General features: G+C 43.4%; 7 protein-coding genes across 7 annotated transcripts in view; 3 read left to right on the plus strand and 4 right to left on the minus strand.

Annotated features, from left to right (window-relative positions):
• LOC306924762 (uncharacterized protein) overlaps positions 1–696 on the plus strand; it is a 10,198-nt gene extending 9,502 nt beyond the window's left edge. Inside the window, exon 5 of the mRNA XM_079503397.1 lies at positions 568–696. Coding sequence (XP_079359523.1) covers positions 568–601 — 34 coding nt within the window. The 3' untranslated portion in view covers positions 602–696. The remainder of the gene's footprint in view (positions 1–567) is intronic.
• A 28,939-nt stretch (positions 697–29,635) lies between these two features.
• Positions 29,636–32,014, plus strand: LOC306925159 (carnitine O-palmitoyltransferase 1, liver isoform-like; the record flags this gene model as incomplete). Its single annotated transcript, XM_079503847.1, has 1 exon — positions 29,636–32,014. The coding sequence occupies one exon, from the start codon at positions 29,636–29,638 to the stop codon at positions 32,012–32,014; it is 2,379 nt and encodes a 792-aa protein (XP_079359973.1).
• Positions 32,015–38,371: 6,357 nt separating this feature from the next.
• Positions 38,372–44,980, minus strand: LOC306925160 (actin, non-muscle 6.2-like; the record flags this gene model as incomplete). Its single annotated transcript, XM_079503848.1, has 7 exons — positions 38,372–38,518; positions 39,771–39,955; positions 40,211–40,402; positions 41,593–41,707; positions 41,929–42,036; positions 42,993–43,112; positions 44,855–44,980. 7 exons carry the CDS (start codon positions 44,978–44,980, stop codon positions 38,372–38,374), a joined length of 993 nt encoding a protein of 330 aa, XP_079359974.1.
• A 4,606-nt stretch (positions 44,981–49,586) lies between these two features.
• Positions 49,587–58,781, minus strand: LOC306925161 (actin, muscle-like; the record flags this gene model as incomplete). The annotated part of the gene is made up of 4 exons (XM_079503849.1): positions 49,587–49,751; positions 51,781–51,965; positions 58,236–58,427; positions 58,772–58,781. 4 exons carry the CDS (start codon positions 58,779–58,781, stop codon positions 49,587–49,589), a joined length of 552 nt encoding a protein of 183 aa, XP_079359975.1.
• Positions 58,782–72,710: 13,929 nt separating this feature from the next.
• On the plus strand, positions 72,711–95,728 carry LOC306925163 (actin, cytoplasmic-like; the record flags this gene model as incomplete). The annotated part of the gene is made up of 10 exons (XM_079503853.1): positions 72,711–72,984; positions 74,914–75,036; positions 75,483–75,613; positions 76,103–76,213; positions 77,680–77,787; positions 82,299–82,383; positions 85,795–85,953; positions 86,912–87,100; positions 92,582–92,757; positions 93,261–95,728. 10 exons carry the CDS (start codon positions 72,711–72,713, stop codon positions 93,399–93,401), a joined length of 1,497 nt encoding a protein of 498 aa, XP_079359979.1. The 3' UTR covers positions 93,402–95,728.
• A 7,586-nt stretch (positions 95,729–103,314) lies between these two features.
• LOC306925164 (actin, non-muscle 6.2-like) lies at positions 103,315–112,000 on the minus strand (the record flags this gene model as incomplete). The annotated part of the gene is made up of 13 exons (XM_079503854.1): positions 103,315–103,446; positions 104,411–104,595; positions 105,617–105,808; positions 106,997–107,164; positions 107,251–107,274; positions 107,366–107,389; positions 107,531–107,554; positions 107,701–107,724; positions 107,811–107,834; positions 109,007–109,091; positions 109,653–109,760; positions 110,345–110,464; positions 111,875–112,000. 13 exons carry the CDS (start codon positions 111,998–112,000, stop codon positions 103,315–103,317), a joined length of 1,236 nt encoding a protein of 411 aa, XP_079359980.1.
• Positions 112,001–119,141: 7,141 nt separating this feature from the next.
• Positions 119,142–128,271, minus strand: LOC306925165 (actin, plasmodial isoform-like; the record flags this gene model as incomplete). Its single annotated transcript, XM_079503855.1, has 5 exons — positions 119,142–119,306; positions 121,493–121,674; positions 125,052–125,243; positions 125,691–125,849; positions 128,265–128,271. 5 exons carry the CDS (start codon positions 128,269–128,271, stop codon positions 119,142–119,144), a joined length of 705 nt encoding a protein of 234 aa, XP_079359981.1.
• Positions 128,272–144,179: the final 15,908 nt, after the last annotated feature.

Here is a 144,179-nt window from a genome sequence, read left to right on the forward strand (position 1 = left end):
CACACCCGTGTGAAGTGAGTGGTGCAATTCCGTGTGGGGGTTCCCGCGGGGGGGGAATTATATGAATCAAGGACCCCCAGAATTATATGTATTTGGCTGCGGACCCGCATCTGAAAATATGTTGTTCCAGGGACCCCCCCCAGAAGCAAAGATTTAAGTTAGAAATGCTTCGCTGGGAAAGAATATATATTCAAAGATTTGCACACATTTTGATGATTTTTCAGAAAAAATGCAGATCTCCAAGCTCGTAGCGCGGCACTCGGCGCCGCGCTACAAGCTTGTAGATCTGCTATTTTTCAATAGCTAAAGTATATCCTGAATGGGTTAAAATAAAAACGTTTTAAAACTTTACTGCAACAGAGTGAATTGGATCTCCTTTTGTTACGAGTAATCTTTACTTTCGGTACTTTAAGTCCATTTTGACACCAATACATTTGTACTTTTACTCAAGTAGTAGTATGTTGAATTCCTGACTTTTACTTGTAGCATTTCTACTTTGCAGTATTGATACTTTTACTTATCGAGTACTGCATCTAACGATGTTTTTTTTGTTTGCTCGCTTTGCAGAAAGCTGTGTGGGATCTCTGAAGCGGCAAGATGAAGACCAGTGTGCGACGGAGGCTTTTCTACAGTACACATACACACACACACGTGTGCATCGCTATTGTTTTATATTTTTTCACAAATGTATCCGTCTTCATTATGTTGTAGGAAGTAAAGTTATGTTGATGAGAACACCACGTGTGTCTCTGTGTGTACGCCTGTGCTCTCACACGCACGCACGCACACAATAACGCATTAATATATTCGTTGCTGTCAGGAGGAAACCTCCTAACTCCATTTTTGAGGTTTTTGATTATTATTTTTTGCATAAATCAGGGCTATTGAACACCCTTTACGTCTGTGTGTTGTTTCGAAAATATTGAACCAATGGAAAGTAGTAGAAAACACTTTGGACAAAACCTCCTAACTCCACTGGACCCTAAAACTGTCTGCTAAAGCAACTAACTCCACCACCACCCCCCCCTCTCATGGAAGTAATTGACAATATATAAAGCCACAACACCAACTCTGATGAGGCAGTATTGTTTTGTTTTCAGAATTTCCTGAAAAATGTACATTTTAAATTTCCTGAAAAATGAACATTTTGGAGTTAGGTGGTTTCTTCCCGACAGCAGAGAGATATATAAATGGTAAATGGTGCATTTATATAGCGCCTTTATCCAAGGCGCTTTACATAGATTGTGCATTACATTCACCCATTCACACACACATTCATACACCGATTGCGGCGGAAGCCATGCAAGGTATACCAACCAGCACATCGGGAGCAATTTGGGGTTCAGTGTCTTGCCCAAGGACACTTCGACATATAGCCAGGAGGAGCCGGGATTCGAACCGCCGACCCATGGATCATTGGACAACCTGCTCTACCTCTTGAGCCACAGTCGCCAAAAATATATTTTTGAATTGTTCATACATTAAAAGCTGTGCATATACAACCTCTTATCTTATAGTGTACTTACGCTATTTGAAAATAGCTTGTAGTTGGGCTGTTTTTTGAAAAATTGGAGTACATAATTTGATGCTAAATACTTTCATATACTTTAACTCAAGTCCATTTTTAGAACACCTGTAGGCCTTTAACATGTAACAGAGTTTTTTATATTGTGGCATTGCTACTTTCACTTAAATAAATAGTATGCCTTCCACCACTGCCATGATATTATATCTGTCTACTTACTGTGAGTGACTTCTCAACACTATCACATCCTTATAGATAGTCCTCACCTCACCCAGACAACACAGATATCTGTCTCCTGTGAGTGAATGACAACTATGCTCAACTATCATTGTCTTCCAGTCCTCACCTCACCCATGCAGACCGCACGGCATGCTTTACAGGTTCAGCCGGTCTGTCAGCATTCTCATGTTTAACCTTATAGTTAGAATCACACGCTGAGATTCCCATCCCTGTTTTCAAGTGAACCCTTGAGGCCTTTTCAACATAACAAAGGCCAGTGTTGTCATGTTGTCATCTTATTATAACTCACCTTCTTGAACAAACGTTTTTTTTTTTTTTTTGCATAAGTCAGCTCCTCATGACACTGCGGCCACCTCTGGTAAAATCGCCAACAATTTACAATTTAGGCATTTAGCAGACGCTCTTAATCCAGAGCGATTTACATTAGGCAAGAACAAAAGCATGGGAATACATCACATATATAAAATGCATTTATCTGATGAAACATGCGTAAGCTAATAACGTAACTAGAACATCTAGTCCTAATTTAAAAGGAGAATGCTGATCCTGCCTCTTTTAGTAAAATGGCCTATCTTAAGAGTGAGACTTAGGCCAAAATAGACAATAGACAATTCTAATTCTAAGTCACATGCTTTTGTGACTTAAGCCAATTTCTTTTGTTGCCTAAGTCAAGAGTACGTTAGGTAAATTGTCCTAAATCAGGCATTTTAATCCTATTGTATTCTATGTAATGCTATTATGTTACGTAACTGACCGACCGTGTTATTTTTATATTAATAGTCATAAATTGTTATAAACGTTATTTTGGTGAAATTATTAAGACATATCATAGTTTTGTTTTGGGACTTTGTACTGGTTTGTCTGTAATGTAAATATTGGTACATATTGCATGGTTTTATTCTGCTAACAACATGCATTGTTGATATTCTCCAGTTTTTCGTCGTGGCATTGTATCTTATAGGGCATGGGTTCCCAAAGTGGGGTCCGGGGACCCCTAGGGGTACTTGAGGGAGTTCCAGGGGGTACCTAGCTCAATTAGAGATAGTTAGGTCCAGGGGGTACCTAGCTCAATAAGAGATAGTTAGGTCCAGGGGGTACCTAGCTCAATAAGAGATAGTTAGGTCCAGGGGGTACCTAGCTCAATAAGAGATAGTTAGGTCCAGGGGGTACCTAGCTCAATAAGAGATAGTTAGGTCCAGGGGGTACCTAGCTCAATAAGAGATAGTTAGGTCCAGGGGGTACCTAGCTCAATAAGAGATAGTTAGGAACCAAATGGACCCTTATAGGTCTGTAACTCTGAGAGTTAAATTAACAGTGGTTTTACAATATAAATTGGGGTCCCAGAGATATAGAAATGCTATTAAATGGGGGATCCGTAGACTAATGCGTGTGAAACTGGGGGGTCCATGAAATTAATATGTTTCGGAATCACTGCTAGAGCCGTAAAAATCATCCCTTATCGTCACTGGCATATGTTTTCAAATGGGGGGTCCCTGGCCTAATGGGGGGTCCGTGGCCTAATGGGGGGTCCGTGGCCTAATACATGTTCATTTGGGGGTCCTTGACACGAAGAGGTTTGGGAACCACTGTTATAGGGCAGTGGTTCCCAAACGTTTTCATGTCAAGGACCCCCGAATTGACACTAATTAGCCCCCAATTGAAAAGGCATGCGAAGGACCCCCATAAGAGAAGAGTTTTACGGCTCTAGCAGAGATTCTCAACCCGTTTAATTTCAAGGACCCACAGTTTGACATGCATTAATTAGTCTACGGACCCCCATTTAATGGCATTTCTATCTCTGGGTCCCTCAATTTATATTGTAAAATCAAAGTTAATTATATCAATATTCAGAGAGACGCCGGTTCTGGTGTTATCAGTCAGCCATCTTTATTTCAGAATCCCCTGCCTCCCCGCAGGGGGCAGTCTTATCACAGTCCGTTTGGTTCCATTTGTACACTTTCAGAGTTACAGACCCATAAGGGTCCATTTGGTTCCAAACTATCATTTAGCTGGGGACAGCCCTGGAACTGCCTCAAACCCCCTGGTGGTCCCCGGACCCCACTTTGGGAACCGTACTGTTATAGGGGAAAGATTCACATATTTGACATCAATGAAAAACTTTATTTACAGGGCTAATATCTACACATTCCATACATACATGGCAGAATAAATGATGGTTGTAAACATTATTGAAGCAGCCAGTAGTACAGTGTTAAATATGTTTGATGCTGATGCATAAAACAAATTCATGGGATGATAGAGCGCAACGTCGACATGCATTCATCTGCTGCCCTCTAGTGGCAAACCTGTGTAAGTGCTACTTAATGCATCTGGAGCAAGATCTGCCAATGTTGCAATTTACAATTACAACAATTTAGGCATAAAGCAGACACTCTTAATTCAGAGCAATTTACAGCAAGCAAGAACAACACATGGTATTACTCAAAAATACATGAAAAATTGTCATCAACAATCATATAAGTAAGCTAAGAACCTAACATCCTTCAGTACAATATCTGTATAATGAAACTATGAGTATACACTATTCTCCATATGAAGACCGCGGCCATCTTACCATAAGTTAATGGCAAGGTGCTACCTAGGTGCAACTTCCAATGGCAGCCCATTCATCCAAACAGAAAGGTCTGATTGTATTAAACAACGTCAAACTCACCAACATTGCAGCTGTAGGCCTACGGAAAGCTTGAATTATTCTCTTTCTATCCTCAAAGTGTTTGTTTCATAAAAAATCCACTGTAGACATGTTATGAGTTACTTTGTGTCCTTGCAGGTGATTATTTTTGTGCTGGAGTTTGGAAGTGCTCGTTAGATATCACTCAACTGCCCATGTGTACCACCTGTTTTGAATAGGCCTATCTCACAGCCCGCTTTCCACGCCCACTTCCGGTAAATAGTGGTGTCTTTAACATTAGAATTTACACGTTTTTTTCTCTGGAGAATCTAAGTACATTTTCTAATGTAAAAATGTGACAGACCAATATTATTATGAAGCAAACAAGATGGTAAATCAGCTCGAACAGATAGAACAAACCTTACCTTGAGAAAACAAAAGTTGTAGACTTCTTAAATTACCTCTGTTAACATGTAGCGTCTATGGAGTGACGTCACGCTATCACCACTAACCCCGAAAGGGGGCGTATTTAGGGGGGCGGGGAAATTCTGTGAGATAGGCTTATTAGCACACGTATAATGCAGGAGGCAGCAGGACATATTGCTTTACTGAAAACGAGTGCTTCCACACTCTGATGGAAACATGGCCGAGGTCTGCAAATGGTCAATAGTGTGCTATTTATGTCTACATAGAATGCTATCTACATGTTGGCATTATCCTTCTGAATCTGAATTACTAGCCTACTTTGAAATACGGGATAAAGAACAGTCACAATGCATGCACGTGTAACGCCCAGGATTCAAACTCAGGCCTCCTGCGTGAAAGTCCAACATCTTATAACGTAGGTTACGTAGGTAACCAAGGTTATGTGAGCGATTGGATCACTCCAATATATGATAGTTCCTCCGCCTGGCGGAGGAACTATCATATATTGGAGTGATCCAATATAGCGCTACATAACCACTAGACCAAAGGGATATCCCTATATGGACTGGGAGAGATATTAGACTTTTGAGGCCATCAGGCAGAGGCTCTGAGCCACTGCTATACTACACACACACTGTGAAACATAATGTTCCATATTCAGACTGCTGCCATCTTGCCAGCAAGGTGCTACCTAGGTCAGGGGTTCTCAACCCGTGGGTCGCGACCCCTCGGGGGGTCGCCAAATTATTTTAGGGGGTCCCCAAATTATTTTAAAAAAAAAGAAGGAAAAAAAAGAAGTTTTTTTAAATTTTATTTTCACGATTTTTCAAAAATAGCAGACCTACAAGCTCATAGCGCGCCACTCGGTGGCGCGCTATGAGCTTGTAGATCTGCTATTTTTCAATAGCTAAATTATAACAATGCACCAAAAGGGGGTCAGGAGGGGGCGGGGTGGGGGTCCCGAGACATTGCCAAAGCATTTCCGGGGGTCCCCGGGCAAAAACGTTGAGAACCCCTGACCTAGGTCAGTGGTTCCCAAACGTTTTCACGTCAAGGACCCCCAAATTGACACTAATTATCCCGTGGACCCCCATTTGAAAAGATATGCCAGGGGACCCCCCATAAGAGAAGATTTTTACGACTCTATAGCAGTGATTCTCAACCCGTTTAATTTCAAGGACCCCCCAGTTTGACATGCATTAGTCTACGGACCCCCCATTTAATGGCATTTCTATCTCTGGGACCCCAATTTATATTGTAAAATCAATGTTAATTTAACTCTGAGAGTGTACAAATGGAACCAAACATTTGGTTCCATTTGTACAGACCCATAAGGGTCCATTTGGTTACAAGTTATCATTTAGCTGGGTCCCCCCCTGGAACTCCCTCAAGTACCCCTGGGGGTCCCCGGACCCCCTGGAACTCCCTCAAGTACCCCTGGGGGTCCCCGGACCACCTGGAACTCCCTCAAGTACCCCTGGGGGTCCCCGGACCCCACTTTGAGAACCACTGACCTAGGTGACACTTCCCATAGAGAGCCCTTTCATCCAAACAGAAAAGTCCTCTAATTATATTAAACAACGTCAACATTGCAGCTGTAGGGAAAGCTTGAATTATCCTCTTTCAATCTGTAAAGTGTTTGTTTATAATACAAATCCACCGTAGACATATATGAGCTACTTCCTGTCAAGAAATTCCTTGCAGATGATTATTAGGCCCTTTTTGAAACCAGCTCCTCGCCACCCCCCCTACACACTTCCACTCGGTTTGAGCATAGATTTATAAATAATAGAGACGGCACAGGAATTCCCCTCCCATCCGGTGCTGTCTCTATTATTTATATATCTATGCTCAAACCGAGTGGAAGTGTGTAGGGCGAGTGGCGAGGAGCTGGTTTCAAAAAGGGGGTTAGAGTATGGAAGTGCTCGTTATCAGTAAAACAACCTCCTGCTGCCTCCTAACCTGACTCTGTACTCTCTGCTGCCCCATCTGGCGGAGTCAGGTTAGCTGCCTCCTGCATTATGTGCACATTCAAAACAGGTGGTACGCATGGGCCGTTGAGTGATAGTCGACGAGCACTTCCAAACTCCAGCACTTTAAAAAATCATCTGTAAAGGAATTTCTTGACAGTAAGTAGCTAAAATAAATGTCTACGGTGGATTTTTATGAAACAAACACTTTACAGATTGAAAGAGGATAATTCAAGCTTTCCCTACAGCTGCAATGTTGGTGATTTTGACGTTGTTTAATATAATATGAGAGGACTTTTCTGTTTGGATGAATGGGCTCTCTATGGGAAGTATCATGGCCCATAGCACTTACCCTACCCCCTTAGACAGCACTTTTTAGACTTAGATAGCATTTGAAACAGACTTATAGCATGTCATGTAGACAGCACAATAATTGCATTGTATGTAGTCATAGCACTTCATAGTATATATGTACAGCATAGTATAGTATATATGTATAGTTTATATGTATAGTGTTATTATATAGATATGTTCTAGTTACGTTCTTAGCTTATGCATGTTTCATGATAAATGCATTTTATATATGTGATGTATTCCCATGCTTTTTGTTCTTGCTTAATGTAAATCGCTCTGGATTAAGAGCGTATGCCACAAAATTGGATTATTTAGTTTCTCAACTGATTCTGACAGGACATTAGGTCTACTAGCCAGGATAAATAATTAATCTACCCTGATCTGCTCACTGCAAATACCCTAAAATTGCCATAATAATCCAAGATGGCCCTATACATTTTTAGCCCAAGGAGTGTTTTTGTGCAAAACTAATGCTTGGAATGGATTTAGAATCATGAAAACCCCCTAGTTTGACACGTCACATGATACTTAAAGCATAATGAAATTTAGAAAATATTGCCAGTTATAATATAGGTTGTCAATGGTGGCATATTGGATTAAGGCAAATTTTAGGGTATTTGCAGTGAGCAGATCAGGGTAGATTTTTTTATCCTGGCTAGTAGACCTAATGTCCTGTCAGAAACACCCTGGCTAGTAGACCTAATGTCCTGTCAGAATCACCCTGGCTAGTAGACCTAATGTCCTGTCAGAATCACCCTGGCTAGTAGACCTAATGTCCTGTCAGAATCACCCTGGCTAGTAGACCTAATGTCCTGTCAGAATCACCCTGGCTAGTAGACCTAATGTCCTGTCAGAATCACCCTGGCTAGTAGACCTAATGTCCTGTCAGAATCACCCTGGCTAGTAGACGTAATGTCCTGTCAGAATCACCCTGGCTAGTAGACCTAATGTCCTGTCAGAATCACCCTGGCTAGTAGACCTAATGTCCTGTCAGAATCACCCTGGCTAGTAGACGTAATGTCCTGTCAGAATCACCCTGGCTAGTAGACCTAATGTCCTGTCAGAATCACCCTGGCTAGTAGACCTAATGTCCTGTCAGAATCACCCTGGCTAGTAGACGTAATGTCCTGTCAGAATCACCCTGGCTAGTAGACCTAATGTCCTGTCAGAAACACCCTGGCTAGTAGACCTAATGTCCTGTCAGAATCACCCTGGCTAGTAGACCTAATGTCCTGTCAGAATCACCCTGGCTAGTAGACCTAATGTCCTGTCAGAATCAGGTGAGAAACAAAATAATCCAATTTTGTCCAACCTCTGCCATTTAATTATTGGACTATAAGGATCATAAAAAACCTTGAATGATGAGGCCTACTATTGCAATTTATTTTGGGTCACACCCCTTTTTGAGAGGCGCTAGCCCATATACAGCTTTTGTCCTCACACGTCTCAATATTTGCCATTGACAATGAAAGGAGAAATTAGGTCAAAATTCTGCCAAATATGACGTAAATTAAACATAAAAATATTAAATGCTGACAAGGAAGGGAAAATGTACGTCATACGTAGACGAGCAAATGGGCTAACCAATCACATGCCGGTGGGAGTGCTTGGCCAATAAGGGAGCTTGGCCAGAAGATATCAAAGCTCTACTGATTGGCCAGTATGAGATGATGCATGATGACGTACGGTGACAAGAGCGCCCCTCACTTCACACGGGTGTGATGTTTTTTCTTAGATTGACTGGCCTATAACATAATCCCCTCAATCTGTCTGGGCACACCTACGATTAATTTATAACATAATCCCCTCAATCTGTCTGGGCACACCTAAGATTAATTTATAACATAATCCCCTCAATCTGTCTGGGCACACCTAAAATTAATTTATAACATAATCCCCTCAATCTGTCTGGGCACACCTAAAATTAATTTATAACATAATCCCCTCAATCTGTCTGGGCACACCTAAGATTAATTTATAACATAATCCCCTCAATCTGTCTGGGCACACCTACGATTAATTTATAACATAATCCCCTCAATCTGTCTGGGCACACCTACGATTAATTTATAACATAATCCCCTCAATCTGTCTGGGCACACCTACGATTAATTTATAACATAATCCCCTCAATCTGTCTGGGCACACCTACGATTAATTTATAACATAATCCCCTCAATCTGTCTGGGCACACCTACGATTAATTTATAACATAATCCCCTCAATCTGTCTGGGCACACCTAAGATTAATTTATAACATAATCCCCTCAATCTGTCTGGGCACACCTACGATTCATTTATAACATAATCCCCTCAATCTGTCTGGGCACACCTACGATTAATTTATAACATAATCCCCTCAATCTGTCTGGGCACACCTAAGATTAATTTATAACATAATCCCCTCAATCTGTCTGGGCACACCTAAAATTAATTTATAACATAATCCCCTCAATCTGTCTGGGCACACCTACGATTAATTTATAACATAATCCCCTCAATCTGTCTGGGCACACCTACGATTAATTTATAACATAATCCCCTCAATCTGTCTGGGCACACCTAAAATTAATTTATAACATAATCCCCTCAATCTGTCTGGGCACACCTAAAATTAATTTATAACATAATCCCCTCAATCTGTCTGGGCACACCTACGATTAATTTATAACATAATCCCCTCAATCTGTCTGGGCACACCTACGATTCATTTATAACATAATCCCCTCAATCTGTCTGGGCACACCTACGATTCATTTATAACATAATCCCCTCAATCTGTCTGGGCACACCTAAAATTAATTTATAACATAATCCCCTCAATCTGTCTGGGCACACCTAAGATTCCATGCACGGCCAAAAGCCGCTGTCTGTCGGCGTCTCTTCCAGGTTTTTAGACAGATAATTAAGACATGTTTCAATGTCGGGTTATAACTGGCTGTCGATGGTGACGTAATTAGGATATGTTTCAGTGTCGGGTGAATTAAAGGTATAAGGCCTGTATGTATACATGTATGAAACCTATCTTTATTACAGTACGTCACCATCAAAAGCCAGTCATAACCCGGCATTGATACACATCTTAATTACGTCACCATTCAATACCTACCAAGCAGCAGTATAAATGGTAAATGGTGCATTTATATAGCTTTACATAGATTGTGCATTACATTCACCCATTCACACACACATTCATACACTGATGGCGGCGGAAACCATGCAAGGCACCAACCAGCACATCAGGAGCAATTAGGGGTTCAGTGTCTTGCTCAAGGACACTTCGACACTAACTCTGGGGGAGCCCAGGTTCGAACTGGCGACCTTGCGGTTACCATCTGGAAACTCTACCCCTGAGCCACCGCCGCCCCGGAATGCAGTATACACGTGCATTCGTATACCAGCACGATCACAATACTTGCGTGCTCTGCTTGCGCGCAAGCAATAATCGCCGCGACAAATTCGTGCAGATTTAATACGGATTGACTCAGGGTGATGTCAGGGTGGATGACGACGACACTCCCTCGTCAAGAGCGTTTATAAATGCAGGCGGCGGCGACATCCTTATTGTCGGTCAATTTTTATACGTTGACTCTACTTCTGCTGCTTTGAAGGTTAATCCATGCGAGGTCTCGTGCTGTCCGAGTTGCCGTGGGCCCAGCCAGGCCAGACCGCCATGAGCCGGGGGAGAAGAAGCTGCCGTCGAGCGCGCATCGTCGCCGCCGTACTTGTGCCGTGTCTCCTAGGGATCCTCGCCTTCGTGGCCCATCGTCACGGCTGGCCGCACTACAAAATACACTACAATATAAGCGGCTGGATCGAGACGGCTGGTTCACCGGGCGGCGATCTCTGGCCCAACGGCACGCTGCCCGCCGCCGGGCCGTTCCGCTACATCATCAACGAGGAGAACAAATGCCCGGCGGGAGAGGAGGAGGAGCCACCGTTCCTGGTGCTGCTGATAACCGCTGAGGCTCATCAGGTGGAGCGCCGCGACGCCATACGGCGGACGTGGGGCGCGGAGAGCCCTCTGCAGAGGGGGGAAGGGGCGGCGGGCCCGCGGGTGGTGCGGCTGTTCCTGCTGGGGGTGAAGGAGGGGGGGGAGGAGGACGGCGCCCTAGAGGAGGAGAGCCTGAGGTACGGGGACATCCTGCAGCAGGACTTTGTGGACTCCTACCGCAACCTGACCACCAAGACCCTGATGGGCCTGAACTGGGTGGCGCGCCACTGCCCGCGGGCCGCCTACGTCATGAAGACCGACAGCGACGTCTTCATCAACACCGAGTACCTCGTGCACGAGCTGCTCCGCTGGCCCGACGTGAAGCCCAGGGGGAACGTGTTCACGGGCCACTTCCGTAAGGGTAGCAGGCCGATCCGAGACAAAGCCCACAAGTGGTACGTGTCCGAAGAGGAGTACCCGAGCGAGACGTACCCCGACTACTGCGGAGGAGTGGGCTACGTGTTCTCGGGAGACTTGGCGACGCGGATCTACAGCGGCTCGCTGGGCGTTCCTCGCTTCCCCTTCGAGGACGTGTACGTGGGCATGGTGCTGGACAGGCTGCGCGTCCCCATCACGCCGCCGCCAAGCCCCTCCCTGTTCCACTACAGGCCCTTTGACAGCGACAGCCGCCTGGTTGCCTCTCACGGCGTCACGCCCGCCGAGATGCTGGACATCTGGCGGGACCTGCGCCTGGCGGCGGCGGCCCGTTACCGCCAGAGCGTCCTCACTCAGAATGCGACACGCTATAGGGGGACTTTGTCCGCCTGAGGACGGACCTGACCTGACTGGACCACACGACGTCTGGGGTGTGCCAATATATTCAGATTTTGACGGGGGCCACTTTCGAATTGCAGCCGTCCGTAGGTTCCCTTTGAGATCAGTTTTGAAGGAGTCAAGGGATTCACATGTCTTAATGACTGTTGGTAGGGCGTTCCACAGTTTGGTGGCATAGGAGCGAAATTAGTTTAGTCCCTTGTTTGTGCCGAATCTGGGTTGCGCTCCCTCATGTGTACTTCGTTACAATCTGTGCCAGGAACGTTTGGTTACGTTTTAGGCAGTAAAACCCCCTGTGCCAAGACGTAATTTTACGTTATTTCAAAAATATTAAAAATAAAAACATATATATATATATTCTTTTTTCTTATTCTTTATTTTTTTTTATCTGACGTGCACGCGATGTGCACATGGATGCGCCCACGGTTATTTATTCTTTCATTTGTCCCTCATCTTTGGCACCTGGCCAGCGTTTCTATTGTAACATGCGTGGATTGCGGTAAGTATTTAGACAGGTACATGGGTGGGTATCTTGGTGGTGTAACCAATCTTGTGGACCAGACCCATTACAAAATGCTGTAGTAGTAGCCTGACCAGTTGCTGGAGCGAGCCTTGTTTTAAGGGCCTTAGAGGTGCTGTGGTACCAGGAGGTGCATGCATAGTCAAGAAACCTACACGAGGGCCCCTGTTAGGGTATTAAAGGGGTTTGAAACCTAGTACCGCACGGCCCAATTTCCCCGAAGGGCCCCTGAGAGCCAAGGGCCCCTTGGCCACGGCCCCACTGGCCCAATGGATAATTTGTCCCTGGTTGACTTTTTTGATTACGTTGGTGGCCATTTTATCACGGAAAGATTAGCCTCCAGGATGGAACCTAGGTTCCAAAGAGAATGGATTCAGTTTTTCCCATGGGTGTAAATTAGTTTGTTATCAGCGAGCCAGGTGCAGATTCTACAGAGTTCAGAGCTGAGGGCCTTTTCAACCTGCAGTTTGTTCCTGTCCGAGACCAGCAGTGCTGAGTCATCTGCGAACAGGAACAAATTGCAGTCACAAGCTGATGTCATGTCGTTTACATTAGGAACAGTAGAGTCCCTGGTATGCTTCCTTGTGGAACGCCACAGCTGATGAGTTAGACTTTAATATATATTTTGTTGTTGAACCAGATGTGTGAGTGATGCGCTTGCAGGAGCTGCAGCAGTTGCAGAATTTAAAAAATCACACCTGTGTGAAAACAAACTAAAATTTCACTTTATTGGTGGTTTTCTTAAAGGTATATTCAGTGATTTCACTTAATTCAAATATCACTTATTGTTTTTGTTTTGTTGTGATGATCCTCCCTACTATAGAGTGTGTTGACCATATAAGGAGTTCCTCCCTGTCCCCAGTTAACCCCTGGGGTCAAAAAACCTTAGGTTTTGTTTTTGGCTAGGTGGCTCAGCCTTCATCCAATCAGGATAGAGAGGGGCCTTCCGCCAATCATGATCGAGCGGGGGGCGGGCCTTGGTATGCGTGTTGTTGGCCTTGCGTGTCCCCCCACTGTAGTGCGTGCATGTGCACATCTTGTTACCGGGGCGGAACGGGGGGTTTTCAAAATCACCCAAATGTGCTGACCTCATCACATTTGTGATGACGGCTGTTTTTAGCCCAATGAGTGTTTTTTTGTGCAAAACTAACGCTTGAAATGGGTTCAGAATCATGAAAAACCCCTAGTTTGACACGTCACATGCTACTTAAAGTATAATGCAATTTAGAACATATATTGGTTGTTAAAACACTTTCATTGCCCGGGGTTATTTAATCCATTACATTATAGTTAAGTTAAGGGTTATTTAATCCATTACATTATAGCGCCCATTCGATTTATAAACACGGACCACTTTTACCGATGGACCGGATGTTGTTGTGAATGTGTGTGTAGCAGCTAACAATAGCCACACCACTCTAGAGTCGATCGACAACAACGGGAGGTAAGAATACATCTATCGTGACTGGAGTGTGGAGGGCTGTCTAACACAGGATATTTTTTCATAATTAGACGGGATGATTTAGATCGCGAGTTATTCATGTTTTAAGATTTTCGTTTTCGTCGGCTAAACAGGGGAGGGAGTTTTTCGATGACGTCTCACTCTTACGCAACATTGAGGATTGCCCAACAGGCGCTCCTAGGCTGTGGAGCGATGCGATCCGTTCTCATATCAATAAACTTCGTCTTTTGGACAATACTTCGTCATGGGCGTCGGGCGTCGGGCGTTGAAAGGACAAAGAACTTCGTCCTGGGCGTTGGGGGTGTTAATGGTACCCCAACGTTCAGCAGCTGTCAAAGGTTTCCCTAGGGTGCTTGAATAGAAACCAATGTGGGATATGTTAGTAGACGCCTTTACAAACACTAGAAACCAATGTGGGATATGTTAGTAGACGCCTTTACAAACACTAGAAACCAATGTGGGATATGTTAGTAGACGCCTTTACAAACACTAGAAACCAATGTGGGATATGTTAGTAGACGCCTTTACAAACACTAGAAACCAATGTGGGATATGTTAGTAGACGCCTTTACAAACACTAGAAACCAATGTGGGATATGTTAGTAGACGCCTTTACAAACACTAGAAACCAATGTGGGATATGTTAGTAGACGCCTTTACAAACACTAGAAACCAATGTGGGATATGTTAGTAGACGCCTTTACAAACACTAGAAACCAATGTGGGATATGTTAGTAGACGCCTTTACAAACACTAGAAACCAATGTGGGATATGTTAGTAGACGCCTTTACAAACACTAGAAACCAATGTGGGATATGTTAGTAGACGCCTTTACAAACACTAGAAACCAATGTGGGATATGTTAGTAGACGCCTTTACAAACAAACACAAAGAAAATTCTTGGTATGGAATTTATTCCCAGATTTGACATTACCGGTATTCTGATAACATTCCCTGACTATTATGTAAATTCTCCCTTCATTGTCAAAGGGAATTTAATGTTTGTGTAAGACAAAAATCTACACTAATAGCTGAAATGCCTACTTGCTCAGACACTGACGTAAAATTATCCATTCATTGTCAATGGGAGTTTAATGTTTGTGTAGGACGAAGTTTCCTATATTCACTAAAAGCAGAATATAGGACTAGCGCCCCTCAAAAACAATCGTATTAAAAAAAATCACACCCGTGTGAAGTGAGGGGCGCTCATATCATCGTACATCATCATATATCATCAGAATTTACGTCCTCACCTTCGTCTTCAATGTTTGTGTTTACACAAACACTTAAAATAAAAGCTGGACATAGGAGGGGCTATCGCCCCCAAAAAGATCACACCTGTGTGAAGTGAGGGGCGCGGTGTTGTGCTAATTCGCTTTATTCGCAAAAAATATTATTTTTGAGTGGTGTAAACCACTCCTACAACTGGCTTTGTTTGTTGAGTGGTGTAAACCACTCCTACAACTGGCTTTGTTTGTGCAGAAAAAATTAGCATGGTTGCTATGTTCACCCTGTTCACCCGGGTGTGATTTCATTACGTCAGACATGATTTCATTACGTCAGACAGGCTATATATGACCTTACACCACTCAGTTCACACGGGTGTGATTTTTTTGTATATATCCTCTCTTCATAATGTAAATAATATCCCAAGCGGCACACTTTACTACTTATTTCGATGGAAATAAGCACAACACCCCATAGCCCCATTCAATTCAATGCAATTCATTGAGGGCTTATGGTAGGGGAAATAGCCAATAAGGAGTTTTTGCACAAAAAAACACCTGGACCTCTTTGGTGGGGACGTAACGACTACAAAGAAAGGTAAGAAAGGTAAAAAAGCCTTCTAGCATGGAATTCTCCTTTAAGACAAAATAGCACAATCAAACATGTTAACGTCATGAATGAATAAAGATAACAAGTAATACACATACAAACAGCAAGAGAAAAGGAACACAAACAACAAACAAACAATCCCACCCACCCCTCCCCCCGGGACCAAAGATGCCACAAAATGCACACCTGTGCTAAGATTCCTACCACATGTGCTATAGGAGAATAATGGACTAAATCATGTCCTTGACCATATCTGCAATGCTAGACCAAATATTAACCCATTTAGGCCTGACGTCGACATTTAAAAAAATGTCTTCTGAATCCTCCAGTTTTCTGAAATAAATATTTTCACGATTTTTCAAAAATAGCAGACCTACAAGCTCGTAGCGCGCCACTCGGTGGCGCGCTATGAGCTTGTAGATCTGCTATTTTTCAATAGCTAAATTATAACATAATGCTTTAAAACACCAAAAGGGGTTCCCGCCCCAAATTGATTCATGTTTTAGCAAGTGGATTCATGAATCTGAATGTATATAGACAATATTTTAGGCCAATAAAAAAAAGACTATATAGGCCTACCAAATGTACCACTTTAAAGTGCAAATAACATGCATTTTAAAACTGCTTTTAATATTTAATATCATATTGTCTATGTCCCTCAAAGTTATATCTAATGGTTTGGAAAATCAACAGTGGTGGACATTGTAAACAATGTGGAAATGCAAATTTGGAACTGAAGACTGAAAGAGGAGGAATTATACAAAGTAGGGTGACATTGATGACATCACGATGAGGACAAAATCAGTTGAGCTGTTCCTGAGAGCAATTTCCATGAAAGCACCCATATGATATGAAAGCCTGATTGTTCAAAATTGGTTATTTGTGGGGATAGAAAACACATATGGGAGCCTCAAAAACACAAAAGAAATGGAAAAAGTTGAATGTTATGTTATAGGTCCTTTAAACAAAAGAAGCCTGTCGGCTGCCGTACTATAATGTGTTTAGATGCTCCGCTACTGTAGGCCAGGGTTCTCAACCTGTGGGTCGCGACCCCTCGGGGGGTCGCCAAATTATTTTAGGGGGTCCCCAACATTTTTTCCAAAAAATTAAAAAAAAAAAAAATAATAATAATCTATTTTCACGATTTTTCAAAAATAGCAGACCTGCAAGCTCATAGCGCGCCACTCGGTGGCGCGCTATGAGCTTGTAGATCTGCTATTTTTCAATAGCTAAATTATAACAATGCTTAAAACACCAAAAGGGGTTCCCGCCCAAAATGGTTTAAGGTTATTGTAGCAGTCAATTTATATTGGGGGTCGGGAGGGGGCGGGGCGGGGGTCCCGAGACATTGCCAAAGCATTTCCGGGGGTCCCTGGCCAAAAACGTTGAGAACCCCTGCTGTAGGCTACTATAATGTGTTTAGATGCTCCGGTACTGTAGGCTACTATAATGGGTTTAGATGCTCCGCTACTGTAGGCTACTATAATGTGTTTAGATGCTCCACTACTGTAGGCTACTATAATGGGTTTAGATGCTCCGCTACTGTAGGCTACTATAATGTGTTTAGATGCTCCACTACTGTAGGCTACTATAATGGGTTTAGATGCTCCGGTACTGTAGGCTACTATAATGGGTTTAGATGCTCCGGTACTGTAGGCTACTATAATGGGTTTGGATGCTCCGGTACTGTAGGCTACTATAATGGGTTTGGATGCTCCGGTACTGTAGGCTACTATAATGGGTTTGGATGCTCCGGTACTGTAGGCTACTATAATGGGTTTAGATGCTCCGGTACTGTAGGCTACTATAATGGGTTTAGATGCTCCGGTACTGTAGGCTACTATAATGGGTTTAGATGCTCCGGTACTGTAGGCTACTATAATGTGTTTAGATGCTCCGGTACTGTAGGCTACTATAATGTGTTTAGATGCTCCACTACTGTAGGCTACTATAATGGGTTTAGATGCTCCGGTACTGTAGGCTACTATAATGGGTTTAGATGCTCCGGTACTGTAGGCTACTATAATGGGTTTGGATGCTCCGGTACTGTAGGCTACTATAATGGGTTTGGATGCTCCGGTACTGTAGACTACTATAATGGGTTTAGATGCTCCGGTACTGTAGGCTACTATAATGGGTTTGGATGCTCCGGTACTGTAGACTACTATAATGGGTTTAGATGCTCCGCTACTGTAGGCTACTATAATGGGTTTAGATGCTCCGGTACTGTAGGCTACTATAATGTGTTTAGATGCTCCTCTACTGTAGGCTACTATAATGGGTTTAGATGCTCCGGTAGGCTACTATAATGGGTTTAGATGCTCCGGTACTGTAGGCTACTATAATGGGTTTAGATGCTCCGGTACTGTAGGCTACTATAATGGGTTTAGATGCTCCGGTACTGTAGGCTACTATAATGGGTTTAGATGCTCCTCTACTGTAGGCTACTATAATGTGTTTAGATGCTCCTCTACTGTAGGCTACTATAATGGGTTTAGATGCTCCGGTACTGTAGGCTACTATAATGGGTTTAGATGCTCCGGTACTGTAGGCTACTATAATGGGTTTAGATGCTCCTCTACTGTAGGCTACTATAATGGGTTTAGATGCTCCGGTACTGTAGGCTACTATAATGGGTTTAGATGCTCCGGTACTGTAGGCTACTATAATGGGTTTAGATGCTCCTCTACTGTAGGCTACTATAATGTGTTTAGATGCTCCTCTACTGTAGGCTACTATAATGGGTTTAGATGCTCCGGTACTGTAGGCTACTATAATGGGTTTAGATGCTCCGGTACTGTAGGCTACTATAATGGGTTTAGATGCTCCTCTACTGTAGGCTACTATAATGGGTTTAGATGCTCCGGTACTGTAGGCTACTATAATGGGTTTAGATGCTCCGGTACTGTAGGCTACTATAATGGGTTTAGATGCTCCGGTACTGTAGGCTACTATAATGGGTTTAGATGCTCCGGTACTGTAGGCTACTATAATGGGTTTAGATGCTCCTCTACTGTAGGCTACTATAATGTGTTTAGATGCTCCTCTACTGTAGGCTACTATAATGGGTTTAGATGCTCCGGTACTGTAGGCTACTATAATGTGTTTAGATGCTCCTCTACTGTAGGCTACTATAATGGGTTTAGATGCTCCGGTACTGTAGGCTACTATAATGGGGTTAGATGCTCCGGTACTGTAGGCTACTATAATGGGTTTGGATGCTCCGGTACTGTAGACTACTATAATGGGTTTAGATGCTCCGCTACTGTAGGCTACTATAATGGGTTTAGATGCTCCGGTACTGTAGGCTACTATAATGTGTTTAGATGCTCCTCTACTGTAGGCTACTATAATGGGGTTAGATGCTCCGGTACTGTAGGCTACTATAATGGGTTTAGATGCTCCGGTACTGTAGGCTACTATAATGTGTTTAGATGCTCCACTACTGTAGGCTACTATAATGGGTTTAGATGCTCCGGTACTGTAGGCTACTATAATGGGTTTGGATGCTCCGGTACTGTAGGCTACTATAATGGGTTTAGATGCTCCTCTACTGTAGGCTACTATAATGGGTTTAGATGCTCTGGTACTGTAGGCTACTATAATGGGTTTAGATGCTCCGGTACTGTAGGCTACTATAATGGGTTTAGATGCTCCGGTACTGTAGGCTACTATAATGGGTTTCGATGCTCCTCTACTGTAGGCTACTATAATGTGTTTAGATGCTCCGGTACTGTAGGCTACTATAATGGGTTTAGATGCTCCGGTACTGTAGGCTACTATAATGGGTTTAGATGCTCCGGTACTGTAGGCTACTATAATGGGTTTAGATGCTCCGGTACTGTAGGCTACTATAATGGGTTTAGATGCTCCGGTACTGTAGGCTACTATAATGGGTTTAGATGCTCCGGTACTGTAGGCTACTATAATGGGTTTAGATGCTCCTCTACTGTAGGCTACTATAATGGGTTTAGATGCTCCGGTACTGTAGGCTACTATAATGTGTTTAGATGCTCCACTACTGTAGGCTACTATAATGGGTTTAGATGCTCCGGTACTGTAGGCTACTATAATATGTTTAGATGCTCCGGTACTGTAGGCTACTATAATGTGTTTAGATGCTCCGGTACTGTAGGCTACTATAATGGGTTTAGATGCTCCGGTACTGTAGGCTACTATAATGGGTTTAGATGCTCCTCTACTGTAGGCTACTATAATGGGTTTAGATGCTCCGGTACTGTAGGCTACTATAATGGGTTTAGATGCTCCTCTACTGTAGGCTACTATAATGGGTTTAGATGCTCCGCTACTGTAGGCTACTATAATGGGTTTAGATGCTCCGGTACTGTAGGCTACTATAATGGGTTTAGATGCTCCGGTACTGTAGGCTACTATAATGGGTTTAGATGCTCCGGTACTGTAGGCTACTATAATGGGTTTAGATGCTCCGCTACTGTAGGCTACTATAATGGGTTTAGATGCTCCGCTACTGTAGGCTACTATAATGGGTTTAGATGCTCCGCTACTGTAGGCTACTATAATGGGTTTAGATGCTCCGCTACTGTAGGCTACTATAATGGGTTTAGATGCTCCGGTACTGTAGGCTACTATAATGGGTTTAGATGCTCCGCTACTGTAGGCTACTATAATGTGTTTAGATGCTCCACTACTGTAGGCTACTATAATGGGTTTAGATGCTCCGGTACTGTAGGCTACTATAATGGGTTTAGATGCTCCACTACTGTAGGCTACTATAATGGGTTTAGATGCTCCGGTACTGTAGGCTACTATAATGGGTTTAGATGCTCCGGTACTGTAGGCTACTATAATGGGTTTAGATGCTCCGGTACTGTAGGCTACTATAATGTGTTTAGATGCTGCACTACTGTAGGCTACTATAATGGGTTTAGATGCTCCGGTACTGTAGGCTACTATAATATGTTTAGATGCTCCGGTACTGTAGGCTACTATAATGGGTTTAGATGCTCCGCTACTGTAGGCTACTATAATGGGTTTAGATGCTCCGGTACTGTAGGCTACTATAATGGGTTTAGATGCTCCGGTACTGTAGGCTACTATAATGTGTTTAGATGCTCCGGTACTGTAGGCTACTATAATGGGTTTAGATGCTCCGGTACTGTAGGCTACTATAATGGGTTTAGATGCTCCGGTACTGTAGGCTACTATAATGGGTTTAGATGCTCCGGTACTGTAGGCTACTATAATGGGTTTAGATGCTCCGGTACTGTAGGCTACTATAATGGGTTTAGATGCTCCGGTACTGTAGGCTACTATAATGGGTTTAGATGCTCCGGTACTGTAGGCTACTATAATGGGTTTAGATGCTCCGGTACTGTAGGCTACTATAATGGGTTTAGATGCTCCGCTACTGTAGGCTACTATAATGGGTTTAGATGCTCCGCTACTGTAGGCTACTGTAATGGGTTTAGATGCTCCGGTACTGTAGGCTACTATAATGGGTTTAGATGCTCCGGTACTGTAGGCTACTATAATGGGTTTAGATGCTCCGGTACTGTAGGCTACTATAATGGGTTTAGATGCTCCGGTACTGTAGGCTACTATAATGGGTTTAGATGCTCCGGTACTGTAGGCTACTATAATGGGTTTAGATGCTCCGGTACTGTAGGCTACTATAATGGGTTTAGATGCTCCGGTACTGTAGGCTACTATAATGGGTTTAGATGCTCCACTACTGTAGGCTACTGTAATGGGTTTAGATGCTCCGGTACTGTAGGCTACTATAATGGGTTTAGATGCTCCGGTACTGTAGGCTACTATAATGGGTTTAGATGCTCCGGTACTGTAGGCTACTATAATGGGTTTAGATGCTCCGGTACTGTAGGCTACTATAATGGGTTTAGATGCTCCGGTACTGTAGGCTACTATAATGGGTTTAGATGCTCCGCTACTGTAGGCTACTATAATGTGTTTAGATGCTCCGGTACTGTAGGCTACTATAATGGGTTTAGATGCTCCTGTACTGTAGGCTACTATAATGGGTTTAGATGCTCCGGTACTGTAGGCTACTATAATGTGTTTAGATGCTCCACTACTGTAGGCTACTATAATGGGTTTAGATGCTCTGGTACTGTAGGCTACTATAATGGGTTTAGATGCTCTGGTACTGTAGGCTACTATAATGGGTTTAGATGCTCCGGTACTGTAGGCTACTATAATGGGTTTAGATGCTCCGGTACTGTAGGCTACTATAATGGGTTTAGATGCTCCGGTACTGTAGGCTACTATAATGGGTTTAGATGCTCCGGTACTGTAGGCTACTATAATGTGTTTAGATGCTCCGGTACTGTAGGCTACTATAATGGGTTTAGATGCTCCTCTACTGTAGGCTACTATAATGGGTTTAGATGCTCCGGTACTGTAGGCTACTATAATGTGTTTAGATGCTCTGGTACTGTAGGCTACTATAATGGGTTTAGATGCTCCGGTACTGTAGGCTACTATAATGGGTTTAGATGCTCCGGTACTGTAGGCTACTATAATGTGTTTAGATGCTCCTCTACTGTAGGCTACTATAATGTGTTTAGATGCTCCGGTACTGTAGGCTACTATAATGGGTTTAGATGCTCCGGTACTGTAGGCTACTATAATGGGTTTAGATGCTCCGGTACTGTAGGCTACTATAATGTGTTTAGATGCTCCGGTACTGTAGGCTACTATAATGGGTTTAGATGCTCCGGTACTGTAGGCTACTATAATGGGTTTAGATGCTCTGGTACTGTAGGCTACTATAATGGGTTTAGATGCTCCTCTACTGTACTGTAGGCTACTATAATGGGTTTAGATGCTCCGGTACTGTAGGCTACTATAATGGGTTTAGATGCTCCTCTACTGTAGGCTACTATAATGGGTTTAGATGCTCCTCTACTGTAGGCTACTATAATGGGTTTAGATGCTCCTCTACTGTAGGCTACTATAATGGGTTTAGATGCTCCGGTACTGTAGGCTACTATAATGTGTTTAGATGCTCTGGTACTGTAGGCTACTATAATGGGTTTAGATGCTCCGGTACTGTAGGCTACTATAATGGGTTTAGATGCTCCTCTACTGTAGGCTACTATAATGGGTTTAGATGCTCCGGTACTGTAGGCTACTATAATGGGTTTAGATGCTCTGGTACTGTAGGCTACTATAATGGGTTTAGATGCTCTGGTACTGTAGGCTACTATAATGGGTTTAGATGCTCCTCTACTGTAGGCTACTATAATGTGTTTAGATGCTCCTCTACTGTAGGCTACTATAATGGGTTTAGATGCTCCTCTACTGTAGGCTACTATAATGTGTTTAGATGCTCCGGTACTGTAGGCTACTATAATGGGTTTAGATGCTCCGCTACTGTAGGCTACTATAATGTGTTTAGATGCTCCTCTACTGTAGGCTACTATAATGTGTTTAGATGCTCCTCTACTGTAGGCTACTATAATGGGTTTAGATGCTCCTCTACTGTAGGCTACTATAATGGGTTTAGATGCTCCGGTACTGTAGGCTACTATAATGGGTTTAGATGCTCCTCTACTGTAGGCTACTATAATGTGTTTAGATGCTCCGGTACTGTAGGCTACTATAATGGGTTTAGATGCTCCTCTACTGTAGGCTACTATAATGGGTTTAGATGCTCCTCTACTGTAGGCTACTATAATGGGTTTAGATGCTCCTCTACTGTAGGCTACTATAATGGGTTTAGATGCTCCGGTACTGTAGGCTACTATAATGGGTTTAGATGCTCCGGTACTGTAGGCTACTATAATGGGTTTAGATGCTCCTCTACTGTAGGCTACTATAATGTGTTTAGATGCTCCGGTACTGTAGGCTACTATAATGTGTTTAGATGCTCCGGTACTGTAGGCTACTATAATGGGTTTAGATGCTCCGGTACTGTAGGCTACTATAATGTGTTTAGATGCTCCGCTACTGTAGGCTACTATAATGGGTTTAGATGCTCCTCTACTGTAGGCTACTATAATGGGTTTAGATGCTCCGGTACTGTAGGCTACTATAATGGGTTTAGATGCTCCTCTACTGTAGGCTACTATAATGGGTTTAGATGCTCCTCTACTGTAGGCTACTATAATGGGTTTAGATGCTCCGGTACTGTAGGCTACTATAATGGGTTTAGATGCTCCGGTACTGTAGGCTACTATAATGGGTTTAGATGCTCCTCTACTGTAGGCTACTATAATGGGTTTAGATGCTCCACTACTGTAGGCTACTATAATGGGTTTAGATGCTCCTCTACTGTAGGCTACTATAATGGGTTTAGATGCTCCGGTACTGTAGGCTACTATAATGGGTTTAGATGCTCTGGTACTGTAGGCTACTATAATGGGTTTAGATGCTCCGGTACTGTAGGCTACTATAATGGGTTTAGATGCTCCTCTACTGTAGGCTACTATAATGTGTTTAGATGCTCCGGTACTGTAGGCTACTATAATGGGTTTAGATGCTCCGGTACTGTAGGCTACTATAATGGGTTTAGATGCTCCTCTACTGTAGGCTACTATAATGGGTTTAGATGCTCCGGTACTGTAGGCTACTATAATGGGTTTAGATGCTCCTCTACTGTAGGCTACTATAATGGGTTTAGATGCTCCGGTACTGTAGGCTACTATAATGGGTTTAGATGCTCCTCTACTGTAGGCTACTATAATGGGTTTAGATGCTCCGGTACTGTAGGTTACTATAATGGGTTTAGATGCTCCGGTACTGTAGGCTACTATAATGGGTTTAGATGCTCCGGTACTGTAGGCTACTATAATGGGTTTAGATGCTCCGGTACTGTAGGCTACTATAATGGGTTTAGATGCTCCGGTACTGTAGGTTACTATAATGGGTTTAGATGCTCCGCTACTGTAGGCTACTATAATGGGTTTAGATGCTCCGGTACTGTAGGCTACTATAATGTGTTTAGATGCTCCGGTACTGTAGGCTACTATAATGTGTTTAGATGCTCCGGTACTGTAGGCTACTATAATGGGTTTAGATGCTCCGGTACTGTAGGCTACTATAATGGGTTTAGATGCTCCGGTACTGTAGGCTACTATAATGGGTTTAGATGCTCCTCTACTGTAGGCTACTATAATGGGTTTAGATGCTCCGGTACTGTAGGCTACTATAATGGGTTTAGATGCTCCGGTACTGTAGGCTACTATAATGTGTTTAGATGCTCCGGTACTGTAGGCTACTATAATGGGTTTAGATGCTCCTCTACTGTAGGCTACTATAATGTGTTTAGATGCTCCGGTACTGTAGGCTACTATAATGTGTTTAGATGCTCCGCTAGGCTACTATAATGTGTTTAGATGCTCCTCTACTGTAGGCTACTATAATGGGTTTAGATGCTCCTCTACTGTAGGCTACTATAATGGGTTTAGATGCTCCTCTACTGTAGGCTACTATAATGTGTTTAGATGCTCCGCTAGGCTACTATAATGTGTTTAGATGCTCCGGTACTGTAGGCTACTATAATGTGTTTAGATGCTCCTCTACTGTAGGCTACTATAATGGGTTTAGATGCTCCTCTACTGTAGGCTACTATAATGGGTTTAGATGCTCCTCTACTGTAGGCTACTATAATGGGTTTAGATGCTCCGGTACTGTAGGCTACTATAATGTGTTTAGATGCTCCGGTACTGTAGGCTACTATAATGTGTTTAGATGCTCCGGTACTGTAGGCTACTATAATGGGTTTAGATGCTCCGCTACTGTAGGCTACTATAATGTGTTTAGATGCTCCGGTACTGTAGGCTACTATAATGTGTTTAGATGCTCCGGTACTGTAGGCTACTATAATGGGTTTAGATGCTCCGCTACTGTAGGCTACTATAATGTGTTTAGATGCTCCTCTACTGTAGGTTACTATAATGGGTTTAGATGCTCCGGTACTGTAGGCTACTATAATGGGTTTAGATGCTCCGGTACTGTAGGCTACTATAATGTGTTTAGATGCTCCTCTACTGTAGGCTACTATAATGTGTTTAGATGCTCCGGTACTGTAGGCTACTATAATGGGTTTAGATGCTCCTCTACTGTAGGCTACTATAATGGGTTTAGATGCTCCTCTACTGTAGGCTACTATAATGTGTTTAGATGCTCCTCTACTGTAGGCTACTATAATGTGTTTAGATGCTCCGCTAGGCTACTATAATGGGTTTAGATGCTCCGGTACTGTAGGCTACTATAATGGGTTTAGATGCTCCGGTACTGTAGGCTACTATAATGGGTTTAGATGCTCCGCTACTGTAGGCTACTATAATGTGTTTAGATGCTCCGGTACTGTAGGCTACTATAATGGGTTTAGTTGCTCCGGTACTGTAGGCTACTATAATGGGTTTAGATGCTCCGGTACTGTAGGCTACTATAATGGGTTTAGTTGCTCCGGTACTGTAGGCTACTATAATGTGTTTAGATGCTCCGGTACTGTAGGCTACTATAATGGGTTTAGTTGCTCCGGTACTGTAGGCTACTATAATGGGTTTAGATGCTCCGGTACTGTAGGCTACTATAATGGGTTTAGATGCTCCGGTACTGTAGGCTACTATAATGTGTTTAGATGCTCCGGTACTGTAGGCTACTATAATGGGTTTAGATGCTCCGGTACTGTAGGCTACTATAATGGGTTTAGATGCTCCGCTAGGCTACTATAATGGGTTTAGATGCTCCGGTACTGTAGGCTACTATAATGGGTTTAGATGCTCTGGTACTGTAGGCTACTATAATGGGTTTAGATGCTGAGCTACTGTAGGCTACTATAATGGGTTTAGATGCTCCGGTACTGTAGGCTACTATAATGTGTTTAGATGCTCCTCTACTGTAGGCTACTATAATGGGTTTAGATGCTCCTCTACTGTAGGCTACTATAATGGGTTTAGATGCTCTGGTACTGTAGGCTACTATAATGGGTTTAGATGCTGAGCTACTGTAGGCTACTATAATGGGTTTAGATGCTCTGGTACTGTAGGCTACTATAATGGGTTTAGATGCTGAGCTACTGTAGGCTACTATAATGTGTTTAGATGCTCCGGTACTGTAGGCTACTATAATGGGTTTAGATGCTCCGGTACTGTAGGCTACTATAATGTGTTTAGATGCTCCTCTACTGTAGGCTACTATAATGGGTTTAGATGCTCCGGTACTGTAGGCTACTATAATGGGTTTAGATGCTCCGCTACTGTAGGCTACTATAATGGGTTTAGATGCTCCGCTACTGTAGGCTACTATAATGGGTTTAGATGCTCCGGTACTGTAGGCTACTATAATGGGTTTAGATGCTCCGCTACTGTAGGCTACTATAATGTGTTTAGATGCTCCGGTACTGTAGGCTACTATAATGGGTTTAGATGCTCCGGTACTGTAGACTACTATAATGGGTTTAGATGCTCCGGTACTGTAGGCTACTATAATGGGTTTAGATGCTCCGCTACTGTAGGCTACTATAATGTGTTTAGATGCTTCGGTACTGTAGGCTACTATAATGTGTTTAGATGCTCCGGTACTGTAGGCTACTATAATGGGTTTAGATGCTCCTCTACTGTAGGCTACTATAATGGGTTTAGATGCTCCGGTACTGTAGGCTACTATAATGTGTTTAGATGCTCCGGTACTGTAGGCTACTATAATGTGTTTAGATGCTCCTCTACTGTAGGCTACTATAATGGGTTTAGATGCTTCGGTACTGTAGGCTACTATAATGTGTTTAGATGCTCCGGTACTGTAGGCTACTATAATGGGTTTAGATGCTCCTCTACTGTAGGCTACTATAATGGGTTTAGATGCTCCGGTACTGTAGGCTACTATAATGTGTTTAGATGCTCCGGTACTGTAGGCTACTATAATGTGTTTAGATGCTCCTCTACTGTAGGCTACTATAATGTGTTTAGATGCTCCGGTACTGTAGGCTACTATAATGTGTTTAGATGCTCCGGTACTGTAGGCTACTATAATGGGTTTAGATGCTCCTCTACTGTAGGCTACTATAATGGGTTTAGATGCTCTGGTACTGTAGGCTACTATAATGGGTTTAGATGCTCCTCTACTGTAGGCTACTATAATGGGTTTAGATGCTCCGGTACTGTAGGCTACTATAATGGGTTTAGATGCTCCTCTACTGTAGGCTACTATAATGGGTTTAGATGCTCCGGTACTGTAGGCTACTATAATGGGTTTAGATGCTCTGGTACTGTAGGCTACTATAATGGGTTTAGATGCTCCGGTACTGTAGGCTACTATAATGGGTTTAGATGCTCCGGTACTGTAGGCTACTATAATGGGTTTAGATGCTCCGCTACTGTAGGCTACTATAATGGGTTTAGATGCTCTGGTACTGTAGGCTACTATAATGGGTTTAGATGCTCCGGTACTGTAGGCTACTATAATGTGTTTAGATGCTCCGGTACTGTAGGCTACTATAATGTGTTTAGATGCTCCGGTACTGTAGACTACTATAATGGGTTTAGATGCTCCGGTACTGTAGGCTACTATAATGGGTTTAGATGCTCCTCTACTGTAGGCTACTATAATGGGTTTAGATGCTCCTCTACTGTAGGCTACTATAATGTGTTTAGATGCTCCGGTACTGTAGGCTACTATAATGGGTTTAGATGCTCCTCTACTGTAGGCTACTATAATGTGTTTAGATGCTCCGCTACTGTAGGCTACTATAATGGGTTTAGATGCTCCTCTACTGTAGGCTACTATAATGGGTTTAGATGCTCCTCTACTGTAGGCTACTATAATGTGTTTAGATGCTCCGGTACTGTAGGCTACTATAATGGGTTTAGATGCTCCTCTACTGTAGGCTACTATAATGGGTTTAGATGCTCCTCTACTGTAGGCTACTATAATGGGTTTAGATGCTCCTCTACTGTAGGCTACTATAATGGGTTTAGATGCTCCGGTACTGTAGGCTACTATAATGTGTTTAGATGCTCCTCTACTGTAGGCTACTATAATGGGTTTAGATGCTCCTCTACTGTAGGCTACTATAATGGGTTTAGATGCTCCTCTACTGTAGGCTACTATAATGGGTTTAGATGCTCCGGTACTGTAGGCTACTATAATGGGTTTAGATGCTCCGGTACTGTAGGCGACTTGAAATAAGAAGAACTGGAGCTTCAGTGGACTTACATTAGCATGTGTATACCACTGCACAGCATTGTGTGTGTGTGTGTGTGTGTGTGTGTGTGTGTGTGTGTGTGTGTGTGTGTGTGTGTGTGTGTGTGTGTGTGTGTGTGTGTGTGTGTGTGTGTGTGTGTGTGTGTGTGCGTGCGTGCGTGCACATTCGTGCGTGCATGCGTGTTTGGGGATCACGGGATGTGATGATTTGATTGGCTGAGAGCACGGAATGTGATGATTTGATTGGCTGAGAGTACGGAATGTGACGTATGATGAAGTACGTCGATAAGAGCGCCCCTCACTTCACACGAGAGTGATTTTCTTTCACATTTTGTGAATAAAATTGTTATTCACCAAGAAAAAAAGTGCTGACATCATCACAGCGCTGACATCACCACAGATGACTTGACGTCACAGACTGAACCCTTGAAATACCACCTGCCCGTTCCAGGTATGCTGATCTCCGCTGCTCACAACAACAACCATGTGTTGTGGTTCAAGCTCGTAGGCCTGCTATGGAAAGCCAAGACCCTTTCATCTCGCCTCACGTCCCCTGGCCCAAAGCCAAGACCCTTTCATCTCGCCTCACGTCCCCTGGCCCAGCAAGCATCTCCGCTGCATTAGGATACATTCTAAGTTAAACAGCAGGAGGTTTTTTTACGAGTCGCATCGGCCCGGTTCCTCGGCAAGCCGTACGGATCCACGAGCACATCCCGAGGGCCAGCCGGGCTTCTGTTAATTAACCCGACACAATGGCGGAAGCGCACCAGGCGGTGGCCTTCCAGTTCACCGTCTCGGGCGACGGCATCGACTGCCAGATGAGCCACGAGGCACTGCGTCAGATCTACCTGTCGGGCGTCCACTCGTGGAAGAAGCGCTTCGTCCGCTTCCGCAACGGTATGATGACCGGCGTGTACCCGGGAAGCCCCGCCGGTCTGGCGGCGGTGGTGGCGTGCTACATGTCCTGCTGCCGGTACCGGCGCGTGGCCGACCCCTCGCTGGGGCTGTGCGCCGCGCTGGGCCGGCGCTTGCCGGGCGCCGTCGTGGAGCGCATGTCGTCGTCGTGCCCCCGTGTGTCCGCGGACGTGCAGCATGTGCTGGGCGGGGTGCTGGTGGGCACCGGCCTGTGGGTCGGCGTGGTCCTGGCGGCGCGGACCGCCCTGCGGTGCATGCTCTCGTGGCACGGCTGGATCGAGGCCCCTCACGGCGCCCCACCGCCCTGGCGCACGCGCCTCTGGGTGCTCCTGGTGCGCCTGCTCTCGGGCGGCACCGACCCCATGTTGTACAGCTTCCAGACGTCGCTGCCGCGGCTGCCCGTGCCGGCTGTGCGAGACACCTGCCGCCGCTACCTGGAGTCGGTGCGCCCGCTGTTGGACGACGGCGAGTACGCGCGCATGGCAACACTGGCCGGCGACTTCGAGCGCGGCCTGGCGCCCCGGCTGCAGCGCTACCTGCGCCTCAAGGCCTGGTGGGCGTCCAACTACGTGAGCGACTGGTGGGAGGAGTACGTGTACCTGCACGGCCGCGGGCCCATCATGGTCAACAGCAACTACTACGCCATGGACTTCCTGTACGTGTTCCCCACGAGCGTGCAGGCGGCGCGTGCCGGCAACGCTGTCCATGCCATCATGCTATACCGCCGCGCGCTGGACCGCGCGCAGGTGGCACCGCTCATGGTGCTGCAGGGCGCCGTGCCCACGTGCTCGGCGCAATACGAGCGCATGTTCAACACGACGCGCGTGCCGGGCGTCGAGGCCGACGCCGTCCAGCACGTGGCCGAGAGCCGGCACGTGGCCGTGTACCACCGCGGGCGCTACTTCCGCGTGACGCTCTTCTACGACGGGCGGCTGCTGCACCCGCGGGAGATCGAGCAGCAGATGGCCAGGATCCTGGCCGACGAGTCTCCGCCGCAGGACGGCGAGGAGTTCCTGGCGGCGCTCACGGCCGGCGAGCGGGCGCCATGGGCCGCGGCGCGCAACGCCCACTTTGCGCGCGGCGTGAACCGGCGCTCACTGGACGCCGTCGAGAAGGCGGCCTTCTTCATGACGCTCGACGACACGGAGCAGCGCTTCGACGCCGACGACCCCGTGCGCTCGCTCGACGCCTTCGCCAAGGCACTGCTGCACGGCAAGTGCCACGACCGCTGGTTCGACAAGTCCTTCAACCTGGTGGTGTTCGCCAACGGCACCATGGGCCTCAACGCCGAGCACTCGTGGGCCGACGCGCCCGTGGTGGGCCACCTCTGGGAGCACGTGCTCTCGCTGGACCCCGGCCCCGTGCTCGGCTATGCCGAGGACGGCCACTGCCGCGGCGAGCCTCATCCCTCGCTGCCGCCGCCCCAGCGCCTCCGCTGGGACCTCCCGGCCGAGTGCCGCGAGGCCATCCGCGGCTCTCTGGCCGTGGCGCGGAGCCTGGCGGATGATGTGGACGCGCACGTCTTCCCCTTCGACGACTTCGGCAAGGGCCTCATCAAGCGCTGCCGCGTCAGCCCCGACGCCTTCGTGCAGATCGCCCTTCAGCTCGCGCACCGCCGCGACAAGGGCGCCTTCTGCCTGACGTACGAGTCGGCCATGACGCGCCTCTTCCTGGAGGGCCGCACCGAGACGGTGCGCTCCTGCACCGCCGAGACGTGTGCCTTCGTGCGCGCCATGGACGACGACGGCGCAGCAGCCGCGACCACACGCGAGTGCTGCCTGGCGCTGCTGAGGCGCGCGGCTGAGAAGCACCAGGGCATGTACCGCGCGGCCATGACGGGCCGCGGCATCGACCGCCACCTCTTCTGCCTCTACGTGGTCTCCAAGTTCATGGGCGAGGACTCGCCGTTCCTGCGTGAGGTGCTGTCGGAGCCGTGGCGGCTGTCCACCAGCCAGACGCCGCTGCAGCCCGACACGCTGCGCAACCTGGAGCGACACCCCGAGTACGTGTCGCTGGGCGGCGGCTTCGGCCCCGTGGCTGACGACGGCTACGGCGTGTCCTACATCATCGTGGGCGAGGACCTCATCAACTTCCACGTGTCCAGCAAGCACTCCAGCCCCGAGACCGACTCGCACCGATTTGGCGCCAACATCCGCCGGGCCATGCTGGACATGAGGGACCTCTTCCAGCTCGACGACGACGGAGACGTGAAGTGATTGACGAGCTGCCCCCGGGCGAGAAGCCATGGCCTCCAGCCCACTGGCCTCCAGTCCACAGAGACGTGAAGCGATCGAGCCGCCGCCTGAGAGAACGAAAACGTGAAGTATATAATAAGTCCAATGGTGCCGCAGAATACTTCAGTTTAACTGAGACCGTCTATAGAGACCAGTGGTTTTCAACCAGTGGTCCGGGGACCACCAGTGGTCCTTGAGGGCGTTCCAGGTGGTCCCCCAGCTAAATGATGGAGAGTTGGTATAGCTAAATGGACCCTTATAGATCTTTAATAACTCTTGAGTGTAAAATGAAAACAAATTGACCCGCCAGGGTCCATTTGAGAGTTAGATTATTGTTAAATACCTGCATTAGGCTAATTCATTTACAGGAAGTCTACACAATTAGATGTAAATTAGATGTAAAATAATTGTAATGTTGATCAACGTTTGCCTGATTTGTGGACAAAATCTATATCCAACGACGACAAAATATTCTTTCGTTTTGGGTCTCAGAGGCTAAATCCATCAAATGGTGGTTTGTGGCTAAAATGCAGAATACATAATGGACCTTGATATGAAAAGGGTTGAAAACCACCGGTCAAGACTTACAACGGACGTGAGTTGCACTGTACTCGGTGCCACCTTTGAATGAGCTCAGTATGGCCATACTGGCATACTCACTGTTTCAGTATGTCATTATCACCTATTGTCATTATCACTGATGTCCTGACGGAGGCGCGCCGTGTCTGGTGGCCTTGAGCCACGTGAGGCACCGCCGAGCGAGGCGCAAGCCGAGCAAGTCGCCGTGCCGAGCGTTGCGACGGCCACCAGACCCGACTCAGTGCCGTCCGAGTTACGTCCCGATAGGCAGATAATAGTATATTAGTAGCCCCTAGTTTCCATGAGCCGACAATAGTTGGAAATGACACGTCCACCAGGGGGAAACCTTGACCAGGCTATGTTCAGCCAAGGGTGAGTATGCCAGTATGGCCATACTGAGCTCATTCAAAGGTGCTGATAACGGATGATTTTGCCGATTCAATGCAGAGATAACGGTCGAATCCGCTGCTCTCTCTAGGTGCTGCTCAGACGAGCCTTCCGTCGTCACTTCCAGTCATCCCAGTTCTCCGTACTGTACAACCCGCCAGCTCGTTGGTACTTTGTGTGCATCCATTTATGTTAGCGTGGGACGTCCTCGTGATCCATGCCCGGGTGTTGGTTCCCACAGCACCAATTTGCTGGCTGGCAGGTCTTGATATCTTTGGCAGTGTCCTGCTGGTCTCGTTCTCCTGGCTGCTATTTTCTGGCTCACCCTTGGTATTCCCTCATACTTAGAATCTTGTTGGTAACACTCTGCTGATGTTAAGTATACTGCACGCAACATTCTGGTGTAGCGCCCGTCTAGAGACTGTAGGACTGGCTTCAGAGTCCAGCATTAACTGCCGTATAGAAGAACAGACTCCACCGTTGCATAGAAGAAGCCGAGTTTGATTTGGGCGGGGGAGGTTGGAGTTCCATGCGCTGGCCTGCATGCCGTTCCATGCCGTGCCCTCCATGCAAGTGCCGTCCTCACTTCCAGATCCTGCTCGGTTGAGTTGACCCATGAGACTTGAAGTCCTTGACTTCCTTCAGCACAGTGCCTCCGGTCGGAGGTTCCGGTGAGATGTTGTAGGTGATAACCTCCGTCTTCTTGGTGAGATGTTGTAGGTGATAACCTCAGTCTTCTTGGCATTTAGCCTAAAGGCCAACCTTGGCACACTCTAACTCCACTCTCGAGAGCAGGTCGTCCAATGATCCCTGGATAGGCGGTTTGAATCCCGGCTCCTCCTGTCCACATGTCGAAGTGTCCTTGGGCAAGACACTGCACCCTACATTGCCTCCAATGAGTTGGTCTGTGTGAGCATTGCCACCATTGGTGTGTGAATGTGGGAAGTGAGGACGCTGGTGTCGACTGTTCGCCGCTTCACCTCCCAATGTATGAATGAATGAACCATTGTAAAGCACTTTGAGCACTTGGACAAGCGCTATAAAAATGCAATTCATTACTCTGTTCAGGAGTTCCTGTGCTTGTCCCACACAAGTCCGTGCCTGGCGGCCTTCCACCGCCTGGCTTTTGCAATTACGTCATGTGGCAGCCAAGTCTATGGACTTTTAGTGCTTGTTTAGAGCAGTTAAACAAACATTAGGAGGCGCCCTTCACGAGTAGTGTGATTTACTTTCAATCAACAGTAAACAAAGTCCCTTCACCAAAATTAGCAGATCTACGCTCACTACGCGTCACAACGTGACACGTTGTGAGCTTGTAGATCGGCTATTTTGGGGCGAATTGTTCCTCCCCAGAATAGGGATGCTAATCTGTGCTTTAAGTGGTTAAATGTCAAGTAAAAAGGTTCTGTCCTTAATGGTAACGGATATTGTCTCAAACACATGACAAAAGAAAGCTCCATCCGTCCTATCCGATTGTATTAAACTCACCAAAATTGCAGCTGTGCGAAATGCTTGAATTATTCTCTTTCTATCTGCTAAGTGTTTGTTTCATAAAAATCCACTGTAGACTTGTTATGAGCTACTTCCTTGCAAGAAATTCCTTGCAAGTGATTTTATTTTAAGTATTGGACTTTGGAAGCAATTGTTTTTAGTAAAGCAACCGCCTTCACAACAGGTGGTACACTGGGCTGTTGAGTGATATCCAACGAGGACTCCCAAACTGACACTAACATGTGTCGTGCAGCTGCAATATTGGTGAGTTTAACATGGTTTAATGCAATCAGATAGGACTTTTCTGTTTGGATGAATGGGCTGTCTATGGGAAGTTGCACCTAGTTAGCACCTTGCTGGCAAGATGGCCGTGGCCTGAATATCGTCAATAACAGCTGACTGTTACAAGGTTTACAGCTGTCGATGCACTGCTGAATTATTCATTTGTTTCCATTTGAGGACCGAACCTTTTCACAATAGGTAGGCCTATAGGCTATAGACATGTATCGTTATGTTACATGTTATGTTTTGAGGGGCGCTAGCCCCTCCTATGCCCAGCTTTCTGCGTTTGTGTAAAAACAAACATTGAAGACAAAAGTGAGGACAGAAAAGTGAAGACAAGCAAAATTGTGATGGGCTCGAATGACATTTGTGATGATTTGATTGGCTGAGCACGGAATGTGATGTATACATCGGTGTATGATGAAACGAGCGCCCCTCACTTCACACGGGTGTGATTTCTTTTTTTAATTTGACGTTGAGACGTTCATGTTTTAAGACCAATTATCTGTTTACAAACATTGAGACACATTGGCACAGGTGACTGTTTCATGTAATACATTTCCAACCAGATCCACAGATCTGGTTGGAAATGTACACACAGGTTGTTTTGGGGGAGTGTTGGTTTCATTTCATTCAACCTCCCTCTTGTGTGTTGGCAGGAGACGCTCCTAGCCCAACCACCTCCCTCTTGTGTGTTGGCAGGAGACGCTCCTAGCCCAACCACCTCCCTCTTGTGTGTTGGCAGGAGACGCTCCTAGCCCAACCACCTCCCTCTTGTGTGTTGGCAGGAGACGCTCCTAGCCCAACCACCTCCCTCTTGTGTGTTGGCAGGAGACGCTCCTAGCCCAACCACCTCCCTCTTGTGTGTTGGCAGGAGACGCTCCTAGCCCAACCACCTCCCTCTTGTGTGTTGGCAGGAGACGCTCCTAGCCCAACCACCTCCCTCTTGTGTGTTGGCAGGCTGGTGAGACCCAAACATACAACTTCACCCCGCAACGGTATAGATAAAGCAGTGGTTCCCTGCATGTCAAGGACCCCCAAATTCACACTAATAATTAGCCCCACTAATTAGCCCTGTGGACCCCCATTTGAAGAGATAATGCCAGGGACCCCCTTAAGAGAAGATGTTTACGGCTCTAGCAGTGATTCTCAACCTGTTAAATTTCAAGAACCCCCAGTTTGACATGCATACTAGTCTACGGACCCCCTATTTAATGGCATTTCTATCTCTGAGACCCCCAATTTATATTGTCAAATCAATGTTAATTTAACTCTGAGAGTGTACAAATGGTGTTCCCAAACTATCATTTAGCTGGGGACCCCCTGGAACTCCCTCAAGGACCCCTGGGGACCCCCTGGAACTCCCTCAAGGACCCTTTTATGTTGTATAATGCTATAATCAGATAGGACTTTATGTTGTATAATGCTATCAGATAGGACTTTATGTTGTATAATGCTATCAGATAGGACTTTATGTTGTATAATGCTATCAGATAGGACTTTATGTTGTATAATGCTATCAGATAGGACTTTTCTGTTTGGGGTCAAGGCCAGAGAGTCGTTTTTGTCACTATCAGTAGGCGTTCCCGGCAGAACTTCCGGTTATGATGATGTCACGCGCATACCTTCTATTGTGTGACGAGAACAGCTGACATGCAAGCTCACAACCGCAACCGCGGATGTGCCATTCTCGACCGTAAATTAGGCTTGACGGGCTGCAGCTGCGCCACAAGCAGTTCTGGCGCCGTGCTCATAGAGCGAGCGAGGACAACTGCAATTTGAATTATATCACATGCAGTAAAAATCCCAAGCATTTTTCCTCCATACTGGGAGGAAAGTCACACAGTCAAGCACAGTTGTTGACTTAGGCTGAGCTCACACCTTTCATGCAATTCTCTGTGCTCGTTGGGTGTTGTGTCATGGCCGCCCAGCGGCCCAATGCATTTCTAATGGAGGTCACATGGTTTGACCCAACATTGTGTTGTGTGAGGGGGAGGGGCGCAGTCGTCCGCCCCTCCCCCTCACACAACACAATGTTGGGTCAAACCATGTGACCTCCATTGGAAATGCATTGGGCCGCTGGGCGGCCATGACACAACACCCAACGAGCACAGAGAATTGCATGAAAGGTGTGAGCTCAGCCTTACAGTAGGCACGAGGGTCGTAATGACCCCTTCTTCCTGTACTACGTGTGCTTGTGTGCTGTGTGCGTGCGTCATAACAGAATGTGACTGCTTATACTAACTATGAACATTTAGCCGCTAGCAGTCATCATACATCATCATAAATCATCTCATTCCGGCCAATCAGGATTGCGTCACGCAATGTGCGTTTACATGAACACTCAAAATGTGTCCATTCATTGTCAATGGCATTTAATGTTTGTGTTTAAAGGACAATGGCTGGGTTTGCACACACACCAAAAACTGGACATAGGATGGGACAGATATTAAAAAATAATAATCACACCCGTGTGAAGTGAGGGGAGCTCTTATCATCTTACAACATCAACTACAACATAAGCTTGACAAGCTTCCGCTCACGCCTCGCAAGGAATCTCTGGGAAATTGTGCCTTCAATTTTGACACGGCCCCCCTGAGCCAGACAACAGATGCATCAATATGCATTGTAGAATCTAATTGAACATTGACAGGAGGATTGACAGGATTTTGAATTGAATTATGAGAGCAATGAGGATTCACACCTTTAGTATCCATTCCACCCGTGCAATAATCCCAATGTAGACACAGGGATGTAACTATAGCCCTACACATAGTGAACGGTTATGAACCTTTTAGTTTAGTTCTCTATGTGGAGTTTGGTTCACACGCAATGCAAACCAAACCACACCCAGGGGTGCCCAAAAGGTAGATCGTGATGATCACAAAGGCTGTGCAGGTAGATCACATGACATGCCCCTAAATATATATATAATTTAAATATAAAAATGTATTTTTTTCCACCTGCCACTTGAATTAAGGTGACTTGATTGATTGACATAAAAAAGTGCCTGTCAGCTCAAACCCACAATGCAAGTCTTTGTTTTCAAGTGTGTTGCGCACAGATGTCAGTAGCATTATATAGTTATATATATATATTTTAAAACCCTACCAGTTACATTTCCTCCCATCCTCCCCTCTATTCCTCAAGTGCGTCGCTAGGTACATTTAAAACAAAGAAATCAGCTATGGGATAATACTGTTTTTTGGAAGGTAGATCTTGTTGAGCTCGTCATTTTCAAAGTAGCTCGCAAGTCAATAAAGTGTGGGAGTCTAGCCCCTTCTATAAACAGCTTTTGGCCCCACACGTCTCATATTTGCCATTGACAATGAAAGGGGAATTCAGGTCAAATCTAAAAACAATTACATTTATTTATAATTTCATTTATAAATGATGGATAAGGGGTCAGGGCAGATTTGTGGCAGGGGTCAGAATAAATTATATGGACTTAAATGTTTTTTTTCCCGTCTCAACTCTTCATTCTCTAAGTGCTTAGACGTCTTCTAAATGAAGTAATGGTGATGTTTAACAATACATTTAACATTTGGTTTAATTTCACGTACTCCCAAAGAGTTAAAGATCTAATAAGAGTCCATTTGGTTACCAACTCCACTTGCGATGGACAATAGAGGTACCGTGCTCCTCATACAGCTGCTTGCTGAGCCACATCTTCTGGAAGGTGGAGAGAGAAGCCAGGATGGAACCACCGATCCACACACTGTGTTTCCTCTCAGCATCCGCAACGACCTGGAGAGCAGCAGAGTACGGAGAGGAAGACATTTTCAACAATCCATCCCGCCGTGTTCGTCGATTACGATGAAAAAGTGTTTGTTGACTATACATTTTTTCACTGACGAAAACCAAAATAAGAATGTACTGTAGGCTACCTATTATGTTCCCCATGGTTCCCTGAAATCGATGTTCCCCGCTTACAAGTTACAACCTGCTGACACCCCTAACACGTTTTTCTCACTTGTACTGCAACACATATACAGGTATATCCTATTCATTGTATAGCCCTACACATAGTGAACGGTTATGAACCTTTTAGTTTAGTTCTCTATGTGGAGTTTGGTTCACACGCAATGCAAACCAAACCACACCCAGGGGTGCCCAAAAGGTAGATCGTGATGATCACAAAGGCTGTGCAGGTAGATCACATGACATGCCCCTAAATATATATATAATTTAAATATAAAAATGTATTTTTTTCCACCTGCCACTTGAATTAAGGTGACTTGATTGATTGACATAAAAAAGTGCCTGTCAGCTCAAACCCACAATGCAAGTCTTTGTTTTCAAGTTTCAAGTTTCAAGTTTGTATGAGTCATGGGGTTTTGTGTTGTGTAAGTATTGTACCTTTTTATTCATGGGCTTTTGATTAATGCTTGGACCCAATGTTTAATTCAATTAGCCCTTCGCTAAGTCCCTCCCCAACCCGTCCTTGTCAAATAGGCACGTTTCAGCGAAGAGACAGGTCAAGCTGTCCTTCTCACCCATTGAGATGTAGGTTAAATGATGGGATTTCTCCAGAATTTCTCCAAATAATGGATTATTTCAGAAGCAAAACCTTCAAAATGTCTTTAAAAATGTAATAAATCTAGTCAAACAGGCCTGCAGTAGGCTATGCACTGGGCAAATTATTTAAATAAACTAGAAATATGAGGAAATGACAATCAACTTTTAATGGCCGCCCGACAGGAGTTTTCATGTTGCACGGTAAGACTACGGTCATTAGTATTATTGCCATCACCTGGGTGGATCAGTCTTTCCCGACATTAAGCCGTGTAAATGTTCAACAACACAGCCATGCAAAATAACGTTGACAGCTATGAGGTGGCCGAAAGCTTGACCTGCATAGCAACATGCAGTTCCTAAACTATTTGGATTGGCATTGGACATTTGGGGTGGGATTTAGCGAAGAGCTAATTGTGTCAATACTCAATACATTAAACTCACTGACTATGCACAAAGTTAAATAGATACATCCTCCTCGTACCTTGACCTTCACAGTGGAAGGAGCGAGAGCAGTCATCTCCTTCTGCAGGCGATCAGCGAAGCCTGGTAACATGGTGGTGCCGCCACACAGCAATATGTTTGCAAACAGGAGCTGACGGATGTCCACGCTGTCTATGCTCATGATGCTGTTGTAGGTCATCTCGTGGATGCCCACGGACTCCATACCTGAGCAGGAGGAGAGACAGAGGTTGATTGCCCCCCTCCCCCCAATCAAACACAAGTGTTTGGTAAACACTTGTGTTGTCTAATTATCAAAACAAGCAGCATCTTGAGGGGGAAATGAGCAATCGCCTTCGGAACTCCAAGCTAGTTTCATTCATTTTCACTGTACTGTACTGTACTGTACTGTACTGTACTGTACTGTACTGTACTGTACTGTACTGTACTGTACTGTACTGTACTGTACTGTACTGTACTAACCAATGATAGAGGGCTGGAAGAGGGCCTCAGCGCAGCGGAACCTCTCGTTGTCCATGGTGATCACCTGACCATCAGGCAGCTCGTAGCTCTTCTCCAGTGAGGAAGAGGAGGCAGCGTTCTGCATCTCCTGGTCAAAGTCCAGCGCCACATAGGACGCTTTCTCCTTCATCTGATACACCAGCTCACGCTCTGCTGTAGAGGAAGAGATTATAGACATAATATTTCATATCTGATCAGATATTTCATATCTCCATCCATCCATCCATCCATCTTTAACCGCTTATCCGTAGTCGGGTCACGGGGGCAACAGCTCCACCTGAGTGCTCCAGACTTCCCTCTCCAGAGCAACATTAGTGACTTCCTCCTGGGGGATTCCGAGACGTTCCAAGGCCAGTGAGTCGATGTATTTCCTCCAACTGCGCCTTGGTCTCCCCCGGGGTCTCCTCCCATTTCATATCTGACATATTTTATTCATAAAATAAATATTCATATCTGGGATATTTCATATCTGATCTGATATCTGAAATGGGTCTGATTATGATTTAAAGACTAAATGTGTTGTTTCCAGCCTCCAGACTGTCTGCCCCTCAAGTATCATGACCATTAAACATATAAATCATTATACAAGCACATTTGAATATACATTTAAAATAGACAGAATTAAAAGAATAGAACAGTTAGAATAACTGAATAAAATGGCAGTGCGGCAACAAATCATAAACGTCAGTATTAAATAGACAGAGAACATTTATACTGTACATTCCTCCCAATCAAATGCTTTTCCTTTCCTCGCATCAAAAAACAATTTGACTTTACCATTATTATAAGCAAGTATAGAGCCTCGCAGTCCCGCCCCCTCGAGAGACCCGGAAAAGAAATCCCCGTTCATTTTCCTCATAGACTTTTCAGAAAGTATTTATTTAAAGACGTTTACGCCGCGGACAAACTCTTGTCGTGACAAATCATGACAATAAACACAATGTTTTGGGCCAAACAAAGAATTAGAAAGTAGAAAAACACGGCAGGTTCAACTTTTTTTGTTGTTTTTCTTCTTTGTAATTATTTGTTTGGTCCAAAATATTGTGTTTGTTGTCATGATTTGTCACGACTCGAGTTGGCTTCGTTCGACACTTAAAAGGTCTTTAAATAAATACTTTTTGAAATGTCTATGGGAAAAATGCATTGGGATTCATTTCCTGGGCCTGGCGTTGTCATGAAAGGGGGCGGGACTGCGACGCTCTATAGGAGTGCACACATATGCACATATGCACGTGCACGCACGCACGCACGCACGCACGCACGCACGCACGCACGCATGGGTGGAAACATGAAGCATCAGTTCCCACCACATGAGTCAGAATGGTATAGGCCTACATACATACCAGCAGTGATTCCACAGCCTCTGTCATTGAGCAACTGCATCATATGATCAGTCACCTGAGAGCCAGCCAGGTCCAGCTTCTTGATGGCATGAGGCACAACCTTAGCGTCGTTGAACTGATTGACGGGCGCAGCGTGGCTCACACCATCACCACAGTCAACCACAATACCTGCATCAATACCTAGGTACCTACAATACCTACATCGCAAAATCAAGGACTTTAGCCCACGTTTTTTTCTGCAGCTGGGTCTATAGAGGGGGTGGCAATTGCCAATCCGTGTAACCCCAAAACGACACCCATGTGTGAATGGAAGAGACCGTGTTTGACCTTAATCACCTGTGTAATTTTCTCTCTGTTGACCTTGGGGTTGGAAGGAATGTCAGTCAGCAGAACTGGACGCTCCTCAGGAGTCACACAAAGCTCTTTATAGACGTGGTTCCATATCTACACGGAATAAACAGGTTTCACACCAGATCTACACGGAATAAACAGGTTTCACACCAGATCTACACGGAATAAACAGGTTTCACACCAGATCTACACATTATAAACAGGTTTCACACCAGATCTACACATTATAAACAGGTTTCACACCAGATCTACACATTATAAACAGGTTTCACACCAGATCTACACGGAATAAACAGGTTTCACACCAGATCTACACATTATAAACAGGTTTCACACCAGATCTACACATTATAAACAGGTTTCACACCAGATCTACATGGAATAAACAGGTTTCACACCAGATCTACACGGAATAAACAGGTTTTACACCAGATCTACACGAATAAACAGGTTTCACACCAGATCTACACGGAATAAACAGGTTTCACACCAGATCTACACATTATAAACAGGTTTCACACCAGATCTACTGCACAGAATAAATAGGTTTCACACAGTATAGTGCAGCCATTAAAAAAGTAACGAGTATCATTCGCAAACTGTTAATCTATAAGTTATTGATGACTGGTTAAATGTTTGTTAATGGTTGTTTATGGATCCATAATCATTGATGTAGCTCACATTCACTGACAAACTGACCGTTAACGAGTATCATTCGCAAACTGTTAATCGATAAGTTATTGATGACTGGTTAAATGTTTGTTAATGGTTGTTTTGACCGTTAATGAGTTATACAGTACATACTTTTAACTGCACATTGTTAAGTGTTTGACGAAGGGGACGCGGGGTCGCATAAACAGAGTTTTTTAAATTGTACACTTGAGTTTTAAAGAGATTTGTTTTCGTGGTCCAAGCACGCACGCACGCACGCACGCACGCACGCACGCACGCACGCACGCACGCACGCACGCACGCACGCACACACACACACACACACACACACACACACACACACACACACACACACACACACACACACACACACACACCTTCTCCATGTCATCCCAGTTGGTGATGACGCCTCGTTCTATGGGATATGTGATGCTGAGGATCCCCCTCTCTGACTGGGCCTCATCTCCTACGGAACTGTCCTTCTGACCTCTCACTCCCTGAGGAGAGAAACAAGGTCAACACCATCACTCTAAAGTAGTGGTTTTCAACCCTTTTCATGTCAAGGCCCATTATTTATTCATCATTTGAACCACAGACCCCAAATTGTTTTGTTGTCGTTGGATATGAGTTTGCAACCTTAATCCAGTCGGACCAATGCTTTGTCTAACCAATGCTTTGTCTAACCAATGCTTTGTCTAACCAATGCTATGTCTAACCAATGCTTTGTCTAACCAATGCTATGTCTAACCAAAGTATGCCTCCCGTTGGTACCATAGGAGAGATAACAGGCAAATGTTTGATCACAATAACAAATTGTTCTACACATTATCTAATTGTGTACACGTCTTGTAAATTAAGCGGGTGTTTAACAATAATTTAACTCAAGAGTTAAAGATCTACAAGCATCCGTTTGGTTACAAATTAACTCTCCACCATTTAGCTGGGGACCACCTGCAACCTCCTCAAGGACCACTGGTGGTCCCCGGACCACTGGTTGAGAACCACTGCTCTAAAGACATGAACACACAATTCAAACACAATTCAACCAGAGGCGTGAAGTAATTTCAGAAATAAATTGGGGGGTGGCACAAAATAAGTTACCACTTAAGCCCCCACTTCTAAAATAGCGAAAATAGTGGATCTACAAGCTCTCTGCATGCTAAATCAGTCAAGCTAAATCTAGATAAATCTATAATGACCTTCCCAAACTAGGGAGGGATACCACGTTGAAAGTGGCTAATAAATGTATGGTTGCAATTAGAGATGTCCCGATACTGTCTGTATTGGTATCGGAAAAGTATTGGTATCGGCCCTTTTTGGTCATATCGGGTCATATCGGTATCGGTGAACATGCCAGTCTAACCACCGATCCGACACGGGTAAAGGCCTTCATAGGCCTTCATTCATAGTCTGGATTTTCGGTGGTGAGCTGACCACCGCTCCGGTTGACCACCGGAGCTGAAATAACGTTGAACGGTCGTGAGTAAAAACAGAGAGAAGGGCTGGGGCGGTGGTTTGCTCTTCACCGCGGCTTGTGACGTCATGTTGTAGTTCGGTGGTCACCCCACCACCGAAAATACAGACTATGTATGAGCCTTTAGGGCAGGGTTCCCCAATTAATTTTCCTCAAGGGCCATATTTTGACTAGGGTACCAGGCTGGGGGCCGATTCCGCACGCGTGAGGTCGAGGTCTTGCCCTGAAAATTCATTTTCAGGACAAGACCCCATTTGAAAAGGATGCCCAGTTTGACATGCATAGGCTACTGACCCCCATTTAATGCCATTTATATCTGGAACCCCAGATATAAATTCCTCCGTGGGCCGCAAGGGGGCGCTCCGGCCCGCGGGCCGCCTATTGGGGAACCCTGCTTTAGGGGTTGACACTATGGCAGGTGAATAAAATGTTGGGACATGTGGAGTTTGCTTTCGAGTTGCCCAAACTGCAAGTGCACATTAGAGTAAGGAGTCTGCTATAAACAACATGAGATAAAATAAGTATTTTTTTGATTTTTTATGATAAATATTATTCTCAGGTATCAGTATTCGGTATCGGTATCGGCTAACACAGAAATCGTGTTATCGGGATCGGATCGGGGACGAAAAAAGTGTATTGGGACATCCCTAGTTGCAATACAATAAAACGCACGTCACGTGTAGATGGACCGGCATCGATTGTGACGAAATAAACAATATTGCATAAAATAAGGGAATTGCGTGCGAGCACGCCACGGTTATAAACCTGGTTTCTGGGTCGTCCAACGACGGAGGGGAAGACAGTACGAGGCGCATCGTCTCCAGCAAACCCTGCCTTGGACGTCCTGGAGCCGTTATCAATCACCAGGGCAGAGATGGCATCATCATCCATGATACTTCTATAGAGGGTACGCACGTGACATCATCATCAAACCCGGAAGTTATGCAGGAACTGGCCTTGACAGCCCATCTGATTGCATTAAACGACGTTAGACAATGTTAAAGTCACTTTGCCTGTCGCTTTGCCACTCGATTTGCCATTATTATTATTATTATTATTGCATACATCAGTGCCATTGAACACCCTTTAAGTCTGTGTGTTGGTTAAAACAATATGGAACCAATTAATGAAAAGTTGTAAAAAGTGCTTCGGACAAAACCTCTCAACTCCATTGGACCCTCAAACTGTCTGCTGAAACAGCCAACTCCACCACCTCTTCCCCTCATCGTTATATTATTTCATTATGTGATTCCAAGAGACTGCTAACTAGAAGGTTTCAGGTAGGGCAACACCAGAGCCACAGAGTAAGACAGAGTTACGACAACTCCGTTCACTTCATGGGGCAAGTCTTCTATATACTTCTATTGGCAAGAGCATCGCGAACAGTGACAAAGTCCTGGACCGGAAGTTGGCAGAATGCACTGGACTCAGGCAACAGCCCAGTTTTAATGATCTTAAATCCCTTTATTTTAGATCGTTTTTTAGTAATAGTACAAACATTACAGAGACTTTAGTTGTCACTGTAGAATACTTAGTTACAATACTTAGTCATAGTTGTCATGTTGCACACATGCCTAAAATAGCTCTTATTTGCGCCGCCCTCGTTGAAAACAATGCATTGTTCTGACCCCTCAATGTCGTAACTCTGTCTTACTCTATGGCTCTGGGCATCACTATATTCTCTCTACACACCCTCACAGAGGCCGTCATGACTCATGACTGAGTCATGTTCGTTCCAAAGGGTGAATTCATGCAGGTGTGTTTGCTTTTTATGATGTGCAGTAAAGATAAGATACTTCAGACAGTAAGATCAATGACAATGAGACACAGGCGAGGTTCAGGAAAGAGTCGAGAACCAACCATAAAATAAAAATTACAAAATGTTTTACAAAAGTTCAAAAATACATTGAATAAGATAAGGAGCCATTGGCTCTAGATAAGTGCTCTGGATCACTGAATGAGAGAATGAGTGAACATATACAGTACAGAACGTTTAACCTTTTTAAACATACTTACGTTGTTATTGAAGGTAAATCTTCTTGCATGTACTCCGTCTGTTGCCCAATTCAAACTCTGTCAAGCTCTGCTCGTTGTCCCGCCCCCCCCCCCCCTCTTACCCCATGGTTACTGTTGCTATGTTAGACTAGAGAAGAAAAACAATCCTCTTCTGACAGTCCGTTTCCATCGAAGAAAATATATTGCTATTTAATTCATTCAATTGTTCTTTTAAAACGTGGTCTTATAGTAAAAAGGAACATCAACATTTTGATGTCAATACTACTTTAATAAAGTAACATTTTGAATACAGGACAGATTTTTTTTCCTACATGGTGGTATTGCTGCTTTGACTTAACTGATACAAGACGGCAGTGGCTCAGGAGGCCACTTGGCAACCGGAAGGTTCCCAGTTCCATCCCGGGCTCCTCCAGAGTTAGTGTTGAATGTCCTTGAGCAACTCAAGACACTGAAGGTTGGGGCCTTAGTTTCCTCCACCATCGGATGAATGTGTGTGTGAATGGGTGAGATCAAAACATCCATCCATCTTCAACTGCTTATCCGTAGTCGGGTCGCGGGGGCAACAGCTCCACCAGAGTGCTCCAGACTTCCCTCTCCAGAGCAACATTAGTGACTTCCTCCTGGGGGGATTCCGAGACGTTCCAAGGCCAGTGAGTCGATGTATTTCCTCCAACTGCGCCTTGGTCTGCCCCGGGGTCTCCTCCCAGTGGGACGTGCGTCGAGGACCTCCCTAGGGAGGCGCCCGAGAGGCATCCTAACCAGATGCAGCTGAATCCCAGCCAGATGAACTACCTCAGCTGACTCCTTTCCAGGCAAAGGAGCAGCGGTTCTACTCCGAGTCTCTCTCGTGTGACTGAACTTCTCACCCTATCTCTAAGGGAGATGCCAGCCACCCGTCGAAGAAAACTAATTTCGGCCGCTTGTATTCGCGACCAAAACAAAAGATCAAAACATTATAGTATCAAATGGTCTAATGCAGAGGTGGGCAACTTTGACTTCCACACTCACTCCAGAGCATATAACATTGCTCTGTGTGTGTGTCAGACTCGGGACCCAAGAAAAAGTGTCTAGAAAATGAATTTCGTTCCCATGTCATGGGCACTACTCATGCTACGTATATGTTTCTATATAGTCTACATCTTCGGTAATCGGTACTATAGACCTGTAGACTCTACAGGTCCTGACTATATTGGTACTCTACAGTGTAGAGTACCAATAAGTCCTGCCGTCGCTTGCGCATCCCCCGGTTTGCGGAAGTAATTTCTCTATCGAGAATAACATTGTGTCCTTTTATCAATCTCATATAAGCATTGTGGTGCAAAAATAAGCAAACTGCGCATGTCTGTGGCTCTGTATCGTTTACGATAGTCAGTCACTGATATTTGATATGAGTGACTGACTATCTAGGGTGAAAATGTAACTAATTCAGCTGCAGTAACATTAGTGTTTCTCGTTGATTCTTCACATCCATGAGTGAAACCACCGGGATAATTTTGGAACGCAGTTCTTACTCGATGCAATATGAAAAAAAGTATAGGCTATGAAAAAAACAAACACAAAACAACAGCAAAAAAAGAGGAAAACCAGGTAGGATGTGAAATTACTTAATTATTAATTTTAATTAATCTTATATGACTTTGGAAAAACACATCCCTGCAAGGGATGAATGTCAACATAAACAGTGCAACAAAAACAAAATACAGCCAGAGGGATATGTGATGTGTCTTTCTGCCAGGAAACAGGCACAATAGTGGCTTATAGAGGGAAATGAGGGCTAAAATATTTACATACGTATTGTTTTAAAACTAGGCTGAATGTTACCTATAGTGCACCGTCCTTTAACTACGCTGTTAGTTATTCATTAAAAGTGGCAAGATAAAATAATGCAAGACATTGGGGTGTGTGTGTGGGGGGGGGGGCACACTACTTTGGGTATCATGTTTCTTTTTTCATGAATTAATTGAATTCATTCATTCATTGTCTCCACCAGGCCGAAGGCATGGGGATAGAGTATGTTTTGCACTCTGTCCGTGTGTGTGTGTGTGTGTGTGTGTGTGTGTGTGTGTGTGTGTGTGTGTGTGTGTGTGTGTGTGTGTGTGTGTGTGTGTGTGTGTGTGTGTGTGTGTGTGTGTGTGTGTGTCCGTCCGTCCGTCTGTTACCAGCTACTCTCCGGCCCTGTCAATGCCAAATTTTGCACACACACTCCCTGGATGCCAACGATGAACCTCTGCCCCAAATTTTCCAGAACGGCCACCAGGAGGCCGACTTTTGAAAAACACATTTTTTGATATTACTCCTCCAGATTCTGTCCAAACATTCCGCAAATCGTTACAAACTATCTCTATAGGCATGTGTTCGAGGTGGATCTGTCCGATATTTCAGATTCCATCCTAATTGGCTAACATTGGCTTTCAAAGTTTGCAGGATTGGCCCATTTTGAACAAAAAGCCCCAAATCATGAACGCAGCGTGCAATTTACGTGAAATCTTTCACAGACTTTCCTACTAGGCTGAGGAATATATCCCACCCTTTTCACATTGGTTATAGCGCCACCAACAGGTGGATTTTTGCTAAACAAATTTTTTGAACAAAATGCCTCAAATCATCCAATTGCCATCCAAGGCGTAAGATGAAATCTCACCCTTTTCACATTGGCCCATTATAGCGCCACCAGGAGGCCACAACCTGATCTGCCCTGGTGGAGACCTGTGCCGAGGGGCACTTTTTCTAGTTAATTTATATGTGCTTTGGCCTTGGTAAATACATGTCCATGGGATTAGTGGAGGGTTCAAAACCACTGTCAAAGAGAAATTACTCAGCCCCTGTAAAGTCTCCTCCCCCTCGATTTCTCTATAGGTCTACTGTTCACATATTCTTATTTCTCTATAGGTCTACTGTTCACATATTCTTATTTCTCTATAGGTCTACTGTTCACATATTCTTATTTCTCTATAGGTCTACTGTTCACATATTGATTTCTCTATAGGTCTACTGTTCACATATTCCCTTTTTTCTATAACTGTGTATTTGCTAATTATGCTTTTTTCCTCTTCTTATTCTTTTTTTTGCATAGCAGTGTACAGTATATTTGATGAATTGAAAATGGGGGACCCTGATGTAAACAAGTGCCTTTTCTGGTTTGACAGTTTTTCTATTGACCTGTATACCTTCCTATAGCTATAGCTAGTATACCTATTCTAAATGGTAAATGGTAAATGGTGCATTTATATAGCGCCTTTATCCAATGCGCTTTACATTCACCCATTCACACACACATTCATACACCGATTGCGGCGGAAGCCATGCAAGGTACCAACCAGCACATCGGGAGCAATTTGGTGTTCAGTGTCTTGCCCAAGGACACTTCGACATGTAACCAGGAGGAGCCAGGATTCGAACCGCCGACCCATGGATCATTGGACGACCTGCTCTACCTCTTGAGCCACAGTCGCCCCATTCTGCAATCTGTTGATAAAATTGACTAAAAAACCAATTGTCTGCCTGATGAGCACTTGCGGTGGACGACAGAGGGGCCGTACTCCTCGTACTCCTGCTTGCTGATCCAATGCGGCTGGAAGGCGGTGAGAGAAGCCAGGATGGAGCCGCCGATCCACACAATGTAGTTCGCCTTAGGATCAGGTATGACCTGCATGGGGAGTATGGGGATGAATCTTGTGATTTTTAGTTGACTGTCTAAAACTAGACTAACACTAAAACCTTTCCAGATGACTAAAACAAAATGGAAACTACATAGAAATGTGCTGTCAGAATCAGCACTAACACGCAGTCTCCAATTATCAGCACCTAAAAAACATAGTTTACATCTGATGTTTGGACTTAAAGCTGTAGGAAATACTTGCCATTAATATAGTGGTTGCAAAGGTATAGTATGAATTGATTGCCTGAGTCCTGTGTTGGGATGAAGCTTGTTAGTTTTTATTGATAACGATCACCGTATCGATCAGGTTTATCTTTTCGAGCATTTTCTATTCTTTTGAGGAAAGACGGAAGACAAAGTATCTTTTACTATGGCCTTCGAATACAGTAGGCTACTTTTCTAACAGATGGAAGGCAATTATTGACCTTTTTACTTTTGGAAAATAATATTGAAGAAACGGTTAACTGGTTAATATGTGTATACATCATTTTGAAAGTGTAATTTGGACTCCCAGAAAACGGAAGGAGGACACCCTCTCCACACAGTCCCCAAGGAGGACACCCTCTCCACACAGTCCCCAAGGAGGACACCCTCTCCACACAGTCCCCAAAGAGGACACCCTCTCCACACAGTCCCCAAGGAGGACACCCTCTCCACACAGTCCCCAAGGAGGACACCCTCTCCACACAGTCCCCAAGGAGGACACCCTCTCCACACAGTCCCCAAAGAGGACACCCTCTCCACACAGTCCCCAAGGAGGACACCCTCTCCACACAGTCCCCAAGGAGGACACCCTCTCCACACAGTCCCCAAGGAGGACACCCTCTCCACACAGTCCCCAAGGAGGACACCCTCTCCACACAGTCCCCAAAGAGGACACCCTCTCCACACAGTCCCCAAGGAGGACACCCTCTCCACACAGTCCCCAAGGAGGACACCCTCTCCACACAGTCCCCAAGGAGGACACCCTCTCCACACAGTCCCCAAGGAGGACACCCTCTCCACACAGTCCCCAAGGAGGACACCCTCTCCACACAGTCCCCATTGATGACAGAACGGAAGGAGGACACCCTCTCCACACAGTCCCCATTGATGAACAGGAAGGAGGAACAGGAAGGAGGACGCCTCTCCACACAGTCCCCATTGGAGGAGGACACCCTCTCCACACAGTCCCCATTGGAGGAGGACACCCTCTCCACACAGTCCCCATTGGAGGAGGACACCCTCTCCACACAGTCCCCATTGATGACAGCGGTGGAATGTCTGTTTTCCTCCTCCTGTAGTCTATGACCAGCTCCTGGTGATGTGATGTGTTTTGATGTGATGTGATGTGTTTAGGAGCAGGTTGTTCTCTCTGCACCACTGTGTCAACTGCACCACCTCATCCCTGTAGTCTATGACCAGCTCCTGGTGATGTGATGTGTTTCGATGTGATTTGATGTGTTTAGGAGCAGGTTGTTCTCTCTGCACCACTGTGTCAACTGCACCACCTCATCCCTGTAGTCTATGACCAGCTCCTGGTGATGTGATGTGTTTTGATGTGATTTGATGTGTTTAGGAGCAGGTTGTTCTCTCTGCACCACTGTGTCAACTGCGCCACCTCATCCCTGTAGGCAGACTTTGCTACTACTGTGGTATCAATAAGCTTGTTGTGTTTTTTTGGGGGGGTATGGGGTATCGAGCACCATCCCTAGTCCTGTGGTGGGAGTTCCAGTGACCCCCACCAAATGACCGGAACTACTTAAAATGATGCTAAAGACCAGTATACTCGTCTTAAGCTGTATTATATGAGTAAAAAAAGGTCTCGGGAGGACAGGGACTTCAAGACATCCCGTTAGAGGCTACTTTAAAGTAAAAATATCACTTGAATTCCTATGACCCATTTGGCTGGCCAGTTGAAATGTTAAAGCCAATAATCTCAGTTTCACCACCTTGAGCGTAGAATTGCACTCTGGCATTGCAGGGCAGTGCACATGCACACAGTTATAAATAGATATGTGACTGTCTGTCCTCGTACCTTGACCTTCACGGTGGAAGGAGCGAGAGCAGTAATCTCCTTCTGCAGGCGGTCAGCGAAGCCTGGTAACATGGTGGTGCCTCCACACAGCAATATGTTTTCATACATTTCCTTACGGAGGTCAATGTCACACTTCATGATGCGGTTGTAGGTCATCTCATGGATCCCCTGCACGGACTCCATACCTGAGCAGGAGAGACAGAGAGAGGCACAGAGTCATGTAATCTGTATCCAGGGACATACTGTACAGTATACTAGTAACTACAGTACCAATTCCCTGACCCCCTCCCTCTAAAAATGCAGATCACTTACATATTTTAAAACAGGCCTAAAGATCCTCCGTTCAGCAGGTCCAAGGGAGAGGAAATTATCCTTCCCCCTTAAAGGAGAATTCCATACTAGAAGGCTTTCGTATACCTTTCTTTGTAGTTGTTACGTCCCCACCAAAGAGGTCCAGGTGTTTTTTTGTGCAAAAACCCCTTATTGGCTATTTCCCCTACTATAAGCCCTACATGAATTGCATTGAATTGAATGGGAATTGAATGGGGCTATGGGGTGTTGTGCTTATTCGCTTATTTCCATCGAAATAAGTAGTAAAGTGTGCCGCTTGGGATATTATTTACATTATGAAGAGAGTATATATACAAAAAAATAATAATTTTGAGCGATGGAAATAAGCGAATTAGCACAACACCCCATAGCCCCATTCAATTCAATGCAATTCATTTACGGCTTATGGTAGGGGAAATAGCCAATAAGGAGCTTTTGCACCAAATAACACCTGGACCTCTTTGGTGGGGACATAACAACTACAAATAAAGGTAAGAAAGCATTCTAGTATGGAATTCTCCTTTAAACATATGATCACCCCCCCCCCCTTCTCTTTTCCCCACTCTGTAGGCTACATATTATTTGGATTTTTGTTGTTTGATGATATTGAATTTTGTTGTTATTCTTTCATGTTATGTCTATGAATTGCTTGTATAGGGCCTAAATGGAAACAAGACCGCAAGGAAATGACTGTTGCTGTTTCCTACAACCAGCTTTTTGTTACCGTCCACAAACTTCGTCTTAGACAAACATTAAATTCCCATTGACAATGAATGGAGAAGAGTTACGCCATATAGTGTCTGAGCACATAGGCATGATGCCTATTTTACGTCATGACACCCCTCTTCTGTCCCTCCATCCCCCTACCCATCTGTCCCTCCATCCCCCTACCCACCTGTCCCTCCATCCCCCTACCCATCTGTCCCTCCATCCCCCTACCCATCTGGCCTGGCTAATAAGCCAGACTCAAATCACAAGTCGTGTGGTAATTGGTCAGAGCTACTGTCAGTCAAAGGTCTCAAGCATTGAATGTCACTGTACCAAAGCCCGCCCATATTGCATACCGTGTCCCGATTGGCCACACCAGTTCTCTGGTGTAGGAAATGGGCGTACAATTGAGCCTCTCCAGACCGTAATCCGCCGGCAGGCAATTTTTTTTTGGCAACGGCTGATTCGGTCTGGCTTATTAGCCAGGCTACTACCCATCTGAAACTCTTGCTTATAGTAGCATGCCATGTTGGGGTCGTGTGGGTGGGTTTATATATTAGCATGTTGGGGTCGTGTGGGTGGGTGTGTATATAGTAGCATGTTGGGGTCGTGTGGGTGGGTGTGTATATATTAGCATGTTGGGGTCGTGTGGGTGGGTGTGTATATTGTAGCATGTTGGGGTCGTGTGGGTGGGTGTGTATATAGTAGCATGTTGGGGTCGTGTGGGTGGGTGTGTATATATTAGCATGTTGGGGTCGTGTGGGTGGGTGTGTATATTGTAGCATGTTGGGGTCGTGTGGGTGGGTGTGTATATTGTAGCATGTTGGGGTCGTGTGGGTGGGTGTGTATATTGTAGCATGTTGGGGTCGTGTGGGTGGGTGTGTATATTGTAGCATGTTGGGGTCGTGTGGGTGGGTGTGTATATTGTAGCATGTTGGGGTCGTGTGGGTGGGTGTGTATATTGTAGCATGTTGGGGTCGTGTGGGTGGGTGTGTATATTAGCATGTTGGGGTCGTGTGGGTGGGTGTGTATATTAGCATGTTGGGGTCGTGTGGGTGGGTGTGTATATTAGCATGTTGGGGTCGTGTGGGTGGGTGTGTATATTAGCATGTTGGGGTCGTGTGGGTGGGTGTGTATATTAGCATGTTGGGGTCGTGTGGGTGGGTGTGTATATTAGCATGTTGGGGTCGTGTGGGTGGGTGTGTATATTGTAGCATGTTGGGGTCGTGTGGGTGGGTGTGTATATAGTAGCATGTTGGGGTCGTGTGGGTGGGTGTGTATATTGTAGCATGTTGGGGTCGTGTGGGTGGGTGTGTATATTGTAGCATGTTGGGGTCGTGTGGGTGGGTGTGTATATTGTAGCATGTTGGGGTCGTGTGGGTGGGTGTGTATATTGTAGCATGTTGGGGTCGTGTGGGTGGGTGTGTATATTAGCATGTTGGGGTCGTGTGGGTGGGTGTGTATATTGCATTATTAGCATGTTGGGGTCGTGTGGGTGGGTGTGTATATTGCATTATTAGCATGTTGGGGTCGTGTGGGTGGGTGTGTATATTGTAGCATGTTGGGGTCGTGTGGGTGGGTGTGTATAGTAGCATGTTGGGGTCGTGTGGGTGGGTGTGTATAGTAGCATGTTGGGGTCGTGTGGGTGGGTGTGTATAGTAGCATGTTGGGGTCGTGTGGGTGGGTGTGTATAGTAGCATGTTGGGGTCGTGTGGGTGGGTGTGTATAGTAGCATGTTGGGGTCGTGTGGGTGGGTGTGTATAGTAGCATGTTGGGGTCGTGTGGGTGGGTGTGTATAGTAGCATGTTGGGGTCGTGTTGGTGGGTGTGTATAGTAGCATGTTGGGGTCGTGTGGGTGGGTGTGTATAGTAGCATGTTGGGGTCGTGTGGGTGGGTGTGTATAGTAGCATGTTGGGGTCGTGTGGGTGGGTGTGTATAGTAGCATGTTGGGGTCGTGTGGGTGGGTGTGTATAGTAGCATGTTGGGGTCGTGTGGGTGGGTGTGTATATTGTAGCATGTTGGGGTCGTGTGGGTGGGTGTGTATATTGTAGCATGTTGGGGTCGTGTGGGTGGGTGTGTATATAGTAGCATGTTGGGGTCGTGTGGGTGGGTGTGTATATAGTAGCATGTTGGGGTCGTGTGGGTGGGTGTGTATATTGTAGCATGTTGGGGTCGTGTGGGTGGGTGTGTATAGCTTATAGTAGCATGTTGGGGTCGTGTGGGTGGGTGTGTATATTGTTGGGGTCGTGTGGGTGGGTGTGTATATTGTAGCATGTTGGGGTCGTGTGGGTGGGTGTGTATATTGTTGGGGTCGTGTGGGTGGGTGTGTATATTGTTGGGGTCGTGTGGGTGGGTGTGTATATTGTTGGGGTCGTGTGGGTGGGTGTGTATATTGTTGGGGTCGTGTGGGTGGGTGTGTATATTGTTGGGGTCGTGTGGGTGGGTGTGTATATTAGCATGTTGGGGTCGTGTGGGTGGGTGTGTATATTAGCATGTTGGGGTCGTGTGGGTGGGTGTGTATAGTAGCATGTTGGGGTCGTGTGGGTGGGTGTGTATAGTAGCATGTTGGGGTCGTGTGGGTGGGTGTGTATAGTAGCATGTTGGGGTCGTGTGGGTGGGTGTGTATAGTAGCATGTTGGGGTCGTGTGGGTGGGTGTGTATATTGTAGCATGTTGGGGTCGTGTGGGTGGGTGTGTATATAGTAGCATGTTGGGGTCGTGTGGGTGGGTGTGTATATTAGCATGTTGGGGTCGTGTGGGTGGGTGTGTATATAGTAGCATGTTGGGGTCGTGTGGGTGGGTGTGTATATTGTAGCATGTTGGGGTCGTGTGGGTGGGTGTGTATAGCTTATAGTAGCATGTTGGGGTCGTGTGGGTGGGTGTGTATATTGTTGGGGTCGTGTGGGTGGGTGTGTATATTGTAGCATGTTGGGGTCGTGTGGGTGGGTGTGTATATTGTTGGGGTCGTGTGGGTGGGTGTGTATATTGTTGGGGTCGTGTGGGTGGGTGTGTATATTGTTGGGGTCGTGTGGGTGGGTGTGTATATTGTTGGGGTCGTGTGGGTGGGTGTGTATATTGTTGGGGTCGTGTGGGTGGGTGTGTATATTAGCATGTTGGGGTCGTGTGGGTGGGTGTGTATATTAGCATGTTGGGGTCGTGTGGGTGGGTGTGTATATTGTGGGTGGGTGTGTATATTGTTGGGGTCGTGTGGGTGGGTGTGTATATTGTTGTGTATATTGTTGGGTGTGTATATTGTTGGGGTCGTGTGGGTGGGTGTGTATATTGCATATGCATAGATATATATTTATCTTCATCATGCATTGCTTGCTGTACCGATTGTTCCTAATCTATTATACTTGGTTCTTCCAACATACTCATTACTTATTTATTATTATGTATTTATTATCCTGTATATATTACTGTATACTGTACATTTTTCTGTATTTATTCTCTCATTGCTGCATTACTGTATAGAGCGTCGCAGTCCTGCCCCCTTTCATGACAACGCCAGGCCCAGGAAATGAATCACAATGCATTTTTCCCATAGACATTTCAAAAAGTATTTATTTAAAGACCTTTTAAGCGTCGTACGAAGCCAACTCGAGTCGTGACAAATCATGACAACACACACAATATTTTGGACCAAACAAATAATTACATAGAAGAAAAACAACAAAAAAAGTGTTGTAACCTGCCGTTTATTTCTACTTTCTAATTCTTTGTTCGGCCCAAAAAATTGTGTTTGTTGTCATGATTTGTCACTACAACAGTTGGCTTTGTACGACACTTAAAAGGTCTTTAAATAAATACTTTTTGAAATGTCTATGAGGAAAATGAACGGAGAATCATTTCCTGGGCCCTGGTAGGGGGCGGGACTGCGACGCTCTATTGCACTTCTGGCTAGACGCCACTTTTCTTTTCATTGTCAAAGTATTTGTATACTGCAGTGCAGTGACAATACATTTAATCTAATCTAAATCCAATGATGATGTACGATGATAAGATCGCCCCTCACTTCACACAGGTGTGATTTTTACAATTATGTTCAATAAACTATTCAATCAATAAAAAAAAAATTGACAATTTGGTTCCATTTGTACACTCTCAGAGTTACTGTTATGGTCTTATGTGTTTCTGGTAATATTATTCTCCACTCATGTTGTACTGTATGTCTGTGGCAAAAATAGAATTTTGACAAAAATGTCCACCACAACCCAGCATGGCAATGACCCCTGAAAAAAAGCACGTAAACAATCAGACAGACAAAGCAAGAGACACACAATATAAGCTAAGGGACTGGCTGGACACAGGTGAAGATGATAAACAACTAGAAAAAGTGCCCCTCGGGGCACAGGTCTCCACCAAGGCAGGTCAGGTTGTGGCTTCCTGGTGGCGCTATAATAGGCCAATGTGAAAAGGGTGCCATTTCTTCATACGCATTTGATGGCAATTGGATGATTTGAGGCATTTTGCAATGTGTTCCAAAAATGTGTTTTGCAAAAATCAACCTGTTGGTGGCGCTATAACAGGCCAATGTGAAAAGGGTGGGATATATTCCTCAGCCTAGTAAGAAAATGTGTGAAAGATTTCACGTAAATTGCACGCTGCGTTCATGATTTGAGGCTTTTGTTCAAAACGGGGCAATCTTGCAAACTTTGAAAGCCAATTATAGCCAATTAGGATGGAATATGAAATATCGGACAGATCCGACTTGAGCACATGACTATAGAGATACTGTGTAACGATTTGTGAGATTTTTGGACAGAATCTGGAGGAGTAATATCAAAAAATGTGTTTTACAAAAGTCGGCCTCCTGGTGGCGCTATAAAAGGCAGATGCGGAAAATGCAGGTCAAAGGTTTGTCCTTGGGCTCTAGGGAGTGTGCATGCAACGTTTCACGCAGATCGGTGCAGTTTTAGGTAAAAAAGGTGAAAAGCTGCCTCATGGTGGCGCTATAACAGGCTGTTCTGGAAAATGTGGGGCAGAGGTTCATCGTTGGCATCCAGGGAGTGTGTGTGCAAAGTTTGGCATCGACCGGGTTAACGGTGCCAGAGATTAGTTGGTAACAGACGGACAGAAGGACGGACACACACACACACACACACACACACACACACACACACGGACGGAGTGCAAAAAAAACATACTCTCTCCCCATGCCTTCGGCCTGGTGGAGACAATAATTACAGGATGACATGAAATAATACAGGGTACAGACACCAACAAGACCAGACAGGAACAACTAAGGACATCACTTCAAAATAAAGGCAGTAGGCATTGCTATCCATATGCTGTAGCATCATTGGTACTGTACTGTACTGTACTGTACTGTACTGTACTGTACTGTACTGCCCTGCACTGCACTGCACTGCACTGCACTGCACTGCACTGCACTGCACTGTACTGTACTGTACTAACCAATGATAGAGGGCTGGAAGAGGGCCTCAGCGCAGCGGAACCTCTCGTTGTCCATGGTGATCACCTGACCATCAGGCAGCTCGTAGCTCTTCTCCAGTGAGGAAGAGGAGGCAGCGTTCTGCATCTCCTGGTCAAAGTCCAGTGCCACATAGGACGCTTTCTCCTTCATCTGATACACCAGCCCACGCTCCTCTGTAGAGGAAGAGAGTACGGAGATATTTACATTCTCCAATGAATGGTTTTAGGGCTGTCTGAAATGGGTCTAATTATGCTTTAAAGGCTGAATGCATTTTTACTACAGGACTTATCAGGAGGAAATTATGTAAAAAAAATAATATTATTTTGTCTTGAGATGTGAGTGCAGCTGGACGCGCCTGCCAGTTTGTTCTGTACCAGTCACTTGAGAAAAAAGAACAACAAAAAATCTGGTCTCGGTCTCACCTCCCGTCGGTCTCCAATTGAACTCGACCCCCTCCCACACTTCGTCTTGACTCGGACTCGCTTTAGGTGGACTCGACTACAACACTATCCTGTACCCTGCGCCATCCCACACCAGCATAATGAGCAGGGGTTAGGCGAGTCCTACGTGTGAGTGGTCAATTCCCACCATATGAGTCATACAAATGGATACATACATACCGGCAGTGATTCCATAGCCTCTATCCGTGAGCATCTGCATCATATAATCAGTGAGCTTCCTGCCTGCCAGGTCCAGCTTTTTGATGGCATGAGGCACAACGAGACACTTTTTGACAGGCACAGCGTGGTTCACTTAGACCCCGTCTAAGGCCCAGGCTACACGTATATGGATCTTTTGCAAAACGCACATTTTTGTGTATGTTTGGGCCTTTCAGCCACACGCAAACGGCGTTTTCGGCCACTCAAACGGAGGTTTTTGGAAACGGATAAATAAGTGAAGATTTTCGAAAATATCCGGGATCAGTGGAGCTGTGTAGTCATGTGAAACATGAGAAACGATGATGTCACCGCTCAGCGCATATCATTTTTGAGTGGTGTAAACCACTCCTACAACTGGCTTTGTTAGTCTGTCTGTCTGTCTGTCTGTCTGTCTGTCTGTGCAAAAAAAATGAGCATGGTTGATGCTGATTGGTTGATGCTGATTTCATTATGTCAGACATTACATCATGTGTTGAGTACTCGTTGAGTACTCGTTGAGTACTCGTCAACTGAAGTCATTGAATTTGAGAAAGAAATCACAACTCATGAACTGACTTTGAAAGAGAAGTTTGACGCTGATTTTGGCCCTATTGAACAATCTATAAAAGAGACTGCGCGCCGCTATAAAGAGTATCTACACGGCATTAAGCTGTCCAAATACAAGCGAGATACAGAAGATTACATGACAAATCAAGTCTACGACTGGGACACCAAGATTGAGGAAGAGGCCAGCCAGCCCATTGAGCCCATCGCTACCAGCTCCCAACAACCAGCACCAACTTTACGCACCAACCAGCAGCGCGCACAGCAGCAGCAGCAGCACAGCTCAAACTCATCTCGCCACCAGCAGAGAGAGCCTGTGCAGTCTGACAGCGACTTCACCCTCGACAGCGATTCCAGCCAGCACTCCCGCGAACAGCCTTTTTTAGGACAACGCAAGAGGTTCAACGGACGAAAAGGAAATGCAGGAGGGGGAAGAGGTCACGCCAACACCGGGAACGCTGGGAAGCGCCCGTGGACGCGCAGTCAGAAACGGTAATCAATATATCCTCAAAGGAACTGTCTACTGACCAAATGAACGTATTATCCAAGGGTCTATCTTTTGTTCCTAAAAGAGGAATAAATGTGTTTGGCCTTAAAGTGGACTTGTTTAAGTGCTTTAGACAGATCAAACTGAGACATTTCTTTAAAAACAATGATACCGTGACCAGCGCACCTGCCTCGTCCTTCAGACCAAAAAGTAGATTTAGTCCAAATGTCTCTAACGCTTCTATTAATACATTTTGTCGCTTAGTAGATCAAGACATTCTGCACACTGTAACTCAACCATATCGTGTTTCCCATAATTTATCAACTGCAGAGAAAACGGCATTAAAGCAACTTATGGACTCTAAAGACTTGGTTATTAAACCTGCCGACAAGGGAGGGGCTATTTGCATCCAAGATGCTGCCAAATATAAAGCAGAAATTCTCTCCCAACTGTGTAATGACAACGTCTATAAGAAATTGAAATCTGACCCAACTAACTCATTTCAGAGTATTGTTTTATCCTACTTAGAAGAGGCTAAATTGAAAGGTTGGATCTCTAAACCGGAATTTGATTTTCTACATAACCAGCACCCAATTCGACCTGTTTTCTATACCCTACCCAAGATACATAAATCCTTAGAAAACCCTCCAGGTCGGCCTATTGTGGCCCAGACCGACTCCTTGCTGTCTCCACTATCTGCTTTTGTTGATTCCCATATTAAGTCTTTTGCACAATCCCTACCATCTTATATTAAAGACTCTACAGACTTTATTAATAAGATATCCAGTATTCAAAATATCCCAGATGATGCTTTACTAGTAACTTTGGATGTGACAAGTTTGTATACTAATATTCCACATGACGGCGGCCTTGAAGCTTTAAAGTTCTTTCTGTTGCATCGAGACGATTCTATAAACCCCCCCAATGAGTTTATCATTGAGTTGGCACGCCTTGTCATGAAGTACAACTACTTTAAATTTGACAATGATTTTTATCTCCAGGTTTCGGGCACGAGCATGGGCTCAATTTGCGCCCCTAATTATGCAAACCTATATATGGGATATTTTGAACATACTTTTGTTTCCAACCCTGACATCAACACCCATTTGAAGAGAATTTTAAAATGGTACCGTTACATTGATGACATTTGCTGTATATACCAGGGTAATGTTGATGAACTTGATGATTTTTTGAAATTGCTAAATAGCTATGATTGCAATTTACAATTTACTATGGACCACAGTTTAGAGAAAGTACATTTTCTGGACATGTGGGTCATAAAAGGCAATGGAAGTCTATTCACTACACTATACAGAAAGGAGACCGATAGAAATACACTTCTCTTGGCTAGTAGTTTTCATCCTACACCCCTGAAAAGAGGTCTCCCTAAAAGCCAATTCTATAGACTAAGACGAGTGTGCCACTCTACTGAAGACTTTTGTGAGAAAGCCTCAGATATGCGAGAAAGGTTTGTGCAACGTGGCTACCCGACCACTTGGGTGGATCAAGCTTATAATGCAGCGCTCCACAAGCCTCGTTCCGAATTACTAACTACCAGCAATAAGACCGAAAAGAAATTCTCAGTGACCTGTATCACAACATATTCGCCCCACTCGCAAGCCATTAAATCTGTTTTTAAAAAACACTGGCACATTCTACAGTCGGACCCTGAACTAACCACTGCCTTTCGTGATCTTCCTCTGTTTGTTTTTAAACGTGACCGCAATCTGAGAGACAATCTTGTCAATGCATATTTTGCACAAAACGAACCACAGTCCAGCCAAACACGCCTTTGCCCCTTACCTAAAGGAAACTACCGGTGTGGCCGCTGTGCACAGTGTAATAACACTGTTAAATTGATGCACTTTAGGCACCCACACACAGGGAAAAAGTTTCCCATAAAAAGCGTCATCACCTGTGATAGCACCCATGTTATCTATTTAATTACATGCCCCTGCGGACTGGCATATGTCGGTAAAACCACCCGAAAATTAAAAGAACGCATGAGTGAGCACAAGAGCTCAATCCGCAGGAACAACAGAGAATATCCTGTCGCTGTTCATTTTAATGACCTAAAGCATGACATATCCTCTTTTAGATTTCAGGGGATAGAACAAGTCCAAATGCCACCCAGAGGTGGCGACCTTGACCTCATGCTAAAAAGAAGAGAAACATTCTGGATCTTTACATTGCAAACCCTGGCCCCTAAGGGTCTTAATGATGAATTCACACTTAACATTATGCTGTGATTTATCATGCGTTGATTGGATGGACTGCCTTTATATATTTGTGCTTTTATTTTTTGTACTCTTGTGGCTTCTCTATAATATTGTATTCTCAATGTGTGTTTTAAACTTTTGGGTCCACTAATTTGACTTTTCTTGTCTTTTAGATATTGAAGACCTGGATGACTTACACTGTCATATGATCCTTTGTTCTTTAGTGATGCCCTGACCCTGATACATTGTTGTATTTTGTTTTATGGGATTGCATACACCTTTTCTCTATTTAGGGTGGGTTCAATATGGTTTTAAGGGGAGTGTCTTAAGGGTTCTGGTTATCTGTGCAGCCAATGACCTGCATCTCCATGACCTTCTTACTGGGGGTGTGGTCTATAAATGTTTGGTGGTTATTGTGTCCTGTATTGTCTGTCCTGATGAAGGTCGAATAGACCGAAACGTTGAATAAAGAGCAACATTTCTGGCAAGTTTTCTGACAGTGTGCGGGACCCTTCTTTGTTTTTCAAAGATACCTTTTTAAGACATTACATCAGAACACAGCTGATCAGGCTATATAATACCTTACACCACTCAGTTCACACGGGTGTGATTTTTACTATAATTAGGTGAGAAATGTAGCTTGTGCCTGCATGGAAACTACACGGATATCAATCCGATTGTTCATGTTTATATATCACTGTTAAAGGGTCACTTCACCCCTGACACAACCTGATCTTATTTTAATGATGTTTAGGACACTAGAAACACTTTTCCTGGGTTTTTGTGTGCGCAATCCCTGTTTTCAGATATCCTGGTCAAGAATTCATTTTATCTACGTCAGAATGCTCATGGCCCCTCCCCTCCGGACTACAACAGTCTAACCTCGCGTCACCTTAGAGTATGCGCGTCACCTACACACGGCTACACCTACACCTGAAGACAGCCCAGAGGGGTGTCCCTAGTCTCTACTCCGTTCCACCTACAACCCCAATCCACCCCCACCGATGCATTCCTCAGATTGTTTGTTTGTGTATTATCATGGCGTCTGCAGTGCAGAGTGATACAGATAGCACTCCATGGACAATATTTATTTGAACCGGAATACACAGAAGATCAACCCCAGCGCAGCTGAAACGAGCATGCATCAAGTAAGTATTTCTGTAGCCCTGAAACATGATTGTCATAAGAGCGTCATGTAAACCATGGCTAGGTATTTCTGCAAAGTGTAAACATGATGTAAACTTGCATAATCTAGCAATCGATTGCTTTAATGTGAGAGTTTTATAAAGTTAGGGTAGTAGCTATGCTATGTATGTGTATAGTTCATAGTTCAGACTGTTCAGAGTGTCGTAGTACGTAGACTTGTTTCAAGATTCCAGTTCATAGACGCAGCCATGTTCTATCCTATCGTTACGTTGGAAATAGAAGGTCTACAAGCTCACAGCGCATCGCGGATTCGACACTTTGTGAGCTTGTAGGTCTGTTATTTTCGGTGCACCAACGTCATGCATGCAACATGTATAAATCAGGCTTCACGTCGGATAGATGATGATGGCCATATTGTTTTCATTTACAGGAGTCAGGACTGGAGGACAGACAATACGGATGTCGTTTTCAGCCAAACGTGAGAGGAACTGCTGCATCGGAGGGAAGAGTTGTGTTCACCTTATAAATAAGAACATTCCCTTTTCCAAGCCTTCATGTCATCATTTCAAAACTTGGAAAACAGCTATAATGAAGTTATCTAATAAAACGTTTACATGATGTACACCTGCTTGCTGCTCATTGACTATTTATGTAAAGAATGAAAAAAGGTTGCACCCCAAATTCCATCTAGTGTTCATTTGAACGATTTAATTTGGCAGAAATGGCATATTGCATAACGTGTTGTACATTCTCTTCATGTAATCATTTTGCTGGGGATTGCTTACCATACAGTTGAACTACAGTAAAACATAATGTAACAATATCCACTAATTAAAAGCATGATGATGACACGTGGTTACAATGTTACAGTGAAACATGTTCTCTGAAATTATTTAGAGTCGCACATGAATATGAAATGTAGGCTACGTTTTGTTTTATTATAAAATGCATTATATCTCCCTTCAATATCAATCACAGACTTTCTTCATGGTGTGGGAATGACGAAACAATTGAGGAAAAACACGTTTGTTTAGTGATACTATGCTAATTTATATATATTTAGTTTGCTTTGCTATAAAAAGCTACATGACCATTTTCAACCGTAACGCAGACAGCATCGATGCGCAGCCGCATCGGCTCTGTCTAATTCCTGAAGAGTGAATACTTTCTTCCAAAACAAATCTAATGTCCAACCGTTTACTGGTTCAAGAAAAAGGAGAAGCAGACTTCACGTTGTACAAGAAAGAACACATGGCTTCATGTCGATGTCGTGTTGTTTAGTCATCCACTCGAAAAAGGCTAGCAAAAAGTGGTTTGTTATTATTCTTGCAAAAATGCACCCGCAGTGAAGGTTGCCAGTTCTTTGACTTTGTGAGAGAAATAAGCAACCATGTCCATGCAAAGTGCAAACAAGCCTCAAAACAATATGCACATACATTTTTGGTTATTTATATTATGTGCCTATTAGGCACATAAGCCGGCTATTTAAAAAAATAATCTTGAGTGGATAAAGTGCAAATGTGGAATATCTTTGAAACATTTTAACAACACATCTAATACAGGGCTCCATGGCACAAATTACGTGGAAAAATACAAATTAATTTGGGGGTCCTTGGCATGTTCATGGAGAACCACTGGTGTGAAAAACATTTGGATGAAAGCCCAAATATCAACTACATTTTAGAAACAAGTAAAAAAAAAGAAACATCAACCAGTGATTGTGAACCACCAATTTTTACAAGCAACAAAAATAAGCCCAAAGTTGCTTATAATAAGCAGACATGGCAACACTGGGTCACTTCCATGTGTATTTGTTGTTTGTAGAAAATGGGAGGATAAAGATCATAAAGTCACACCTACACGAAGCCTCCCCCTGAGGTACAGCGCAGCAAAGCATTATGGGCATTGTAGGAATTCAGCAATCCAGTCAACCCCTAGTCAAATACACAGACTTCATTATTTTTCTGGTCAAAGGGTGCAAATTTCAAATTGTGCTACTGTTATCTATTACAAATACCATTAACATTGAGTGACTGGATTTTCTTCCAGAGGTGAAGTGACCCTTTAACAACTTTAAAACTTATCATACAGGTATGTTGCATCAACTGCAGCGAGCAAAAGGCTCTGCTCTGCTGCATCCAATAATACATATATCAGCCTACTAGTCCAGTGCGGACTGGTGATGTCATATGTATTGGTGCCGAGTGCGAAGCTTGAACAGGTTGAATGGGTTAATTGCGGAGGACGCTACAGATAAACTGTGGATATTAACCTACCAATAAGGACCCAGGCCAAATGCCATTGCGCAGTACATCAAAGTGTGGTGTGTGCATAGCCGCATGTGAAACTATATTCTCGTGCAGTATTTTGCTCTCCATTTCATGGTCATGGTCATGGAGGGGAGAGAGAGAGAGATGTGTGAATGCAATATCGCATCAAATAACGTGGTTGGTGAGAAGAAAGTATACAGTGGGTCGCCATGCGCATCTCTCTCCTGTTTAGGTAATACAGGGCGCACCCTTGACTGCATTCCATTGTCACTGTGCCTGCATGCCGACAATGTGCGCGCGTGAACTTTTATTAGCCTACATTATAACGTGACATTTATTATACACCTGGAAAATATAGCCACTCTACAAGCTCACAACTGGTTGTGGACGGGACACTTATAGGTCTGACTCTGCTATGATTTTCTGTGCAGGACTTGCCAAGTCGCCAGAGCAATGGTAAAGTGTCTATCATTTTTAAATTATATGGAGAGAAAGGTCGAGAGTCGGGATTTGGAGATTTAGCATAGTGTGACATGTTGACAGACAATGAAAGAAACATGTTCCACTTCCACTCACAATTTAGGTGGCTTTTAAAATGCAGTACTTATTCCTTCATTAAAACCAAGTGTACATATAAAATCAAATACAGTATAATATAGCCTACAATTGAAACCTGCTACTGCAGTGATTTTATCCTGTGTTCAATGCATTTCTGCATTTGTGTGTGGACTCTCTGTCGTATGGGCAGGGATCTTTTCTAAAACGGAGGCCGAAAATATCCGTTTTGCAAAAGATCCATATACGTGTAGCCTGGGCCTTAGCCTCTCAGACAAAACTAAAGAATGTGTTGTTATCGTTGGAAAATAATTTGTCCACTATTTCATGCTGGAGGCCTACTGATGTGATACGAATAATGGATATTTTACATTCTGTAATTGTGTACGTAAATTTAAGTAATGCTATGTTTATGTTTATCAATAATTTAACTCTTGAGAGTGTAAAATTAAACCCAATGGACCTGTAAGGGTCCATTTGTTTTCATTTTAGACTCTCAAGAGTTAAAGATCTTATAAGGGTATGATTACCAACTCTCCATCATTTAGCTGGGCACCACCTTCAAGGACCACTGGTGGTCCCTGGACCACTTGTTGAAAACCACTGGGTTACATGGATTCTAGTCTTGTGTGGCCAGACTGTTGCCTCTTGCAATTTTCAAATGCTTTCGTCATACAGTCTGGAGAAATGGAAGCTCTGATCATGAGCAAATGATAAAGCGGAAGTGAAGTCTCCTCCCCACTCCACCGTTTCATCTTTACAGTCACGCAAATAATTCGTCCTAATATAAATCTAGACCATGGGTTAAGAGGGGCGGGACAACGGGCGGAGCTTGACAGAGTTTGAATCGGGCAACAGACGGAGTACATGCAAGAAGATTTACCTTCTATAACAGCGTAAGTATCGTTAAAAAAGGTTAAACGTTCTGTACTAGTATGTTCGCTCATTCTCTAAATCAGAAATTCAGAACAGTTATGTTTTTGTATTTGTAACTTTTATTTTAAGGTTGGTTCTTGTCTCTTTTCCTGTAACTCGCCTGCAGTGTCTCATTGTCATTGCTCTTACTGCCTGACGTATGTTATCTTTAATGCACATTATAAAAAGCACACTGTATCTGCAGGAATTCAACCTTTGGAACTAACATATCAGACCTTATACTTATCAGGGTTTTCACAGGGACGGATTAACCCCATGAGGGACCCTGGGCCGAAAATATACTGGGGGCCCCCATAGTGTGCGTGCGTTTTTATTTTTTCATCATCTTTTGACCTAAATTTAACAGAATCAACAGCCAATGAAGGGCCCCAGGAGGCCTTGTCAGGGCCTCAAACCCAGCACTGCGTGGTCCAGTTTCCCCAAAAGGACCCTGGGAGCTAATTAAGGGCCCCTGGGCCACGCCCCACCGGCCCAATGGCTAATTTGGCCCTGGGTTTCCACCTGAACCTGAATTCTAATTTAGTTAACAGTCCCTTTGAATCACATAATGAAATTAGTAGGCTAATGATATCAGAGGATGTCATTAACGTCAGTAACGTGATTAGCCCTATCACTTTATTGGCATTGCAGGGCTTACACCTCGCCTACACCACAGGGGCCGCCGGTGTCCCTTGTTTACGCCATGTGTCAATGTTTTTGTGTCTGCTGTGGAGGTGTAGATAGTATATCAATCCGATTGTTCATGTTTATATATCACTGTTAACAACTTTAAAACTTATCATATGTTGCATCAACCGCAGCGAGCAAAAGGCTCTGCTCTGCTGCATCCAATAATACATATATCAGCCTACTAGTCCAGTGCAGACTGGTGATTTAATTTGTATTGGTGCCGAGTGCGAAGCTTGAATAATAGGTTAATTGCGGACCGCTACAGATAAACTGTGGATATTAACCTACCAATAAGGACCCAGGCCAAATGACATTGCAGTACACCTGCAACAAGAAGTCTATGCGTGTTGTGTGCATATAGCCATGTGAAACTATATTCTTGTGCTGTACTTTGCTCTCCTTTTCATGGTCATGGTCATGGAAGGGAGAGAGAGGGGGTGCAGAGAGAGAGAGAGAGAGAGGTGTGAATGGTGAGAAGAAAGTATAGCCTACGTGAGTCGCCGTGCGCATATGGCTCTCTCCTGTTTAGGCAAAGGGCGCACCCTTGACTGCATTTGTCACTGTGCCTGCATGCCGACAATGCGTGCGTGTGAACTTTTATTAGCCTACATTATAACGTGACATATATTATACAGTGGTTGTGGACACTTCTATAGGTCTGACTCTGCTATTATTTTCTGTGCAGGACTTGCCAAGTCGCCAGAGCAATATTGGTAAAGTGTCTATCATTTTTGAGTGGTGCAACCACTCCCTTACGGAGCTATGTGTGTGTGTGTGGGTGGGTGGGTGATTGGGTATGAGCATGAAAACAGCATGGTTGTTTTTCACCTCCTGTGCGCAACCTAACACACACACAAACACACACGCACGTATTAACTGTATGCTTTCGGGTGTGAGTACAGTACAGTGACAGTACAGTACAGTGCAGTACAGTAGAGGGGCCGCCACACGGTAACTGTCATTTCGCAACCGTTTCGGTCTGGAACTCAACCCTCCCCCCTGTTCAATGCGTTTCTGCGTTTGTGTGTGGACTCGGATATCTCTGTCGTATGGGCAGAGATCTTTTCTAAAACGGAGGACGAAAATATCCGTTTAGCAAAAGTTCCTTATACGTGTAGCCTGGGCCTTAGTGTCCCATTGGCCGTATAGGTACGATGTACGTTGATAAGAGTGCCCCTCACTTCACACGGGTGTGATTTTGAATTATGTTATTCATGTCCTCAATGTTTTGCCTGATTCACTGCCTTTTTGTCTCCACCAGGCCGAAGGCATGGGGAGAGAGTATGTTTTGCACTCAGTCCGTGTGTCTGTGTGAGTGTGTTGTGTGTTGTGTGTTGTGTGTGTGTGTGCGTGTGTGTGTGTGTGTGTGTGTGTGTGTGTGTCCATCTGTCCGTCTGTCCGTCTGTGTACAGCTAATCTCCGGCACTGTTAACCCGGTCGATGCCAAATTTTGCACACACACTCCCTGGATGCCAACGATGAACCTCTGCCCCAAATTTTTCAGAACGGCCTGTTATAGCGCCACCAGGAGGCCGTTTTTTTTATATTACTCCTCCAGATTCTGTCCAAAAATCCCGTAAATCGTTACACACTATCTCTATAGTCATATGCTCAAGCCGGATCTGGCCGATATTTCATATTCCATCCTAATTGGCTAACATTGGCTTTCAAAGTTTGCAGGATTGGCCCGTTTTGAACAAAAAGCCTCAAATCATGAACACAGCGTGCAATTTACGTGAAATCTTTCATGGACTTTCCTACTAGGCTGATGGATATATCCCACCCTTTTCACATTGGCCTGTAATAGCGCCACCAACAGGTGGACTTTTGCAAAACACATTTTTGGAACAAAATGCCTCAAATCATCCAATTGCCATCCAAGGCGTAAGAAGAAATGGCACCCTTTTCACATTGGCTTATTATAGCGCCACCAGGAGGCCTCAACCTGCCCTGGTGGAGACCTGTGCCCCGAGGGGCACTTTATCTAGTTGCTATTATTGTCTCCACCAGGCCGAAGGCATGGGGAGAGAGTATGTTTTGCACTCCGTCCGTCCGTCCGTGTGTCCGTGTGTCCGTCCGTCCGTCTGTGAACAGCTAATCTCTGGCACCGTTGGCTTGATCGCAGCCATACTCTGCACACACACTCCCTGAATGCCAGAGCTGAACCTCTGCCCCAAAGTTTTCACATTGGCCTGTTATAGCGCCACCAGGAGGCCGCTTTGTGCAAAACAAATGTTTTGACAGTACACCTACAGATTTTGTCCAAACATTACGCAAATTGGTACACAGTCTCTCTAGAGCCATTCAACGAAACGGGTCTTTCAGATTTTTCAGACTCCATCCTGATTGGCTAAGATTGGCTTCCAAAGTTCGAAGGAGTGCTCCGTTTCAAACAAAATGCTGCAAATCATGAACACATGGTGTGATTTCCGTGAAATTTTGCACGCACATTCCCACTAGGTCGAGGAAGAAATGCTACTTGAATATTTTCAACTCAGCCTCATGGTGGCGCTATAACTGGCCGATTTGTGTTTTTACCTATAACTGCACCGATCTGTGTAAAACCATGTATGCACACTCCCTAGAGGCCAAGTAAAAACCTTTGCCTGGAATTTTTCACATCTGCTCTTTATAGCGCCACCAGGAGGCCGACATATGTAAAACACATTTTCTAATATTACTCCTTCAGATTTTATCCAAATTTCACGCAAATCGGTACACATGCTCTCCATAGTCATGTGATCATGTGATTTGTTTGATTTCGCATAATTATCCATCCTGATTGGCTACGATTGGCTTCTAAAGTTTTCAGGAGTAGCCCGTTTTGTACAAATCGCCACAACTCCGCAACGCAGCGTCCGATTGCGGTGAAACTGTGCATGCCTATTCCCACTACTAGGCTGAGGAAGAAATGCCACTTGACAGTTTTCAAATCAGCCTCATGGTGGCGCTACAACAGGCCAAGTCGCGTCACACACACACACACACACACACACACACACACACACACACACACACACACACACACACACACACACACACACACACACACACACACACACACACACACACGTTTATATTACTCCTAAACATTTTGCCAAACATCACACACAATCCTATCCTCCTGGTGGAGACCTGTGCCCAGAAGGGCACTTTTTCTAGTTTTAATGTTGTTTAATGCTTCTGCTTTTCTTTTTTCTTTATTGCTCTTTGAGCATTTCATGGCATGAAAGCTGCTATACAAATAAAGTGTATTATTATTATTATTATTATTATAACTCAGCGAGTTGTGCTTTTCCTCAATAAGCTCGGTTTATAAGGACAAATAATATTTTATTGTGCATATTTTATTCATGTCTCTCCCTTTCTCTCAGGTGGTCCATGTCTTCCATTTTGTGAACACTTGGGGTCTCTCAGCACTAAAACTACCATAAAGAAGTCATTACATGGTGTGTTACTTTAAACAACACTATCTGAAGACCAGTGTTGAAATACACTGTACTCACTGTCAGTATAGAGCGTCGCAGTCCCGCCCCCTACCATGGCCCAGGAAATGATTTTCCGTTCATTTTCCTCATAGACATTTCAGAAAATATTTATTTAAAGACGTTTACGCCGTGGACAAAGCCAACTCTTGTCGTGACAAATCATGACAACAAAAAACGGCAGGTTACAACACCTTTTTTGTTGTTTTTCTTCTTTGTAATTATTTGTTTGGTCCAAAATATTGTGTTTGTTGTCATGAGTTGTCACGACTCGAGTTGGCTTTGTCCGCGGCGTAACCGTCTTTAAATAAATACTTTTTGAAATGTCTATGGGAAAAATGCATTGGGATTAATTTCCTGGGCCATGGTAGGGGGCGGGACTGCGACGCTCTATAGAGACACGGTAAACATTTAGTACTTTTAGCTCTGTTTGTTTTGTAATTCCACTTTCCCATTCGATGTTGTAATACAAATTGTACACATCCTCTTTAGAGATGTTTTATAAAACGTATTGTGTGTATGTCACATCTGATATAACATCTTATGTAGCCTGTATAGTAACTTACATTTCAATATGTAAGTTCATTAAATAAATCCAGATAGTATTTACAGCTAGGGAATGTAGACATGTACTCTATATTGATGTGTATTGCATATGTAACAAATACAATGTATTCACACGCAATCATTAAAGGTATGGTGACAGGGGGCACTGTGGGTGCTGGCGGCGTGTTCTCTCCTCCGCGTCATCAGTGCCCATACCCGAGGCGGGATTGGCGAAAGGGCCTTTCTGTGTGGAGTTTGTATGTTCTCCCTGTGTCCCCTAGGGTAGCTAGGGGACAAAAAACATGCAGTAATCCTGGTCTCTAAACTGCCAGCCTCTAAACTGGTTGGAATAACGTGTTCCATATGCATAGGAAGCATGAGGTCATTCCGCTGCCCCCCCAGGTTGGCAGAAGAAGTGTAGCGCCCAGGATTACATTAGATAATTGACACTGGGTGAAAAAATGGGTTGCAAAATCGTGGGATAAAAAAAAAAGTATGGTATGGGATGGTGACATCTAAAAAAAGGTTTTGTAATTTTTCTTATTATTTTTTTTTTAGGTTTTCTGAACTCAATTGCACCCAAAAAAACCTGAACTGAAATTGAAGATTTTCTGTGGTCTGGGGTTTTCTGAATAATTTGGCTCAAACAAGTGCTCTGAATTGCTTGTGGACTGTCCACAAATCCCATATAATGACATAACAATTTGACAGCAGATGTCACTGTTGAGGGATTTTGCCTGTTTTCATTGCAACTCAAAAGGCTTCAGAACACACAGGGAAAACCCCAGACCACAGACAATCCACTGAATGCTCAAAGTACAGGTTGTGTGGGTGTAATTATGGTCATAAAACCTAAAAGAAAAGCGAAAAATAAAAATAAATGCAAATTAATGTCATGAATTAAGAGATTGAAGCATCTTTTGTTTGTACAGGAATGAACCATGGAGACACTTAATGAAAGCCTGATGAAGACTCTGGAGGAGCTTGGAATCGATGAGCTGGGAAGTTTCCAGTGGCACCTGAGACAGGCCGTTAACCTCGAAGGCCTCCAGCCCATCCCTAAGGGTCACCTGGAGAACGCTAGCAGGAGAGACACCGTCAACCTGATGATACAGACCTATCCCAGTCATGCCACCCAGATCATGGTCAATGTTCTGAATAAGATTGGAAGGATGGATCTACTGGAAGCATTTCTGCACCCACCCAAAGGTATAGGTGAGACGGACGGATGGACAGACTTGTTTTTACTTAAAAACCCAATTACCGCCACCATTATAATCCCTCGATAAGGTACTGCCAAGGTTTTATCGCGCGTAACACTTACTTTGAATAACCAAATATCCGTAATCGCATTTTACTATGAAAAAGATCCGTGTGTGTTGACAACACTGGTGGTTGTTCTCTCGGTCGGTGGTGGAAAACGTGGACCGCGAGTATCACAGCGCCTGCTACAGGCCGTTGAAAACGCTTGTCTGGGCCAAATCTGCCCCCTCAATGTCAGTTCCGAGATACAGGCCTCTGAAGACAGAGCAGACAATGCAAGTGGATGCGCGCGCATATTCAAAATGGCTGCGGCCATTGTGTGTTTGTGTCCCAGAGTGTTGTTTGCGGTAGCAACATCAGCTAGCCATCGAAACGGATCAAAAAGCGATTAAACAATTCAAACCCGAGAAATTTGCGTTTGGCGGAGAAGGAAGAAAGAGTAGGTTCTCGTGTTCCATGTGTTTGGCGGCAAAACGGTTAAACTACTGTAGGTTATACAAAAAAAATGCTAATCGAAATTCAACAACATTACAACAAACCCTTACATATTTATTCACATCCAGATACAGACGATAATTTACATGAATGCTATAATATGTATTTATATGAATACATACAGTATACTATTTGACATGCCATGGCGCGGACTAGAGGGGCCCATAAGTCTGACCTCCCGTTAGTAAGACCTACGTGGCCTGTTAAGACTGAGGTTATAGGTTAGCGACATACGTGACTGGTTTAGACTGAGGTTAGGGTTATCGACCTACGTAGCCGGTTAAGACTGAGGTTAGGGTTAGCGACCTACGTGGCCGGTTAAGACTGAGTGTTTGGGAAAGTGTTAGTATAGGTATTTTTCTGAATTATGGGAGGTCGGAATATTGAGAGGACGGAATAATGACATGGCACCGACCAGAGATGGCGACTCAAGTTAAAGACTCCAGACTTGACTCAGACTCGATCTCAATGACTCATGGACTTTATTTGATGTTTTTTTATGACACATTATTAAATTAAGAACGAAGAAAAACATCCAATCGCCTCCCTTTCCTTTCCCCTCCCGCAATTGCGCAAAGGAACCTCCAGTGCACGGAGCTCAGGTGACTTCCTACCCAGCATGGAATCGTGGAACTTTGACAGTCTCGGTGAGTACATTGTTGTGCCTTTTTTGGTAACTTAGTCACATCACCTGCTGATGCTACTGTATTTGTGAGTACAGTGTGCCATTGGATCATGACTGTATTTCAGCCTGGGGCTACATCATTAAAAAAAACAAAAAAACAACAGAGACTCGACTCTGACTCGAGGTCAAAGAATCCTTGGGCGCGATGACTGGAAGCGACGATGGGGGGCTCATCTGAGGACGACCTAGAATTCTGTATTCATGTTTGCTGTGAATATGTTGTTAACAGAGATTAAGTCAGAGACCTGCACTGTGTCCTATACCTGCCCACTACTCCCGGGCACTACAGAGTTATTGTCAAGCACATTCCTGGCAGCCCTTTCACTGCCAAAACCAACAGGTAAGGAAACATCACCAGACATTGTCTAACGCTATATGCTCTGTTACCTCTGTATGCTTTATACTTTCGTGAACAGTGATGTATACATATAGCGCTGGAAAGATACTGCATGAAATGTCATATAATGGCTCATAATACACATTTCATATGACAAATGCCAAAACACAATTGTGAAATACAAAATGGCGTACAAACTAAAGAGCCGACAACAGAAATAGGGGTTAGGGTCTATATTTCATATTACACCACAGAAAGAATGATATCTCTAATGTCTTAAATGTCAATTGCTTACATTAGAAAGGGATACAAGCCACTTACAGGGATACAAGCCTATAATAAGTGTCACTCTTTGTGTGGTCAGGCCCGAGCACCTGCAGGAACGTGGGCACGTCGGATGACGTCTTCTTGAATATCGCAGAGACGGACCTGAGGTCTCGGACGGCCAGCATCAGGGTCCCGTCCGGCAAGAGGCTTCCCAGCATCGGTGAGCACATACAGTACATGGTGGAATAAGTAGGCCTACTCAAATTAATGTTGTACAAAAGTATTGGCATCACATTTATTTAAAGAACCAAAAGTAGAAAGTAGTTATGCAGAATCGTTCAAGTTTTCAAATGTATACAATTCTTTTGAAAATAGCCGATCTACAAGCTCACAATGCAGCGCATCGCGACACATTGTGAGCACATACTGTATACACACAGACACACCTCAGGTCCAAATTTCCCTGGTTAACCATGAACAGCTAATCACTTGCGGCGTTCTCACTTTTCTGTGCTCACTTTTTATCCTCAATCCATAATATCCTATGACACTTTACTGACAATTAGCACTACAAGACATTAGTGTATAGCAGTGTGCAATCCACAAAAGACTGAAGAAAACATAGTCAAACATTTTGCACACTTATAAATACCAACAATCCTTTAGGTGGAACAGAAGAGGATGAAATCCCTGCACTGGTGATTGATAACGGCTCTAGGACGTGCCGAGCAGGGTTTGCTGGCGATGAAACACCTCGTACTGTCTTTCCCTCCATCGTTGGACGGCCCAGATTTCAGGTTAATTAGCACGCGCACGCACGCACGCACACACGCACGCACGCACGCACGCACGCACACTCTCTTTGTGTTACGTAATCAATTGGCAGGTGTGGGGTCGCCATGGCAATCAACTGGCTGAGGCAGAGGCTGGAAATTGCACAGGTGAGGGGACTTTGGCTGATTAGCTCCACTGGCAGAGCCTGACCAGAGCCGTTTGTGGTCTTTCTGGACAACGGTGTGTCCCACAGAGTCGAGGCCGGGCACTGCACTCCCTGTGGTGGTTTGGAAAGCATGTGTCGAATTTGAAGTAGGTGGGGCAAACGGTTCTCGAGTTACGTGCATTACACACACACACACACACACACACAGACACATACACGCACACACGCACGCAGACAGAGATGTGGCACATTTATAGGATAAGGGACAGGGACACAAGTTGAATTGTGTGTTAATTGTGTATTCATGTATTTAGAGTGATGGTGTTGACCTTGTTTCTCTCCTCAGGGACTGAGAAGCTGTTACGTAGGAGATAAGGTCCAGTCAGTGAGAGTGCTCCGCAGCCTCACATATCCCATGGAAGGAGGCATCATCACCAACTGGGATGACATGGAGAAGGTAGGAACACAGAAACATGTGGTGACTATACTGACCAGAACGGGATCCGATGGTAATTCCGACAGAGCATTAGTCCGACATGCGGGAACAACGGTCGGACTGTGAGCCGGCAACACCACAACATACATCCTGCAGACTGTAGTGTAGAGCAGAGGAACCCAACCACCGGTATGCGCTAGGCGGCCGGGAATTCAGTTATAATTCGGTTATAAGGATTCGTCAGTGATGTCACGTCACTGTGGTTTTAAACAGTGCTACTTCCGTGTTGCATAACAACGGTGACATAGTCTCGGAGAGAGGCCACAGGCGTTTTGTTTCAAAGGAGAAAAAAAAACGCCTACGAGAGAAGCTAACCAATAAGAGTGCAGAGGGGCGGCGTCACTCCAAATGTGGTGACATCCGTGTTCTCCGCTGTGTGGAGTCGGGAGCAGAGGGGGGGCGGGGACATAGTTTGGTGAACCAACAGGAAGTCCCCGGTGGTCTCAGCTGGGAGATGGCGCCCCATGGCGTCCATGGCGCCCTTCTATGGCCAGAAAACCACAGGTCTCTTTCAGGCTAACAGTGTCATAAAAAATATAGAATCCTTGGCATCTTTATCGTAGTAGCCTTAGTTGCACGTATCTTTGATTGATGAATTGATTGATTCATTTAAGTATTTATTAACAGTTTGCAGAGTTGTTGACAACACCATGAAGCATTACACTTTACAATAGGGTTCACCATTTTCAACTCATCAAACCATTTAGAGACGTACAAATATATACACTATATAGCCAAAAATAGGAAACCATCACTCTTCTCATCTCATCACTCTTCATGATGCGTCGCAACAAGCTGTCCTATTTTGTCCCGATCGCACTAATAAAACATGGAACTGGATTATTACAACTATAACTATCAGAAGATGTAATGTAACCCAGGTAAAATAATGTGTCACTTTGCAACTGTGAAACATGTTTACTCCGTGTAGATCTGGTGTGAAACCTGTTTATAATGTGTAGATCTGGTGTGAAACCTGTTTATTCCGTGTAGATCTGGTGTGAAACCTGTTTATAAAGTGTAGATATGGTGTGAAACCTGTTTATTCCGTGTAGATCTGGTGTGAAACCTGTTTATAAAGTGTAGATATGGTGTGAAACCTGTTTATTCCGTGTAAATCTGGTGTGAAACCTGTTTATAATGTCTAGATCTGGTGTGAAACCTGTTTATTCTGTGTAGATCTGGTGTGAAACCTGTTTATTCCGTGTAGATATGGTGTGAAACCTGTTTATTCCGTGTAGATATGGTGTGAAACCTGTTTATTCCGTGTAGATCTGGTGTGAAACCTGTTTATAATGTCTAGATCTGGTGTGAAACCTGTTTATTCCGTGTAGATCTGGTGTGAAACCTGTTTATAATGTGTAGATCTGGTGTGAAACCTGTTTATTCCGTGTAGATCTGGTGTGAAACCTGTTTATTCCGTGTAGATCTGGCACCACGTCTATAAAGAGCTTGGTGTGACCTCTGAGGAGCGTCCAGTTCTGCTGACTGACAGTCCCTCCAACCCCAAGGTCAACAGGGAGAAAATGACACAGGTGACTAAACTCTGTCTCTTCATCAAAATGTCTGTTACATTCTGTGAAAATGAAAGGAATGACAGTACTCACTAAACTCCTCAGTGAACGGATTGATGTGTACAGTACACATCAATCCGTATACAGTACACATCAATCAGTATACAGTACACATCAATCAGTATACAGTACACATCAATCAGTATACAGTACACATCAATCAGTATACAGTACACATCAATCAGTGTACAGTACACATCAATCCGTATACAGTACACATCAATCAGTGTACAGTACACATCAATCAGTGTACAGTGCACATCAATCAGTATACAGTACACATCAATCAGTGTACAGTACACATCAATCAGTGTACAGTACGCATCAATCAGTGTACAGTACACATCAATCAGTATACAGTACACATCAATCAGTGTACAGTACACATCAATCAGTGTACAGTACACATCAATCAGTATACAGTACACATCAATCAGTGTACAGTACACATCAATCAGTGTACAGTACACATTAATCAGTGTACAGTACACATCAATCAGTATACAGTACACATCAATCAGTGTACAGTACACATTAATCAGTGTACAGTACACATCAATCAGTATACAGTACACATCAATCAGTATACAGTACACATCAATCAGTATACAGTACACATCAATCAGTGTACAGTACACATCAATCAGTGTACAGTACACATTAATCAGTGTACAGTACACATCAATCAGTGTACAGTACACATCAATCAGTATACAGTACACATCAATCAGTGTACAGTACACATCAATCAGTGTACAGTACACATTAATCAGTGTACAGTACACATCAATCAGTATACAGTACACATCAATCAGTGTACAGTACACATCAATCAGTGTACAGTACACATTAATCAGTGTACAGTACACATCAATCAGTATACAGTACACATCAATCAATCAGTGTACAGTACACATCAATCAGTGTACAGTACACATCAATCAGTATACAGTACACATCAATCAGTGTACAGTACACATCAATCAGTGTACAGTACGCATCAATCAGTGTACAGTACACATCAATCAGTGTACAGTACACATCAATCAGTGTACAGTACGCATCAATCAGTGTACAGTACACATCAATCAGTGTACAGTACACATCAATCAGTGTACAGTACACATCAATCAGTGTACAGTACACATCAATCAGTATACAGTACACATCAATCAGTGTACAGTACACATCAATCAGTGTACAGTACACATCAATCAGTGTACAGTACACATCAATCAGTATACAGTACACATCAATCAGTATACAGTACACATCAATCAGTGTACAGTACACATTAATCAGTGTACAGTACACATCAATCAGTATACAGTACACATCAATCAGTGTACAGTACACATCAATCAGTATACAGTACACATCAATCAGTGTACAGTACGCATCAATCAGTGTACAGTACACATCAATCAGTATACAGTACACATCAATCAGTGTACAGTACACATCAATCAGTGTACAGTACGCATCAATCAGTGTACAGTACACATCAATCAGTGTACAGTACACATCAATCAGTGTACAGTACACATCAATCAGTGTACAGTACACATTAATCAGTGTACAGTACGCATCAATCAGTGTACAGTACACATCAATCAGTATACAGTACACATCAATCAGTATACAGTACACATCAATCAGTGTACAGTACGCATCAATCAGTGTACAGTACACATCAATCAGTATACAGTACACATCAATCAGTGTACAGTACACATCAATCAGTGTACAGTACGCATCAATCAGTGTACAGTACACATCAATCCGTATACAGTACACATCAATCAGTATACAGTACACATCAATCAGTGTACAGTACACATCAATCAGTGTACAGTACGCATCAATCAGTGTACAGTACACATCAATCAGTGTACAGTACACATCAATCAGTGTACAGTACACATCAATCAGTGTACAGTACACATCAATCAGTGTACAGTACACATCAATCAGTGTACAGTACACATCAATCAGTGTACAGTACACATCAATCAGTGTACAGTACACATCAATCAGTATACAGTACACATCAATCAGTGTACAGTACACATCAATCAGTGTACAGTACACATCAATCAGTATACAGTACACATCAATCAGTGTACAGTACACATAAATCAATCAGTGTACAGTACACATCAATCAGTGTACAGTACACATCAATCAGTGTACAGTACACATCAATCAGTGTACAGTACACATCAATCAGTGTACAGTACACATCAATCAGTGTACAGTACACATAAATCAATCAGTATACAGTACACATCAATCAGTGTACAGTACACATCAATCAGTGTACAGTACACATCAATCAGTGTACAGTACACATCAATCAATCAGTGTACAGTACACATCAATCAATCCGTGTACAGTACACATCAATCAGTGTACAGTACACATCAATCAGTGTACAGTACGCATCAATCAGTGTACAGTACACATCAATCAGTGTACAGTACACATAAATCAATCAGTATACAGTACACATCAATCAGTGTACAGTACACATCAATCAGTATACAGTACACATCAATCAATCAGTGTACAGTACGCATCAATCAGTGTACAGTACACATCAATCAGTATACAGTACACATAAATCAATCAGTGTACAGTACGCATCAATCAGTATACAGTACACATCAATCAGTGTACAGTACACATCAATCAATCAGTATACAGTACACATCAATCAGTGTACAGTACGCATCAATCAGTGTACAGTACACATCAATCAATCAGTGTACAGTACACATAAATCAATCAGTATACAGTACACATCAATCAGTGTACAGTACGCATCAATCAGTGTACAGTACACATCAATCAATCAGTATACAGTACACATCAATCAGTGTACAGTACACATCAATCAGTGTACAGTACACATCAATCAGTGTACAGTACACATAAATCAATCAGTATACAGTACACATCAATCAGTGTACAGTACACATCAATCAGTGTACAGTACACATCAATCAGTGTACAGTACACATCAATCAGTATACAGTACACATCAATCAGTGTACAGTACACATCAATCAGTATACAGTACACATCAATCAATCAGTGTACAGAACACATAAATCAATCAGTGTACAGTACACATCAATCAGTATACAGTACACATCAATCAGTGTACAGTACACATCAATCAGTATACAGTACACATCAATCAGTGTACAGAACACATAAATCAATCAGTATACAGTGCACATCAATCAGTGTACAGTACGCATCAATCAGTGTACAGTACACATCAATCAGTGTACAGTACACATAAATCAATCAGTATACAGTACACATCAATCAGTGTACAGTACGCATCAATCAGTGTACAGTACACATCAATTAATCAGTGTACAGTACACATCAATCAATCAGTGTACAGTACACATCAATCAATCAGTGTACAGAACACATAAATCAATCAGTATACAGTACACATCAATCAATCAGTGTACAGTACACATCAATCAATCAGTGTACAGTACACATCAATCAGTGTACAGTACACATCAATCAGTGTACAGTACACATCAATCAGTGTACAGTACACATCAATCAATCAGTGTACAGTACACATCAATCAGTGTACAGTACACATCAATCAGTATACAGTACACATCAATCAGTGTACAGTACACATCAATCAGTATACAGTACACATCAATCAGTATACAGTACACATCAATCAGTGTACAGTACGCATCAATCAGTGTACAGTACACATCAATCAATCAGTGTACAGAACACATAAATCAATCAGTATACAGTACACATCAATCAGTGTACAGTACGCATCAATCAGTGTACAGTACACATCAAGCAGTGTACAGTACACATAAATCAATCAGTATACAGTACACATCAATCAGTGTACAGTACACATCAATCAGTATACAGTACACATCAATCAGTGTACAGTACACATCAATCAGTATACAGTACACATCAATCAATCAGTGTACAGAACACATAAATCAATCAGTATACAGTACACATCAATCAGTGTACAGTACACATCAATCAGTATACAGTACACATCAATCAGTGTACAGTACACATCAATCAGTATACAGTACACATCAATCAGTGTACAGAACACATAAATCAATCAGTATACAGTGCACATCAATCAGTGTACAGTACGCATCAATCAGTGTACAGTACACATCAATCAGTGTACAGTACACATAAATCAATCAGTATACAGTACACATCAATCAGTGTACAGTACGCATCAATCAGTGTACAGTACACATCAATTAATCAGTGTACAGAACACATCAATCAATCAGTGTACAGAACACAGAAAACGACAACGTTTTACTTTGCTCTGAGAGCATAAAGGGATTATTATTATTATTATTATTATTATTATTATTATTATTATTATTATTATTATTATTATTATTATTATTATTATTATTATTATTATCCAGATCATGTTTGAGTCCTTCAATGTCCCTGCCATGTATGCGGCCCCCCAGCAACTTCTGGCTCTCTACTGCTCTGGTCGGACCACTGGTAAGATGAAAACTGCACAGTTAAACCTCAGTGTTAAAGTAAAAATACGTTTTTCACACTTTTAGACCACATCCCTGGTCATCATGGCATAAATAACAATGGATGCCCAAAAAATGAAAAAAATTCTAAATGTTGTGTATTTTTATATAAAAAGTCCATACAAATCGAATTTTAATTACTTCCTGAAAACGAAAACGTGCTGCATGATGATGTGTCGAAGCCCACATCAATAAAAGCCAATAAAAATGAAGCTCACCCGTTTGATTCCCATCTCCAAACACAGGTGCTTTTGATTACAAACTACTCCGTTTTTAATCCTATTCAAGATGACATCCAGACAGTGTATTACTTGGTTTAAACTTCAGCAGCACGCTAAAATATGTATATTGGTTGTGTACAGGCTAGAGATAAGCCCCTGGCTTTGCTGCCGTCTCTCTGTCACTTTGTAAACAAACACGAAAAAAAAAGTATGTGGACCATGGTAACATTGATCAATTCTTGATAAAAAGCTTCTAATATATTATTTAGGCCCCACAATCTATAAATCTCACACTATTAAGGCAACCGGCCGGTTCCACGCGCTGCACAAAGTGCCCTTTTTTTCCACTTGAGCACCTGCCCCTCTAAATGTCTGTGCACGCCACTGGTCGTGCATGAGACGGAGAGACTGGAGGGATGCAACGCTCTGACTGGTTCCAAAACTTTTCAGAAGTGTTTGAGGCTAAAACTTCAAAATAAAATGCCCAAATGAACCATTTCACCCCGTCTTTAACACATCTGTACTCTCAGGCTAACTGAGGATTTGACCGATGACCGGTCGGTGCTAGCTTGCCACCATCGGTATGTGTGAATGGGGGACGTGAGGACGCTGGCGTCGACTTGTTCGCCACTTCACCTCACAATGTATGAATGAATGGACCATTGTAAAGCTTCAGTGCTTAGAAAAGCACTATAAAATGCATTTTTTTTAATACTCAATCACCGTAGAGGTCGTCTTTTGACTATTTATACTTGTGCCCTCGTCGCCGAGATCGTCTTTGGACGTCTTTTTTAATTGTGACTGTAGGTCGCATTACTATGAAAACCTTCATTGCGAACGCAGTGTGCATTTACTATGAGACCCAGCAGATCACGTCTGTGTGTCTGTGTGTGTGTCTGTGTGTGTGTGTGTGTCACGCTGTAACACCACCCGCCCACCACCAGAGGCCACCACCAGAGGGCGCAGCTGTATCACACACAAAAACACACACACACACACACATGCACGCACGCACACACACACACACACGCACGCACGCACGCACGCACACACAAAAAACACACAAAAAACTTAACTTAAAAAAAAACTTAACTTAAAAAAAACTTAACTTAAAAAAAAAACTTAAAAAGGAAAAACGCACACACACAAAAAACTTAACTTTAAAAAAAACTTAAAAAAAAAAAACCTAAAAAAGAAACACGCACGCACGCACACATACACACACTAAAAAAACATTTAATTTAAAAAAACTTAACTTAAAAAAAACCTTAAAAAGTACGTAATTTATTCTAATTGTTGTTATTGCAATTTACGAGCTGCGTTCGCTTCCCGCGTTTGCGCGTCTTACTTGTAGTAATGTAATATGAAATACTTCAAAAATCTTATACTCATTCTAATCTTTTGTATTTTGCATCCAAATTACAAAGAACAAAGAGAATTGTGCTCGGTATGTGATAATACTTGAGTGTATCTCAAATCTCATACATTTTTGTTTCACATACTATATACAACTGTTTTTTTATGGACAATAAATATATGGGAAAAAAACACCCAACTAAATAAGTTTTATTTCAAACTGCTTTATCACCTGGGTCAAACACCCGTGACCTTAAGCTGGACTTCTTGAGAACCCTAACAATTACCGTTGCTGTAATTTGGATTACAGCAACTCCCCCACCGGAATTGCATACAAAGAGGCAGAAGCAATGGTTTGGTTTGGTTTCCCAACCACTTGGCACATGTGAGCCAGATTCGGATTTCCATCCTCATACCGACCGTGCTACTAAAATGTGCCTATTCATTCTCCTGTCATCCTGACCAGAGGCATCAAGTGGAGAACATTTAGTCACATACAGGTCACTCAGACCTTCGATATGGACTCCACCTCCTCCTCAGTAACAGTACTACTGTCAACCAGCTCTGCCACCTCCACATCACTCTGCTCAGCAATGAGCTTTTCTTTAGACAGGGGCCCTGTCACAGGGCCACACCTCCTGACTCACCGCACAGGGACACCTCTGCCTTACATGGGGTAAGGACCTGCTGCGTCTCCACTGAAACCACGTCTGTCCCACCCGCAACAGCCACATCAGTCCCACCCTCATCTAGATCCACAAGAAAACTCTCACTCAAGTCAATCTCCTCATTAAAGGACCACTTTTCAACATCTCTTCATATAATTGGTCCTCACTAATGTTCATGATAAAACACAATTTTTTCCTACTCAGTCTGTGTCTCATAGGAGGGCTTTGGGCAGTTCGGACACCCGTCCACCAGTGACATCATCATTAGGCAGATTTTTTTTTAAAACAAGATTTGTTTTAAAATATATTTAGATTTTTATTATCGTGAGAACGATGGCTTCAACTTTTGCATTGCAACTTTTCAGGAAAAGAAAGTCTGCCGTTTCTATTAGCTTGGATTCACCATCGATGATGTCACTGGTGGACGGGTTTCTGAACTGCCCACAGCCTTCCTATGAGACACAGACTGAGTAGGAAAAAATGGTGGTATTCTATCATGAACATTAGTGAGGACCAATTATAGGAAGAGAAGTTGAAAAGTGGTGAAGTGGTCCTTTAAAGCCTGCCAGTTCCTCAGCTACAGAACAGGTGCCCACGCATGAAGCAAAAACAGTTGGCACAGTCATGTCGACATCTTGAAACATTCTGCTACCATCAAAATCAACAGAGAGAGGAGGAGGAGCCTGACCAAGCTCCACCTCACGCAAGTGGATGGCGTTCTTGGTCTCCTCCTCAAGCCATACAACTTCAAGCCTAGCATTTGCTTGGACATTTAGCATTTTGTTTGAGCTCGTCTAAATCAATACACATCATTTCAATCTCGATCTCCTTTAGACGAATGAGATCCTGAACAGACTTTTCAACCCAAGACTTGTTTAGATTAGCATGAAATATTTGTTCTTCCAACTCCAGACGCTTCATTTCGGATTAAGGTTGGTGAGGGATGCGTTAAAACGACCAGATTAAGGTTGGTGAGGGATGCTTTAAAACAGCGCAGTGTGAAGGCAAACCGCAGCAAATTAAATATGCAAGAATGATGCAACTTCTCCGCCCATTCGGATCGACTCTACCGAAGTATAGGTGTGAAAAACTGTGAATATGACCTTGAATTAACCTCTGTTTCTCCAGGTATTGTGGTTGACTGTGGTGATGGTGTGAGCCATGCTGTTCCCGTCAAGGAGAGTCTCGTTGTGCCTCATGCCATCAAGAAGCTGGACCTGGCTGGCTGTCAGGTGACTGATTATATGATGCAGTTGCTCAATGATAGAGGCTGTGGAATCACTGCTGGTATGTACCATTCTGGGGGCTCATACACACGTATCAAACACCATCAAACAAATGTTTGGTCTATTTTCTCTTTTTTTCCCTTTTTTTTAACACTCCGATCGCCCGGGGTTATTTAATCCATTAAATTATAGCGCCCAACCGATTATAGCAACAGAGCACTTTTACCGATGGACCAGAAGTTATACCAGATGTGGCTGGAGCAGCTAAATGTAGCCAAAACACTCTAACGGCAATCGACAACAACGGGAGGCATGATTAAATCTAACGCGACTGGACAGCGGGGGCCCATCTAACACAGGATCTTTTCTTAGAATTGGACGGGATGATTTAGATCACGACTTATTAACGTTTTAAGATTTTCGTTGTCGTCGGCTAAACAGGGGGAACATTTTCGATGACGTCACAGTGTTGTGCAACATCGAGGATTGCGCAACAGCCACTCCTAGGCTGTGGAGCGATGCGGTTTTCATATCAATAAACTTTGTCTTTTGGATAAAACTTCGTCCTGGGCATCGGGTGTTACTAACTGAAAGGACGGTGAACTTCGTCCTGGGCGATCGGGGGGCCGCCGCAATGCTTTAACAATGTGAGTCACATGGTTTGACCAAACATTTTTGTTTGATGTGGGGGAAGGGGCAGAACACCATCAAACAGAACACCATCAAACACAAATGTTTGGTCAAACCATTGTGGCGGCCATTAAAACATTTTGTTTGATGTTGTGGTGGGACTGATGCTTAATTTGCTCTGTGTGGCGTGCGTGTGTGCTGCACATGCTCCTATAGGCTATATACTTTTCTGTGCAAGGAAAGGAAAAGCATGCGATTGAGAGGAATGTATAAATATTGCAAAAAGGTCTATTTTTTTTCCTGGTCCATTATTTTCCCATGTAGTAGCTGATCACGCATGCACGCACGCACTGTGAGAATGTGAATATCTCTAATCTCTTCCTTTACAGGGGAGCGTGAGTCGGTGTATGACATGAAGGAGAAACTGGCGTATGTGGTGCCGAACCACCCGCATATGCAGAGCGCAGCCTCCTCTTCCTCACTGGAGAAGAGCTACAAGCTGCCTGATGGTCGGGTGATCACCATGGACAACGAGAGGTTTCGCTGTGCTGAGATCCTCTTCCAGCCCTCTATCATTGGTTAGTACAGTACACTACCAGTACAAATGATGGTAGCATTTGCCGTAGCACTTGCTCTAGCCGCAACAACCTTACAGGCGTATGCAGGGCTGCCAACCTTCAAAAAAAGGCAAGAGTGAGACTTTAGTGCCATGATGCGTTCGGCCGCAGGAATACAGACATCCCACCATAGATAAAAATCCTAAAATATATGAACATATATTTTTATATGCCACATACAGTATGTATATGATTAACATGTGGATACCTGTAAATATGAGCTATACAGTATATCTCTGCTGTTGGAAAGAAACCAACTAACTCCAAAATGTAAAGTTTTCAGGAAATTAAAATATATGAAAACCTTAATCATCATATTATGACAAATATATTTCCTATAAATCCACATACTGTACAGTGGATATGCATATGAACCTGAATATGGCATACGGGTATACAGTATATATTCTGCATATAGGCTAATTTGCCATACATAGCCTATACTATATTGTATACTACTGTATATGTATATGGTCATACAGTATATATTTCCTTTCCGTTTGGGGAGTGGGAAAACACCCCTATTTTAAATGCATCAGAGCAGTGGTTCTCAAACTTTGTCTACCTGTCTATAATATTTTGCTTAAACTGCAAGAGAAAAGGATAGCTAGCATATGATGCTGAATGATAACCCACCTTTTGAATAGCATTTAACACAATGAGTAAAAGAGTTGCACCAGGTGAATGAGAGATGGTGACGCTCCTATTGGTCATATTTGTGTTTCCTATTCAATATCCATATTGGTTTACATAGTCTGATAAGGCTCTACATCATGTCACCTCATAGCCCTGGTCCAGTGCTTACAGCGAGTCTCTCACTGACGCCCTGTGGAAGCCTTCCACAGCCCTCTAGCAATTGTCTCACTCCCGTGCGAGGGTTTACAATTCCCAGCAAATAAACAAAACTACGTAACTACTCACCGACACAAAGCCTGCTAGACCTTAAGGTAAAAGTCTATTCTCGAAGCTGGGAAGCGTCTCAGGTCCCCAGCTTCTCTCTAAAATGCACTTTGAGCCATTTTAATACAGCAATGTACCGGACCGGCAACGCCAAGTCATTTTTCTACTACGGCATTTCCGGGTTTTGCCTGCGCCGATCTGTTTCGGATTCATTTTATTTAATGACTAAAATAGTGCATTTTAGAGAGAAGCTGGGGACCTGAGACGCTTCCCAGCTTCGAGAATAGACTTTTACCAAGGTCTAGCAGGCTTTGTGTCGGTGAGTAGTTACGTCGTTTTGTTTATTTGCTGGAAATTGTAAACCCTCGCACGGGAGTGAGAAAGTTGCTAGAGGGCTTCCACAGGGCGTCAGTGAGAGACTCGCTGTAAGCACTGGACCAGGGCTAGTCACCTCAGTGGAACATTCTGTCTGTCTTGTCGGTTTGTTTGTGAGTCACACTGTATGTCTGTCTCTCTTGCACACACACACACACACACACACACACGTTTTGGATGTGTAGAACATAGATTAATCTTAAGATCTGCTGTTGTTGTTCCCCGACGTCAACATGGGAGACTGAGATAGCATGACGATGACTCTCACAAAAGAGCAGACGAACACGCATTTCTGCTTTTCACTAACAGTTAACGGGAGTGGGTCTAGAGCCAGGGGAAGGCTATTCAGATGAAAATGATTTAAATCCCTTTGTCGCTCAAATACCGGCTGAAGTGGATTTCTCAGCGGTGCATGAGAGAAAGTATATCGCGCCTTAGCCCTGATACATGACTGCCATGTCATCATGATGATTATCATGGCAGTCATGTATCAGGGCTAATCGCGCCTCTGCTCTGCTTTGAGCCTCTCTGATGCACTGCTGAGCTGCTCCTCTAGAGACACAGCACCCTATAGCGTACTCATAGTTTCATTGTACAGATATTATTCTGCTGTTAGACAGATATTAGGTTCTTAACCTATTATCCTTTATGTAAACCATGCTGTAAACGTAAGGGAGGAGAGGTCCAAGAGATGTTAAAAGAGAGATGTTAAAACAGACTCTACGCATAGACTCTACGTCGTTGCAAACAAAAGCCTTGTGTGGCAGTGCGTCACCGCCACCTAGTAGTGGAGCAGATTAAGTCAATATATCATAAGAATCGTTCACTTGATCATACAAGCACCAAAATTGGCACACAAGTGCTTCGGAACTTACTCTCTCAGAAAAGGACGTTGTCCACTTGAAAAAACCAAATGGACACCATTTTTCAAGATGGCCGCCATTCGAGGTGGTTTTAAACAGTGTTTGAGTTATATTGAGCTATAAAATCATATTTTGATGGACTATACATCAAAATATATGAGTATGAGAAATCCAATTCTGCATTTAGAATATCAAAATTATTTAATATTATGATGATACAATGGGAATTAAACTATAAAGTGGGGCAGATTAAGTCCATATTCCATAATAATCCTTCATGTGGTGGTACAAGCACCAGATTTGGCACATTTGATGTCCAGGATGTACTTTCTAGGAAAAGTATGTTTTCCAGCTGAAAATCCAAGATGGCCGACCAGTTTTCAAGATGGCCACCTCGTCAAATTAATAAGTAGAACTTTAGTGAACAGAAATGTGTGATCCACACATTGATTCAAACATCAAAATGAATGTATTCTGATGGTGTCAATTTAATTCCAATATGGCCGCCAGTTTTCAAGATGGGGGCTATTACGCACCTCAAAATTTGCGTTTTCGGAAGCCGTCTGATCACAGATATTGTTGAAGGGCAACATCACCATTCATTGAAATGCTGTGATCAAGCTCTATTGGTTTTTAATTTTGTATATAAGAGTGATGTCAAAGCACAACCAGGACACACTGGTGACATCACTGCTGTGAGACTCCGGTTCAGTGTCGGCTTGTAACGTAGCTGTAGTTGTGGTTTACTAACTGTTGTAGTCGTGTACTCACTGTAGTTTGTAGTATACTTTAGTGTCCTAAATGCTATCTAATAAGCCCCTGTATACCTCAAATAGAAGTTTAGTTAGTTGTAGCATTTTAGTTGATAGCCGCACCTGAATTGACAGGATGTGTCAGCGTGGGAGAGCTGAGACAAGGGTAACAGGGATTCAGTTACCTGGATGGTGTACAGATCGCACAGGACTTGCACTGGATGAATGGTCGGGCTAGGTGTAGGGCACCAGATGCTTGAACCTAGATGCATCCCATATTTCAATGTGCTTTGATGTTTGTACGGTTGGGTGGTAAAAGGATATAGCCCCCGGCCTTTAACCGTATAACACAAGATGTTCCGCTACTAAAACTGATTGGAAGTGTCAAACAGATACGAAAGAGGAGTTGAAGTCTCACCGTATTTCAGGCAATACACCTGTTGCCCATCATGTTAGACTCATCCAGATTGGATGATGGAGGTGGCAGTGAGGATACATTGAGGCAAAACAGTACAAAGTATCACCAAAATTGTCAGACAAATGTTTAGCAACTGAAACTCCAGCGTTCCACTAAGAGAGCAGCTGAAATTCAGAATGATCCTGGTGAAGGACACGCAAAAATTCAAAGAGTGCAGTGCAGCGGATGTGATCTCCCCCCCATCGAAGCCCTGTATGACGATCGTTGTGTCAGCAAAGCTCGTCGTGGAATTATGAGGGACCCAAGCCATCCCAACCGCAGACTGTTTGAGATGCTGCCACATGGAAAACGTTTTCGCAGTCTCGAAGCCACTGGAAATAGACTGCAAATAAGCTTCTTCTTCTTTCCCCAACAATCAGATACATGAACGAACTGATAAGAACCATGGCGAGTTTACCTAACTTTGCTACTACAGGGAAACATGTACATATGTTACTATTTTTCTAGCACTCTTTATTCTATCCCTTTGTTTTGCTGTGCTTGCTGTGTTTTTTGTTGTTTGAATATTATGCTATCTATGCCGCTGCATTGTCTGTAAGGAAGCCAAACAAAAATAAGTTTTACTCTTATATACACCTGTACATAAGATGTAACAATAAAGTCCAACCTTGAACCTTGATCTAGGTTCAAGCATCTGGTGCCCTACACCTAGCCCGACCGTTCATCCAGTGCCATTTAAGTCCTGTGCGATCTGTACACCATCCAGGTAACTGAAGCCCCGTTACCCTCGTCTCAGCTCTCCCACGCTGGCACATCTTGTCAATTCAGGTGCGGCTATCTAACTACAATACTACAACTAACTAAACTTCTAGTGGAGATATATACATACATACATACATACATACATACATACATACATACATACATACATACATACAGGGGCTAATTAGCATTTAGGACACTAAAGTATACAACAAACTACAGTGAGTACACTACAACAGTTAGTAAACCACAACTACAGCTATGCTACAAGCCGACACTGAACCCCATGCAGAGTCTCACAGCAGTGATGTCACCAGTGTGTCCTGGTTGTGCTTTGACATCACTCTTATATACAAAATTACAAACCAATAGGGCTTGATCACAGCATTTCAATGCATGATCAACAAATGATGTTGCCCTTCAACAATCATACAGCTTCCGAAAACGCAAATTTTGAGTCACGTAATAACTGCATCTTGCAAACTGGCGGCCATATTGGAATTCAATTCCAACACCATTAAGTTCTTACAGTCAGAATACTTTCATTTTGATGTTTGGATCATTAACACATTTGAATCCTACTTCGAAAACCTTTGTTTTGTTTTCTTGCATTTGACGAGGCGGCCATCTTGAATACTGGCAGCCATCTTGGATTTTCAGCTGGATAAGGTGCTTTTCATAGAAATACATCCTGGACATCATGTGTGCCAAATTTGGTGCTTGTACCACCAAGTGAAAGATTCTTATGGAATATTGACTTAATCTGCCCCAGCTTTTCGTTTAATTCCCATTGTATCATCATAATATTCAATCATTTTGATTTGCTAAATGCAGAATTGGATTTATCATACTCAGAAACATACATTCTGATGTATAGGCCATCACAATAAGATTATTCAATCAAACCATAGTTCAAACACTGTTTAAAACCATTTTGAAAGGCGGCCATCTTGAAAAATGGTGGCCATTTTATTTTTTCAAGTGGACAACGTACTTTTCTGAGAGAGTAGGTTCTGAAGCACTTGTGTGCCAAATTTGGTGCTTGTATGATCAAGTGAACGATCGTTTCAGTAATCTGCTCCACTATAGTGACCGGCATGCACACTACAGCGTGTTCAGTCACTGTGCTTCTCTGTTTAAAGCATATAGTTATATATAAAAGAGACGTCACCGGATTTCTCCTCCCATCCACTTGCATTGAGTTGCTCACCCAGTGCATAGATATCTATGACCCAGTGCATGAGGATATTTCACCCCTTTTTCCTGGTTGGAACAGAGTGCATTGCATAATAACATTGCATAATATATTAAGCATAATTATGTTGAATGAATCCAACAACAGGATAAAATTCCCTCTGTCTCTCCTGCTCAGGTATGGAGTCCATGGGGATCCATGAGATGACCTACAACAGCATATGTGACAGTGACCTCCGTAAGGAAATGTATGAAAACATCGTGCTGTGTGGCGGCACCACCATGTTACCAGGCTTCGCTGACCGCCTGCAGAAGGAGATGACTGCTCTCGCTCCTTCCTTCATGAAGGTCAAGGTACGAGGACAGTCATATATCTATTTAATTGGTTGATATTCATTGCTGATGGGACATTATGTGAACTATGGACATTCTAAAGGAATACATTTCTGTAAAGGACATTTCTATATTAAGTGAAAATTGAAAATGGACATAATAATAGCATGACGATGCAATAAGAAAACATGGGCTACATGACCGTCTCTGTCTCACATTATTCTGTCTAATTTCACAGAGTACAGAGATCGACTACTATCAAATCAAATACGTATACATGGTCACCTTATTGGGGCCTGTTATACACACACACACACACACACACACATGGTCTGGTATGCGTTGAGCCGATGACTCACAACACAATCGGCTATTTTGCAACCAAGTGTAATCAGGCATTAGGACAAACATTTCAGATGACTTAAATATGACTAAAACCCAAATGGAATTTTATTCAATCGAATATGACTAACACTAAATCAAAATATGCTGTCAGAATCAACTGTGCTCTCCCTGCTCTCCAGGTCATTGCGCCTCTGAGGAAATACACTGTGTGGATCGGTGGTTCCACCCTGGCTTCTCTCTCCACCTTCCAGAAGATGTTGATCAGCAAGCAGGAGTATGAGGAGTGCGGCCCCTCTGTTGTCCACCACAAGTGCTTTTGAGAGACAAACCATCCACCCATCAAATGTATGCTTAACAACCAAGAACATAGCAAATATCAGAATACAAAGACAACAACAAAACAATATATAAATCAAGTAATTAGTGAGCAGTCATATCTAGGGACCTCAAAACCTACTCTAGCGAAGCCTTTAACCTGGAACTGCAGAATCTGGATTGGTCCGATGAGCTCAGGAGCACACTAGTCGAAGTAGCATGGCTTGGCTTTAAAACCAAATTTGCATCAGTACTAAACAACATGGCTTCTTTGAGAACCAACAGGGTCAAAACTCAAAACCCCCTCGGAACCATGGATGAATTCGGACATACTGACTGCAATGAAAGCCAGAGACAAAAAATGCTCTGAACTTCTTAAATGCAAGTCCAAGCTAGCCAATCGCTTCGACAGTGATCTCCAAAGTCCAAACCCAACTGGGCATCCTAAAAAGCCAACACAACAAGCTAAGAAACATTGTAACTGCCATGACCAAATCAGCAAAAAGTAACTTTAACAATGATAAAGCCGAGGAAAACAAAAACAATCCCCAGGAGCTCTGGAAGCTACTAAACAACCAACTAGAATCTAAAAACTAGGTTTACAAACATAAACATCAAATCGAACGACACCCTCATCACTGATAAGCTAGATGTGGCCAACTACTTTACAAACATTGCAACAATGCTGGTTAATAAACTGCCCTCCCATTCTGGGCGTTTTGGTGTAGAGCACATCAAAGCCTTCTACAAAAACCTAGGTGTTTGTAAAGATGATTTTAAAATGGCAATGGTAACAACTGAGGAGGTGCTCAAAAAACGGAATGCCCTTCAACCCCACAAGGCCACTGGCCATGACAATATTCCCTCTAAATCTCTATAGCTCCAATCATCACCCACATAATATACTTCTCCATCAAACAGGGACAGGTCCTCCAAAGACTTCAAACTGGCCAAAGTAACCCCCCTGCACAAGAAAGGGAGCAAATTAGACCCCGGCAACTACCGCCCTGTTTCTATTCTAAATGTATGTACGAAATCCAATCTGGCTTCAGAACATCCACTCCACTGACACATTCCTACTCTATTTGAGCGACCACATCAAACAAGAGGTGGATGCTGGCAAATACTGCGGCATGGTCACTGATAACACTGATAACACTGATAACAAACTATCTTTACACCTGGGAAAAACTGAATACATTCTCTTTGGTTCAAATAGTAATCTCAGCAAGGCATCAGCCTTGCCGCGAGAAATTTCCTACCTAGGTTCCATCCTGGAGGCAAATCTTTTCGGTGATAAAATGGCCACCAACGTAATCAAAAAAGTCAACCAAAGAACAAGATTCCTATACAGGATCTCCTCACTGGTCAAAAAAACACCTTGAAGACCCTAACAGGAGCCCTAGTACAAGGTTTCTATGACTATGCATGCACCTCTTGGTACCACAGCACCTCAAAGGCCCTTAAGACAAGGCTCCAGACTTCCCAAAACAAACTGGTCAGGTTACTACTTGGCCTCACTCCTCGAACCCACCTCGCCCCTGCCCATTTTGACAGACTGGAATGGCTTAGGGTTGACGACAGAGTACAGCATCTTGTAATGGGTCTGGTCCACAAGATTGGTTACACCACCAAGATACCCATGTACCTGTCTAAATACTTACCGCAATCCATGCCACCGGTTACAATAGAAACGCTGGCCAGGTGCCAAAGATGAGGGACAAATAAAATAATAAATAATCGTGGGCGCATCCATGTGCACATCGCGTGCACGTCAGATAAAAAAATAAAATAAAATAAAATAAAGATTTTAAAAATAAAATAACGTAAAATTACATCTTGGCACAGGGGGTTTTTACTGCCTAAAACGTAACCAAACGTTCCTGGCACAGATTGTAACGAAGTACACACCCACAACACCATGAGGGAGTGCAACAAACCATGTGCACCCAGATTCGGCACAAACAAGGGACTAAATTAATTTCGCTCCTATGCCACCAAAATGTGGAACGCCCTATCAACAGTCATTAAGACCCTTGACTTCTTCAAAACTGCCCTCAAAGGGCACCTCGGACGGCTGCAATTCAAAACTGGCCCCCGTAAAACCTGAATCCCCCACCCACCCCTTTTCCCCTCACTGTATATGTTTGTTTTTTTCCCTTTTTACCTCCTCTATGATGATTTCCTGTTTTTAGCTATATAGAAGACTATATTTGTACGTCTCTAATTGTTATGATGAATTGAACATGGTGGGCCCTATTGTAAACAAGTGTAATACTAATACTTTATGGTGTCGTCCACAGTTAACAGTTTTGTATTGCGTTGTCCTTGAAATGTACTGTAATTCTCCAATCTGTTAATACATTCATCAATCAATCAATCAATCAATGTGCGTCTCAAAGTATATTTACTTTACTGGCAGAATCGTGGAAGATTTCGAATATTTGGCGGTCCTGTTTTCATTTTTCACTGCATCGGTGGTTGTTGCAATCATAGAAATATAAAGCCCCTTCCGGCTCTGGAGCATATGTGCTTAAAGGGATTTGAGGAGTGCCCCGAGATTAGTCACAGAGTCCATGTTCAGGTTTGATAAGTCCCGGAAAAGTCGGGCTGTGATTGGCCTCACTTGAGTGGCAGCATGACGTAGCGTCCCTTGCATTAGAATAGAGCATAGCAGTGGGCGTGGTTTTCTGGACCCACTAAAAACTCAAATTTTTCCCATGGAGATCTACACAAATATTTATATCAATTATTCTAAGCCTAGAATCAAGCCATCCCGGAACGTGGTGAGAGACAGAGAGATCATTTTGTGACTAACAACGACATCGTTAAAAACGTTGACGTCGTCGCGGCGTGGGAGCCGGTTGTCACGGCGAACGCATGTCGTGACGTGGCTTCTAAGTCGTGACGTGCCGCGACGTACAAGCCATACGCTGCGATGTATAATGTATACTGTAGGTCAGGGAGGAAAGGGGAAAGGCTGCCTTTTGGTGCTTTTACATGCCGTGGAGTTGTTTTCGGGCCGCCGTTTGGCCACGGAGAGTACCACGACCGCGGGTTTCGGGACCACCGCATGTGCCTCTTCGACCCGCGTCCGTGGACCTCTAGGGGGTCCCTGTGAGACGCTCTTTTGCGGAGACGTTGCCTTTTTTGACAGCTTCCAATTTTCATCAGAGAGACATAATGTGCAAAGCTCTAGGTTTATGGAATTCATTGTTCACGGATAATTTTAGGCTTCACGACTGTATGTAATAAGTGTCCTATATTCTGCAGAAGTGAAGAGCTATTTTCTCCATTCGAATACATGTTTTGTTATACCGAAGGTGTTTGTGTAATTTTTATTTGATATAGAGAACGGGGTAAGATGAGCCAGCGGGTACCTTTATCTAGAAAACTAGAAAACTGTGTTGCCATGTGACCTTAAATCTAGTAAACATCCATCATGTACACCTGGCTGTGAAGTTGGGAAGCACATGGGGAAAGTAGAAAACATTATTTTACACAAAAAACTGTTTTATTTAATTGTCTTAATATTGTTTAAATAATAAATAAACAAATAAATAAGACTATTTGCAAAAGGGAAAACTGTTATTATATTATTATCGATAAGTGAATACATTATCTGTTCAAGTTTAAGCTTTTAACATTCAAATATCATGTGGTTCAACTTACCCCTCGACCTGGATCAACTTACCCCTTACCTGGGGCAAATTACCACTTTTTTTAAAAAGGTCATATTTTCATGGCCCTTTTGTTATAGATGCTTACTCATCATTTCAATTGATAGAAGACATCCTGAAATGTGGGTAGATCATTAGATTTTACTGCCATCTCATTTTGCCTTGCTTCCAGCCAGGACAACTTAAGCAAAAAGTGGTTCAATGTAATTGTTTACGCATACAAGACCAATGCATTTGTTTGATGAAATCATCAATCATGATCAGATAATAGAGTAGTATTGACCTGTCCATATCCATCTAAAATGCCAGCCGTCAGTCAACACATTTGGGCACATTAGGGCACATTTGGGCAAGTGTCTATGGCCGTTTTAGCCCAATGAGTGTTTTTCGTGCAAAACTAATGCTTGGAATGGATTCAAAATGATGAAAACCACCTAGTTTGACACGTCACATGCTATTTAAAGCATAATGAAATTTAGAACATTTTGCCATATATTGGCTGTTGATGGTACCCCAACTTTCAGCAGCTGTCAAAAATTCCCCTAGGGTGGTTGAATATAAACCAATGTGGGATGTGTTAGTAGACACCTTTTCAAAAACATTGGTGAAGAAAATTCTTGGAAAGAAATTTATTCCCAGATTATACAGATTATACTGATAATATTCCCTGACTATGAGTATAGTTACATGGATTACATGGATTGGATCGCCTTTTCAAAATCTAGACTAATAACAATCATGGGCTAATAGAGGGTATGCACATGCATAAAGTGAATGGCAAATCGAGTGGCAAAGTGAGTGACAAAGTGAGTTTAATGTCTTTTATCATCAACTTTTCTGTTCGGATGTTTTTTGCCACTCAGTAGGCGTTCCTGCAAAAGTTCGGGTTTGATGATGATGTCATGCGCATACCCTCTATTGGCATCACCTGACATATAGCAGCCGTGCGCAATAAAAAGCGCACAGGTATTTTTTTATTTATTTTTTAGGGCAAAATAGCTTCTGGGCTTCTGTTCTCCTGCCAGACAACACAGTTTACAGTAGAAACACTGTAAACTGTGATGATGCAGGGGCCGCTCATATGCTTTTCTTTTTTTTATTTATATTCTTTACAGGAGGCACATTATGTCTTCACTCACACCAAGCATTTCTTCCACTATAATCAATAAGCTACATTGAAATCGAATTTAGCAAAGACTAAATACTGAAGTTTATTATCAAAAAGAACATAATTTACTTATGCATTATGGATTTGCACTGATGATTCCTGTTATAGTGTTCATGAGGAACGCACAATATGCCTATGATAGGTGCAATCAATCTAACTCATGAGGCCTTGCGGATTGATTTTAATGAATAAGCATTATAGACCTATACCGTATATACTGTATATATTATATAGGTAGGCCCAGTGTTTGACACTAACACCTGCCCGGGGCAGGTGAATAAAATGGTCGGACATGTGAAGTTTGCTACCAGGTTGCCCGACCAGACAGGTGTACATTTTTAGTGGGGAGGCAACCGTCTTTAATTCGCTATCAACACAAGAGATATAACTGTCTTGAACTTGGTCAGAGTGCTCTGCGTCTCTCTCTACCAAGTCCCTCTCCCCACCACCCCCCCACAGCGCACACACACACTGAGCGTGAAGTGGCTGAGATGCCCGCTCTGGCGAAAATAGCTAATCTACAAGTTCACAACATCAGGGGGTTGCAAAAAGCCATGAGTTTTCTCAAGCCAGGGCTCAAAATTGCGACCATTTTGCAAATGCACCTGTAATTGAATCTGTGCGACTTATATTTGGGTGTCCTTGAAATTATCTAGTATTTTCATGTTATAGGCCTAGTGCTGTTTTTATGCTTGTTTTGAAGGAGTGTGTGTGTGTGTGTGTGTGTGTGTGTGTGTGTGTGTGTGATTGAGTGAGTGAGTAGATTGGGCACAGGTGTGGGGCATGGATGAATTAGGAGAGGGAGAGCAGGGCTAGCCTGATTATCAGACTGTAGCTTTCTTGAAGCTTCAGTCTGACATTGTCTCCTGTCTGAGCGATTTCAAGGGGGAGGGGAATTAGAATTTCCCTCAACCAGTAGCCATTGGTGTTGTTTTTCCCTCCTTCCTCTGTGTGTTGCGCTGCGTGATGACGCTGAAAACGGGACTCGGCGCTGATTGGTTGTTCGTTAGACCCACCCCCACCACCGATTCTCATTGGATAATACATTTTTGTACCGAAGGAATTATAGGTTCACAGTGCAACACCAGACCAAGAGACACAGTCCACTCAGAGAGTGGGCGGGGTCTTTGGGCTGGATCCAGGCTAGAGCAGGGCAGCACAGAGTGAAGAGAGGAGAAATGTTTGCTGAAGAGAATGTAACACGTTGTTTTCTAAAGTCTTGACCAGATTAGTGATTGGTTTGAGTTACAAGGACGTTTTCCTGCTTCACTGTGACTGCATGTATGCTGTTTGCATGCTAGTTGGCTAAGCTAGTTGGACAGTGTATCATGATAGTGGGAGGAGGTAGCCTGTTTAGCTAAACCAGTCAACTCCTAAGCTACTAAAACTTCTTGAAGAGGACGTCGCCTGCAGCAAGACATCCCAGATAGCGGGTTGAGCAACCAGGCAACGCTCTAACCTTCCTCTGGCAACGTGGGACCTGCCCCTCATCTCTTCTGACAGACTCTGCCCAGCAAAGTCCATTGTTCAATGTCCACCTGCATGTGTATACATGCATCAACGATGCATGTGCAGTTTAAAACGGCTAGGTACTTTTAAGTTAAAAGAACTTAGGGGACCTGCCCGTATTTCATAAGGGGTAAAAGGGGCTACACGCATCATTCCAAAAATACAGTTGAGTAGACCTATTCACAAATGTAGGCTATAAGAAAACGGTTGCGTGTGTGCGTGCGTGCGCCCCGTGACTCCCGTCAGAGCTTCTCAACAACAGCAAGCGGAGCCTGCGGACAGCCGGCCAGCCAGAACACCGGTGGGTTATGGTGGTTAGAACCAGAACAGAACCAGCTACGTGCTGGCTCCCATCCAGTCCCATCAGTCTGTCTGACTGACCATCACCTTCAGCTGCACCACTGCAAATTCTTTAATTGTTATTGTCCCCCCCCGTGCTAGAGCTTCTCCAAAAACATATTCCATGTCATAATAAATTACCCCCCACCCGCCTCTCTCTGTCTCTCACTCAATACGTCCTACTGAACTCTCTCGCCTCTCTCTCTATTTCCCCTCTCTCTGCCCTCTCTTGACTTTATAGGCTATAAGATAGTCTACAACCAACACAAACTTCAAACTTGTGTCGTAATTGTGACAGACAGATGCGGAGAGGTACGTCACTCGCGAACATTTTGGTGTAGCTGCACAATGATTGCAGCCTACAGTATAAGTGACAGAAACTGCTGTGGCTGGTTGGTCGTATAGATCAACATAAGCATCGCAAGCAACACAGCGCATTAGAGAACAGCATTTTCATCCATAATTCAATGAAGAATTGAACATTGGTTAAATAAATCACACCCGTGTGAAGTGAGGGGCGCTATATATACATATTTTATGATGTAATTATCAGACAAAACAAACATTAAACTCTGTCCATGTCAATGGTGTTTTTAATGTTTGTTTAACCCATTCACTGCTATCATTTATTGAAAGATTAGGATCTAATTCACGCCAGCATTTTTTTATTTGAGCTCTTATTTTGAAAAGCCGCCATTTCCGCTCCACAAACAGTAGTCCTAAGTTAGGAGTTTTCACACAGCTGGGCGGGCTTTGTTTACATTGTGAATCCAGGCCGGAGCTCCGGAGAGCTCTAGATCGTCAGCTCTGTGCCGTCAAAGAAACGCTGTTTTGACCAAAAATGCCATCTGGGACAAGGAATAGGAGATACAAGCGATTGAAAGAAAGGGATAGAATGGATTCTTATGGTGCCGATGATCTAAGATGTGCGACGGAGTCTTGTGACAACAACAGCTAGCTACCCGATGCTAACATAACATTGAGTCACAACTCGCTCAAATCTTGCTCATTTTTAAAAATTCAAAGTACTATGTAAACTACGAAGTTCGGGCTTTCATAGGGCCGTCTCTACGAAACGGTATCAAGCGGAAAGGAAAGGTCGGTCAATTGGATTAAACGCCATTTGCTGCACTATGGGATGATGAAACTGAATGAACAAATGCATGCGTGGAATCACTCGAGTCTTTGACTATTATAAACACAATGGACACAAGGAACTTAAAGGAAGGCACTCACTTCAGCTGATTATAGGAAAATTACAAAGAGAATAAGGAGAGATGACGCATGCCTTACTCCAAGGACATCTCCATGCAGGCGCGCAGCCCGCGTCGCTCTACCAAACTAATTTGACACGGCTTACGGGTATAAGTTACAGGTGGTTTTAAACTCCACTGTTGCTTTCCCAAATGTGTGTGACCAAAATAGCAATTTAAGCGTGCCAACACGCCCATGACCACACCTCTAGGCGCAAATACCGGTGTCGGCAAAAAAGATAGCGTGTGACGCTGGACGAAAATACCATTAAGGGACAGAGAAAGCTCCTATATTCGTAATTTTCGGGCAGCGGCTGAATTGCGGGCCGCGCTACGGGTAAAGTCGGAGACAAAATTGGAGCCCTTAGTCTCCACGACGGGCAAACGTTAGATTGCGCTTGGCAATATTTGACATATTAAATAATTAAAGGCCTTTCTTATATATAGCCTATGCTATGCTTTCCCACAGTCTGTGTAGTTTGTCAGGTCTGGTCCGGGATGCAACGACAACAAAATCTAGGCAGACAGACCGACAGACAGACAGACAGACAGACAGACAGACAGACAGACAGACATTTGTCTGACTGTTTAGAAAAATTATAGTTTTATTGCATGAGCTTGTAGATCGGCTATTTTCGGTGTAAACTTAACTCATTTTTATCAACATTTTTTCATATCAAGGTCCATTATTTATTCAGCATTTGAGCCACGGACCACCATTTGATGAGATTTAGCCATCAGGCTCTAGACCCAAAACGCATTGCTCGTTGGATAAGATTTTGACCACAATTCCATGCTGTATTGATGTTGGTACCATTAGGAGAGATAACGGGCTCTACACACCCTCCGCCAGACTGACCTCATGCTTCCTTCTATGCATGAGGATTCCAAGCTGCTTCTTTTCACCTGACGGGGGAGTTTCCCTGGCCGGACGTAGCGCGTGGAAGGAACACGTTATTCCAACCAGTTCCTTTCCCCTCCATCAGGTAGGTAGTTTAGAGACCAAGATTACTGCATGTTTTTTGTGAGGGTACCTACCCTATAGGGGACACGGGGAGAACATACAAACTCCACACAGAGACAAATAACTATTTAAGTCCATAATAATCATCTATAATTTATAAATGATGGATACAATTACATTTATTTATAATTACATGTATACATTATGGATAAGGAGTCAGGAGTGGACAGAATAAGTTATGGACGGCCTGGGCCTCGGCTGAGCGGTTAGAAAAACAAAAAGTTATTGTCTTAATTAAATGCTTTTTCATCTCAACTCTTCGTTCTCTAATTGTGTAGACTTCTTGTAGGCTACATGAAGTAATGGTGTTTAACAATAAATGTAACATTTGGTTTCGTTTCACACACTCTCAAGAGTTAACGATCTAATAAGGGACTATTTGGTTACCATGCACCCCCATTTGCGGTGGACAACAGATTAAGCATTTAATTGACAGAGGAACAAATGATAGCTTAACACTATTATACTCACACCGTGGAGTCCTATATCTCCTGCCAGATGGCAGTAGATCGTAGGCTATTCTCTCTTTTTTTTTTAATAAGATTGTTTTTGAGTGGTGCAACCACTCCAAGGAACAGCAATGTCCGTGACGTTCAACTATGTGTGTGACTATGTTTGTTTGTGTGTGACGTTAATGAGCACCAGTACCAATGAGTACCCAAAGTGGCGCTGTTGTGCCAGAAACAGAGAGAGAGAGATAGTGCTGCACTGTTGCCTGCTAATGAGAGAGAGAGAGGGGGGGGGGGGGGGGGGGGGATTTGCACCACTCAGTTCACACGGGTGTGATTTTTTAAATATATTTAGATTTGTATTATGGTGAGAACGATGGCTTCCATTTTCGCATTGCAACTTTTACATGTAGAAAGCCTGCCGTTTCTATTAGCTTGGATTCCCCCATCGATGATGTCACTGGTGGACGGGTTTCTGAACTGCCCACAGCCCCTCCTATGAGACAACGGAGGGACCGTACTCCTCATACTGCTGCTTGCTGAGGCACATCTTCTGGAAGGTGGAGAGAGAAGCCAGGATGGAACCACCGATCCACACACTGTGTTTCCTCTCAGCATCCGCAACGACCTGGAGAGCAGCAGAGCAGGGACAGATTAAACCTGCACGAGGGTCCCTGTGCCGGTATTTGTTCATGGGGGCCCCCCACCTGCAGCAGGGAGAGGAAGACATTTGGAACAATCCATCCCTCAGTGTTGATTTTGTCGACTACGATGAAAACATGTTTTCATTTTCACTGCACGAAAACTAAAATAAGAATGTACCTACTGTAATGTTCTATGTTCCCTGAAATCGATGTTCCCCACTTACAAGTTACAACCTGCTGACAACCCTAACACTAACCCAAGCAGGGAACATTCTCCCCCTCTTCTCCACTGCTCTCTGTTTCATGAGAGGGCACATGCAGACTAGACTTGTTAAGTGCATGCGAAGGACCGGGGCCCACCGATGGCCGGCAGTCTCCACCCTAGCCCCCACATGATGCGTTTGGACCCAGCCACAGCCTCCCACCCTGGAAAAACGAGCTGTACTGTAACATATATGACTCTTTTTGATACAGACAGTCATGGCAGCAAGACTAACTGTTCAGGAGGAGAAAAACAGATTATTATTATTTAAAATGAGTTACCGGTAATAGACTCTTCACACACTAGCATGTCAGAGCTGAAATTGACATGTAAATATGAAATAAATGCTTCAACAGGTGTAATGTTCACAGAAGTGAACCTTTCAAGCCTGTTTTCTCAACTCGCTCGTTTTCTGTAAGCCATATTTCCAAAACTGGTGGGTCAAACTGGACAACCAATATGTCAATTTGAAGCTATGATTCCCTGCTTTCATATGACATGAAAAAACGAAAAGCAGTCATATAGTCTATTAATTGTATGAATCAAAGTATTTTGCGTTGTGTAAGTATTGTACCTTTTTATTCATGGGTTTTTGATAAATGCTTGGACCCAATGTTTTATTCAATTGTGTCAATACATTAACTGACTATGCACAAAGTTAAATAGATATACGACTGTCCTCGTACCTTGACCTTCACGGTGGAAGGAGCGAGAGCAGTAATCTCCTTCTGCAGGCGATCAGCGAAGCCTGGTAACATGGTGGTGCCGCCACACAGCAATATGTTTGCAAACAGGAGCTGACGGATGTCCACGCTGTCTATGCTCATGATGCTGTTGTAGGTCATCTCGTGGATGCCCACGGACTCCATACCTGAGCAGGAGGAGAGACAGAGGTTGATTGCCCCCCTCCCCCCAATCAAACAAGTGTTTGGTCAAACCACGTGACTTCCATTGGAAAAGCATTGAGGCGGCCATCAAACACAGGCAGAGCACAGAACATTCGTTCTTTATGTGTGTACGAAGCCTCGGGAGAAAATTGTCGTGAAGTTGGGCGCCTTGAGGCCTCAATCACACTATTAAGACTAAATTGTTCTCTCTGTTCCAGGGGGAGAGGGGGGCAGAGCAGCTTGCAATTAATTTTCAATGGGAGTCGCTGAGATTGAACAGCTCTGCTCCATAGCTGTGTTCTGCCCTCCTCCCCCCATGGAGCAGAGGTGTTCTGTGAATCTCAGCGACTCCCATTGAAAATGAATTGCGAGCTGCTGGTCCCCCCCCCCCCCCCCCCCCCCCCTCCCGGAACAGAGAGAACAATTTCGTCTTAATAGTGTGATTGAGGCCTGACACATAAAAGACAGCTGTCTCGTCTGTGTCTTCTGTGTGTCACACGGCTCACAATGCATTTTGAATAGGAGTCACGTGACAAAGGGGGGGGGGGGGGGGGGGGGGGTCTTGTCTCGTCAAACCACGTGACTCCTATTCAAAATGCATTGTGAGCCATGTGACAGCTGTCTTTTATGTGTCAGGTGCCATAGAGTCACAGGCTGCATACTGTACATACTGTATACATTTCCAACAGAAGAAAAAGAAAAGAAAACACCAAGAAACAACAAGAACATAAGAAAACAGAGATAGGCCTATAATTATGCTTGGTAATACAATGTTGCAGGCCAACACACAATCAAATTTGTTTCATTTATCAAAACAATCAATCTAATTATCAAAACAAGCAGCACCTTCGTAACTCCAAGCTATAGTTTCATTAATTTGCGCTCGTAACTCCAAGCTAGTTTCATTCATTTTCGCTGTACTGTACTGTACTGTACTGTACTGTACTGTACTGCACTGTACTGTACTGTACTGTACTGTACTGTACTGTACTGTACTGTACTAACCAATGATAGAGGGCTGGAAGAGGGCCTCAGCGCAGCGGAACCTCTCGTTGTCCATGGTGATCACCTGACCATCAGGCAGCTCGTAGCTCTTCTCCAGTGAGGAAGAGGAGGCAGCGTTCTGCATCTCCTGGTCAAAGTCCAGCGCCACATAGGACGCTTTCTCCTTCATCTGATACACCAGCCCACGCTCTGCTGTAGAGGAAGAGATTATAGACATAATATTTCATATCTGATCAGATATTTCATATCTCCATCCATCCATCCATCCATCTTTAACCGCTTATCCGTAGTCGGGTCACGGGGGCAACAGCTCCACCTGAGTGCTCCAGACTTCCCTCTCCAGAGCAACATTAGTGACTTCCTCCTGGGGGATTCCGAGACGTTCCAAGGCCAGTGAGTCGATGTATTTCCTCCAACTGCGCCTTGGTCTCCCCCGGGGTCTCCTCCCATTTCATATCTGACATATTTTATTCATAAAATAAATATTCATATCTGGGATATTTCATATCTGATCAGATATCTGAAATGGGTCTGATTATGATTTAAAGACTAAATGTGTTGTTTCCAGCCTCCAGACTGTCTGCCCCTCAAGTATCATGACCATTAAACATAGAAATCATTATACAAGCACATTTGAATATACATTTAAAATAGACAGAATTAAAATAATAGAACAGTTAGAATAACTGAATAAAATGGCAGTGTGGCAACAAATCATAAATGTCAGTATTAAATAGACAGAGAACATTTATACTGTACATTCCTCCCAATCAAATGCTTTTCCTTTCCTCGCATCAAAAAACAATTTGACTTTACCATTATTATAAGCAAGTATAGAGCGTCGCAGTCCCGCCCCCTCGAGAGACCCGGAAAAGAAATCCCCGTTCATTTTCCTCATAGACTTTTCAGAAAGTATTTATTTAAAGGCGTTTACGCCGCGGACAAAGCCAACTCTTGTCGTGACAAATCATGACAATAAACACAATGTTTTGGGCCAAACAAAGAATTAGAAAGTAGAAAAACACGGCAGGTTCAACTTTTTTGTTGTTTTTCTTCTTTGTAATTATTTGTTTGGTCCAAAATATTGTGTTTGTTGTCATGATTTGTCATGACTCGAGTTGGCTTCGTTCGACACTTAAAAGGTCTTTAAATAAATACTTTTTGAAATGTCTATGGTAAAAATGCATTGGGATTAATTTCCTGGGCCTGGCGTTGTCATGAAAGGGGGCGGGACTGCGACGCTCTATAGGAGTGCACACATATGCACATATGCACGTGCACGCACGCACGCACACACGCACGCACGCACGCACGCATGGGTGGAAACATGAAGCATCAGTTCCCACCACATGAGTCAGAATGGTAGGCCTACATACATACCAGCAGTGATTCCACAGCCTCTGTCATTGAGCAACTGCATCATATGATCAGTCACCTGAGAGCCAGCCAGGTCCAGCTTCTTGATGGCATGAGGCACAACCTTAGCGTCGTTGAACTGATTGACGGGCGCAGCGTGGCTCACACCATCACCACAGTCAACCACAATACCTGCAGAAACAGAGGTCCATTATAAACACACCATCACCACAGTCAACCACAATACCTGCAGAAACAGAGGTCCATTATAGACACACCATCACCACAGTCAACCACAATACCTGCAGAAACAGAGGTCCATTATAAACACACCATCACCACAGTCAACCACAATACCTGGAGAAACAGAGGTCCATTATACAGTAGACACACCATCACCACAGTCAACCACAATACCTGCAGAAACAGAGGTCCATTATAGACACACCATCACCACAGTCAACCACAATACCTGCAGAAACAGAGGTCCATTATAAACACACCATCACCACAGTCAACCACAATACCTGCAGAAACAGAGGTCCATTATAAACACACCATCACCACAGTCAACCACAATACCTGCAGAAACAGAGGTCCATTATAGACACACCATCACCACAGTCAACCACAATACCTGCAGAAACAGAGGTCCATTATAAACACACCATCACCACAGTCAACCACAATACCTGGAGAAACAGAGGTCCATTATACAGTAGACACACCATCACCACAGTCAACCACAATACCTGCAGAAACAGAGGTCCATTATAGACACACCATCACCACAGTCAACCACAATACCTGCAGAAACAGAGGTCCATTATAAACACACCATCACCACAGTCAACCACAATACCTGCAGAAACAGAGGTCCATTATAGACACACCATCACCACAGTCAACCACAATACCTGGAGAAACAGAGGTCCATTATAAACACACCATCACCACAGTCAACCACAATACCTGGAGAAACAGAGGTCCATTTAGTCACTGTCTTTACGTTATACTGTTCCCAAAAGAAACAGAGGTCACTGTCTTTACTTTATACTGTTCCCAAAAGAACATTATACAACAGGTCGTTTCGAGGAAGCAATTTGATTGGTTGAAACAGCCTTCTAGCCGTGGTTCAAATTAACGAGCACCACTCCACACCTAATCAAAACAAAGAATTCAGCTGCTCTGTTCTCCCAGAGCGCAGCAAACTCGGTGGCTAGGCTAGCTAGTGGTCGTAGTGACTACATCTGTCATTTAAAAAATATATGTTTTTTCAGCGATTTTCGCAGGGTAACTGTTGTATAATTGCAATATTACACTCGAGGGGGTGGTTTAACGTCATTAATGCACTTCTGCGTTGCTTTCGGAACTCCATTGTGTCCAATGTGTTTTCTGTCTGTCTGTTGTTTATTTTTACATTTTACATTATGCTGCTCTAACGTATCAATTTCCCTGTGGGGATAATAAAGTACATCTCATCTCTCTCTCATCTCATCTCATCTCTGAAATGAAATGATTACTATATTTACCCAGGGTATCTGGGCTAAGCTCAATAACTTGTTTCCAGCCAGGCCCTGCTCATAGAACATTTCATCGTAGTGGTTCAATGCCTTGTTCAAGGGCACTTCAGCGGTGGTAATTTTAATGTGTCGGACCGCTGATTCGAACTGGCGACCTTCCGGTATCAAGACCGCTCCGCAATCCGTTCGGCCACCGCTGCCACTCTCATCTCATCTCATCTCTCTTTCTCGTCAAATCTCTCCATTTCTCTGTCTAAAATGAGTCGGTTTCCAAGCGCTAGCACAGCCCCTCTATTATGCCCTGAATAGCACAGGGGCCAGGTCCACATACGAAGCTACTCCGCATGAGTCAACTTTCACAGGTGAAAATCCACAGTGAAATCCTCACTTGTTCTGAGAGTGTACAGATGTGTGCTCTATCTCTCTCTCTCTCTCTCTCTCTCTTTCTCTCTCTCACCATCTCTCTCTCTCTCTCACCATCTCTCTCTCTCTCTCTCTCTCTCTCTCTTACCAATGTGCCGTCCAGAAGCGTACCAGGCCAGTTCTACCTGGAGGGCCACATGCATGGCAGGGACGTTGAAGTTCTCAAACAGGATCTGGATCATGAATGAGAAGGAAAAAAAAGATAAATCTGACATAGGAGTGGGAGTGAACCTTGTATTTCGCTAAGCAATAACAGTGCAGAGGGACTTTTCGCATATTTTGCGACATCCCGCATCCCGCATAAAATTAATCACATAATACCTGCAAATTATGTCACAAATTTTCCTTTGATGGTGCTGTCGCACTCCACCTTAGCATCCATTTACTATACTAGTAAATGGATTTAAATTTAAATGGATTTAATTTACTACTAGTAAATGGATGCTGAAGTGGAGCGCAACAGCGGTAACAGTTACCGGCTGATACCGACAATAAGCCACTCCCGATCTACTTCTTTTGTATATTCCGCAAGCTTTCGTGCATATTTCGCATAAAATCACAAAATCCTGCACATTTCATCGCAAAATCCTGCATATTTCATCGCAAAATCAAGGACTTTAGCCCACGTTTTTTTCTGCAGCTGGGTCTATAGAGGGGGTGGCAATTGCCAATCCGTGTAACCCCAAAACGACACCCATGTGTGAATGGAAGAGACCGTGTTTGACCTTAATCACCTGTGTCATTTTCTCTCTGTTGACCTTGGGGTTGGAAGGAATGTCAGTCAGCAGAACTGGACGCTCCTCAGAGGTCACACCAAGCTCTTTATAGACGTGGTGCCAGATCTACACGGAATAAACAGGTTTCACACCAGATCTACACGGAATAAACAGGTTTCACACCAGATCTACACATTATAAACAGGTTTCACACCAGATCTACACATTATAAACAGGTTTCACACCAGATCTACACGGAATAAACAGGTTTCACACCAGATCTACACGGAATAAACAGGTTTCACACCAGATCTACATGGAATGAACAGGTTTCACACCAGATCTACACATTATAAACAGGTTTCACACCAGATCTACATGGAATAAACAGGTTTCACACCAGATCTACACGGAATAAACAGGTTTCACACCAGATCTACACGGAATAAACAGGTTTCACACCAGATCTACACGGAATAAACAGGTTTCACACCAGATCTACACGGAATAAACAGGTTTCACACCAGATCTACACGGAATAAACAGGTTTCACACCAGATCTACACGGAATAAACAGGTTTCACACCAGATCTACACGGAATAAACAGGTTTCACACCAGATCTACACGGAATAAACAGGTTTCACGCACGCACGCACACACACACACACACACACACACACACACACACACACACACACACACACACACCTTCTCCATGTCATCCCAGTTGGTGATGACGCCTCGTTCTATGGGATATGTGATGCTGAGGATCCCCCTCTCTGACTGGGCCTCATCTCCTACAGAACTGTCCTTCTGACCGCTCACTCCCTGAGGAGAGAAACAAGGTCAACACCATCACTGTAAAGTAGTGGTTTTCAACCCTTTTCATGTCAAGTTCCATTATTTATTCATCATTTGAACCACAGACCCCAAATTGTTTTGTTGTCGTTGGATATGAGTTTGCAACCTTAATCCAGTCGGACCAATGCTTTGTCTAACCAATGCTTTGTCTAACCAAAGTATGCTTCCCGTTGGTACCATAGGAGAGATAACAGGCAAATGTTTGATCACAATAACACATTGTTCTACACATTATCTAATTGTGTACACGTCTTGTAAATGAAGCAATGCAGGTGTTTAACAATAATCTAACTCAACAGTTAAAGATCTACAAGCATCCATTTGGTTAACAAATAACTCTCCACCATTTAGCTGGGGACCACCTGCAACCTCCTCAAGGACCACTGGTTGAGAACCACTGCTCTAAAGACATGAACACACAATTTTAACACAATTCAACCGGAGGCGTAAAGTAATTTCAGAAAGAAATTGGGGGGTGGCACAAAATAAGTTACCACTTAAGCCCCCACTTCTAAAAACAGCGAAAATAGTGGATCTACAAGCTCTCTGCACGCTAAATCAGTCAAGCTAAATCTAGCTAAATCTATAATGACCTTCCCAAACTAGGGAGGGATACCACGTTGAAAGTGGCTAATAAATGTATGGTTGCAATTAGAGATGTCCCTATACTGTATCAGTATCGGAAAAGTATCGGTATCGGCCCTTTTTGGTCATATCGGGTCATATCGGTATCGGCGAACATGCCAGTCTAACCACCGATCCGACACAGGGTAAGGGGGTTGACACTATGGCAGGTGAATAAAATGTTGGGACATGTGGAGTTTGCTTTCGAGTTGCCCAAACTGCAAGTGCACATTAGAGTGACTCATGAACAGACACTGAACACTACAAAGCCCGGACTATATGGTCATATGTCTAAGGCCTTCTGCATTTTTGCACCTGAGATCTTGCACTTTCAGTGTTTAGAGATGTTAGTTTTAACCTGCACTTAGTTCTTTATACAGATTATTTGACACTAGACTGTAGCTGTGGTATGGTCTTTTAACGCACAATGAATTCCACGTGCCTTTTACCCTGTAACTGGTATTGTTGACAATAAAGTTGAACCTTGAAGAGTCTGCTATGAACAAAATGAGATAAAATAAGTAATTTTCTTTTATTTTTATGATAAATATTATTCTCAGGTATCAGTATTCGGTATCGGCTAACACAGAAATCGTGTTATCGGGATCGGATCGGGGACGACAAAAGTGTATCGGGACATCCCTAGTTGCAATACAATAAAACGCTTATCTAAAACACACGTCACATGTAGACGAAATAAACAATATTGCATAAAATAAGTGAATTGATTGCGAGCACGCGACGGTTATGAACCTGGTTCCTGGACCGTCCAACGACGGAGGGGAAGACAGTACGAGGCGCATCGTCTCCAGCAAACCCTGCCTTGGACGTCCTGGAGCCGTTATCAATCACCAGGGCAGAGATGTCATCATCATCCATGATACTTCTATAGAGGGTATACGCACGTGACATCATCATCAAACCCGGAAGTTATGCAGGAACGCCTCTACTGAGTGGCAAACAACTTCTTTCTGGCCTTGACAGCCCATCTGATTGCATTAAACAACGTTAAACAATGTTAAAGTCACTTTGCCTGTCGCTTTGCCACTCGATTTGCCATTATTATTATTATTATTATTGCATACATCAGTGCCATTGAACACCCTTTAAGTCTGTGTGTTGGTTAAAACAATATGGAACCAATTAATGAAAAGTTGTAAAAAGTGCTTCAGACAAAACCTCTCAACTCCATTGGACCCTCAAACTGTCTGCTAAAACAGCCAACTCCACCACCTCTTCCCCTCACCGTTACTTATTTCATTATGTGATTCGAAGAGACTGCTAACTAGAAAGTTTCAGGTAGGGCAACACCAGAGCCACAGAGTAAGACAGAGTTACGACAACTCCGTTCACTTCATGGGGCAAGTCTTCTATATACTTCTATTGGCAAAGAGCATCGCGAACAGTGACAAAGTCCTGGACCGGAAGTTGGCAGAATGCACTGGACTCAGGCAACAGCCCAGTTTTAATGATCTTAAATCCCTTTATTTTAGATCGTTTTTTAGTAATAGTACAAACATTACAGAGACTTTAGTTGTCACTGTAGAATACTTAGTTACAATACTTAGTCATAGTTGTCATGTTGCACGCATGCCTAAAATAGCTCTTATTTGCACCGCCCTCGTTGATAACAATGCATTGTTCTGACCCCTCAATGTCGTAACTCTGTCTTACTCTATGGCTCTGGGCAACACTATATTCTCTCTACACACCCTCACACAGGCCGTCATGACTCATGACTGAGTCATGTTCGTTCCAAAGGGTGAATTCATGCAGGTGTGTTTGCTTTTAATGATGTGCAGTAAAGATAAGATACTTCAGACAGTAAGAGCAATGACAATGAGACACAGGCGAGGTTCAGGAAAGAGTCGAGAACCAACCATAAAATAAAAATTACAAAATGTTTTACAAAAGTTCAAAAATACATTGAATAAGATAAGGAGCCATTGGCTCTAGATAAGTGCTCTGGATCACTGAATGAGAGAATGAGTGAACATATACAGTACAGAACGTTTAACCTTTTTAAACATACTTACATTGTTATTGAAGGTAAATCTTCTTGCATGTACTCCGTCTGTTGCACAATTCAAACTCTGTCAAGCTCTGCTCGTTGTCCCGCCCCCCCCCTCTTACCCCATGGTTACTGTTGCTATGTTAGACTAGAGAAGAAAAACAATCCTCTTCTGACAGTCCGTTTCCATCGAAGAAAATATATTGCTATTTAATTCATTCAATTGTTCTTTTAAAACGTGGTCTTATAGTAAAAAGGAACATCAATATTTTGATGTCAATACTTTACTAAAGTAACATTTTGCCCCGGGGTCTCCTCCCAGTGGGACGTGCGTCGAGGACCTCCCTAGGGAGGCGCCCGAGAGGCATCCTAACCAGATGCAGCTGAATCCCAGCCAGATGAACTACCTCAGCTGACTCCTTTCCAGGCGAAGGAGCAGCGGTTCTACTCCGAGTCTCTCTCGTGTGACTGAACTTCTCACCCTATCTCTAAGGGAGATGCCAGCCACCCGTCGAAGAAAACTCATTTCGGCCGCTTGTATTCGCGACCAAAACAAAAGATCAAAACATTATAGTATCAAATGGTCTAATGCAGAGGTGGGCAACTTTGACTTCCACACTCACTCCAGAGCATATAACATTGCATATTCGGCTGTGTCAGACTCGGGACCCAAGAAAAAGTGTCTAGAAAATGAATTTCGTTCCCATGTCATGGGCACTACTCATGCTACGTATATGTTTCTATATAGTCTATATCTTCGGTAATCGGTACTATAGACCTGTAGACTCTACAGGTCCTGACTATATTGGTACTCTACAGTGTAGAGTACCAATAAGTCCTGACGTCGCTTGCGCATCCCCCGGTTTGCGGAAGTAATTTCTCTATCGAGAATAACATTGTGTCCTTTTATCAATCTCATGTAAGCATTGTGGTGCAAAAATAAGCAACCTGCGCATGTCTGTGGCTCTGTATCGTTTACGATAGTCAGTCACTCATATTTGATATGAGTGACTGACTATCTAGGGTGAAAATTTAACTAATTCAGCTGCAGTAACATTAGTGTTTCTCGTTGATTCTTCACATCCATGAGTGAAACCACCGGGATAACTTACTCGATGCAATATGAAAAAAAGTATAGGCTATGAAAAAAACAAACACAAAACAACAGCAAAAAAAGAGGAAAACCAGGTAGGATGTGAAATTACTTAATTATTCATTTTAATTAATCTTATATGACTTTGGAAAAACACGTCCCTGCAAGGGATGAATGTCAACATAAACAGTGGAACAAAAACAAAATACAGCCAGAGGGATATGTGTCTTTCTGCCAGGAAACACACCAGCACAATAATATAGTGGCTGATAGAGGGAAATGAGGGCTAAAATATTTATATACATATTGTTTTAAAACTAGGCTGAATGTTACCTATAGTGCACCGTCCTTTAACTACGCTGTTAGTTATTCATTAAAAGTGGCAAGATAAAATAATGCAAGACATTGGGGTGTGTGTGTGTGTGTGTGTGGGGGTGTGTGTGTGTGTGTGTGGGGGGGGGGGGGGGTGCTCGCTACCCAGCAAGCACTACTTTGGGTATCATGTTTATTTTTTCATGAATTAATTGAATTCATTCATTCATTGTCTCCACCAGGCCGAAGGCATGGGGATAGAGTATGTTTTGCACTCTGTCCGTGTGTGTGTGTGTGTGTGTGTGTGTGTGTGTGTGTGTGTGTGTGTGTGTGTGTGTGTGTGTGTGTGTGTGTGTGTGTGTGTGTGTGTGTGTGTGTGTCTGTGTGCCTGTCCGTCCGTCCGTCTGTTACCAGCTACTCTCCGGCCCTGTCAATGCCAAATTTTGCACACTGTACACTCCCTGGATGCCAACGATGAACCTCTGCCCCAAATTTTCCAGAACGGCCTGTTATAGCGCCACCAGGAGGCCGACTTTTGAAAAACAATTTTCTTGATATTACTCCTCCAGATTCTGTCCAAAAATCCGGCAAATCGTTACAAACTATCTCTATAGTCATGTGTTTTGATAGTCACTATTATAAATAATACCAAAGAGAGATAGTGAGGGTCTAGATGAAAGAGTAATCAAACAGAATCCAAATTCGATCTTCATCAGGATTGTAAACGAAAGTGAAATCCTGGAGATTGTCCAGAAGCTCAAAAATAAGAAGTCAACAGACTGTACAGACATAGATATGGCACTAATTAAAGACACCATAACTTGTATAGTTGTGCCATTCACATACATCTGCAATCAATTATTTTTAACTGGGGTCTTCCCAAACAGTATGAAGACTTCTAAAGTAGTTCCTATATTCAAAAATGGAGACAAATATAACTTCAAAAACTACCGACCTATCTCTCTGCTGTCACAATTCTCAATTTTTTTTGAAAAACTGTTTGTGCAAAGGCTTGATAACTTCATAGAAAAACACAATTTATTACAAGTATGGTTTTAGATCAAACAGGTCCACCTCTATGGCAGTCACGGAATTGGTAGAACATATATCTACAGCAATTGACAATAATGAATATACTGTAGGGGTTTTTATTGATCTAAGCAAGACATTTGACACCATACATCATGGCCTGCTCCTAAAAAAAATGGAAAGATACGGTATTCGAGGAACTGCAAATTCATGGCTAGAGAGCTACCTCAGCAACAGACAACAGTATGTAAATATGAATAATGTTGAGTCTGGAAAACAAAACTCATATGGAGTCCCACAAGGCTCTGTACTTGGGCCCAAACTGTTCATAATGTACATAAATGATATATGTGAAATATTGGAAAACTTAAATTGCGTATTGTTCGCGGATGACACAAGTCGGTACTGCACGGGGGGAGCCTCGAGCAGCTCCTGGACACAGCAGAAAAAGAGCTTATAACTCTGAAAAAATGGTTTGATATTAATAAACTGTCACTAAACTTAAGCAAAACTAAATTCATCATTTTTGGAAACAGGAAAATAGACAAACAGATCAAAATCAAGTTCGCTGATGTCAAAATCGAACAATAATAATAATAATAATAAAACTGTATTTGTATAGCACCTTTCATGACATGAAATGCAGCTCAAAGTGCTTTACAGAGCAATAGAGAAAAGAAAAGAAAAGCAAGGCATAAGCATTAAAAAAAAACAAGAGCAGTAATGCAATACAGTGAGGACATGAATAACAAAAAAAATAAAATATTAATTAAAAGCAAGTACAAGACAGTACATTTTTAGGAATTATAACAAACTTAACGGGCATACATTACACACATAAACAATTTAAGAACCAAAGTCTCTAAAACTATCGCAATACTGTATAAGATGAAACCCTTTTTGGACCAGAAATCACTGTACTTACTGTATTGCTCCCTCGTACTTCCGCATCAGTTATTGTGTGGAAGTATGGGGAGCAACTATAAATCAAACATCAACCCCATATTTCTTCTCCAAAAGAAAGCAATCCGAATTATAAATCACTCCGATTATTACGCACCAACAAATCCACTTTTTATTCAGTCACACACCCTAAAATTGCATGATCTCTCAACAGCAGTTATAATGTATAAAGCACATAACAAACTGCTTCCGCCCTGTGTCCAGGAGTTGTTCGAGGCTCGAGAGAGCAGGTACAATCTTAGGGGATTTGGCATATTCAGGGGGACAAAGGCAAAAACCAACAAAAAAGCGAGATGTTTAAGCGTAAGAGGTGTGAAACTGTGGAACGGCTTAGACAATGAACTGAAATAGTGTAGCTCAATTAATACATTTAAAAGAATGTACAAATCTAAAATAATAGATAAGAATAGAACATTAGTATAACCTAGTATATTTTCTAATCATATCTTAATCATATTAGTACACAATTATTATGATAAAGTAATGTAATAACTATATAATAACCATATAAATAACATTCTTCTTATGTGCGACTCTGGATTTTGTGTGATCAAATCTGTCTTCTCCTGTGTGTCTTTCTGTTTTATTTTTATTTTTTTGTCCGTTGTTTTTTGTTGTTGTTTTTTTGTGTATGTTTGTTTGTTTGTTTTCTTGTTTTGTTTTTGTTTTGTTTTTTGTTTCTTCTGTTTGTTTCTCTGTCTGTTTTATGTCCCCCCCACTCCCCCCCCCCCCCCCCCCCTGCAATTTTCATAATTGGCATAATATGTGACCATACCATTAACAACCTATAGAAGGCAAAATATTCAACATTTCATCATGCTTTATCTAGCATGTGATGTGTCAAACTAGGGGGTTTTCATGATGCTGAATCCATTCCAGGCATTAGTTTTGCAAAAAAAAAACACTCATTGGGCTTAAAACAGCCATGCCCACTTGCCCAAATGTGCTGACATCATCACATTTGTGATGACGGCATTGGCCGGCATTTTTTGCAAAACTAATGCCTGGAATGGATTCAGCATCATGAAACCCCCCTAGTTTGACACATCACATGCTACATAAATTTTGAATATTTTGCCTTCTATAGGTTGTTAATGGTATGGTCACATATTATGCCAATTATGAAAATTGCTCAACATAATGCAAGTTAGCATCCGGCAGTTTCTACATGCTGGGGACCCATACTAAACATTTCTAACATAAAACCTTGGTGTACTCAACATGTCCGGGTTCACAATGGGGCTCTATGGGCTGTCTACTAGACTATTTTGGTCTAAGTGTAAAAAAACACGACGAAATTAATACATATAATGTAATGTTTTTTTTGCTTTTATGACCAAAATAAAACTGAACTGAACTGAACTGTTCGAGACGGATCTGTCCGATATTTCAGATTCCATCCTAATTGGTTAACATTGGCTTTCAAGGTTTGCAGGATTGGCCCATTTTGAACAAAAAGCCCCAAATCATGAACGCAGCGTGCAATTTACGTGAAATCTTTCACAGACGTTCCTACTAGGCTGAGGAATATATCCCACCCTTTTCACATTGGCCTGTTATAGCGCCACCAACAGGTGGATTTTTGCTAAACACATTTTTTGAACAAAATGCCTCAAATCATCCAATTGCCATCCAAGGCGTAAGATGAAATCTCACCCTTTTCACATTGGCCCATTATAGCGCCACCAGGAGGCCACAACCTGATCTGCCCTGGTGGAGACCTGGCACTTTTTCTAGTTCATTGTTCAGTATGTGCTTTGGCCTTGGTAAATACATGTCCATGGGATTAGTGGAGGGTTCAAAACCACTCTCAAAGAGCAATTACTCAGCCCCTGTAAAGTCTCCCCCCCCCCTTGATTTCTCTATAGGTCTACTGTTCACATATTGATTTCTCTATAGGTCTACTGTTCACATATTGATTTCTCTATAGGTCTACTGTTCACATATTCCCTTTTCTCTATAGGTCTACTGTTCACATATTGATTTCTCTATAGGTCTACTGTTCACATATTGATTTCTCTATAGGTCTACTGTTCACATATTGATTTCTCTATAGGTCTACTGTTCACATATTGATTTCTCTATAGGTCTACTGTTCACATATTCCCTTTTCTCTATAGGTCTACTGTTCACATATTGATTTCTCTATAGGTCTACTGTTCACATATTCCCTTTTTTCTATAACTGTATTTGCTGATTATGCTTTTTTCCTCTTCTTCTTCTTTTTTGCATAGACGTGTACAGTATATTTGATGAATTGAAAATGGGGGACCCTGATGTAAACAAGTGCCTTTTCTGGTTTGACAGCTTGGACTGTATACCCATTCTAAATGGTAAATGGTGCATTTATATAGCGCCTTTATCCAAGGCGCTTTACATAGATTACATTCACCCATTCACACACACATTCATACACCGATTGCGGCGGAAGCCATGCAAGGTACCAACCAGCACATCGGGAGCAATTTGGTGTTCAGTGTCTTGCCCAAGGACACTTCGACATGTAGACAGGAGGAGCCGGGATTCGAACCGCCGACCCATGGATCATTGGACGACCTGCTCTACCTCTTGAGCCACAGTCGCCCCATTCTGCAATCTGTTGATAAAATTGACTAAAAAAACAATTGTCTGCGTGATGAGCACTTGCGGTGGACGACAGAGGGGCCGTACTCCTCGTACTCCTGCTTGCTGATCCAATGCGGCTGGAAGGTGGTGAGAGAAGCCAGGATGGAGCCGCCGATCCACACAATGTAGTTCCTCTTAGGATCAGCAGTGACCTGCATGGGGAGTATGGGGATGAATCTTGTGATTTTTAGTTGACTGTCTAAAACTAGACTAACACTAAAACCTTTCCAGATGACTAAAACAAAATGGAAACTACATAGAAATGTGCTGTCAGAATCAGCACTAACACACAGTCTCCAATTATCAGCACCTAAAAAACATAGCTTATTTAAAGGTTTACATCTGATGTTTGGACTTAAAGCTACTAGGAAATTGCCATTAATATAGTGGTTGCAAGGATGGAAGGCAATTGACCTTTTTACTTTTGGAAAATAATATTGAAGAAACGGTTAACTGGTTAATATGTGTATACATCATTTTGAAAGTGTAATTTGGACTCCCAGAAAACGGAAGGAGGACACCCTCTCCACACAGTCCCCAAGGAGGACACCCTCTCCACACAGTCCCCAAGGAGGACACCCTCTCCACACAGTCCCCAAGGAGGACACCCTCTCCACACAGTCCCCAAGGAGGACACCCTCTCCACACAGTCCCCAAGGAGGACACCCTCTACACACAGTCCCCAAGGAGGACACCCTCTCCACACAGTCCCCAAGGAGGACCCCCTCTCCACACAGTCCCCAAGGAGGACACCCTCTCCACACAGTCCCCAAGGAGGACACCCTCTCCACACAGTCCCCAAGGAGGACACCCTCTCCACACAATCCCCAAGGAGGACACCCTCTCCACACAGTGCCCAAGGAGGACACCCTCTCCACACAGTCCCCAAGGAGGACACCCTCTCCACACAGTCCCCAAGGAGGACACCCTCTCCACACAGTCCCCAAAGAGGACACCCTCTCCACACAGTCCCCAAGGAGGACACCCTCTCCACACAGTCCCCAAGGAGGACACCCTCTCCACACAGTCCCCAAGGAGGACACCCTCTCCACACAGTCCCCAAGGAGGACACCCTCTCCACACAGTCCCCAAGGAGGACACCCTCTCCACACAGTCCCCAAGGAGGACACCCTCTCCACACAGTCCCCAAGGAGGACACCCTCTACACACAGTCCCCAAGGAGGACACCCTCTCCACACAGTCCCCAAGGAGGACCCCCTCTCCACACAGTCCCCAAGGAGGACACCCTCTCCACACAGTCCCCAAGGAGGACACCCTCTCCACACAATCCCCAAGGAGGATACCCTCTCCACACAGTCCCCAAGGAGGACACCCTCTCCACACAGTCCCCAAGGAGGACACCCTCTCCACACAGTCCCCAAGGAGGACACCCTCTCCACACAGTCCCCAAGGAGGACACCCTCTCCACACAGTCCCCATTGATGAACAGCGGTGGAATGTCTGTTTTCCTCCTCCTGTAGTCTATGACCAGCTCCTGGTGATGTGATGTGTTTTGATGTAATGTGATGTGATGTGTTTAGGAGCAGGTTGTTCTCTCTGCACCACTGTGTCAACTGCACCACCTCATCCCTGTAGTCTATGACCAGCTCCTGGTGATGTGATGTGTTTTGATGTGATTTGATGTGTTTAGGAGCAGGTTGTTCTCTCTGCACCACTGTGTCAACTGCACCACCTCATCCCTGTAGGCAGACTTTGCTACTACTGTGGTATCAATAAGCTTGTTGTGTTTTTTTTTGGGTATGGGGTATCGAGCACCATCCCTAGTCCTGTGGGGGGGAGTTCCAGTGACCCCCACCAAATGACCGGAACTACTTAAAATGATGCTAAAGACCAGTATACTCGTCTTAAGCTGTATTATATGAGTAAAAATCACACCCGTGTGAACTGAGTGGTGTAATATAGCCTGTCTGACGTAATGAAATCATGTCTGACTTAATGAAATCACACCCTGGTGAACAGGGTGAACATAGCAACCATGCTCATTTTTTCTGCACTATCATGTCTGACGTAATGAAATCACACCCGGGTGAACAGGGTGAACATAGCAACCATGCTCATTTTCTGCACAACAAAGCCAGTTGTAGGAGTGGTTTACACCACTCAAAAAAAGGTCTCGGGAGGACAGGGACTTCAAGACATCCCGTTAGAGGCTACTTTAAAGTAATATCACTTGAATGCCTATGAACCATTTTTCCAGTTGAAATGTTAAAGCCAATAATCTCAGTTTCACCACCTTGAGCGTAGAATTGCACTCTGGCCTTGCAGGGCAGTGCACATGCACACAGTTAAATAGATATGTGACTGTCTGTCCTCGTACCTTGACCTTCACGGTGGAAGGAGCGAGAGCAGTAATCTCCTTCTGCAGGCGGTCAGCGAAGCCTGGTAACATGGTGGTGCCTCCACACAGCAATATGTTTTCAAACATTTCCTTACGGAGGTCAATGTCACACTTCATGATGCTGTTGTAGGTCATCTCATGGATCCCTGCGGACTCCATACCTGAGCAGGAGAGACAGAGAGAGGCACAGAGTCATGTAATCTGTATCCAGGGACATACTGTACAGTATACTAGTAACTACAGTACCAATTCCCTGACCCCCTCCCTCTAAAAATGCAGATCACTTACATATTTTAAAACAGGCCTAAAGATCCACCTTTCAGCAGGTCCAAGGGAGAGGAAATTATCCTTCCCCCTTAAAGGAGAATTCCATACTAGAAGGCTTTCTTACCTTTCTTTGTAGTTGTTACGTCCCCACCAAAGAGGTCCAGGTGTTTTTTTGTGCAAAAACCCCTTATTGGCTATTTCCCCTACCATAAGCCCTACATGAATTACATTGAATGGAATGGGAATTGAACGGGGCTATGGGGTGTTGTGCTAATTCGCTTATTTCCATCGAAATAAGTAGTAAAGTGTGCCGCTTGGGATATTATTTACATTATGAAGAGAGGATATATACAAAAAAAAAAAAATTGTGAGCGATGGAAATAAGCGAATTAGCACAACACCCCATATAGCCCCATTCAATTCAATGCAATTCATTTAGGGCTTATGGTAGGGGAATAGCCAATAAGGAGCTTTTGCACAAAATAACACCTGGACCTCTTTGGTGGGGACGTAACAACTACAAATAAAGGTAAGAAAGCCTTCTAGTATGGAATTCTCCTTTAAACATATGATCACCCCCCCCCCCTCTTTTCCCCACTCTGTAGGCTACATATTATTTGGATTTTTGTTGTTTGATGATATTGAATTTTGTTGTTATTCTTTCACGTTACGTCTATGAATTGCTTGTACAGGGCCTAAATGGAAACAAGACCGCAAGGACTTTTTTTTGGTGCTATCCCTTTTGAAATGAGTGTTTGACTGCACTCTGTTGCTGTTTCCTACAACCAGCTTTTAGTTACCAAACATTAAATTCCCATTGACAATGAATGGAGAAGAGTTACGTCAAATAGTGTCTGAGCACATATAGGCATGATGCCTATTTTACGTCATGACACCCCTCCTCTGTCCCTCCATCCCCCTACCCATCTGTCCCTCCATCCCCCTACCCATCTGTCCCTCCATCCCCCTACCCACCTGTCCCTCCATCCCCCTACCCATCTGTCCCTCCATCCCCCTACCCACCTGTCCCTCCATCCCCCTACCCATCTGTCCCTCCATCCCCCTACCCATCTGGCCTGGCTAATAAGCCAGACTCAAATCACAAGTCGTGTGGTAATTGGTTAGAGGTACTGTCAGTCAAAGGTCTCAAGCATTGAATGTCACTGTACCAAAGCCCGCCCATATTGCATACCGTGTCCCGATTGGCCACACCAGTTCTCTGGTGTAGGAAATGGGCGTACAATTGAGCCTCTCCAGACCGTAATCCGCCGGCAGGCAATTCTTTTTTGGCAACGGCTGATTCGGTCTGGCTTATTAGCCAGGCTACTACCCATCTGCAACTCTTGCTTATAGTAGCATGTTGGGGTCGTGTGGGTGGGTGTATATATTGCATATGCATAGATATATATTTATCTTCATCATGCATTGCTTGCTGTACCGATTGTTCCTAATCTATTATACGTTGTTCTTCCAACATACTCATTACTTATTTATTATTATGTATTTATTATCCTGTATATATTACTGTACATACTGTACATTTTTCTGTATTTATTCTCTCATTGCTGCATTACTGTATAGAGCGTCGCAGTCCCGCCCCCTTTCATGACAACGCCAGGCCCAGGAAATTAATCACAATGCATTTTTCCCATAGACATTTCAAAAAGTATTTATTTAAAGACCTTTTAAGCGTCGTACGAAGCCAACTCGAGTCGTGACAAATCATGACAACACACACAATATTTTGGACCAAACAAATAATTACATAGAAGAAAAACAACAAAAAAAGTGTTGTAACCTGCCGTTTATTTCTACTTTCTAATTCTTTGTTCGGCCCAAAAAATTGTGTTTGTTGTCATGATTTGTCAACAGTTGGCTTTGTACGACACTTAAAAGGTCTTTAAATAAATACTTTTTGAAATGTCTATGAGGAAAATGAACGGAGAATCATTTCCTGGGCCCTGGTAGGGGGCGGGACTGCGACGCTCTATTGCACTTCTGGCTAGACTCCACTTTTCTTTTCATTGTCAAAGTATTTGTATACTGCAGTACAGTGACAATACATTTAATCTAATCTAAATCCAATGATGATGTACGATGATAAGATCGCCCCTCACTTCACACAGGTGTGATTTTTACAATTATGTTCAATAAACTATTCAATCAATCAAAAAAAAATTACAATTTGGTTCCATTTGTACACTCTCAGAGTTACTGTTATGGTCTTATGTGTTTCTGGTAATATTATTCTCCACTCATTTTGTACTGTATGTCTGTGGCAAAAATAGAATTTTGACAAAAATGCCCACCACAACCCAGCATGGCAATGACCCCTGAAAAAAAGCACGTAAACAATCAGACAGACAAAGCAAGAGACACACAATATAAGCTAAGGGACTGGCTGGACACAGGTGAAGATGATATTAAACCCATTTACCGCTACCATTATTTAATCCCTCCGTCGCGTCCTGCCAGGGTTTTATCGCGTGTGACACTTACTTTGAAGAGCCAAATATCCGTAATCGCATTTTACTATGAAACCATTCCGTGTGTGTTGACGAAGCCGGTGCTTGTTCTCTCGGTCGGTGGTGGAAAAAGTGGACCGCGAGTATCACAGCGCCTGCTACAGGCCGTTGAAAACGCTTGTCTGGGACAAAGCGACCCCTGCAATGTCGCTTCTGTGAGATAAAGCCGTCTGAAAACAGAGCCGGCAATGTAAGTGGATGCGCGCGCATTTTCAAAATGGCCGCGCCCATTGGGTCAGAAGCATAACAAAGCTAACGGACGGTAGATTTCGATACGATCGTATTAAAACATGCATTAATGAATACATCGCTGTTAAAACGGCTTTTCCGTTTGTGGCAGGCTACAAGATTCTACGTGTTAATATTCCTATGTTCCTGGCGGGCAAACGATTAAACAATATTTACAGGATGAGATGAGATAATACAGGGCACAGACACCAACAAAACCAGACAGGAACAACTAAGGACATCACTTCAAAATAAAGGCAGTAGGCATTGCTATCCTTATGCTGTAGCATCATTGGTACTGTACTGTACTGTACTGTACTGTACTGTACTGCACTGCACTGCACTGCACTGTTCTGTACTGTACTGTACTGTACTGTACTGTACTGCACTGCACTGCACTGCACTGTTCTGTACTGTACTGTACTGTACTGTACTGTACTGTACTGCACTGCACTGCACTGTACTGTACTGTACTGTACTGTACTGTACTGTACTGTACTGTACTGTACTGTACTGACCAATGATAGAGGGCTGGAAGAGGGCCTCAGCGCAGCGGAACCTCTCGTTGTCCATGGTGATCACCTGACCATCAGGCAGCTCGTAGCTCTTCTCCAGTGAGGAAGAGGAGGCAGCGTTCTGCATCTCCTGGTCAAAGTCCAGTGCCACATAGGACGCTTTCTCCTTCATCTGATACACCAGCCCACGCTCCTCTGTAGAGGAAGAGAGTACGGAGATATTTACATTCTCCAATGAATGGTTTTAGGGCTGTCTCAAATGGGTCTAATTATGCTTTAAAGGCTGAATGCATTTTTACTACAGGACTTATCAGGAGGAAATTATGTAAAAAAAATAATATTATTTTGTCTTGAGATGTGAGTGCAGCTGGACGCGCCTGCCAGTTCTTTCTGTACCAGTCAAATGAGAAAAAAGAACAACAAAAAATCTGGTCTCGGTCTCACCTCCCGTCGGTCTCGAATTTAACTCGACCCCCTCCCACACTTCGTCTTGACTCGGACTCGCTTTAGGTGGACTCGACTACAACACTATCCTGTACCCTGCGCCATCCCACACCAGCATAATGAGCAGGGGTTAGGCGAGTCCTACGTGTGAGTGGTCAATTCCCACCATATGAGTCATACAAATGGATACATACATACCGGCAGTGATTCCATAGCCTCTATCCGTGAGCATCTGCATCATATAATCAGTGAGCTTCCTGCCTGCCAGGTCCAGCTTTTTGATGGCATGAGGCACAACGAGACACTCTTTGACGGGCACAGCGTGGCTCACACCATCACCACAGTCAACCACAATACCTGGAGAAACAGATTAATTTAGTCACACCATCACCATGAGCAAACTGAAACAGATTAATTTAGTCACACCATCACCATGAGCAAACTGAAACAGATTAATTTAGTCACACCATCACCATGAGCAAACTGAAACAGATTAATTTAGTCACACCATCACCATGAGCAAACTGAAACAGATTAATTTAGTCACACCATCACCATGAGCAAACTGAAACAGATTAATTTAGTCACACCATCACCATGAGCAAACTGAAACAGATTAATTTAGTCACACCATCACCACAGTCAACCACAATACCTGGAGAAACAGAGGTTCACTTGATTGATTGATTGATTGAAGAATTTATTAACAGTTTGCAGAATTACAGTACATTTCGAGCACAAACTCAATACAAAGGCTGTTAACTGTGAGTGGACGACCCAATTAAGCATTACACTTGTTTCCAACAGGGTCCACCATGTTCAAATCATCAAAACATTTAGAGACGTACAAATAGACACTTCTATAGACAGAACAGGAATTCATCAAAAAGGAGGTAAAAAGGGAAAAGAAATATATACAGTGAGGGGAAAAAAGGGGGGGGCGGGGAGACCCCGTCTAAGGCCCCGTCTTAGACCCCGTCTAAGGCCCAGGCTACACGTATATGGATCTTTTGCAAAACGCACATTTTTGTGTATGTTTGGGCCTTTTGGCCACACGCAAACGGCGTTTTCGGCCACTCAAACGGAGGTTTTTGGAAACGGATAAATAAGTGAAGATTTTCGAAAATATCCGGGATCAGTGGAGCTGTGTAGTCATGTGAAACATGAGAAACGATGATGTCACCGCTCAGCGCATATCATTTTTGAGTGGTGTAAACCACTCCTACAACTGGCTTTGTTAGTCTGTCTGTCTGTCTGTCTGTGCAAAAAAAATGAGCATGGTTGATGCTGATTGGTTGATGCTGATTTCATTATGTCAGACATTACATCAGAACACAGCTGATCAGGCTATATAATACCTTACACCACTCAGTTCACACGGGTGTGATTTTTACTATAATTAGGTGAGAAATGTAGCTTGTGCCTGCATGGAAACTACACGGATATCAATCCGATTGTTCATGTTTATATATCACTGTTAACAACTTTAAAACTTATCATACAGGTATGTTGCATCAACTGCAGCGAGCAAAAGGCTCTGCTCTGCTGCATCCAATAATACATATATCAGCCTACTAGTCCAGTGCGGACTGGTGATGTCATATGTATTGGTGCCGAGTGCGAAGCTTGAACAGGTTGAATGGGTTAATTGCGGAGGACGCTACAGATAAACTGTGGATATTAACCTACCAATAAGGACCCAGGCCAAATGCCATTGCGCAGTACATCAAAGTGTGGTGTGTGCATAGCCGCATGTGAAACTATATTCTCGTGCAGTATTTTGCTCTCCATTTCATGGTCATGGTCATGGAGGGGAGAGAGAGAGAGATGTGTGAATGCAATATCGCATCAAATAACGTGGTTGGTGAGAAGAAAGTATACAGTGGGTCGCCATGCGCATCTCTCTCCTGTTTAGGTAATACAGGGCGCACCCTTGACTGCATTCCATTGTCACTGTGCCTGCATGCCGACAATGTGCGCGCGTGAACTTTTATTAGCCTACATTATAACGTGACATTTATTATACACCTGGAAAATATAGCCACTCTACAAGCTCACAACTGGTTGTGGACGGGACACTTATAGGTCTGACTCTGCTATGATTTTCTGTGCAGGACTTGCCAAGTCGCCAGAGCAATGGTAAAGTGTCTATCATTTTTAAATTATATGGAGAGAAAGGTCGAGAGTCGGGATTTGGAGATTTAGCATAGTGTGACATGTTGACAGACAATGAAAGAAACATGTTCCACTTCCACTCACAATTTAGGTGGCTTTTAAAATGCAGTACTTATTCCTTCATTAAAACCAAGTGTACATATAAAATCAAATACAGTATAATATAGCCTACAATTGAAACCTGCTACTGCAGTGATTTTATCCTGTGTTCAATGCATTTCTGCATTTGTGTGTGGACTCTCTGTCGTATGGGCAGGGATCTTTTCTAAAACGGAGGCCGAAAATATCCGTTTTGCAAAAGATCCATATACGTGTAGCCTGGGCCTTAGCCTCTCAGACAAAACTAAAGAATGTGTTGTTATCGTTGGAAAATAATTTGTCCACTATTTCATGCTGGAGGCCTACTGATGTGATACGAATAATGGATATTTTACATTCTGTAATTGTGTACGTAAATTTAAGTAATGCTATGTTTATGTTTATCAATAATTTAACTCTTGAGAGTGTAAAATTAAACCCAATGGACCTGTAAGGGTCCATTTGTTTTCATTTTAGACTCTCAAGAGTTAAAGATCTTATAAGGGTATGATTACCAACTCTCCATCATTTAGCTGGGCACCACCTTCAAGGACCACTGGTGGTCCCTGGACCACTTGTTGAAAACCACTGGGTTACATGGATTCTAGTCTTGTGTGGCCAGACTGTTGCCTCTTGCAATTTTCAAATGCTTTCGTCATACAGTCTGGAGAAATGGAAGCTCTGATCATGAGCAAAAGATAAAGCGGAAGTGAAGTCTCCTCCCCACTCCACCGTTTCATCTTTACAGTCACGCAAATAATTCGTCCTAATATAAATCTAGACCATGGGTTAAGAGGGGCGGGACAACGGGCGGAGCTTGACAGAGTTTGAATCGGGCAACAGACGGAGTACATGCAAGAAGATTTACCTTCTATAACAGCGTAAGTATCGTTAAAAAAGGTTAAACGTTCTGTACTAGTATGTTCGCTCATTCTCTAAATCAGAAATTCAGAACAGTTATGTTTTTGTATTTGTAACTTTTATTTTAAGGTTGGTTCTTGTCTCTTTTCCTGTAACTCGCCTGCAGTGTCTCATTGTCATTGCTCTTACTGCCTGACGTATGTTATCTTTAATGCACATTATAAAAAGCACACTGTATCTGCAGGAATTCAACCTTTGGAACTAACATATCAGACCTTATACTTATCAGGGTTTTCACAGGGACGGATTAACCCCATGAGGGACCCTGGGCCGAAAATATACTGGGGGCCCCCATAGTGTGCGTGCGTTTTTTTTTTTTCATCATCTTTTGACCTAAATTTAACAGAATCAACAGCCAATGAAGGGCCCCAGGAGGCCTTGTCAGGGCCTCAAACCCAGCACTGCGTGGTCCAGTTTCCCCAAAAGGACCCTGGGAGCTAATTAAGGGCCCCTGGGCCACGCCCCACCGGCCCAATGGCTAATTTGGCCCTGGGTTTCCACCTGAACCTGAATTCTAATTTAGTTAACAGTCCCTTTGAATCACATAATGAAATTAGTAGGCTAATGATATCAGAGGATGTCATTAACGTCAGTAACGTGATTAGCCCTATCACTTTATTGGCATTGCAGGGCTTACACCTCGCCTACACCACAGGGGCCGCCGGTGTCCCTTGTTTACGCCATGTGTCAATGTTTTTGTGTCTGCTGTGGAGGTGTAGATAGTATATCAATCCGATTGTTCATGTTTATATATCACTGTTAACAACTTTAAAACTTATCATATGTTGCATCAACCGCAGCGAGCAAAAGGCTCTGCTCTGCTGCATCCAATAATACATATATCAGCCTACTAGTCCAGTGCAGACTGGTGATTTAATTTGTATTGGTGCCGAGTGCGAAGCTTGAATAATAGGTTAATTGCGGACCGCTACAGATAAACTGTGGATATTAACCTACCAATAAGGACCCAGGCCAAATGACATTGCAGTACACCTGCAACAAGAAGTCTATGCGTGTTGTGTGCATATAGCCATGTGAAACTATATTCTTGTGCTGTACTTTGCTCTCCTTTTCATGGTCATGGTCATGGAAGGGAGAGAGAGGGGGTGCAGAGAGAGAGAGAGAGAGAGGTGTGAATGGTGAGAAGAAAGTATAGCCTACAGTGAGTCGCCGTGCGCATATGGCTCTCTCCTGTTTAGGCAAAGGGCGCACCCTTGACTGCATTTGTCACTGTGCCTGCATGCCGACAATGCGTGCGTGTGAACTTTTATTAGCCTACATTATAACGTGACATATATTATACAGTGGTTGTGGACACTTCTATAGGTCTGACTCTGCTATTATTTTCTGTGCAGGACTTGCCAAGTCGCCAGAGCAATATTGGTAAAGTGTCTATCATTTTTGAGTGGTGCAACCACTCCCTTACGGAGCTATGTGTGTGTGTGTGGGTGGGTGGGTGATTGGGTATGAGCATGAAAACAGCATGGTTGTTTTTCACCTCCTGTGCGCAACCTAACACACACACAAACACACACGCACGTATTAACTGTATGCTTTCGGGTGTGAGTACAGTACAGTGACAGTACAGTACAGTGCAGTACAGTAGAGGGGCCGCCACACGGTAACTGTCATTTCGCAACCGTTTCGGTCTGGAACTCAACCCTCCCCCCTGTTCAATGCGTTTCTGCGTTTGTGTGTGGACTCGGATATCTCTGTCGTATGGGCAGAGATCTTTTCTAAAACGGAGGACGAAAATATCCGTTTAGCAAAAGTTCCTTATACGTGTAGCCTGGGCCTTAGTGTCCCATTGGCCGTATAGGTACGATGTACGTTGATAAGAGTGCCCCTCACTTCACACGGGTGTGATTTTGAATTATGTTATTCATGTCCTCAATGTTTTGCCTGATTCACTGCCTTTTTGTCTCCACCAGGCCGAAGGCATGGGGAGAGAGTATGTTTTGCACTCAGTCCGTGTGTCTGTGTGAGTGTGTTGTGTGTTGTGTGTTGTGTGTGTGTGTGCGTGTGTGTGTGTGTGTGTGTGTGTGTCCATCTGTCCGTCTGTCCGTCTGTGTACAGCTAATCTCCGGCACTGTTAACCCGGTCGATGCCAAATTTTGCACACACACTCCCTGGATGCCAACGATGAACCTCTGCCCCAAATTTTTCAGAACGGCCTGTTATAGCGCCACCAGGAGGCCGTTTTTTTTATATTACTCCTCCAGATTCTGTCCAAAAATCCCGTAAATCGTTACACACTATCTCTATAGTCATATGCTCAAGCCGGATCTGGCCGATATTTCATATTCCATCCTAATTGGCTAACATTGGCTTTCAAAGTTTGCAGGATTGGCCCGTTTTGAACAAAAAGCCTCAAATCATGAACACAGCGTGCAATTTACGTGAAATCTTTCATGGACTTTCCTACTAGGCTGATGGATATATCCCACCCTTTTCACATTGGCCTGTAATAGCGCCACCAACAGGTGGACTTTTGCAAAACACATTTTTGGAACAAAATGCCTCAAATCATCCAATTGCCATCCAAGGCGTAAGAAGAAATGGCACCCTTTTCACATTGGCTTATTATAGCGCCACCAGGAGGCCTCAACCTGCCCTGGTGGAGACCTGTGCCCCGAGGGGCACTTTATCTAGTTGCTATTATTGTCTCCACCAGGCCGAAGGCATGGGGAGAGAGTATGTTTTGCACTCCGTCCGTCCGTCCGTGTGTCCGTGTGTCCGTCCGTCCGTCTGTGAACAGCTAATCTCTGGCACCGTTGGCTTGATCGCAGCCATACTCTGCACACACACTCCCTGAATGCCAGAGCTGAACCTCTGCCCCAAAGTTTTCACATTGGCCTGTTATAGCGCCACCAGGAGGCCGCTTTGTGCAAAACAAATGTTTTGACAGTACACCTACAGATTTTGTCCAAACATTACGCAAATTGGTACACAGTCTCTCTAGAGCCATTCAACGAAACGGGTCTTTCAGATTTTTCAGACTCCATCCTGATTGGCTAAGATTGGCTTCCAAAGTTCGAAGGAGTGCTCCGTTTCAAACAAAATGCTGCAAATCATGAACACATGGTGTGATTTCCGTGAAATTTTGCACGCACATTCCCACTAGGTCGAGGAAGAAATGCTACTTGAATATTTTCAACTCAGCCTCATGGTGGCGCTATAACTGGCCGATTTGTGTTTTTACCTATAACTGCACCGATCTGTGTAAAACCATGTATGCACACTCCCTAGAGGCCAAGTAAAAACCTTTGCCTGGAATTTTTCACATCTGCTCTTTATAGCGCCACCAGGAGGCCGACATATGTAAAACACATTTTCTAATATTACTCCTTCAGATTTTATCCAAATTTCACGCAAATCGGTACACATGCTCTCCATAGTCATGTGATCATGTGATTTGTTTGATTTCGCATAATTATCCATCCTGATTGGCTACGATTGGCTTCTAAAGTTTTCAGGAGTAGCCCGTTTTGTACAAATCGCCACAACTCCGCAACGCAGCGTCCGATTGCGGTGAAACTGTGCATGCCTATTCCCACTACTAGGCTGAGGAAGAAATGCCACTTGACAGTTTTCAAATCAGCCTCATGGTGGCGCTACAACAGGCCAAGTCGCGTCACACACACACACACACACACACACACACACACACACACACACACACACACACACACACACACACACACACACACACACACACACACACACACACACACGTTTATATTACTCCTAAACATTTTGCCAAACATCACACACAATCCTATCCTCCTGGTGGAGACCTGTGCCCAGAAGGGCACTTTTTCTAGTTTTAATGTTGTTTAATGCTTCTGCTTTTCTTTTTTCTTTATTGCTCTTTGAGCATTTCATGGCATGAAAGCTGCTATACAAATAAAGTGTATTATTATTATTATTATTATTATTATAACTCAGCGAGTTGTGCTTTTCCTCAATAAGCTCGGTTTATATTTCGATGCACAAGTCTCTCGCGTTTGAACAAGGACAAATAATATTTTATTGTGCATATTTTATTCATGTCTCTCCCTTTCTCTCAGGTGGTCCATGTCTTCCATTTTGTGAACACTTGGGGTCTCTCAGCACTAAAACTACCATAAAGAAGTCATTACATGGTGTGTTACTTTAAACAACACTATCTGAAGACCAGTGTTGAAATACACTGTACTCACTGTCAGTATAGAGCGTCGCAGTCCCGCCCCCTACCATGGCCCAGGAAATGATTTTCCGTTCATTTTCCTCATAGACATTTCAGAAAGTATTTATTTAAAGACGTTTACGCCGTGGACAAAGCCAACTCTTGTCGTGACAAATCATGACAACAAAAAACGGCAGGTTACAACACCTTTTTTGTTGTTTTTCTTCTTTGTAATTATTTGTTTGGTCCAAAATATTGTGTTTGTTGTCATGAGTTGTCACGACTCGAGTTGGCTTTGTCCGCGGCGTAACCGTCTTTAAATAAATACTTTTTGAAATGTCTATGGGAAAAATGCATTGGGATTAATTTCCTGGGCCATGGTAGGGGGCGGGACTGCGACGCTCTATAGAGACACGGTAAACATTTAGTACTTTTAGCTCTGTTTGTTTTGTAATTCCACTTTCCCATTCGATGTTGTAATAAAAATTGTACACATCCTCTTTAGAGATGTTTTATAAAACGTATTGTGTGTATGTCACATCTGATATAACATCTTATGTAGCCTGTATAGTAACTTACATTTCAATATGTAAGTTCATTAAATAAATCCAGATAGTATTTACAGCTAGGGAATGTAGACATGTACTCTATATTGATGTGTATTGCATATGTAACAAATACAATGTATTCACACGCAATCATTAAAGGTATGGTGACAGGGGGCACTGTGGGTGCTGGCGGCGTGTTCTCTCCTCCGCGTCATCAGTGCCCATACCCGAGGCGGGATTGGCGAAAGGGCCTTTCTGTGTGGAGTTTGTATGTTCTCCCTGTGTCCCCTAGGGTAGCTAGGGGACAAAAAACATGCAGTAATCCTGGTCTCTAAACTGCCAGCCTCTAAACTGGTTGGAATAACGTGTTCCATATGCATAGGAAGCATGAGGTCATTCCGCTGCCCCCCCAGGTTGGCAGAAGAAGTGTAGCGCCCAGGATTACATTAGATAATTGACACTGGGTGAAAAAATGGGTTGCAAAATCGTGGGATTAAAAAAAAGTATGGTATGGGATGGTGACATCTAAAAAAAGGTTTTGTAATTTTTCTTATTATTTTTTTTTTAGGTTTTCTGAACTCAATTGCACCCAAAAAAACCTGAACTGAAATTGAAGATTTTCTGTGGTCTGGGGTTTTCTGAATAATTTGGCTCAAACAAGTGCTCTGAATTGCTTGTGGACTGTCCACAAATCCCATATAATGACATAACAATTTGACAGCAGATGTCACTGTTGAGGGATTTTGCCTGTTTTCATTGCAACTCAAAAGGCTTCAGAACACACAGGGAAAACCCCAGACCACAGACAATCCACTGAATGCTCAAAGTACAGGTTGTGTGGGTGTAATTATGGTCATAAAACCTTAAAGAAAAGCGAAAAATAAAAATAAATGCAAATTAATGTCATGAATTAAGAGATTGAAGCATCTTTTGTTTGTACAGGAATGAACCATGGAGACACTTAATGAAAGCCTGATGAAGACTCTGGAGGAGCTTGGAATCGATGAGCTGGGAAGTTTCCAGTGGCACCTGAGACAGGCCGTTAACCTCGAAGGCCTCCAGCCCATCCCTAAGGGTCACCTGGAGAACGCTAGCAGGAGAGACACCGTCAACCTGATGATACAGACCTATCCCAGTGATGCCACCCAGATCATGGTCAATGTTCTGAATAAGATTGGAAGGATGGATCTACTGGAAGCATTTCTGCACCCACCCAAAGGTATAGGTGAGACGGACGGATGGACAGACTTGTTTTTACTTAAAAACCCAATTACCGCCACCATTATAATCCCTCGATAAGGTACTGCCAAGGTTTTATCGCGCGTAACACTTACTTTGAATAACCAAATATCCGTAATCGCATTTTACTATGAAAAAGATCCGTGTGTGTTGACAACACTGGTGGTTGTTCTCTCGGTCGGTGGTGGAAAACGTGGACCGCGAGTATCACAGCGCCTGCTACAGGCCGTTGAAAACGCTTGTCTGGGCCAAATCTGCCCCCTCAATGTCAGTTCCGAGATACAGGCCTCTGAAGACAGAGCAGACAATGCAAGTGGATGCGCGCGCATATTCAAAATGGCTGCGGCCATTGTGTGTTTGTGTCCCAGAGTGTTGTTTGCGGTAGCAACATCAGCTAGCCATCGAAACGGATCAAAAAGCGATTAAACAATTCAAACCCGAGAAATTTGCGTTTGGCGGAGAAGGAAGAAAGAGTAGGTTCTCGTGTTCCATGTGTTTGGCGGCAAAACGGTTAAACTACTGTAGGTTATACAAAAAAAATGCTAATCGAAATTCAACAACATTACAACAAACCCTTACATATTTATTCACATCCAGATACAGACGATAATTTACATGAATGCTATAATATGTATTTATATGAATACATACAGTATACTATTTGACATGCCATGGCGCGGACTAGAGGGGCCCATAAGTCTGACCTCCCGTTAGTAAGACCTACGTGGCCTGTTAAGACTGAGGTTATAGGTTAGCGACCTACGTGACTGGTTTAGACTGAGGTTAGGGTTATCGACCTACGTAGCCGGTTAAGACTGAGGTTAGGGTTAGCGACCTACGTGGCCGGTTAAGACTGAGTGTTTGGGAAAGTGTTAGTATAGGTATTTTTCTGAATTATGGGAGGTCGGAATATTGAGAGGACGGAATAATGACATGGCACCGACCAGAGATGGCGACTCAAGTTAAAGACTCCAGACTTGACTCAGACTCGATCTCAATGACTCATGGACTTTATTTGATGTTTTTTTATGACACATTATTAAATTAAGAACGAAGAAAAACATCCAATCGCCTCCCTTTCCTTTCCCCTCCCGCAATTGCGCAAAGGAACCTCCAGTGCACGGAGCTCAGGTGACTTCCTACCCAGCATGGAATCGTGGAACTTTGACAGTCTCGGTGAGTACATTGTTGTGCCTTTTTTGGTAACTTAGTCACATCACCTGCTGATGCTACTGTATTTGTGAGTACAGTGTGCCATTGGATCATGACTGTATTTCAGCCTGGGGCTACATCATTAAAAAAAACAAAAAAACAACAGAGACTCGACTCTGACTCGAGGTCAAAGAATCCTTGGGCGCGATGACTGGAAGCGACGATGGGGGGCTCATCTGAGGACGACCTAGAATTCTGTATTCATGTTTGCTGTGAATATGTTGTTAACAGAGATTAAGTCAGAGACCTGCACTGTGTCCTATACCTGCCCACTACTCCCGGGCACTACAGAGTTATTGTCAAGCACATTCCTGGCAGCCCTTTCACTGCCAAAACCAACAGGTAAGGAAACATCACCAGACATTGTCTAACGCTATATGCTCTGTTACCTCTGTATGCTTTATACTTTTGTGAACAGTGATGTATACATATAGCGCTGGAAAGATACTGCATGAAATGTCATATAATGGCTCATAATACACATTTCATATGACAAATGCCAAAACACAATTGTGAAATACAAAATGGCGTACAAACTAAAGAGCCGACAACAGAAATAGGGGTTAGGGTCTATATTTCATATTACACCACAGAAAGAATGATATCTCTAATGTCTTAAATGTCAATTGCTTACATTAGAAAGGGATACAAGCCACTTACAGGGATACAAGCCTATAATAAGTGTCACTCTTTGTGTGGTCAGGCCCGAGCACCTGCAGGAACGTGGGCACGTCGGATGACGTCTTCTTGAATATCGCAGAGACGGACCTGAGGTCTCGGACGGCCAGCATCAGGGTCCCGTCCGGCAAGAGGCTTCCCAGCATCGGTGAGCACATACAGTACATGGTGGAATAAGTAGGCCTACTCAAATTAATGTTGTACAAAAGTATTGGCATCACATTTATTTAAAGAACCAAAAGTAGAAAGTAGTTATGCAGAATCGTTCAAGTTTTCAAATGTATACAATTCTTTTGAAAATAGCCGATCTACAAGCTCACAATGCAGCGCATCGCGACACATTGTGAGCACATACTGTACACACAGACACACCTCAGGTCCAAATTTCCCTGGTTAACCATGAACAGCTAATCACTTGCGGCGTTCTCACTTTTCTGTGCTCACTTTTTATCCTCAATCCATAATATCCTATGACACTTTACTGACAATTAGCACTACAAGACATTAGTGTATACTGTATAGCAGTGTGCAATCCACAAAAGACTGAAGAAAACATAGTCAAACATTTTGCACACTTATAAATACCAACAATCCTTTAGGTGGAACAGAAGAGGATGAAATCCCTGCACTGGTGATTGATAACGGCTCTAGGACGTGCCGAGCAGGGTTTGCTGGCGATGAAACACCTCGTACTGTCTTTCCCTCCATCGTTGGACGGCCCAGATTTCAGGTTAATTAGCACGCGCACGCACGCACGCACACACGCACGCACGCACGCACGCACGCACGCACACTCTCTTTGTGTTACGTAATCAATTGGCAGGTGTGGGGTCGCCATGGCAATCAACTGGCTGAGGCAGAGGCTGGAAATTGCACAGGTGAGGGGACTTTGGCTGATTAGCTCCACTGGCAGAGCCTGACCAGAGCCGTTTGTGGTCTTTCTGGACAACGGTGTGTCCCACAGAGTCGAGGCCGGGCACTGCACTCCCTGTGGTGGTTTGGAAAGCATGTGTCGAATTTGAAGTAGGTGGGGCAAACGGTTCTCGAGTTACGTGCATTACACACACACACACACACACACACACACAGACACATACACGCACACACGCACGCAGACAGAGATGTGGCACATTTATAGGATAAGGGACAGGGACACAAGTTGAATTGTGTGTTAATTGTGTATTCATGTATTTAGAGTGATGGTGTTGACCTTGTTTCTCTCCTCAGGGACTGAGAAGCTGTTACGTAGGAGATAAGGTCCAGTCAGTGAGAGTGCTCCGCAGCCTCACATATCCCATGGAAGGAGGCATCATCACCAACTGGGATGACATGGAGAAGGTAGGAACACAGAAACATGTGGTGACTATACTGACCAGAACGGGATCCGATGGTAATTCCGACAGAGCATTAGTCCGACATGCGGGAACAACGGTCGGACTGTGAGCCGGCAACACCACAACATACATCCTGCAGACTGTAGTGTAGAGCAGAGGAACCCAACCACCGGTATGCGGTAGGCGGCCGGGAATTCAGTTATAATTCGGTTATAAGGATTCGTCAGTGATGTCACGTCACTGTGGTTTTAAACAGTGCTACTTCCGTGTTGCATAACAACGGTGACATAGTCTCGGAGAGAGGCCACAGGCGTTTTGTTTCAAAGGAGAAAAAAAAACGCCTACGAGAGAAGCTAACCAATAAGAGTGCAGAGGGGCGGCGTCACTCCAAATGTGGTGACATCCGTGTTCTCCGCTGTGTGGAGTCGGGAGCAGAGGGGGGGCGGGGACATAGTTTGGTGAACCAACAGGAAGTCCCCGGTGGTCTCAGCTGGGAGATGGCGCCCCATGGCGTCCATGGCGCCCTTCTATGGCCAGAAAACCACAGGTCTCTTTCAGGCTAACAGTGTCATCAAAAATATAGAATCCTTGGCATCTTTATCGTAGTAGCCTTAGTTGCACGTATCTTTGATTGATGAATTGATTGATTCATTTAAGTATTTATTAACAGTTTGCAGAGTTGTTGACAACACCATGAAGCATTACACTTTACAATAGGGTTCACCATTTTCAACTCATCAAACCATTTAGAGACGTACAAATATATACACTATATAGCCAAAAATAGGAAACCATCACTCTTCTCATCTCATCACTCTTCATGATGCGTCGCAACAAGCTGTCCTATTTTGTCCCGATCGCACTAATAAAACATGGAACTGGATTATTACAACTATAACTATCAGAAGATGTAATGTAACCCAGGTAAAATAATGTGTCACTTTGCAACTGTGAAACATGTTTACTCCGTGTAGATCTGGTGTGAAACCTGTTTATAATGTGTAGATCTGGTGTGAAACCTGTTTATTCCGTGTAGATCTGGTGTGAAACCTGTTTATAAAGTGTAGATATGGTGTGAAACCTGTTTATTCCGTGTAGATCTGGTGTGAAACCTGTTTATAAAGTGTAGATATGGTGTGAAACCTGTTTATTCCGTGTAAATCTGGTGTGAAACCTGTTTATAATGTCTAGATCTGGTGTGAAACCTGTTTATTCTGTGTAGATCTGGTGTGAAACCTGTTTATTCCGTGTAGATATGGTGTGAAACCTGTTTATTCCGTGTAGATCTGGTGTGAAACCTGTTTATAATGTCTAGATCTGGTGTGAAACCTGTTTATTCCGTGTAGATCTGGTGTGAAACCTGTTTATAATGTGTAGATCTGGTGTGAAACCTGTTTATTCCGTGTAGATCTGGTGTGAAACCTGTTTATTCCGTGTAGATATGGCACCACGTCTATAAAGAGCTTCCGTGTAGATATGGCACCACGTCTATAAAGAGCTTGGTGTGACCTCTGAGGAGCGTCCAGTTCTGCTGACTGACAGTCCCTCCAACCCCAAGGTCAACAGGGAGAAAATGACACAGGTGACTAAACTCTGTCTCTTCATCAAAATGTCTGTTACATTCTGTGAAAATGAAAGGAATGACAGTACTCACTAAACTCCTCAGTGAACGGATTGATGTGTACAGTACACATCAATCAGTATACAGTACACATCAATCCGTATACAGTACACATCAATCCGTATACAGTACACATCAATCCGTATACAGTACACATCAATCCGTATACAGTACACATCAATCAGTGTACAGTACACATCAATCCGTATACAGTACACATCAATCAGTGTACAGTACACATCAATCCGTATACAGTACACATCAATCAGTGTACAGTACACATCAATCAGTGTACAGTACACATCAATCAGTGTACAGTACACATCAATCAGTGTACAGTGCACATCAATCAGTGTACAGTACACATCAATCAATCCGTGTACAGTACACATCAATCAGTGTACAGTACACATCAATCAGTATACAGTACACATCAATCAATCAGTGTACAGTACACATCAATCAGTGTACAGTACACATCAATCAGTATACAGTACACATCAATCAGTATACAGTACACATCAATCAGTGTACAGTACACATCAATCCGTATACAGTACACATCAATCCGTATACAGTACACATCAATCAGTGTACAGTACACATCAATCAGTGTACAGTACACATCAATCAGTGTACAGTGCACATCAATCAGTGTACAGTACACATCAATCAATCCGTGTACAGTACACATCAATCAGTGTACAGTACACATCAATCAGTATACAGTACACATCAATCAATCAGTGTACAGTACACATCAATCAGTATACAGTACACATCAATCCGTGTACAGTACACATCAATCAATCAGTGTACAGTACACATCAATCAGTGTACAGTACACATCAATCAATCAGTGTACAGTACACATCAATCAGTGTACAGTACACATCAATCAATCAGTGTACAGTACACATCAATCAGTGTACAGTACACATCAATCAGTGTACAGTACACATCAATCAGTGTACAGTACACATCAATCAATCAGTGTACAGTACACATCAATCAGTGTACAGTACACATCAATCAGTGTACAGTACACATCAATCAGTATACAGTACACATAAATCAGTGTACAGTACACATCAATCAATCAGTGTACAGTACACATCAATCAGTGTACAGTACACATCAATCAGTGTACAGTACACATCAATCAGTATACAGTACACATCAATCCGTGTACAGTACACATCAATCAATCAGTGTACAGTACACATCAATCAGTGTACAGTACACATCAATCAATCAGTGTACAGTACACATCAATCAGTGTACAGTACACATCAATCAATCAGTGTACAGTACACATCAATCAGTGTACAGTACACATCAATCAGTGTACAGTACACATCAATCAGTGTACAGTACACATCAATCAATCAGTATACAGTACACATCAATCAGTATACAGTACACATAAATCAGTGTACAGTACACATCAATCAATCCGTGTACAGTACACATCAATCAGTGTACAGTACACATCAATCAGTATACAGTACACATCAATCAATCAGTGTACAGTACACATCAATCAGTGTACAGTACACATCAATCAGTGTACAGTACACATCAATCAGTATACAGTACACATCAATCAATCAGTGTACAGTACACATCAATCAGTGTACAGTACACATCAATCAGTGTACAGTACACATCAATCAGTGTACAGTACACATCAATCAATCAGTGTACAGTACACATCAATCAGTGTACAGTACACATCAATCAGTGTACAGTACACATCAATCAATCAGTGTACAGTACACATCAATCAGTGTACAGTACACATCAATCAATCAGTGTACAGTACACATCAATCAGTGTACAGTACACATCAATCAGTGTACAGTACACATCAATCAATCAGTGTACAGTACACATCAATCAGTATACAGTACACATCAATACATCAGTGTACAGTACACATCAATCAATCAGTGTACAGTACACATAAATCAATCAGTGTACAGTACACATCAATCAATCAGTGTACAGTACACATCAATCAGTGTACAGTACACATCAATCAATCAGTGTACAGTACACATCAATCAGTGTACAGTACACATCAATCAGTATACAGTACACATCAATACATCAGTGTACAGTACACATCAATCAATCAGTGTACAGTACACATCAATCAATCAGTGTACAGTACACATCAATCAATCAGTGTACAGTACACATCAATCAATCAGTGTACAGTACACATCAATCAGTGTACAGTACACATCAATCAGTGTACAGTACACATCAATCAGTATACAGTACACATCAATCAATCAGTGTACAGTACACATCAATCAGTGTACAGTACACATCAATCAGTGTACAGTACACATCAATCAGTGTACAGTACACATCAATCAATCAGTATACAGTACACATCAATCAGTATACAGTACACATAAATCAGTGTACAGTACACATCAATCAATCCGTGTACAGTACACATCAATCAGTGTACAGTACACATCAATCAGTATACAGTACACATCAATCAATCAGTGTACAGTACACATCAATCAGTGTACAGTACACATCAATCAGTATACAGTACACATCAATCAGTATACAGTACACATCAATCCGTATACAGTACACATCAATCCGTATACAGTACACATCAATCAGTGTACAGTACACATCAATCAATCAGTGTACAGTACACATCAATCAGTGTACAGTACACATCAATCAATCAGTGTACAGTACACATCAATCAGTGTACAGTACACATCAATCAGTGTACAGTACACATCAATCAATCAGTGTACAGTACACATCAATCAGTATACAGTACACATCAATACATCAGTGTACAGTACACATCAATCAATCAGTGTACAGTACACATAAATCAATCAGTGTACAGTACACATCAATCAATCAGTGTACAGTACACATCAATCAGTGTACAGTACACATCAATCAATCAGTGTACAGTACACATCAATCAGTGTACAGTACACATCAATCAGTATACAGTACACATCAATACATCAGTGTACAGTACACATCAATCAATCAGTGTACAGTACACATCAATCAATCAGTGTACAGTACACATCAATCAATCAGTGTACAGTACACATCAATCAGTGTACAGTACACATCAATCAGTATACAGTACACATCAATCAATCAGTGTACAGAACACATAAATCAATCCGTATACAGTACACATCAATCAATCAGTGTACAGTACACATCAATCAATCAGTGTACAGTACACATCAATCAGTATACAGTACACATCAATCAGTGTACAGTACACATCAATCAGTGTACCGTACACATCAATCAATCAGTGTACAGTACACATCAATCAGTGTACAGTACACATCAATCAATATACAGTACACATCAATCAGTGTACAGTACACATCAATCAGTGTACAGTACACATCAATCAATCAGTGTACAGTACACATCAATCAGTGTACAGTACACATCAATCAGTGTACAGTACACATCAATCAGTATACAGTACACATCAATCAATCCGTGTACAGTACACATCAATCATTGTACAGAACACATCAATCAGTGTACAGTACACATCAATCAGTGTACAGAACACATCAATCCGTGTACAGTACACATCAATCATTGTACAGAACACATCAATCAGTATACAGAACACATCAATCCGTGTACAGTACACATCAATCATTGTACAGAACACATCAATCAGTATACAGTACACATCAATCATTGTACAGAACACATCAATCAGTGTACAGTACACATCAATCAGTGTACAGTACACATCAATCAATCAGTATACAGTACACATCAATCAGTATACAGTACACATCAATCAGTGTACAGTACACATCAATCAATCAGTGTACAGTACACATCAATCAGTATACAGTACACATAAATCAGTGTACAGTACACATCAATCAGTATACAGTACACATCAATCAGTGTACAGTACACATCAATCAGTGTACAGTACACATCAATCAATCAGTGTACAGAACACATAAATCAATCAGTATACAGTACACATCAATCAGTGTACAGTACACATCAATCAGTGTACAGTACACATCAATCAGTATACAGTACACATCAATCAGTATACAGTACACATCAATCAGTGTACAGTACACATCAATCAATCAGTGTACAGAACACATAAATCAATCAGTATACAGTACACATCAATCAGTGTACAGTACACATCAATCAATCAGTGTACAGTACACATAAATCAATCAGTATACAGTACACATCAATCAGTGTACAGTACACATCAATCAGTGTACAGTACACATCAATCAATCAGTGTACAGTACACATCAATCAATCAGTGTACAGTACACATCAATCAGTATACAGTACACATCAATCAGTATACAGTACACATCAATCAGTATACAGTACACATCAATCAGTATACAGTACACATCAATCAGTGTACAGTACACATCAATCAATCAGTGTACAGTACACATCAATCAGTATACAGTACACATCAATCAGTGTACAGTACACATCAATCAGTGTACAGTACACATCAATCAGTGTACAGTACACATAAATCAATCAGTATACAGTACACATCAATCAGTGTACAGTACACATCAATCAGTGTACAGTACACATCAATCAGTGTACAGTACACATCAATCAATCAGTATACAGTACACATCCATCAGTGTACAGTACACATCAATCAGT

Source organism: Electrona antarctica (genome assembly GCF_951216825.1).
Source record: "Electrona antarctica genome assembly, chromosome: 6".
NCBI lineage: Eukaryota > Metazoa > Chordata > Actinopteri > Myctophiformes > Myctophidae > Electrona > Electrona antarctica.